At 43.6% G+C, this 144179-nt stretch overlaps 1 protein-coding gene and 1 pseudogene across 2 annotated transcripts; one reads left to right on the top strand and one right to left on the bottom strand.

Moving 5' to 3' along the window:
* The first annotated feature begins 44539 nt into the window (after window positions 1-44539).
* Window positions 44540-135043, top strand: LOC141735461 (secretory carrier-associated membrane protein 1-like). 2 transcript variants are annotated; one of them, XM_074568293.1, is made up of 9 exons: window positions 44540-44776; window positions 65396-65473; window positions 87293-87391; window positions 87660-87771; window positions 95531-95659; window positions 121788-121947; window positions 127884-127985; window positions 129821-129938; window positions 131756-135043. In XM_074568293.1, the coding sequence occupies exons 1-9, from the start codon at window positions 44720-44722 to the stop codon at window positions 131918-131920; spliced, it is 1020 nt and encodes a 339-aa protein (XP_074424394.1). In that variant the 5' UTR covers window positions 44540-44719; the 3' UTR covers window positions 131921-135043. The 2 variants fall into 2 exon arrangements, with proteins under 2 accessions (XP_074424394.1, XP_074424395.1); XM_074568294.1 differs by lacking the exon at window positions 44540-44776 and having other exon boundaries at window positions 65408-65511; window positions 131756-132066.
* Window positions 135044-140251: 5208 nt separating this feature from the next.
* Window positions 140252-144179, bottom strand: part of LOC141735622 (uncharacterized) — a 4583-nt pseudogene continuing 655 nt past the window's right edge.

Below are 144179 nucleotides of genomic sequence, written 5' to 3'. Positions count from 1 at the left end.
AATCTCTTTGCTGGATGGACTTGGGGGTGGGGTTGATTGAAGCAAATTATACTCATCGCCTGTGTGGAAGGAATTTGTCTGTTATGTTTAGTATGCTGTTTGCCGTGTTTAATAAGCATTATAAGATCAGCTGTAAATGCCGCTTTGCATCGTACCCTTGTACGAGTTGTAGAATATGTTGCTCTAAAAACTATGTGTGTATCCACGAGAACCCGACCTTCACAGAAGAAGATAACAAGAAGGGATTACAACAATGTAGTCACGTATCAGACAGCTGCTGTTAGCAAAGCTGGATCATGAGTTTGGTGAGACTCACTGCATACGCTGGCCACGTGTGCAGCGACTCTAGCCTGTACTTTTCTACTCGATCCAGTGCAGGAGAGTCTGGTGGGACTCGCTGCGTGCACTGGCCATGCATGCAGTGACTCTAGCCTGTACTTCTCCACTCAATCCAGTGCAGGATATAAGGAGGCTGTCTCGGGTCAGAGAGGGGGAGAGAGACATGAGCACACTTTGAAGGTACAGGGGATGCCCTGAAGCACTGTGTCTGCCCCCGCCCCCCCCCCCCATAAGTTCTATGTTCATTAACCCCAACAGCTCCGAAGGCATTACAGTATGTTGCAAGATAAGATATAGTCTACTACTGCTGCAAGACGCATTGAACACCTTCCTACAAGAATTTCAACTTTATGCCCTGATAGGACAGTGGGATGATGCACTCGCAAAGAGCCTGACTGCGTTAGAGTGGGTATTTTTGCCACATACCTTTTCAAAACCAGTAACTATGATGATTGAAATGTTACCACGATTGTTTTTCCAGGGTCGTTTGTGCTGTCACCAGCTTTCTGGAATGGATCCAAGCCACATACATGTCCCCATCAAAAAGGATGACCTTGACCCTTGGTTATCACAATTTGACATGTCGTTGCAAAAAAAAAAAAAAAAAAAAAAAAAAAAAATATTCGTCCTTTACATGATCAGCTAAAAGCTCAAATACTAAAGATTCAAGACTTAATGAACCACAATGTATTTGAAATATTACAAAAGGATTTCTCGTGGGTAAATCCAAAGAAATTGGCTTTCTAGGCTAAATTTAGGAATCTGGGTATTTATTGCCTTAGCAGGGTTCTTTTTGATTCTGTTTTTAATTGTGTTTAGTATTTAACCTGCTAAGAGCGTCACAACAAGGATAACATGTCCAAATTAAAAGCGGTCAAAAATGGTTTCGATGATTGGTCAAACTCATGGGGTATAACAGGATGGTTATCAGACTTACTAAAGCAAGGGCTCATGCTATTGTTGGTTATATTATTATTGGTTATGGTAGCCTCGTGTGTTCTCCGCAAAGTGACTGACATGATAGAAAATGCCATGCATAAGGTCTGGCTGGCTCAAGAAGAAAAAGGGGGTATTGTAGGAATGTGTCTGAGAGAAAATGGCCATGTGAGCCAGCCTCCCTACTGTGAGAGATTAGATTAAGGGCAAAACAGGTGGTAGAAGATGGAATTAGTACATGGGAAAAACGGGAACTGAGAAGGTAGAAAACATGTTGTGCTAATGACTAAGTAATTTACTATGTGAATTCTTGTAACCAATCTGATCTGTGAATGAACTGCATGGACAGCGCGTGAACAGAGACTGTAAGCCAATCATATAGCTGCCGCTAGCGCGTGCTCTTATTGCCTGTCTCTATATACTCTGTGAAAACTGGAATAAAGGGAGAACGATCATACTCATATTGAGACTCCATCGTTACTCCGGGTCCGTCTCCCACTCCAACAGTGGATTCCCCACCATTGGGCACTTTTAAGATTCAGCTGGACAGGGTGCTGGGCCATCTTGTCTGGACTGTGCTTTTGCCAAGAAAGGTTGGACCAGATGATCCTTGAGGTCCCTTCCAACCAGGTATTCTATGATTCTAACTGTAGCTGTTTCACGGATTGGCTCTAGAATAAGAGAATGCACTTTCCTTTTGGTTCAGTTCCCTTTTAAAGACTAAACAGCTACCTTTACGGTTTTTATATAGGTTTTCCTGACAGCCAACATTAAGTGCATGTAAGCACTCTGGCTGGATGTTTATATGTTTGTTTCATCTATTATTCAGATAAATCACGCTTTCCATAAGAAGTTGTTGTTGAGATATTTGTACACCACTTTTGTACAATCAGTCAAAGTCAAAGATAATAAGGAGACTAAAGGTACAAATAACTGTCTTTTATTTACTTATTATTAAATCTTTCTTTCCTGTTTGGCCTGCAATAGATTACCTGCTGGACACTGCAAGGTAGGAAGATTTGCCTTCTGCAGTTGTTAGTGTTGATTTCACTGTGAGAATTACTACAAGGGCCATAACGTTCAGAACATCTCCCCACTATGTGGCGTGCTGCCAAGATACCCAGGAGGACTTTATGGGTTATGAGGCTACCAAATGTGTTCAGGAGAGTACAAATTGATTCCTAATTTAAGGTAAATTTAACACTTTCTAGCACTGTCAAATCCATCCTTTCAAGATGCAGGCTACATACTAAGCAATGAAAAATATTCTAGTGAGCATCAGAACTGGCAGTTCAAGAATCTACTCCCAAAATGTTAGCTACATTTCCATTATCAGTCTGAAAGTTCCTTCAATTCAAAATTTTTAAATCCTTCATAATCAAATTACTATTTGCATTCACAAGCAATCAGAGCAGATTGCAATCACATAAGTGCCCTTAATGGACCTCAGCTCCGAACTGAAGGAGGCCACGCTCTGTTCAGTCACCCCATCTCCATGCCCATTCAGTCTCTTCTCTAAATTGCTATGCTATGTGATAATTATTTCTTATAGAGTGGACAATTGCTCCCCTGGAAACTGAAACAATGCTTCAAATGGTTTGGAAGAGGCCATCAAGCCTCTTTATCAGCTGCAGGGTTGATAGCAACAGAGGCTGCTAGAAGACTGGGAACTCCCCAGACTCTTTGGAGATCTCCACTCACCCCACAGAAGATTTCAGCCCTTGCCTGCAATCTTAACATTGAGACATTTTAAAACTGTAAATTGTGTATCCTCTGTCCTGTTGGCTTTGCATTCTGATGTGCTGACAAGCAGAAATATTCTAGCAATGCTAGGAAGAGGTTAAGAAAGATATCGATAATTAAAGCAAGCAAGTAGAAGACAGCTGGAAGGAAGAATTCCTTCTGTTCCCCAAACAGTAAAAGACAATAATGGCACTGGAAAAATAAAGCATCCAAAAATTTATCACAAAAAACCCCAAGCTGCTTCAAACACACTTGCACATCCACATGCATTTCTTGAAAGAATCTTTAAAAATGGTCCGAACATCCCCCTGGATTTCAGTTCAGGGCAAACTGTTCCAGAAGTTACCAAGGTATTAGCCCACAAAATTATTTTCCTGTCATTTTATACTCATCTCTTGTTTTAGAAAGTCCAAAACCAAGCAATAAAATTGTAGAGCAAACCAGAAATGAATAAAAGAAAACCCCACCCCAACACCAACCCCCTCCTCACAACTCTGTTTTCAGGTATTAAAAAAAATTATTTTCATTACACTTTTTAAGCAGATCAAAATGTAACAGAGGTTATTCTTTGTGCATTTTTGCTTACCTATACAAGAACAAGAAGGCCCGAAGCGTTAGGACCCCTTAGTCTGGCACTAGCAGGGTGATGACAGCACTTCTTCTAATGGCGGATTTCACTTTTTTGATACCTGTTGGTGGTCCGTGGCTGGTGATACCTGGAGGTGATAGTCTGTACCTCAAGTTTGCCATATTGTCCTTCAAGAAAAGCAAAGCAGAGCAAAACTTGAATTCCAAACAATTCCTAATGATTCAGTGCATCTCCAAAAGAGATAACATACCAGCACAGTTGTATTTGTTCCCTCCTTTTCAAGGGAGGCACCTTTAAAAATCAAACCATTATCTTCACAACCCAAAAGTATAAAGCCTATCAGATAGTTACTGTATTGCCCTCAATGGCCCCCCCTAAAAATGCGACTGAATGGAAGTTCCCCATTGTGATAGCACATCACGTCCCCATAAGACCATAGGAACAGGCAGCACAAAAGGCTTGACGGAAGCCACTCGTCCTTCTGGGCCTTTGATTTGGATCAATTCCGAGGATTGGTGGCTTCTACCAACTCCTCCGATTCCGGCTAACGCCTGAGGCACAGCTGCCAAAGGCCATTGTGGAGGCCACTTCGCCTGTGAAATTACGGTAACGTCGGCCCCTGTGTCAATAATCCCATTTAGGATTACTTGCTGAGTGCCGTGAATAAGAGTACATTGACAAAGTGGTCGCTTCTGGGAAATGGACTGTACCCAGAGAATCTGTGGATCCCCAGTAGATCCAAAACCTCCTTGTCTTTGCTGCGGAGGTGGGTGAGGCGAAAGAGAGCTTGCGTTCTGCGGGATCAGTAGTAATTGTGCAATGCGGCTTCCTTTGGGTACTGTGCAAGGGGGAAATGGGGTCCAGGCCATGATTTTAATTTCCCCAACGGTATCCGCATCAATTACTCCAGGCAATACAAAAAGTCCAGCTAAGGTAACCGATGATCTCCCTAATAGTAGCCCTTGTGTTTTCGGAGGTAAAGGACCTGAAACATTAGTTGCTAATAAATGAACAGAGGAATCAAGCAACGTTACTGCGTGTGAGGTTGCCAGGTCCAATCTGGCGCTACCGGCTGTTGCTGGGCGAAGACTTGTGGCGAGGTCACACACATCTGCATGGCTCGATCCACCGGCGACGATACTTGTGTCTGTGCGTGTCGCTGCCCCGTGTTCCGCAAGCGGTTTCCCTGTATCGGCTGCCCTTGAAAATTATACTTAGAACGACACTGATTAGCATAATGACGCCCCTTCCTGCATCGGGGACAGATCCCAGGGGCTTGAGCTTTAGCCCCCCCATTAGAAGCGGGACAATTTCGTTTGATATGGCCTGGTTTACCACAACCGTAACAATTTCCTCCCCCAGACATGCCTCTCATAGCTGCGAAAGCAGCTGCCATCGCTTCAAGTTTATGGTCCACAGTACCGATACGATTACAAGCCTCTACCATTTCAACCAAAGTCGGAGTTGGGTTAGGGAGAGATTTAAGTAATTTTTTACAATCGGCGTTAGCATTTTCAACTGCTAATTTTAATAGCAAAATTTCTCGAGCTTCGGTATTATCTATTTGGCATTCTAAAGCTTGCTTAAGTCTATCAATGAATTGCATGTACGGCTCCCAAGGTTCCTGCGTAATAGAGGTGAATGCCTTTTGAGGTTTACTGGAATCGGGTATTTTAAGTAAAGCCTTTTTTGCTTCTTCGCGGATCGCTTCCAGGGCCTCTCGTGGACAATCTCGAGCCTGTGCCGCTGGATCAGAGTGCTGACCCGTACCCATAAGGTGCTCCATGGTCAGTGCGGCAAGAGCAGCATTATTATGACCCACGTAGCTGGTGAGGAGAGTTTGAAGGCCCCCCCTCCAATGCGACTCCCACAGGGAATACTGGGAAGGGGTTAATAACAATTGCGCTAGCGATTTTAAATCATGGGGAGTCATAACGTACGTATCAAAGACAGAAGACAGCAGGCTCGCAAAATATGGGGAAGAGAGCCCGTGTTCTGTGACGGTACAGCGCAGCTCTTTAATGACCGGGAAGGACAAAGCCTCCCACTGCACTCCCCGGCCTTGATAAATAACAGGGGCGACTATCGTTCGCGCTATTTCCAAGTCACCTTCTTTTAAAGCTTGACGTCTAATATTCGCCCACGTATCATGAGGGTCAGGGGGGTACAAGTCAGGCTCTTTATCAGGATCAACGGGCCCCGGGTCAAGCGGATCTTCCTCAGGAGGGTAGCCTGCGGCACAGACCTTTAAGGGTCCGGGCGACTTAGCACGTCGCGGAGGTAGCGGAGGGGGAAGCAAAGGCTGAGCTGATGAAGGTTCCCCCTTAGTATCTGGAGAGTCTTTATGGCCCCTTTCCTGTGCCTTAATAGCCTCAAAGATATTTCTCCACCACGGAAGCAAACGCTGAGCCTCGGCATTCCCTGACGTCGCTGAGTCCCACAACTTTACCCCCACATCGTCCCAAAGTTCCCGGGTAAAAATACTAGAGGCCGTAACAGTGGGGATCTTCATTTGTACCCACTTAAGCATAATCTTTAAGTCCTGCCCGGAAATATCTTTTTTATGTTTCCGGAGGAGCGTTTTCATAACTTCATATACGTCTCTCTCTGCGGGGGACATCTGATTCCCCATGTTTCCCACAGCTCACTTCTTAACTCCAGAGGGATTCCTGGCCAGTTCCTGCTTCCTTTCAGCAGCTCCTTCAAAGTTCTGTGGGACTCGCAGCAAGCCGCTCAGCTAGGCGGTTCACCACCCCATCACGTCGGGGTCACCAATTTGCCGCGATTGAGAGACGGGACGCTGCTTGATGCAAGCAAGATGTCCGTTTATTAGATGCGTCGGAAAGCTTTTTATACAGCTACTTAACAGTTACATAAATTACACAAATTCTATCATTTCTAATTGGCTTAGCTCTAAATGTTTCATTACAATAATCCCTCCTACCTGCGGTTTCGCTACATGCTAGAAGCTACAGTTTTGGAATGTGCTAAAAGCTACAGTGATAACTTGTTGCTTAACTCCCTACTTCTTCAAGGTTATTTATCTCAGACCTGCAAGGCCAGTTGTTCCCTGGCTCCTCAGAGTTATTTGTCTCAGGTCTGCAAGGTCGGCATGCCCTCGAATTTCTTGTATACTTGTACTTTTCTGCTAGCCGCCCCCGACACTGTATGGTGGCATGTCATATTCCTAATTCCAGTCAACAGCAACTTGTTAAACATTGTTTCCCAGAAGTTAATTACTGTTAGGTGTGGTTGAGACATTAGAATTCAAGTTTCATCTCATGGGCAATGGGAACAATGTGTCTTGGCTAATTAAAATCCTTTATTGTAATACAGAGCACAAGAAGCAAATAGGCCTCTGATTTGATGACCATTGATTTCTTGTGTGAGGATCTGATAGGGGCTTGTATGTTTAGTAGCATATTCATCAGGTACAGGAGATGAATTTATGTAAAACTTGCTTAAATTAAATGTGTGCACTCTGGGGTACCTATGTGTTTGAGAACAAAGAGCAGAAAGAAAGTGAAAATATCCTATTAAACCCCATTTAAGAACTGCTTTAGTGTCTGTGAAGTGTAGGGTCTCATTAAAGCTGCCATTCCTGGAATCCAGGCAAAACACTTCGCACAATTCAATTGTTGTTAGTACAACTAATTATTTTTATTTTCTAATTAATGAACCATGAGAAAAGAACAGATTTTTTTTTCCTTCCATTTAGCACAGCTTCAAATGCTTACAATAAAGGTGAATGCATTTTACTGCTCTTTGGCTTCAGCTAATTCTGTTCTATAACAAAATCAATTAGACTGGCGTAGTCCCAATTTTTTCCCCCTCATTTCCATCTGTTGAACTTTAATCTCTCTAAAAGGTACTTTCTCCCTGTCCTTAGCCACGATATTTTTTAATGTCATAATAAATTGATTGTTGTTTGGTTTAAATAGGAGAGATGAGAAAGCAACCAAACAGGCAGCTTCAGAACAAAAATTGGAACATGAAGAGACACTTCAAGCCTTTTCTTTTCCACTGATGAGGCATTACCTATTTATGAAAAATAAATTAATTCCTTGCTTACATTTGCTGTTTTCCTAGTTATATGTATTTTCACCATTAATTAATGGAGAGATGAGAGACTGCAACACCACAAGCCCTAAGCAATATGAATGGATGCTTGGGCTAACTGAATATGTTTTCTCCTTCAAGCACTGTTTTAGGTGCTGGCTGCATCAAGGAAAAGACTCCTCAAACCAGGACACCCCCTTTTTGTGATTGTGCTGGTTTTGTCTGGGATAGAGTTAATTTTCTTCATAGTAGCTAGTATGGGGCTATGTTTTGGATTTGCGCTGAAAACAGTGTTGATAATACAGGGATGTTTTCATTACTGCTGAGCAGTACTTACACAGAGTCAAGGCCTTTTCTGCTCCTCACACCGCCCCACCAGCAAGTAGGCTGGGGGCACACAAGAAGTTGGGAGGGGACACAGCTGGGACAGCTGACCCCAACTCCCACCTGGAGGGAGTGAGCAAGTGGCTGTGTCCTTAGTTGCCAGCTGGGGTTAAACCACAACAGTGATATATCCTGAGCAGCCGCTAGAGACCTGGTCATGTGTCTGAATAAAGGGTAGGAATCTTACCAACAAGCAAATCATTAGCAGGGCAGATAATGTAATGTTCTGCATCGAAAAAGATAACAAATCCTCCTTTTGCTTATTTTAACAAAAAAAATTCTCTATGGAGACTGTGGGAGAGGCAAGTCCTTTCTAGCTGTCCAGCTCCAATGCGCATTTACTGCAAACGGTTATGTTTGAGTACTGGCCTGGATACTGAACTGTCTTGAAAGTTCTCCTCTGTAGGGCTTTTGTCTGGTTTCGATGTTCATTTCTTATTAAAAACAGGTGCTGAGACATTGTCTCATGTTAAAAGTGCAAGGGGTCAGTGAGACAGCACCTAGCCTTTTATCATAGAATCATAGAATCATCTAGGTTAGAAGGGACCTTTAAGATCATCGAGTCCAACCATCAACCTAATACTACCAAAACCACCATTATACTATGTCCCTAAGCACCACGTTTACCCATCTTTTAAATACCTCCAGGGATGGTGCCTCAACCTGAGGAGAAATAACTGGACTCCAGACGATCCAATGTGAATCAACAGAAGCCGTTTATTAAGCACAGATCATGATCTTTTATACCCTGCGTTGTAGCTGTACACGCGACTCGCTTATTTCTGATTAGGTAGTTACACTGTCCATGCGCTGTGCATGCAGTTCGTTCACACATCAGATGATTGGTTACAAGAATTCACATAGTAAATTGCTTAGTCATTAGCACAACGTTTTCTACCTTCTCAGTTCCCGTTTTTCCCATGTACTAATTCCATCTTCTACCACCTGTTTTGCTCTTAATCTAATCTCTCATAGTAGGGAGGCTGGCTCACATGGCCATTTTCTCTCAGATACATTCCTACATCAACCACTTCCCTGGGCAGCCTGTTCCAATGTTTGATAACCTTTTCTATGAAGAAATTTTTCCTAATCCAATCTAAACCTCCCCTGGTGCAACTCGAGACCATTTCCTCTTGTCCTATCGCTTGTTACTTGAGAGAAGAGAGCAATCCTCACCTTGCGCATCATCCATGTGCATGTTGCATGTTAGTTACTTGTTACAGACTTAAACTATATTTTTGGTAGATACCAAGCAAACTTCATCCCTCTCTGTTTGGTTGGGATCTGGCTAAAAGGAGTAAGAAGCTACAATATGTTCAGATTTTCCAAGAAAACAGAGTGCAATGACTGAAGAGGGGAAAAACCTCCATACTGTTATACCTCATGGTCTCTGTGTTAAAAACATGTCAGGTTTTGAACAGAGTTCCACATGATGAGGCCTAAAACACAACTGAGACCTTTAGTAATTACTGCAACTTGGTGGGATGAATACCATGACTGGAGTGCTGCGATCAATGGCTACAGGCTGTTCAGAAGGGACAGGCAAGGAAGGAGGAGCGGAGGCATTGCACTCTACATCAAGAAATGGATAGAGTGTAAAGAGCTGTCTCTGAAGAATAGCCATGAGCAGATTGAAAGCCTATGGGTAAGACTTAGAAACTGAGGCAACAAAGGGAACCTTGTGGTTGGTGTTTACTACGGGACGCCTGATCAAGGGGAGCCTATTGATGAAGCCTTCTTACTCCAGCTACAGGAGGCATCACGCTTGCAGGCTCTCATCTTGCTGGGGGACTTCAACCACCCCGACATCTGCTGGAAAAGTAGCATGGCGAGCTGTAGGCAATCCAGAAGACTCCTGGAGTGCATTGAGGATAACTTCTTAGTCCAGATAATTGACAGCCCTACCAGAGGGGATGCGATACTGGACCTGTTGGTCACCAATGCAAGTGAGCTAATTGGTTACATCAAGATTGGAGGCAGCCTGAGGTGCAGGGATCACGCACTGGTGGAGTCCTGAGGGATATGAGTCAGGCAAAGAGTAAAGTCAGGACCCTGAATTTTTGGAAAGCAAACTTCCAGCTCTTCAAGGAGTTAGTCAACAGGACACCCTGTGAAACTGCCCTCAGGGACAAGGGAGCAGAACAGAGCTGGCAGATCTTTAAGGATGCTTTCCATAGAGCATAAGAGCTCTCAATCCCCAGGTGTAAGAAACTGGGAAAGGAGGGCAAGAGACTGGCATGGCTGAGTCAAGACCTGCTGATCAAACTAAAGGGCAAGAAGGAAATGCACAGTCAGTGGAAGAAGGGACAGGTATCCCGGGAAGAGTATAGGGATGCTGCTCAGTGGTGTAGGGATGGGGTCAGGAAGGTCAAGGCACAGCTGGAGTTGAACTTGGCAAGGGACACAAAGAATAATAAGACGAGCTTCTACAGGTATATCAGCGAGAAAAGGAAGGTCAAAGAAAGCGTACCCCTCATGATGAACACAACTACCAAACTGGCAACGGATGAGAAGGCTGAAGTACTCAACAACTTTTTTGCTTCAGTCTGGCAACTGGCAACCTCTCTTCCCACACCTCTCGGGTGGATAGACTTCAAGATGGGGACTGGAGGAGCAAAGTCCCTCCCACTGTAAGAGAAGATCAGGTTTGTGACCACCTGAGGAACCTGAACATACAGAAGTCCATGGGACCTGATGAGATGCACCCCAGAGTCCTGAGGGAATTGGCTGATGTAGTTGCCAAGCCACTCTCCATGATATTTGAAAAGTCATGGCAGTCAGGTGAAGTCCCCAGCGGCTGGAAAAAGGGAAACATCGCACCCATTTTTAAAAAGGGGAGAAAGGAGGACCCTGGGAACTACCGCCCTGTCAGCCTCACCTCTGTGCCTGGGAAGATCATGGAACAGATCCTCCTAGAAGCTATGCTAAGGCACATGGAGGACAGGGAGGTGATTTGAGACAGCCAGCATGGCTTCACCGGGGGCAAGTCCTGCCTGACCAACCTAGTGGCCTTCTATGATGGAGTGACTTGCATCAGTGGACAAGGGAAGAGCTACGGATGTCGTCTCTCTGGACTTCTGCAAGGCCTTTGACACAGTCCCCCCCAACATCCTTCTCTCTAAGTTGGAGAGATACGGATTTGATGGGTGGACTGTTTGGTGGATAAGGAATTAGCTGGATGATCGCATCCAGATGGTAGTGGTCAACAGCTCAATGTCCAGATGGAGATTGGTGCCAAGTGGTGTCCCTCGGGGGGTTGGTATTGGGATCAGTACTTCATCAATGACATAGTGGGATTGAGTGCGCCCTCAGCAAAATTGCAGATGACAGCAAGCTGAGTGGTGCGGTCGACACACCTGAAGGACAGCCAACTGCATCCTGGGCTGCATCAAAAGAAGTGTGGCCAGCAGGTCGAGGGAGGTGATTCTCCCATTTACTCCGCTCTCGTGATACCCCACCTGGAGTACTGCGTGCAGCTCTGGAGTCCTCAGCACAGGAAAGACATGGACCTGTTGGAGTGGGTCCAGAGGAGGGCCATGAAGATGATCGGGGGCTGGAACACCTCTCCGGTCAGGAAAGGCTGAGAGAGTTGGGGTTGTTCAGCCTGGAGAAGAGAAGACTCAGGAGAGACCTTATTGCGGCCTTTCAGCACTTAATGGGGGCTTATAAGAAAGATGGGGACAGACTTTTTAATAGGGCCTGTTGCTATAGGACAAGAGGTAATGGTTTAAAACTAAAAGAGGGTAGATTTAGATTAGATATTAGGAAGAAATTCTTTACTGTGAGGGTGGTGAAACACTGGAACAGGTTGCCCAGAGAGGTGGTAGATGCCCCATTCCTGGAAACATTCAAGGTCCTTTTGGATGGGTCTCTGAGCAACCTGATCTAGTTGAAGATGTCCCTGCTCATTGCAGGGGTTTGGACTAGATGACCTTTAAAGGTCCCTTTCATCCCAAACCATTCTATGATTCAATGATTCTATAGGAATGATAGCAGCATGTCTAAAACCCTAATATTAATAATGATAAGAATATATTCAAGCAGTAGAACAAAGGGAGCTGTGAGCTGCTAGAGGAAGTTCCTTAAAAGTCTGAGACTACTTTGATCCACACAAGCTTGTCGCAGAGCTATGTAATAAAGCTGAGTCGTGTGATTTTGTAGTTACAAGATGAATCAATTAGAGACTGAATAATTTGTGATATAACTGATACAGGTGAAAGCAAGGTTACTGCAGGAAATGGATTTGACTTTGTAAAGAACAGTGGATATTTGCAGGGCTAGAGAAAACTGCTTCTCAAATTAAAGTGTTAGTAAGCAGTGAAAGAAGAGAAGTACATATTAAAAATAAATATCAGGGCATACAGTCAGAATACTACACTAAAGAAAACAGGTTGGTTTTCTTTAAATAAGTGAAACAATAAATTGAGGAGTGTGATATTACATATATGGTCTGAAAGAAACCATGTTTAGTTTGTATTTGAACATGGACTTTTATTTAAGAAAAGGAAGACGTTTTCACTTGACCAGGGTCAGGAAATAAATGCAGGCCTTTCCTTAGCATTCACAGGTTACATTTAGTATTTGAATAATGTGAAAAACAGCAGAAATAGGCCAAAATTATGGCTCACTTATTCACAAAACATTCAAAGTTGTTAATGGTGTGAGACAAAAAGTCATACTAAATCACCTGCAGCACAACAAGAGCAGTCTCCCCTGGTAGGCTTCCAGAAGAATAGTCCTCCCCATGACAAGACAAAATTGAAGTCTGCATGGTTTTGTTTGTTTTGTGGTTTTTTTGTTGTTTGTTTAGGTTTTTTTTAATAAGAAGTGAACAACAAAGTGGCTCCAAAAAGTACATAGAAGAAATGGTGGGTGAGTCAAAGCTTTCCCAGTCCCAAAATAGCTCTCTGTATGCATCTGCCATGAGAAATGTGTGTCCATAAAAACGGACTTCCACCTTCTCGTGATCTCATTGGCATCACGGAGATGTGGTGGGATGACTCCTATGACTGGAGTGTTGGAATGGAGGGATACAGGCTCTTCAGGAAGGACAGGCAGGGGAGATGAGGAGGGGGTGTTGCCCTCTATGTCAGTGAACAGCTGGAGTGCATGGAGCTCCACCTGGGGATGGATGAAGACCCAACAGAGAGCTTATAGGTCAAGATTAAAGGGAATGCAGGGGCAGGTGACATTATGGTAGGGGTCTGCTACAGGCCACCTGACCAGGACGATGGAGTGGATGAGGCCCTCCATAGACAGATAAGAGCAGCATTGCATTCACAGACCCTGGTCCTCATGGGGGACTTCAACCACCCTGATATCTGTTGGAAGGACAACACAGCAGGGCACAAGAAATCCAGGAAGTTCTTGGAATGTGTCGATGACAACTTTCTTCTTCAAATGGTAGAAGAGCCAATGAGGAGAGGTGCCATGCTGGACCTTGTCCTTACCAACAAGGAGGGGCTGGTGGGGAATGTCAAGCTGAAGGGTAGTTTTGGCTGCGGAAGGAAACAGGAGACCTGATCACCCAGGATATGGAGAAGGCTGAGGTACTCAATGACTTCTTTGCCTCAGTCTTCACCAGCAAGGGCTCCGACCACACCGCCCTATTTGCAGAAGGCAAAACCAGGGACTACGACAATGAAGAACCACCCACTATAGGAGAAGATCAGGTTTGAGACCATCTGAGGAACCTGAAGGTACATAAGTCAATGGGACCTGATGAAATCCATCCACGGGTCTTGAGGGAGCTGGCAGATGAAGTTGCTAAGCCGCTTTCCATTATATTTGAGAAGTCGTGGCAGTCTGGTGAAGTTCCCGCTGACTGGAAAAGGGGAAACATAACCCCCATTTTCAAAAAGGGAAAAAAGGATGACCCAGGGAACTACAGGTCAGTCAGTCTCACCTCTGTGCCTGGCAAGATCCTGGAGCAGATCCTCCTGGAATCTCTGCTGAGGCACAGGGAAAATAAGGAGGTGATTGGTGACAGCCAACATGGCTTCATTAAGGGCAAGTCACGCCTGACAAATTTGGTGGCCTTCTATGATGCTGCCACAGCATTGGTAGATAAGGGGAGAGCAACCGACGTCATCTACCTGGACCTATGTAACCGGTTCTTTTTTAAAGGTAACACATACTATTTTTCCTTTAAAAAATAAAGGCATTTAATTTCTGATTTAGGTTTGTTTAGTGACCACTTTGATAATTTTTCTCACACTTTTGAGCTGGTCCTAGAGCTGCCTATTTTCTTTGCCACATTTGGGTTCTGGTGCCATCACGGTATCGCCTTGGTCTGTTTGGCTGTCCCATTCCTGCACAAGCATGAATGCAGTCAAAATAACAGTTATCCCACATGGGACAAAGCAAAGAAAACATGAATCTACAATGGGTGTGCAGGTGCATGAAAGAAAGCAAGAGCTTGTCAGCCAAACCCACTAACTAACTGCAACTGAAATGAAGCACCAAATGGGAGGCACCATGCAGTAATAACTTGCACTTCAAAGCACCGTGTAGAGAAAACAGGACAGTCTTTTCAATAACACAACTGCGCCATCTCCTTAGGAGGCAAATACAGATACCACAGCACCCTACCAACTGCACCAGTGCTCACTGTGCTTTTTATGTTCAGATACTGGGAAGCACCATATTTCCAGGGAGGAGGCTGCTGGAAGCATTGCGCGGGCAACAGCTTTTCTCTTTCCCTTGTGCTCTGCAACTCAGTCAGAGGAGTTGCCTTCAGAAGCAGAGCAATGAACAGATTTCATTGAAAACTGTGCTTACAGCTATTAAAACTCCAGAAGGAAAAAAATGGTAAGAAAAGATGGATGAATCTGCTCCACATAAGCATGAGGTCTTGGAGGAAAATATGCAATAAAAAGCTAATAACTTTAAAGCGACACTGGAAATTGAGACCCAAACTTTCTGCATGGTTAAAAGAAGAAGAATAACAGCAGAAGAATAACGAAGAGGTGATTGGGTACAATCAACACGGCTTCACCAAGGGCAAATCATGCCTGACAAACCTGGTGGCCTTCTATGAGAAGGTCACAACATCAATAGACAAGGGGAGAGCAACTGACGTCATTTACCTGGACCTGAGCAAAGCCTTTGACACTGTCCCGCATGACATCCTGGTCTCCAAGCTGATAAAATATGGGTTTGATGGATGGACAATTCAGTGGATAAAGAACTGGCTTGATGGCCGCACCCAAAGAGTGGCTGTCAATGGGTCCATGCCCAAGTGGAGGCCGGTGACAAGTGGAGTCCCTCAAGGATCAGTACTGGGACCGGTCTTGTTTAACATCTTCGTCAGCGACATGGACAGTGGCATAGAGTGCACCCTCAGCAAGTTTGCTGATGACACCAAGCTGTGTGGGGCATCTTGTCGGAGGATGTCGGAGTGGGAGACGGACCCGGAGTAACGATGGAATCTCAATATGAGTATGATCGTTCTCCCTTTATTCAAGTTTTCACAGAGTATATATAGACAGGCAATAAGAGCACGCGCTAGCGGCAGCTATATGATTGGCTTACAGTCTCTGTTCACGCACTGTCCATGCAGTTCATTCACAGATCAGATTGGTTACAAGAATTCACATAGTAAATTACTTAGTCATTAGCACAACATGTTTTCTACCTTCTCAGTTCCCGTTTTTCCCATGTACTAATTCCATCTTCTACCACCTGTTTTGCTCTTAATCTAATCTCTCACAGTAGGGAGGCTGGCTCACGTGACCATTTTCTCTCAGACACATTCCTACAATACCCCCTTTTTCTTCTTGAGCCAGCCAGACCTTATGCATGGCATTTTCTATCATGTCAGTCACTTTGCGGAGAACACATGAGGCTACCATAACCAATAATAATATAACCAACAGTAGCATGAGCCCTTGCTTTAGTAAGTCTGATAACCATCCTGTTATACCCCATGAGTTTGACCAATCATCGAAACCATTTTTGACCGCTTTTAATTTGGACATGTTATCCTTGTTGTGACGCTCTTAGCAGGTCATATACTAAACATAATTAAAAACAGAATCAAAAAGAACCCTGCTAAGGCAATAAATACCCAGATTCCTAAATTTAGCCCAGAAAGCCAATTTCTTTGGATTTACCCACGAGAAATCCTTTTGTAATATTTCAAATACATTGCGGTTGCTGACAGCACAAGCGACCCTGGAAAAACAATCGTGGTAACATTTCAATCATCATAGTTACTGGTTTTGAAAAGGTATGTGGCAAAAATACCCACTCTAATGCAGTCAGGCTCTTTGCCGAGTGCATCATCCCACTGTCCTATCAGGGCATAAAGTTGAAATTCTTGTAGGAAGGTGTTCAATGCGTCTTGCAGCAGTAGTAGACTATATCTTATCTTGCAACATACTGTAATGCCTTCAGAGCTGTTGGGGTTAATGAACATAGAACTTACGGGTGGGGGGGGGCAGACACAGTGCTTCAGGGCATCCCCTGTACCTTCAAAGTGTGCTCATGTCTCTCTCCCCCTCTCTGACCCGAGACAGCCTCCTTATATCCTGCACTGGATTGAGTGGAGAAGTACAGGCTAGAGTCACTGCATGCATGGCCAGCGTATGCAGTGAGTCTCACCAAACTCATGATCCAGCTCTGCTAACAGCAGCTGTCTGATACGTGACTACATTGTTGTAATCCCTTCTTGTTATCTTCTTCTGTGAAGGTCGGGTTCTCATGGATACACACATAGTTTTTAGAGCAACATATTCTACAACTCGTACAAGGGTACGATGCAAAGCGGCATCTACAGCTGATCATATAATGCTTATTAAACACAGCAAACAGCATACTAAACATAACAGACAAATTCCTTCCACACAGGCGATGAGTATAATTTGCTTCAATCAACCCCACCCCCAAGTCCATCCAGCAAAGAGATTTCACCCAGTGGTCTCCACAAGTTGCTGGTTCGGTCGGTGCAGTTCCTGCAGCTGGGCATGGATGGATGTGGAGTGGTCACTTAGATTCATACAACACAGTCCTTTCAAATCTTGACAACCATGTCTGTGAGCTGAAAGCAAAAAATCAGTAGCAGTTCTGTTTTGCAGCGTCGCATATCGAATACTATCTACATCTAGCAATAACTCAGAAATAGCGGTACTAGTAGCATTGTTAAACTTATCCTTGGCAGCAAGAGAGTCCTTGTTATCACGAATCCTTTGCAGCAAAAGAGTCCTTGTTAGCAAGAGCGCATGCGGACTCCCTGTTCTTGCTGGTACTGTGCTTTGATCTTCTTCCACAACAGGCCAAGATTCCCAAGCAGCTGGATAAGGTGTCTGTGAGTCCATTACAGGCTTATGTCATCCAAATGTTTTTCTTGCAAGCACCCGAGACTGAATAACAATTGGTGTGATATATGTGTTTTCCAGCACCCAGGTGCGAGTCCCTTGAGTGTATTTACAGTCCTCCTCGCCGATTTTCCGTTGCTTTCCCATATTCCACCCCCTTGCTCAAGAGACCGCTTCTGCTGGGTTCATTTTAGTCTCGCAGGGTATAACACAGAGCAATCTACTAAGGCATGCAATAACATAGACACATATAGGAAAAAAACAAAAACATATCTCTATGGTACTGCTTTGAATCAGGTGTCCTATTTCTCTTTTTCTGATGCTTTCTCGTAATGCTTATGGCATACTTTTGTGCTAACGTGGCACATTTCCCATCTAATTGTTCCTGTTTGGTTTCTTTTTTTTTTTTTTCTTTTTTTTTTCTCTTTTTTTTTTCTCTTTTTCTTTTTTTTCCCTTTTTTTCCTTTTTTTTTCTCTTTTTCATTTTTTCTTTTTTTTTCTTTTCTCTTTTTTCTTTTTTTTTTTTCATCACTTACGACTGACATAAAAGTCTGCCTTTGCAACAAGAGCTCAGTTTCTCATTTTTCCTTAAGTTTCTCATTTTCCTACAGAGCATCCTATAGATTTTGGCTCAACTCCTTTTCCCAATCAACCATGACCTTATAGACAAACAACAAACAACCAGCGATACGCCCTGCAGGGACGAGCCGTTCCCGAGAGTGTAAACGTGTCGGCTCATGAAAACTCCCCCAATATTTCAGGACTTCCATCGGTTCTACAGCCCATCCTGGTGTATCTGCCTGGGGCGCGCTCGCCTTACGTCTAAACCTTCTGTATACACAAACTTCTTCACTTGACGGAGTGTCAGCCCTAGATGCATACAAGAACAGCACCACACCGGGCAGAACACCTGCTCAAGTGGAGTCACCTAACGACACTGCACACAACAAAAAGCAAACAGTAGCACACATGCTGATCAGCAGGTATAAGCTGGCGCCCACACACACTTACACAGCAGACATACAAAAACAGCACTTTTATCTCAGGGAGACGACTGGGGAGGGGAGGGGGCGAGGCGGGCAATGGCAGGAGCAAACAGCTCCGGCTCTGTCCTTCTCTGCTGACATTCTGCCTCCTCCATCGGCCTCAGGTGGAGCAGAAGGGATCAGCAGGGGATCGTCCCAGACCTTCGGACCTGGCCTGTTCGATCCCCCTCCCGTGGGTTGTAATGCTGCAAAAGCCCCGGCTGCTGTGGCTCGCTCCGCCTTCGTATCTTGTAAGGTCGATAACACCAACCACCATGTCGTCACTAACGGTGATGCCTCTTTGTCTCCTTTACTTATCACTTCCCACAGTTTTTTCCCAACAGCCTCCCATATTTCTGGTTTAAAAGCTCTCTGGGGCTCTGGTGCGAATCCGTTCTCTCTGCACCAGGTTAACAACCTTCGGAGCATACGCTCATCGTATTTCACCCCTCTCTTAGAGAGGATATGCAGGAGAAGTCTTAATACAGCCCCTTCTTCTTTTGTTACTTGTTGCCCCATCTCCTGCCCCGGCTTAATCAGTTTGAGCAACAGTTTCGCTGGTGTTTCAATCCCTCTCTTAGAGAGGATCCCAGCGAGTAGCGTGGCCGCAGCTTCTGTTTCCATAGCTGCGCCTGGGAGGTGAGGAGCGACCTCACGCCGTTGTCTGCTCCCGCTGATGCACCCAAGCAGCACGTCTCCCAGCCGAAGTTTCCCACTCCCCTCCTCTAGCTGCTTACCGCAGTCTCGGAGAACTCAGTCGCGCTGAACCATCCTCTGCTACCAGATGTCGGAGGATGTCGGAGTGGGAGACGGACCCGGAGTAACGATGGAATCTCAATATGAGTATGATCGTTCTCCCTTTATTCAAGTTTTCACAGAGTATATATAGACAGGCAATAAGAGCATGCGCTAGCGGCAGCTATAGGATTGGCTTACAGTCTCTGTTCACGCGCTGTCCATGCAGTTCATTCACAGATCAGATTGGTTACAAGAATTCACATAGTAAATTACTTAGTCATTAGCACAACATGTTTTCTACCTTCTCAGTTCCCATTTTTCCCATGTACTAATTCCATCTTCTACCACCTGTTTTGCTCTTAATCTAATCTCTCATAGTAGGGAGGCTGGCTCACGTGACCATTTTCTCTCAGACACATTCCTACAGCATCTGACACGCTGGAGGGAAGAGATGCCATCCAGAGGGACCTTGACAGGCTGGAGAGGTGGGCCCATGCCAACCTCATGAAGTTCAACAAGGCCAAGTGCAAGGTCCTCCATCTGGGACAGGGCAATCCCAAGCACCAATATAGGCTGGGCAGTGACTGGCTTGAGAGCAGCCCTGAAGAAAAGGACTTGGGGGTGCTGGTGGACGAGAGGCTCAACATGAGCCGTCAGTGTGCACTAGCAGCCCAGAAAGCCAATCGTATCCTGGGCTGCATCGGGAGAAGCGTGGCCAGCAGGTCGAGGGAGGTGATTCTCCCCCTCTACTCTGCTCTGGTGAGACCCCACCTGGAGTACTGCATCCAGCTCTGGGGTCCCTACTACAAGAGAGATATGGACGTGCTGGAACGTGTCCAGAGAAGAGCCACAAGGATGATCATTCACACACTTCAAAGCAAGTAAAATTAAAAAAAAAAGCGTAAAGACAAACTAAGAGAAGTCTTATTGAATAGAGGAAAAACTCATTTCTGGTTTGGCCCCCATTCAGGGAGCTACCTTTCCTTAAGGGGTCAAAGCTCACTTAAGTTAACCAACCCACTGAATCCTACAAATACTTTATGGGACCACCTATCCTTATACATCTTCCATTACCTCTAGCTAGCCCCTGACATAGAATATCTCTAGTTGGAAGGGACCCATAAGGATCACAGAGACCAACTCCCTGCTCCTTGCAGTACTACCTAAAACTAAACCATATGATTAAGAGCGTTGTCCAGATGCTCCTTGAACTCTGACAGGTTTGGTGCCGTGACCACTTCCCTGGGGAGCCTGTTCCAGTGACCGACCACCCTCTCAGTGAAGAGCCTTTTCCTAATGTCCAATCTGAACCTCCCCTGACGCAGCTTCATTCCATTTCCTTGTGTCCTGTCGCTGGTCGCCAGAGAGAGGAGATCAGCACCCCCCCTCCGCTGCCCCCCTTGAGGAAGTTGTAGACTGCGATGAGGTCTCCCCTCAGCCTTCTCTTCTCCAAGCTGAATAAGCCAAGTAACCTCATCTGCTCCTCATAAGTCTTGCCCTCGAGACCTTTCGCCATCTTGGTCACCCTCCTCTGGACACACTCTAGTAGTTTGATGTCCTTCTTATATTGAGGCGCCCAAAACTGCACACAGTACACCACACTGGTGTGGCCTCACCTTGAGTAGAGTGGGACAATCACCCCAGGACCCGGTTGGCCCTTTTGGCTGCAAGGGCACACTGTTGACTCATATTCAACTTGCCATCAACCCAAACCCCCAGATCTCTTTCCACAGGGCTACTCTCCAGCCTCTTGTCCCCCAATTTGTATGTTTTACATCAGTCCCAAACTCTGAAAACAATACCACACAAATCTTACCTAAAAAAATTAACAGCATTATTAATAAATGTGCTTACTGTTCTTGAATCAGAGAAAGGATTGTACTCATCAAGCCCTGGAGGAACATTTCTTGTCACTTGAGTAACAGAAGGATCCTAGAAAAGAAAAAAAAGTTCTGTAAACGTATGCATATGTATACAAGCAACAAGTCAGCACATAGAATGGTTTAGGTTAGAAGGGATCTTAAAAGATCATCTAGTTCCAACCCCCCCTGCCATGGGCAGGGACACCTCCCACTAGACCAGGCTGCTCAAAGCCCCATCCAGCCTGGCCTTGAACACTTCCAGGGATGGGGCATCCACAACTTCCCTGGGCAACCTGTTCCAGTGCCTCACCACCCTCATAGTGAAAAATTTCTTCCTGATATCTAATCTAGATCTACCCCCTTTCAGTTTGAAGCCATTACCCCTCATCCTATCACTACATGCCCTTGTAAAAAGTCTCTCTCCAGCTTTCTTGTAGACCCCCTTCAGATACTGGAAGGCCGATATAAGGTCTCCCCAGAGCCTTCTCTTTTCCAGTCATTATATCATATAAAATCCTAAAAAAGTTTGTTTTCACTAAAAGCCTGTAAATATCCACCTCTTTCTCTTTCCCCAAAGTGACATCATTCCATCCTGAGTTTCTTACAAAATTAGATTAACACAGTCTAAAAGAAACTCTATCTATCATACATTTGATTTATAAGGGAAAAAAAGCTCTCAATAGAGGAGGGAAGAAAACTGTATCCTGCTATGTTGACCACTGAACTCCACAACTATACACCCAAAGAGCACGACAGAAGAAAAGAGTTTTCCGTAAATTCTTGGTTTTCCCTACCCAGAAGTACCTCCAACACCTTCAGGAATAGGAAAAGCATTTCAGAAAAAATGAAGCTGAGGAAACAGTGTCCCATAATGCCAAAAGCACCTCTGATTCAGCTTCTACCTGAACTGGTAAAATTAAGAAAGAGGTGTAACTTTTTTCCTCCAATGAACTCTACAGTAGAAAAGACTGCTTAAGGTTTAGCTTGAGAAAGCAACTTCAGGAATGAAACATTTCTCTGTGCTAGAGACAGGCACACTTGATTCTGCCAAAGAGAAGTGCCCACTATCATAGATCACACTAACTTCATATGAAGAAAAATTGTACGTGCTTTGTGTGATGCCTGGTCCTACTACATTGTTGCTGTGGCTTAATTTAAGGTTTTTACATCTTCAGAACATAAGAATGGATGAAAGGAGGGTTTTCTTGAAAATTAAGAAATCCACTTATTTGATGTTGTTATAATTACATTCATATTTACATAAATACACAAAACAAGCGCACAATATTTCATATGTATATCAAACATACAAAATAGCTATAAATATACTATTTACTTATTTATAATTGTTATAAGAAAGATACGGACATGCTGGAACGTGTCCAGAGAAGGGCCACGAGGATGATCAGAGGGCTGGAGCACCTCTCCTATGAGGACAGGCTGAGAGAGTTGGGGTTGTTCAGTCTGGAGAAAAGAAGGCTCCGGGGAGACCTTATAGTGGCCTACCAGTATCTTAAGGGGGCCTACAAGAAAGCTGGGGAGGGACTTTTTAGGATGTCGGGTAATGGTAGGACTAGAGGGAATGGATTAAAACTAGAGATGGGTCGATTCAGATTGGACGTTAGGAAGAAGTTCTTCACCATGAGGGTGGTGAGATGCTGGAACAGGTTGCCCAGAGAGGTGGTGGAAGCCCCATCCCTGGAAGTTTTTAAGGCCAGGCTGGATGGGGCTCTGAGCAACCTGATCTAGTGGGAGGTGTCCCTGCCCATGGGTCCCTTCCAACCCTAACAATTCTTTGATTCTATGATGCTATGAAGAAGTACTTTGAAAAAGCCAACATAAATGATATCTACCTGATGCTTTATAGAATCATTTAGGTTGGAAAAGACCCTTAAGATCATCAAGTCCAACCGCAAACCTAACACTACCTAGTCCATCACTAAACCATGTCCTTAAGCACCACATCTACATGTCTGTTAAATACCTCTAGGGATGGTGACTCAACCACTTCCCTGGGCAGCCTGTTCCAATGCTTGACAACCCTTTCGGTGAAGAAATTTTTCCTAATATCCAATCTAAACCTCCCCTGGTGCAACTTGAGGCCGTTTCCTCTTGTCCTATAACTTGGTACTTGGGAAAAGAGACTGACCCCCAGCTCTCTACAACCTCCTTTCAGGTAGTTGTAGAGAGCTATAAGGTCTCCCCTCAGCCTCCTTTTCTCCAGGCTGATCAACCCCAGCTCCCTCAGCTGCTCCTCATAAGACTTATGCTCTAGACCCTTCACCAGGTTTTTATTTATCGTTTACTTCAAACATACCAAATCTGATGTTTGGAAAACAAACTGCAACATTTTGAATTGAAAGACATACAGAAAAGCTGAAGCAATCAAAAAGGGGGCCAAGTTTAAAGAACTGTTTTGCCAATAGGGCACTGAGAAAGGAAGATAGCACAGAGATGTCGAGAAAGATATGATGGAATGTAGCAACTGTGAGATGTATATGCATTGGGAAAATTAGTAGTAGAAAACATGTTATGCTACTGCTTAATTGTTCATTACATAGCTTTTACAGCTCCTAAGATGTGTATAGTTGTGTCCAGCACAACAGAAAGATACTGTGCTATAGAGATCCACCATAGAATTGCTTTGTTCCTCTGAAAAGACAGGAGCCGATAGCACTTAGAGGTATAAAAATCAGTAGCTGGTGGCTACCGCTTAGACAGTAGCAACTATCTGAGTAGCAGAATGTAGAATCTTAATTCAAAATATATGCAACTCCATGTCTTCATAATTGTGTGTTTGACCACTTCACAGACCAGACAAAAAGAAAGGCAGAAACTTGGCCAGAATATGGGAGCATGGGAAAGAGCAAAGCAGAAAGCAAATAAGCAAAACCATTTGTTCCCCTAGTGACATTGTCCAAGCTGAGTGAAGTTGTCCTGGTTCCGGTGGGGATAGGGTTAATTCTCCCCAGGCTCACAGGTATTCCATGCCATGTGAGCCATGCCCACCCTGAGCTGCTGGGGGCAGGAAGTTGCGGCTTGGAGCAGGCTGGGGCATCCCGGTCCAGTCGGTGAGCGGCGGGGAGCGTCGGTTCCATAATCGTGTTTGTATATTCCTCTGTCTGTGTTATTGTTGTTTTTCCTGTTCCCTTTGCTGTTCTGTTAAACTGCCTTTGTCTCAACCCAAGAGTCTTGCCTTTTTCTTCTGATTCTTCCCATATTGTGAAGGCCCGAGTGAGTGGCATGTGGTTCTTTGTTGCCCTCGGAGGCTAAACCACGACAATTATGTATATAATATAATAATAATGTCGTATACTAATATATAATATTACTGTTTGGGTATGATAATTTCATATATTTTTATACATTATTCATTGTACATTATATATTGTATCTTAGTATATATTAAACTATATATGTGACATACAGCTATGTTTGAAATCTGAAGGGAAATGAACAGGTCACACACAGAACTATAAATTATTTCTTTGTGATGGGAATTCTGAAATAATAATTATGTTTCAGCCACATATTCTTACCAGCGGTACCTCTAAGGTGTGCAAGTGACACCCTTCAACAGTTTCTCCTGTCCTGGCTTTAGGATCCATTTGGACAATCCAGAATATTTACTCTAAAGTCTAATACTCTAAAAAAAAGGGGAAAAGTACAAAGTTTTCCCGGCATTCAAATCTTGAAAATATAAATTCTAAAGGATAAATAACAATACCAGTAATAATACCATAATTCATCAAATCATAGAATGGTTTAGGTTGGAAGGGACCTTAAAGATCATCTAGTTCCAATCCCCCTGCCAAGGGCAGGGACACCTCCCACTAGACCAGGCTGCTCAAAGCCCCATCCAGCCTGGCCTTGAACACTTCCAGGGATGGGGCATCCACAACTTCCCTGGGCAACCTGTTCCAGTGCCTCACCACCCTCACAAGTAAAGAATTTCTTCCTGATATCCAATCTAAATCTACCCTCTTTCAGTTTAAAACAGTTACCCCTTGTCCTATCACTACACTCCCTGATAAAGAGTCCTGCCCCACGTCTCCTGTAGGCCCCCTTCAGGTACTGGAAGGCTGCTATAAGGTCTCCCCAGAGCCTTCTCTTCTCCAGGCTGAACAACCCCACCTCGCTCAGCCTGTTTTCATAGGAGAGGTGCTCCAGCCCTCTGATCATTTCTGTGGCCCTCCTCCGGACTCACTCCAACAGGTCCATGTCCTTCTTATGTTGAGGGCCCCAGAGCTGGATGCAGTACTCCAGGTGGGGTCTCACAAGAGGGCAGTAGAGGGACAGAATTACCTCTCTCAACCTGCCGGCCATGCTTCTTTTGATGCAGCCCAGGATGTGGTTGGTTTTCTGGGCTGCGAGCGCACATTGTTGGCTCATGTCCAGCTTTTCATCCACCAGTACCCCCAAGTCCTTCTCTCCAGGTCCCTCTGAATTGCATCCCTTCCCTCCAGCATGTCTACTGTACCACTCAGCTTGGTGTTATTGGAAAACTTGCTGAGGGTGCACTCAATCCCACTGTCCATGTTGCCAAGAAAGATATTAAACAGCACCAGTCACAATACTGACCCCTGAGGAACACCACTTGTCACTGGTACATCAAGCTGTTGACCACAACTCTTTGAGTGCAACCATCCAGCCAATTCCTTATTCACCGAGTCATCCATCCATCAAATTTATGTCTCTCCAATTTAGAAACAAGGATGTCTTGCGGGACAGTGTTTTGCACAAGTCCAGGTAGAGGATGTCAGTTGCCCTTCCCTTATCCACCAACGCTGTAACCCCATCATAGAAGGCCACCAAATTTGTCAGGCACAATTTGCCCTTAATGAAGCCATATTGGCTGTCACCAATCACCTCCTTATTTTCCATGTGCTTTAGCAGAGATTCCAGGAGGATCTGCTCCACGATCTTGCCAGGCACAGAGGTGAGACCGACTGGCCTGTAGTTCCCTGGGTCTTGCTTTTTTCCCTGTTTGAAAATGGAGTTATGTTTCCCCTTTTCCAGTCAGTGGGAACTTCACCAGACTGCCATGACTTCTCCAATATGATGGAAAGTGGCTTGGCAACTTCATACACCAGTTCCCTCAAGACCCATGCGTGCATCTCATTAGGTCTCATTGACTTATGTACCGTCAGGTTCCTCAGATGGTCTCGAACTTGGTCTTCTACGGTGTGTGGTTCTTCATTCTCCCAGTCCCTGCCTTTGCCTTCTGTGACTTGGGCTGTGTGGCTAGAGCCCTTGCCAGTGAAGACCGAGGGAAAAAAGTCCTTCAGTACCTCAGTCATGTCCGTATCCCAGGTGACCAGGTCTCCCATTTCCTTCTGGAGAGGGACCACATTTTCTCTAGTCTTCCTTTTGTCACCGACATACCTATAGAAGCTTTTCCTGTTGCCCTTGATATCCCTGGCCAAATTTAATACTATCTGGGCTTTAGCTTGCCTAACCTGATCCCTGGCTGCTCAGACAGTTTCTCTGTATTCCTCCCAGGCTACCTGTCCTTGCTTCCACCCTCTGTAGGCTTCCTTTTTCTGTTTGAGTTTGTCCAGGAGCTCCTTGTTCATCCATGCAGGCCTCCTGGCTTTTTTGCCTTGACTTCCTCTTTTTTGGGATGCATCACTCCTGATCTTGGAGGAGATGGTCCTTGAATATTAACCAGCTTTCCTGGCCCCCTCTCCCCTCCAAGGCTTTATGAGGAGGAGGAGGAGGAGGAGGACGACGACGACGACGACGACGATGACCTTGTCAGCTCATCTCCCTTTTTGATCCTGGTCAGCACGTTCTAGTTCCCATTTCTCACTGAGTCCAGTCTGGAACTTTCCCAGTGCCTGCCAATGACATCTTCCTGGGAGTTTGATATGGTTTTGTGTATATTTATTTATATTGTATCTATTTCATTATGTCCTTTTTTATTTTATTATTAATATTTCATTGAAGTAGTTTAGTTTTTTTCTAAATTCATAACTCTGTTTATCTCTCCTCTTCCTTTCCTTGGAATGAGAGGTGGTGAGAGCATCTGTTGTCTTGTCATTGGCTAACCCGGCCCAAACCATGACAGATTTATTGGCACCCAATGTGGGGCATGACCTTCCAGTTTGCTCAGGGAATGTTGTTCCTAAGCAAAATGTTATATTGTGCCTTTAGAGAGCTTTCTGTGAAGTTAAAAGATACAATGCTGCTTAACCTGCTGAATATGTTGCATGGTTTACTTGCTCTTTGTATTTGTATGTGGTGGTTTAAATGTGCTATTTTTGTATGGTTTGTCATTCAAATGTATAAAATGATTACTTGGATAACAGCTGTTCCTGCATATTTTGGGCATCATCTGATGGATCCTGTTGCCAATTACACTTTTGGTTTCACCTAGGGAAGGTTTATTTTGCTCTTTAATGCTTATGTCAAAGAGCTAGGGGATGGAAACCTTTTGGGCTGCTTAGAAAATGAATGTTACTTTCAAAAGATTGTGATTTTGTTGCTGGTTCTCCTAAATATGTTGCAGGGGTGGGTTTATGTTAAATATTGGTGCAGGAGTATGTATTGTGTGATATGTGTTGCTGCTACTCATATCCCATGGGCCAATTTACAGCTGGTACAGACACAAACCCCTCCCCAAGCTATTCCCGCACTGGCCAAGCCTCTTCCCTTGCCTGTAATGGGGGAAGCCATGGCATTGGCCCCACCAGCCCCAGTGGCATCAGCCATGCCAGCCACCCCCCAACCAGCCACTTAGCAGCATGTGGTAAAAGTTAGTCTGCTGCCTGTATCAACACCAGCCACTACTGTCACTACTCCAGCTGCTTCAACAACAAATGCTGCTGTTACTCAAACTCCAACAGAACTGGTACAAGTTGCCCCAGTGACCATGAAGCAGAAAAGGAAATCAGCTCATTCCCCTACCCTGTACGACAAAGATCAGCAGATCAGGTCCTTCTAAAGCAGATAAAGGAAAGGGTCCTTCTAAGGCAGTGTCAACACCGGAGGAGGACTCAGATGCAGAGATAATCATTAAATCCTTCTCTATGAAGGATTTGAGAAACATGAGGAAGAACTTGTCAAGAAGGGGAGACACTTATCTCCTGGTTGCTCCAATGCTGGGACAAGGGAGCTGATTCCATAGACTTAAAAGGTGGAGAAGCTAGGCAACTGGGAAACCTAGCCAGAGATGGAGGCATCGATAAAGCAATTGGGAAGAAGGCAAATACTCTCAGTCTCTGGAGGTGACTGCTATCAGCTGTAAAAAGCAGGTATCCCTTTAAGGATGATATTGAATGCTGTCCAAGTACTTGAGGGAACTGGCTGTGCGAGAGGTGATTTATGGTGACGGGCAAGTGAATGTAGACCCTGATCAAATGCCATGCAAAAGATCTTTGCTAAGAAAATTTGTGCAGAGTGCACCATCGATGTGTTCCCACACATTGTCAACAATGGTTTGGGGAGGATCTGATGCACCAACTGTAAATGAAGTGGCTAACAGGGTACGACAATACAAAGACAGTCTCTCTCATCCCTTCACTGTGGTAGCTGTAGAAAACATGACTGAGAAAATGGAGGAAATGTCCAAGACAATAGCTGAGGAAAATGAGGCAATAGCTAAGAAAAATTATAAACTGTTTGAAAAACTGTCCAAGATGGGGAAAGAATCCCACTCTTCCCCTCAACAGACCCATGTCTCAATCATTAAGAAAAACCCAACCTCCTATGAGACTGGCTCAAGAGAAATAGGACCCACTCCGAGATTTCCTGTGGCTTTGCCTCTGCAACTATGGAGAGGACATGAGTAAGTGGGATAAAAAAACCTACCCTGGCCCTACAGGCACAGGTGCTTGAGTTGCACACAGAAGAAAGAATTCTTCCAGGAGAGTGGCTGCTCCAGTCAACGGTAAGCAGTTCTCTGATCTGGGTAATGTTCTCCGATCTGCTACTTGTAGATGTTGTCCTCAACATTAGGGAGGCCTTGCCTCCAGCCAGGAGGAGGAGAGGGACAACCCAGTTTCTTGGACTGTGTGGATTTGATGGCCTGGCACATTAGAGCCACAAAAGTATAAAGCCCTGGTGGACACTGGTGCACAGTGTACCCTATTGCTATCAAATCATAAAACGACAGAATCTGTGACTATTTCTGGAGTGACAGGCGGGTCTCAAGAACTGACTGTATTGGAGGCCCGAGTGAGCCCAAATGGGAATAAATGGGAGAAGCACCCCATTGTAACTGGCCCAAATGATCCATGCATCCTTGGCCTAGACTACCTCAAGAGAGGGTATTTCAAAGACCAGAAAGGGTATGGGTGGGCTTTTGGTATAGCAGCTGGAGAGACTGAGGACATTACACAGCTGTCTACCTTACCTGGCCTTTCAGATGACCCTTCTGTGGTGGGACTGCTGAAGGTTAAAGAACAGCAGGTGCCAATTGCCACTGCCACAGTGCATTGATGCCAGTATCGCACCAACTGAGACTCCCTGATTCCCATCCAGAACCTGATTCGTTGGCTAGAAAGCCAAGGAGTGATCAGCAAGACTCCCTCACCCTTTAAAAGCCCTAGATGGCCAGTGAGAAAGTCTGATGGAGACTGGTGACTAACAGTAGACTATCATGGCCTGAATGAAGTCACACCACCACTGAGTGCTGCTGTGCCAGACATGCTAGAACTGCAGTATGAACTGGAGTCAAAGGCAGCCCAGTGGTATGCCACAACTGACATTGCTCATGCCTTTTTCTCTATTCCTTTAGCAGCAGAGTGCAGGCCACAGCTTGCTTTCACCTGGAGAGGCATCCAGTACACCTGGAATCGACTGCCCCAGGGGTAGAAACACAGCCCTACTCTTTGCCATGGGGTGATCCAGACTGCACTGCAGAAGGGTGGAGCTCCAGAACACCTGCAATACATTGATGACATCATTGTGTGGGGTAATACAGCAGAAGAAGTTTTCAAGAAAGGTAAGAAAATTATCAAGATCCTTCTGAAAGCAGGTTTTGCTGTAAAAAGAGGTAAGGTCAAGGGACCTGCATGAGACATCCAGTTCTTGGGAATTAAGTGGCAAGATGGTCGTTGCCAGATCCCAGTGGATGTGATTAACAAAATAACAGCTATGTCCCCACCTACTAACAAAAAGGAAACACAAGCCTTCTTAGGTGTTGTGGGTTTCTGGAGACTGCATGTTCCAGGTGATAGTCAGATTGTGAAACTTCTCAATGAAGTGACTCGAAAGAAAAAGGACTTTACATGGGGTCCTGAGCAAGGACATGCCTTTGAGCAAATGAAACAAGAGATTGTGCATGCAGTAGCCCTTGGAGCAGTCCGAACAGGGTGGGACATTAAAAATGTGCTCTACACTGCAGCCGGGGACAATGGCCCTACCTGGAGCCTCTGGCAGAAAGCACCAGGGGAGACTTGAGGTCGACCCCTAGGATTCTGGCGTTGAGGCTATAAAGGCTCCGAGGCCGAGTATACCCCAACTGAGAAAGAAATCTTGGCAGCATATGAAGGAGTCAGAGCTGCTTCAGAAGTAATTGGTACTGAAGCACAGCTCCTCCTGGTGCCCCGATTACCAGTACTGGGCTGGATGTTCACAGAATCACAGAATCTTCAGAGTTGGAAGGGACCTCTAGAGATCATCTAGTCCAACTCCCCTGCTAAAGCAGGATTGCCTAGAGCACATCACTCAGGACTGCATCCAGGCAGGTCTTGAAAATCTCCAGAGAAGGGGACTCCACAACCTCCCTGGGCAGCCTGTTCCAGTGCTCTGTCACCCTCACCGTAAAGAAGTTTTTCCATGTATTTGAACGGAACTTCCTATGTTCCAACTTGTGCCCATTGCCCCTCGTCCTGTCACTGGGAACCATTGAAAAGAGTCTGGCTCCATCCTCCTTCAACCCACCCTTTAGATACTTGTATGCCACAATAAGGTCTCCCCTCAGCCTTCTCTTCTCCAGGCCAAAGAGTCCCAGCTCTCTCAGCCTTTCCTCATAAGGGAGATGCTCCAATCCCTCAGTCATCTTAGTTGCCCTTCGCTGGACTTGCTCCAGCAGTTCCCTGTCCCTCTTGAACCGGGGAGCCCAAAACTGGATGCAGTATTCCAGTTGTGGCCTCACCAGTGCAGAGTAGAGCGGGAGAATGACCCTCCCTTGACCTACTGGCCACACTCTTCCCTATGCAGCCCAGGATTCCATTGGCCTTTTTGGCAACAAGGGCACATTGTTGGCTCATGGATAATTTACTGTCTACCAGGACCCCCCAGATCCTTCTCCTCAGAACTACTTCCCAGCAGGTCCACCCCCTAACCTATACTGGTGCTTAGCATTCTTCCTCCCCAGGTGGAGGACCTTGCACTTGCTTTTGTTGAACCTCATTAGGTTCTTCTCTGCCCAGCTCTTCAGCCTGTCTAGGTCACGCTGGATGGCAGCACGGCCCTCCGGAGTGTCAGCCACCCCACCCAGTTTGGTATCATCAGCGAACTTGCTGAGGATACACTCTGTCCCCTCATCTAGGTCATTAATGAATATACTGAACAAAATTGGACCGAGTATTGACCCCTGAGGGACACCACTGGTTACAGGCCTCCAACTAGACTCTATGCCGCTGATCACAACCCTCTGAGTTCTGTCACACAGCCAGCTCTCGATCCACCTCACTGTCACCTCATCTAGCCCATACTTCCTCAGCTTCCTAATGAGGATGTTATGGGAGACAGTGTCAAAAGCCTTGCTAAAGTCAAGGTAGATGACATCTGCTGCTCTCCCCTCATCCAGCCAACCCGTTATAACATCATAGAAAGCTATCAGGTTGGTCAAGCATGATTTACCCTTGGTAAATTCATGTTGACCACTTCCAATAACTTCCTGTTCCTCAACGTGTTTGGAGATAACATCCAGAATGAGTCGCTCCATTACCTTCCCAGGGAGGGAGGTGAGACTAACCGGTCTGTAGTTCCCTGGGTCCTCCTTCTTGCCTTTTTTGAAGATTGGAGTGATATTGGCCTTCCTCCAGTCCTCAGGCACCTCTCCTGTTCCCCATGACCTTTCAAAGACGATGGAGAGTGGTCTAGCAATAACATCTGTCAGCTCTCTCAGCACTCACTGGTGCAAGGGTAAAGTTCCTTCTACTCATCATGCCACCGATGCTACCTGGAGTAAGTGGGTTGCCTTAATCACACAGTGAGCTCGAATAGGAAACCCAAGTTGTCCAGGAATCATAGAAGTGGTCACAAACTGGTCCGAAGGCAAAGACTCCGGAATGCCACCAGAGGAGGTGGTGTCTCGTGCTGAGGAAGCCCCACCACATAATGAACTCTCAGCTAATGAGAAACAGTATGTTCTGTTCACTGATGGGTCTTGTCGTATTGTAGGAAAGCATCGAAGGTGGAAAGCTGCTGAGGGAGAAGGTGAATCGAGTCAATTTGCAGAGGTAAAAGCCATCCAGCTGGCCGTAGGCATTGCTGAATGAGAAAAGTGTCCAATACTCTATACTGACTCATGGATGTTGGCAAATGCTTTGTGGGGGATGATTAAAGCAGTGGAAGGAGAGCAACTGGCAGCATAAAGGTAAACCCATCTGGGCTGCTGAATTATGGTGAGAGATTGCTGACTGGATAGGGAAACTAGTCGTGAAGGTATGCCATGTAGATGCCCACATACCCATGAGTCAGGCCACTGAGGAACATTGGAACAATCAGCAAGTGGACCAGACAGCTAAGATTTTCCAGACAGATTTGGACTGGGAACATAAAGTTGAACTATTTTTAGCTCAGTGGGCCCATGACACTTCAGGTCATCAAGGAAGGGATGCAACATATCAATGGTCCTATGACCGAGGGGTGGATTTAACCATGGACGCTATTGTGCAGGTTATCCACGATGGTGAAACATGTGCCGAAATCAAGAAAGCTAAAAGGTTAAAACCTTTGTGGTATGGGGGACGATGGTTAAAATATAAGTATGGGGAGGCTTGGCAAATTGGCTATATCACACTCCTTCAGACCGTCCTGGATAAGCGCTACATGTTTGCAATGGTGGAAGGAAGCGCCGGCGACATGGTACTCCAGAAAGAATTGAGTCGGACTCATTTCAAAAACAGTCTTATAGGTAATTGGGCCAAAGAACATGGCATTGAGTGGGTATATCATATCACCTATCATGCACCAGCTTCTGGGAAAATTGAGCGATGCAATGGATTGTTAAAAACTACCCTGAAAGCAATGGGGGGTGGAATCTTTAAAAATTGGGACAAGCATTTAGCACAAGCTACCTGGTTAGTTAACACCAGGGGATCCATCAGTCGAGGTGGTCCTGGTGTGTGAGACCTTTTACACACAGTAGAAGGGGATAAAGTCCCTGTGGTGCATGAAAGGAATATGCTAGGGAAAACTGTTTGGGTTTTTCCTGCCTCAGGCAAAGGCAAACCCATTTGTGGGACTGTTTTTGCTCAAGGACCTGGATGTATTTGGTGGGTGATGCTGAAGAATGGAGAAATTCAATGTGTACCTCAAGGAAATTTGACCCTGGGTGACAATACTCAACTCTGAGCTGTATGATGTTAACTGTTATATAATACTAACAGTGTTCAATAAGTGTTTTTCAGGATAACAGTAATGATGAAACTTGAGGTAGCTTCATCAAGTGGCATCCAGCAAAATTCTTCGAGATGGACATGCTACCCATGGGCACAAACCACAATGAATTTCATACCATCTTTCCTGCCCTGAGATTCTGCTATGAGAGATGAAATCCTGCAGTTATGAACTAAATGGACTTCGCCAACTTTTGTATATAAAGATAAATCATAAATGAGTGACCTGCATGTATCTACCTATATTTTTATATATGTGTATAGAGTTGATAGATAAAGGTATTAGTGATCTGAGCACGACACAAATGGTATGGAATAAGGGTGGAATGTCCTGGTTTGAGATAAAACAGAACCAACTTTCTGTCTGTTCAGTAAGTTTACCTCTAAGCTAAGCCTCTTCTAGCTCTCTGAAACTCTCTGAAACTAACAACATATTGTGCAGAAAACTGTTCGTTCTCAGAGTGATAAGACCTATATTTATAGTTCATGCCAGGGAATGGTATGCAGAGAGGCTCTTGCTTATACTTATTGCTATAACAACCAAGGTCAGTGTCCTGGTTTGGGGTAGAGCAGAGCCAACTTTCTGTTTAGTGAGAGAGGCTCTTGCTTATACTTGTTGCTGTGGCAACCAGGGTCAGCTGACTTGGTTGTTTACCCCATGGAGGGGTTGCACCTGTGGGGAGGAGTGGATAGGTTAGGTGACCCAAACTGACCAATAGGGTATTCCATCCCATCTGCCATGCTCAGTATAAAAGCTGAGGGATCAAAGGGGTCGGGCTGTATCTTCTTCTTTGGCTTTTTTCTTATGGGCTGTTTCTTCAGTGGCTCTGTTTCTTCAGTGGCTCTGTTTCTTCAGTGGCTCTGTTTCTTCAGTGGCTGATGTCTGAGGAGAACACTGTCAGATCATCTGCCTTTTGATTCCCAGTCAGTGTGTTCCAGTTCCCATTTGTCACTGAGTCCCATCTGGAACTTTCCTAGTGCCTGCCAGTGACCTCTCATTGAAGTAGTTTAGTTTTTTTTCGAAACTCATAACTCTGTCTCTCTCTCCTTCCTCTCCTTGGAGTGAGAGGTGGGGGAGAGCATCTGTCATCCTGTCATTGGCCAACCTGGCCCAAACCATGACAGTCAGCTAACTTTGTTGGAGGGTTGGAAGCAGAAAAGCATAGAGGGGTGGCACCTGTATGGAAGAACGGACAGGACAGGTGACCCACAATTGACCAACAGAGGTATTCCATCCCATCTGCCCCATGCTCAGTATAAAAGCTGAGGGATCAAAGGGTCAGCTCTTTTTCTTCATTGGCTGGCGTCCGAGGAGGACTCTCTCTGTTTGTCTGCCTTTGATCCTGATCTGTGCTTCTTGGAATCCAGATTCGGAATCCAGTTCCTGTCTGTCACTGTGTCCAGTCTGGGACTTCCCCAGTGCCTGCTGGTGACGTGATTGTCATCCTGGGAGTTTGATATGGTTTTGTATTTAATTTATATTTCCTTTTTTCTTTTTATTAATTTATTAATATTTTAATTAAAGTAGTTTAGTGTGGGTTTTTTTTGAAACTCGTAAGTGTCTCTCTCTCTTTCCCTCCTCTCCTTGGAGAGAGAGGTGGGGAAGAGCATCTGTCCTTTATCTCGGTGTCCAGTCTGGCCCAAACCACGACACAAGTACAGTACTCGCAGAAGCAGTTCAAAACTACTGTTTGTTGAACTTTAAACTCTTCTTTCTGACAAAATGGCCAATTCAGATTAAGATAATTTTGTTTGCTAAGGCGGCATCTATTTTAGAGTTATTGAAAACCACTGAATGAAACCAATTCTGTGAGGCTGGGAAATTTTTAGTTGATAGATATTTTTATCTAAATTATGTCACCCATTCTCTAGTAGAACTTATTTTTCAATGATCTTACATATTAGCATATTAAAAATCACATTGATGCATTTATGAGCTATATCTTGTACCAGAATTAGAAACAGTTAATTTTAAGTAGGCAATTCTTACATAGTGCGAAAAATTAAATTCTGCTGTTTGGAAAGCAAGGTGTAGAGAGAACTTGTTGAGGGGAGGCATCCTTGGCTAATCATGTATCTTTTCTAATTCTGAAAGTCCTTTGGAAGATGAGGAAAATAATTGACAATGTCAACCCTCAGCATCAAATGATGACCATTTACATTGCCCATGTTGTATATGTATAGTATAAACTACTCAGCTGGAAGCATATATTCATTCTCCCTTTCGGTTAGCTGGCAGTCAGTTGATATCTCCAAAAGTTAACATTTTTAGTAGCAAGTAATGATGCATTTTCGAAGTTCTATCATTTAATTGTAAAATACTTATCCTTTCCAACAATGTCCTAATGCAGTTTCATTATTGCCTTGAGAGTTGTATAAGATGACAGATTAGTCCCCTTTAACTGTGCACAAACAAAATATTATCAGAGAAATGTTGCGATGGACATTATTTGAAGTACCAGCAGACACAGGAAAAGATATTCTTTTCAGCCAAACATTTATTCATTCATGCATGCATTCATTTCTTCATGTTTAGTTGAAAGAAGAGCAAATATACAGTTGCCAATACACACAGCATTTGAACTATCAACACATATCACTGAGCTGTGATATATTGTATATTGGGCCATGGGAATATTGGAAAACAACATGACTTTATTTTCTGTCACCATAAGTGAGCTATATGAACGACTGTGACTAATACTGTAACATACTTTTGTTGATCATACAACAGCTGCCTTTGTGTTTTTTGAAGTATAAAGTATTTTATACTTCATAGCAACAAAGTTTAAAGTGTTTTGTTCTTTAGAAGCTATGCTTTTATGATTTGTTCCATTTGCATACCAACTTATATCTGACAGTCTTTCACAAATAATTGAGAAACGTCTGCATAAATTAGAGCAACCCTTGAGGCAATTATTGCTTTCTTTACTGATCCATGCAAAATCAATTGTCTTGTACATGTAGGATTTTTCCTGACTTGTTGACAGAACACCACCATCGCAATGACTGCCAGTGTCAGGACCTATATGTAGAGCCATTAAAATACATAAAAGTTTTAACATTCTGAGTCAGCCTTCAACAAACCCTAGATACTGTGCCTCAAAGTTAGTCTATGAATATTACATGGGGGGAAAAAACCATTTGAATACCAAAGAGTTAAAAGGCCAATTTTTCTCTCATAGCAATTTCTTTTAGGTAGACTACAGGCTAATCTGTCTCAAATCTCTCTTTTTGCATTTAAAGGAAAGTTTAAATAACTTCTTTAGAAAGCATGTAAAGAAATCCAGAATTCACTGGTTTTAAGTGTGTTGCATCAATGTAGACTGTTACTATTTGACATCAAGTATACAGGATTTCAGATTTCAATGACAGCTCTAAACCAAAGGTTCTTCAGTGCTTCAAACAGCCGTTCCCAGTTATTTGCATCATTTGGACCACAGTGTCAGCATTTCTGAGGAAGTATTTGAAAAGTCTTTTGAACAGTTCAAAATGGTTGAACATTTCCAAGAAGCTCTTTCAGTGTGTCCACCCAATTAAGCAGGATTTTGTGACCACGATTCAAAGCCATACCCTACCTACAGCCCTTGTTTGAGGAGAAATAACTGGACTCCAGACGATCCAATGTGAATCAACAGAAGCCGTTTATTAAGCACAGATCATCATCTTTTATACCCTGTGTTGTAGCCGTACACGCGACTCGCTTATTTCTGATTAGCTAGTTACACTGTCCACGCGCTGTCCATGCAGTTCGTTCACACATCAGATTGGTTACAAGAATTTGCATAGTAAATTGCTTAGTCATTAGCACAACATGTTTTCTACCTTCTCAGTTCCTGTTTTTCCCACGTACTAATTCCATCTTCTACCACCTGTTTTGCCCTTAATCTGATCTCTCATAGTAGGGAGGCTGGCTCACATGGCCATTTTCTCTCAGACACATTCCTACAATACCCCCTTCTTCTTCTTGTGCCAGCCAGACCTTATGCATGGCATTTTCTATCATGTCAGTCACTTTGCGGAGAACACACGAGGCTACCATAATCAATAATAATATAACCAACAATAGCATGAGCCCTTGCTTTAGTAAGTCTGATAACCATCCCGTTATACCCCATGAGCTTAACCAATCATCGAAACCATTTTTGACCGCTTTTAATTTGGACATGCTATCTTTCAGCTCCTGTAACTGCTTATGAATGGATGATGAGTGGTCAGAAAGGTTCATACAACACATACCTTCAAAATCTTCACATCCATGACCCTGAGCTAACAGCAAAAAATCAATAGCCGCTCGATTTTGCAACGTAGCATGCCGAATGCTATCAGCATCAGTAAGCAAGCTAGATATGATTTCAGTTGTAAGGTTTATCTGTTTACTTGCCCAACACCCTATCTTATTCAGCATATTTAATGCCGTTGCTGTTCCTAGCGAAGGAAGAATACTTAGCCCTGTTCTTTGTCCGAGATTCGAAAATGTTATATGGTCGTCACAGGAGGGAGTGAAGGTATGAACTCTTCTCTTGGCTCTGTGGTTACTGTGTGCTCTGCTCACTGTGTCTTTGGCCGTACGCAGGCCTCTGCTCGTAGATCTGCCACATCTCCCCCTTTTTTGTTTAACACCAGACCATTTATTAACAAGGTCGCCATGACTTGTGCTTCTACTCGTTGTGACGCTCTTAGCAGGTTATATACTAAACACAATTAAAAACAGAATCAAAAAGAACCCTGCTAAGGCAATAAATACCCAGATTCCTAAATTTAGCCCAGAAAGCCAATTTCTTTGGATTTACCCACGAGAAATCCTTTTGTAATATTTCAAATACATTGTGGTTCATTAAGTCTTGAATCTTTAGTATTTGAGCTTTTAGCTGATCATGTAAAGGACGAATATTTTGTTGCAACGACATGTCAAAAGCAACTTGGAGATGGTGTTTAACCATTTCTCAGCCATGTAGCAACGTATTCCAGGGGAGAGATGTAACACAAAGTCTTCAAGAGTTGTACTCCCAATCACAACACAGAGAAAGACGTGTTTTTAATGCATTTTGCCGATCCCCTATCCATGTTACTGCTGTTTTATACCTTACTCGCGTTAAATTTACACAATAAGATTGATTACATTCTTGTATACTTGCATTTTGAGCCGAAGCAAACATACGGATGAGAAGTACAAATCATTACAGAATTTTCTTGCTCACAACTTCTATTTGTTGCAGTATTATCTGTGGTTAGCATGCACCCCGATTTAAGGTGCTTATAATACACCTTCGGTTGTTCAGGCCATTCAACAGTTCTTACGAAATGTCGATCTACTGCTGTGGATGACAAAGAAGACATGTTTAGAAAATTTAAAACATGAGTTGCTTTATACAATCACTCTTGAGGTGTCATACCTACGGGATTCCCCCTTTTTTGTTTAGCAAGCATGGTTTTTAAAGTATGATGCATACGCTCCACAATTGCTTGCCCAGTCGGGGAATGAGGAATACTGGTGACATGTTTAATACCCCATATCTGTAAAAAAAAAAAGGCCTGTACTTTAGTGGACACATAAGCTGGTCCATTATCAGTTTTTATAGTTTTCGGTACTCCCATGACTGCAATGCATTGCAACCAATGTCGAATAACATCACAAGCCTTCTCTCCTGTATGAGCAGTAGCTACAACAAAGTGAGAAAACAAATCAACTGAAACATGCCCAAATTCCATAATGCGTGTAACATCGGATTGCCAAAGTTCATCAGGTGTAAGCCCTCACGGGTTAACCCCTGCAAATGATGGCAGAGGAGCCAGCTGCTGACTGTGAAAGTGACTGTAATAGTCTGTGCTAGGGGAAAGAGTAATTTATTTGCCCAATATAATGTACTAAGGCAATTTGTAGGTTAAGACTTTGTGATAACCAAGGGTCAAGGTCATCCTTTTTGATGGGGACATGTATGTGGCTTGGATCCATTCCAGAAAGCTGGTGACAGCACAAACGACCCTGGAAAAACAATCGTGGTAACATTTCAATCATCATAGTTACTGGTTTTGAAAAGGTATGTGGCAAAAATACCCACTCTAATGCAGTCAGGCTCTTTGCCGAGTGCATCATCCCACTGTCCTAACAGGGCATAAAGTTGAAATTCTTGTAGGAAGGTGTTCAATGCGTCTTGCAGCAGTAGTAGACTATATCTTATCTTGCAACATGTTGTAATGCCTTCGTAGCTGTTGGGGTTAATGAACATAGAACTTATGGGGGGGGGGGGCGGGGGCAGACACAGTGCTTCAGGGCATCCCCTGTATCTTCAAAGTGTGCTCATGTCTCTCTCCCCCTCGCTCATGTCTCTCTACCCCTCCCTGACCCGAGACAGCCCCCCTATATCCTGCACTGGATTGAGTAGAAAAGTACAGGCTAGAGTCGCTGCACACGTGGCCAGCGTATGCAGCGAGTCTCACCAAACTCATGATCCAGCTCTGCTAACAGCAGCTGTCTGATACGTGACTACATTGTTGTAATCCCTTCTTGTTATCTTCTTCTGTGAAGGTCGGGTTCTCATGGATACACACATAGTTTTTAGAGCAACATATTCTACAACTCGTACAAGGGTACGATGCAAAGCGGCATCTACAGCTGATCGTATAATGCTTATTAAACACAGCAAACAGCATACTAAACATAACAGACAAATTCCTTCCACACAGGCAATGAGTATAATTTGCTTCAACCAACCCCACCCCCAAGTCCATCCAGCAAAGAGATTTCACCCAGTGGCCTCCACAAGTTGCTGGTTCGGTCGGTGCAGTTCCTGCAGCTGGGCATGGATGGATGTGGAGTGGTCACTTAGATTCATACAACACAGTCCTTTAAAATCTTGACAACCATGTCTGTGAGCTGAAAGCAAAAAATCAGTAGCAGTTCTGTTTTGCAGCGTCGCATATCGAATACTATCTACATCTAGCAATAACTCAGAAATAGCGGTACTAGTAGCATTGTTAAACTTATACTTGGCAGCAAGAGAGTCCTTGTTATCACGAATCCTTGGCAGCAAAAGAGTCCTTGTTAGCAAGAGCGCATGCAGACTCCCTGTTCTTGCTGGTACTGTGCTTTGATCTTCTTCCACAACAGGCCAAGATTCTCAAGCAGCTGGATAAGGTGTCTGTGAGTCCATTACAGGCTTATGTCATCCAAATGTTTTTCTTGCCAGCACCCGAGACTGAATAACAATTGGTGTGATGTATGTGTTTTCCAGCACCCAGGTGCGAGTCCCTTGAGTGTATTTACAATCCTCCTCACCGATCTTCCGTTGCTTTCCCATATTCCACCCCCTTGCTCAAGAGACCGCTTCTGCTGGGTTCATTTTAGTCTCGCAGGGTATAACACAGAGCAATCTACTAAGGCATGCAATAACATATACACATACAGGAAAAAACCAAAAACATATCTCTATGGTACTTCTTTGAATCAGGTGTCCTATTTCTCTTTTTCTGACGCTTTCTCGTAGTGCGTATGGCATACTTTTGTGCTAACGTGGCACATTTCCCATCTAATTGTTCCTGTTTGGTTTCTTTTTTTTTCTTCTTTTTTTTTCTTTTTTTCTTTTTTCTTTTTTCTTTTTTCTTTCTTTGTTTTTTCTTTTTTCTTTTTTCTTTTTTTTCTTTTTTTTTCTTTTTTTCTTTTTTTTTTTCCTTCCATCACTTACGACTGACATAAAAGTCTGCCTTTGCAACAAGAGCTCAGTTTCTCATTTTCCCACAGAGCATCCTATAGATTTTGGCTCAACTCCTTTTCCCAATCAACCATGACCTTATAGACAAACAACAAACAACCAGCGATATGCCCTGCACGGGCGAGCCGTTCCCGAGAGTGTAAACGTGTCGGCTGGTGAAAACTCCCCCAATATTTCAGGACTTCCATCGGTTCTACAGCCCATCCTGGTCTATCTGCCTGGGGCGTGCTCACCTTACGTCTAAACATTGTGTATATACAAACTTCTTCACTTGACGGAGTGTCAGCCCTAGTTGCATACCAGAACAGTACCACACCGGGCAGAACACCTGCTCAAGGGGAGTCACCTAACGACACTGCACACAACAAAAAGCAAACAGTAGCACACATGCTGATCAGCAGGTATAAGCTGGCGCCCACACACACTTACACAGCAGACATACAAAACCAGCACTTCTATCTCAGGGAGACAACTGGGGAGGGGAGGGGGCGAGGCGGGCAATGGCAGGAGCAAACAGCTCCGGCTCTGTCCTTCTCTGCTGACATTCTGCCTCCTCCATCGGCCTCAGGTGGAGCAGAGGGGATCAGCAGGGGATCGTCCCAGACCTTCGGACCTGGCCTGTTCGATCCCCCTCCCATGGGTTGTAATGCTGCAAAAGCCCCGGCTGCCGTGGCTCGCTCCGCCCTCATATCTTGTAAGGTCGATAACACCAACCACCATGTCGTCGCCAACAGTGATGCCTCTTTGTCTCCTTTACTTATCACTTCCCACAGTTTATTCCCAACAGCCTCCCATATTTCTGGTTTAAAAGCTGTCTGGGGCTCTGGTGCGAATCCGTTCTCTCTGCACCAGATTAACAACCTTCGGAGCATACGCTCATCGTATTTCACCCCTCTCTTAGAGAGGATATGCAGGAGAAGTCTTAATATAGCCCCTTCTTCTTTTGTTACTTGTTGCCACCATCTCCTGCCCTGGCTGCTCACCTCTCTCTGGGTGTCCGTGGCCACGTCGTCTGTTTCCTCTATTCCGGATTGCTGCCCAATCCACCCGGTCTCAGTCCAGCTGAGCCGTCCTCCAGCCGGTGGATCTCCTTCTGGGTCTTCCACCCCTCGCGTTCCGTTGCTCAAGCCAAGCGCCGATCGGGATCACGTCGGGGTCACCATCTGAGGAGAAATAAGTGGACTCCAGATGATCCAATGTGAATCAACAGAAGCCGTTTATTAAGCACAGATCATCATCTTTTATACCCTGTGTTGTAGCTGTACACGCCACTTGCTTATTTCTGATTAGCTAGTTACACTGTCCACGCGCTGTCCATGCAGTTCATTCACAGATCAGATTGGTTACAAGAATCCACATAGTAAATTGCTTAGTCATTAGCACAACATGTTTTCTACCTTCTCAGTTCCCGTTTTTCCCATGTACTAATTCCATCTTCTACCACCTGTTTTGCCCTTAATCTAATCTCTCACAGTAGGGAGGCTGGCTCACATGGCCATTTTCTCTCAGATACATTCCTACACTTGTTGAACCTTTGTACAAGACATCTAAGAAGCTGTATGATTGGCATGCTATTTATCATCAAGTAAACTTATGTTTTACCAAATAAGCCTCAAATATGAAGGCTTTCTTGTCACCTTCACATGTGCATTTTGCTTTCCAGACAAGACAGGTTGCCCTGCCCCTTTCTGAGGGGCAGGGATAGAGGAAAGGAGAGGCCGTGCACCTCCTCCCTTTGGGTACCATCTGCATGGTACCGAGTAGCCCCAAGAGAGGGTTACCAAATGGGGGCTACCCTAGCCGAGCCGGTGGCTCGGAGCTGCCTGGACTGGTGCCGTTCTCTGAGGGTAGGTATCCTACTTCTGCCATGGCTGTTGGCAACATATGCCCATGCTTCCCTGGCTCCCACGCTGGGCCTGCCATAGGCAGGAAGCTATGGGCTGGTGCTGACGATGTTACCACCAGGGACTGAGAGTCTGGTAAATAGATTAATGTAACTCCTTGTGAAGAACAAACAGTGAAGAATACCACATCCTCAAAGAGACTGGAAGGACCTGTTATAGATTGTGGCCCAATAATTTACAGGAACCAGTCCAATTAATCAAATTAGTTTATTAAGCAAGCGACAGCAAGCAAAACAGCGCTGGGCGGCCGGGGAGTCTTTGCTCCGCCAACGGCTCACACCCACTTCCCGAAAGTAGCTGATTATATACTCTTCTGGTTCCCGTATATGTGTCAATCCTGGTATATTCTGTGTCTGAGCGACGTGTTGCTAGGGGGTCGGTCTTGTCCCACCTCCTGGTGGTCGTGAGGCTGAAGGCACCTCATCTTTATCAGTGTCCTTGGGGAGACTCTTTTCAGCTTATCGCACAACTTAGCTCTTCCCTTTGAAGTGTTAAAGCACACCAGATGCCTGTGATTTAGGCCTTGAGGTGTCAAAGTGCCCCAGACAGCACACCGGATGCCTGTGATTTAGGCCTTGAGGTGTCAAAGTGCACCAGACAGCACGCTGGATGCCTGCGATTTAAGTATGTGAAGAGTCGAAACATTGTAATTTTTCACCAGCCTTTAAGAAAGCCTGATTTGATTAACAAACATGATTTTATTTATTACAGGACCAATAACAACCTTACAAAATGAATGGGGGAGTTGCAAAAGCTTCTGCATTTATCTTCCCCAATCCACACAAAGAGATTCCTCTATTATCAGCTCAAACCAGCCACCGTGCACCACTAGGAACCACCCAAAACCTACCACGAAGCCCCTAACAGACTTAATGCACATGTGCCAAGGTGATGTGAATATGGAAATGAGTTCTGGAAATGTAATGAATGTGGCAGTGAGTGCTGGGAAATGTAATGACCATGCATATTCTGTATGGATATAAGTCTCTGTGAATCTCGCATTCGGTGGACATGTTAGGTGGAGAGATCCCCCATGTCCCTGGTGCTGAATAAAAGAATGCCTGATTCTTAAGACTACATTGGTGTTAAGAAGTTTATTCCCGATTTCGGTGACAACAAGAGAGAGCGGCGGGACAGAGCCCCCCCATTGCCCCCCATCAGCTCAGGCGGTGCGGCGAGGGTGACGGGCACCAAACAGCCCTCACCACAGCAGGTCTCCAACCTTACAGCCCTACCCCCCGGGAATGGGCTCTTCCAGCTCTCCCTCCCACCCCGGGAATGGGCTCTTCCAAGCCCTGCTCGCCCTAGGAGTGGACGTTCTTTTTCCCTTCTAGGGCCGTTCCACCCCTCAACCTCACTTCCGAGGCAGCCATTTTGGGTGGTTGGCGCTTCGTGGCTCGTCGTGGCCGCGTCACTGGTCCGGTCATTGCGGCTGGTGATAGCAGCGGGGTCAGCTCGCGAGCTGGCGAGTGTGTGGGGGGGTGCTGCAGGAGAAGAGCCGCCGCTCGGTGATCGTAGTGCCCGCCTGCCCCTGCCATGTCGGATTTCGACAGCAACCCCTTCGCCGATCCGGGCCTCAACAACCCCTTCAAGGTGAGCCTGCGGGCGGCGGCGGGCCGCAAGCCTTCCTCGGTGCCGTGGCTGGGGCAGAGCGAGCTGCGCGGAACCGCGGGCGTCCCGGGGGGGAGGAAGAGGCACCGACCCCGCTGCGTGCGGGGGGGCCGCTCCTAGCTGCGGGAGGTGGGGAAGGGCCAGCGCTGGCCTCGGGAAGGCTGGGGGGCGCTGATCGGCAGAGCCGGAGGTGCCTGCCTTCCGCGGGGCTTGGGACAAAACGGCTCTGGGGGGCTTGTAGGATAAGCAGCGCTGTTGTAAGCCCTAGAAATGGGCACAGCTGTTTCATAAGTTCAGGTTTCTGTGTTTCGTCTTGCCTTCTGTTGTTAAAAGAACCCAAATTGCGTTTCCGATGCATTATTTTGAAGGGGGGGAAAAAAGTCTCTCGATTTTGGCGGTAACTTAGTGTATGCGTGCATAATGCTACAACATTTTTTTTTTCTTCTGTTTGACTGACTCAGATAGTTAAGTTTAGTGAATCTACCCCCTTTTTCCTCTCTTGCCTTCTCCCAGCTCCCATCAAGCTTACCTGCTTCTTTACGTTATTTCTGAAGCGTGCGGGGTACTGATAGCTAGGCATAAGTTCTACCCTGCATCTCAAAATGCTGTGTTGTAACGTATTCTAAAGCTTTTAGTTTTTGCATTAGTGACCTGTCACAACAAGCTGAGACTTGTTTCTTTACCCCCTGTTCTGGCTTCAGCTGTCAAGATGAGCTGACCTCCTTGGATGCTTCCCCTTCTTATCAGTTCTTTCTTTGCTATCTGAATCTAGTTCAACTAATTTATTGAGCTACTTTAATAATCTTACCGAATTTTTTTGTGCCTTGCTTTTATTTCATGCTGATGCTTTAAAACACACACGTACTATATGGCAGTGAGTTTAGGATGTCAGCTGGAATAACTAAGCCTTTTAAAAATTGAGCTGTCGCACTTCAAGCATACTTTTGTGCAGGTAGCTGCTGGAAGCATAGTGTTACTGACAGTTATTCATTGGAGTCTGTCCGAAACACTATTTTAGTTTTTATGGTCATAAAATTTAGTAGAGTGTATTCTTTAGGCTTGTGAAAGACTGGAACTTTGAAATAATTGTCTCAAAGCTTGCTTAAGCTTCTGCAAATTGATGGCAGGCCTGCAGACCGATAAGAAGCTTGCTTGTATCTATTTAGCACCTTCTGCAGACCATCCTCCTGCTTGCCAGTCACCACCCAAGATTGCCATCAGCTGAGGAGGGTGTGTTGCTCCCCCCAGCTGGAAAGGGTGTAGGCCTCTGGCTATCAGAGTGGCCAGACCCTGCCTAGCCGGGGGTCCATTGGAGCTTCTGTTGTTAACTCAGAAACTGTTGAAGCACAATGACTGTGCCAAGTGCTGCCCAAGCAGCAAGGGGGCAGGAAAAGCTTATACAGCAACTGTGTGTCCTGGTTTGATGATAATTAGCTGGGTGAAGGCCACCATTGCACTGATTGGTCAAGCTATGGACTGACCTGGGCTACCTGAACTATAACTGGCACAGCAACCCACCACAATTTGGGAATTGTGACCGAGACCCCCACCACCATCAACCATGGATCAACGGGATGCTGCTGAACTTCCGGAGGACCGCTGAGACGTCGTCGGGCCTGTGGTGGTGACTATACTCTTGCTACGCTCCCTAATACCGCTTCTCTTTTCTGCCTTTCCTCTACTTCTGCCTTTAGTCTATCGCTTGTCTTAGTGACTTTTGCTGGGGAATAACAATAAACCTGCAGTGAGCGGCATCTGACCTTGTTTGCATCTTAATTTCACACTTGGAATCATCGCGAACCTCTCCTGGGCCTGATGTAGTCGGACTGGGATGTAACAAGGCTAGACACTGTGGTTTTTTTTTTTTCTTTGTGTTTTACATAGTGCAATGACCTTCTAGATGAACAGCAGCCCTGGTGTTGAGGTTGCCACCAACAATAGTTTGGACTGGCACCAATGGCAGTGAACACTGTTCTTTTAAATACCTTTTGGCACCAAGTACTGAAAAGGTGTCATTGTTCTAGAATATGTCTTTAGCAACAAAAGTATGTGATGCTTTTCTTTGTTTTTTGTAATAGTGATGAAAATAACATATAGCAAAACTTATTGTGTATAGATATATAGACATATATATAGACTCTATATATGGAGTTGTTAGGAATATTGGAAGCAGTATAGTTGCCCCTGCATGGCTCATCAGCCCAGGTAACTTGTCCTATGTAGTGTTTCTGTGACCTAAGCTAGGGACCTACCTTGACCATACTTACCATTTGAAGACATTGCTTAAAGTGCAATAGTTTATTCCAGTTTCTCATCAGGGAATGACTTATATTTTACCTGTCAGGCATAATCCACGTTCTTGTTCTCATCTGCAATGCATCATGATAAAAGGACTCTATAATGACTTCTCCATAACTTGAAGTTCACTGTTAAACATGGTTCTGGATTTCTTTTACTTGTAGTTGTTGTTTTAGGAAAGCTGTATGCTTTCCTCTTTTTTGGAGGCCGTTTTTTACTACTTTCAATTTCTGGTGACTTCTGTCTCGTCCCACTCTACCTTTACTCATCCACACATTTACTTGAAGGGGTAGAAGGCCTCATGTATAAGCCAAACATTGATTGTCATGCTGTTAGCATTACAAATTTGAAATTAGTGGGTATTAATGTGTGTCTGCATTTCAGTTTTGTTTGACATAGAACCAGTATTTCCAGATGGACCCTGACAACCTAAGTCATGTTCGACTGAACACCTTATTCAAATGTATTCATATTTTTATTTGTGCTTGATAATTTTATGTATGATGAGATTATTTATTTTCCTTACCTTTGAAGCCACTTCCTGTGCTTGTATAAAATCACACACTGGTATGACAGAGAAAGGAGAGGGGGGGCATCACACGGAAGAGGTATTGCCAAGGCCTAAAGATAGATCCTGCTTTTTCTTAAATATTTTGGTTTTACTAATTGTTTGTGATCTACTTGTGAGGTTTCCTGTGACTATTCTCATGCCTTTTAATAAAAAGATTACAGCAGAGATTCTTACCTGATATTGAATCAAAAAATATGTCCTCTGAGAAGATAAAGGTAAAGTGGAAACATCTAGTTTGCTCAGTATTTTGGGTAGCTATTTCTTTTAGAAAACTAAAATTAAATTATGTTTCTGCTTTGCTATCTCCTGGAAGAAAAGGAATTTAGTTTGTAAAATAGGATTTCTTGTTTCAAGTATTTGCTTGTGTCGTGGTTTAGCCTCAGATGGCAACAAAGAACCACGTGCCGCTCGCACGCGCCTTCCTAATACAGGAAGGATCGTAAGAAAAGGCAAGACTCTTGGGTTGGGACAAAGGCAGTTTAACAGAACAGCAAAGGGAACAGGCAAACAACAACAACAACACGGATAGGGGAATATACAAACGCGATTACGGAACTGCCGGCGGAACCGCCGCTCCCCGCTGCTCGCCGACCGCTGCTCGCCGACCGGCGGGACCCGGGATGCCCCAGCCCGCTTTTAAGCAGCAACTTCCTGCCCCCTCCCCCGGCAGCTCAGGGTGGGCGTGGCTCACATGGCATGGAATACCAGGAAAAGTTAACCCTATCCCCACCGGAACCAGGACATTATCCACCCCTTATTCCATACCATCTATGCCATGCCCAGCAGGTTCCAATGAATTGCCACCACTTTCCCCTGTTATATATATATATATACACACATATAATGCCCTTAGTTTATGGGTCATCCCTCCAAAGTGTCCGTTGAGTTCTTTTAATCCACGGCTTTGGGCTCCATTTGTTAGAACAGTCTCTCAGGGCAGGTGAGATGCTGGGTGGTGCTGGTCTGTTGCATGCTGTATTTTTCGGAGCTTGTGACTGGTGCACCTGGTGTGGCTCATGCATGCAGTCCGTGGGCTGAAGATGTAGATCTTGAGGAAACTGCTGGGCGCCAGCTGCTGAGATCAGTTCTTCTCCCATCATCCCTGTGCCTTACTTGTAGTACAACTGATAGCAATTATAGTAATGAGGACATACAGTGACAGTGTTACTTATCAATTAACAGCACACAATCTGATTCATTGGCTATTCTCGCCCAAAATCAGATCCCCATGAGGTACACATCGGACTTCCCCATCCTGCCGCATCACCCACCAAGTGCACCCAGGTCCTTGGGCAAAAGCAATCCCACGGATGGGTTTGCCTTTGCCTGAGGCAGGACTAACCCAGACTGTCTTCCCTAGCATATTCTTCATGTGCACTACGGGGACTTTATCCCCTTCTACAGTACGTGGAAGTTTTGATTGGGCAGGGCCAGCCCGATTGTTAGATCCCCTGGTGTTAACTAGCCAGGTAGCTTTTGCTAAATGTGTATCCCAGTGTTTGAAGGTCCCACCACCCATTGCTCTCAGTGTAGTTTTTAACAGTCCATTGTATTGTTCTATCTTCCCAGAGGCTGGTGCGTGATAGGGGATGTGATATACCCACTCGATACCATGCTCTTTGGCCCAGGTGTCTATGAGGCTGTTTCGGAAATGAGTCCCGTTGTCCGACTCAATTCTCTCTGGGGTACCATGTCGCCACAGGACTTGCTTTTCAAGGCCCAGGATAGTGTTCCGGGCAGTGGCATGGGGCACAGGGTATGTTTCCAGCCATCCAGTGGTTGCTTCCACCATTGTGAGCACATAGCGCTTGCCTTGACGGGTTTGTGGCAGTGTGATATAATCAATCTGCTAGGCCTCCCCATATTTGTATTTCAGCCATCGTCCTCCATACCAAAGAGGCTTCAAACGCTTGGCTTGTTTGATCGCAGCGCATGTCTCACATTCATGGATGCCCTGTGCAATAGTGTCCATGGTCAAGTCCACCCCTCGGTCACGAGCCCATCTATATGTTGCATCTCTTCCTTGATGGCCTGAGGAGTCATGGGCCCACCGAGCTATGAATAGTTCACCCTTATGTTGCCAGTCCAGATCCACCTGAGCCACTTCAATCCTAGCAGCCCGATCCACCTGCTGGTTGTTCTGATGTTCCTCCGTGGCCTGATTCTTCGGTACGTGGGCATCTACATGGCGTACTTTCACAACCAGATTCTCTATCCGGGCAGCAATATCTTGCCATAGGTCAGCAGCCCAGATGGGTTTGCCTCTGCGCTGCCAGTTGCCCTGCTTCCACTGCTGTAACCACCCCCACAGAGCATTTGCCACCATCCATGAGTCAGTGTAGAGATCAAGTACTGGCCATTTTTCTCGCTTGGCAATGTCCAAAGCCAGATGAATGGCTGTCACCTCTGCAAACTGGCTCGATTCACCCTGTCTCTCACTGGCTTCTGCAACCTGTCGTGTAGGACTCCACACAGCAGCCTTCCACTTTCGATGCTTTCCCACAATACGGCAGGACCCATCAGTGAACAGGGCATATTTCTTCTCATTTTCTGGCAGTTTATTATATGGTGGGGCCTCTTCCGCACGCGTCACCTCCTCCTCTGGTGACATTCCGAAATCCTTGCCTTCTGGCCAGTCCATGATCACTTCCAGAATTCCTGGGCGACTGGGGTTTCCCATTCGAGTTCGCTGTGTGATCAGTGCAATCCACTTACTCCATGTAGCATCGGTTGCATGATGTGTGGTGGGGACCCTTTCTTTGAACATCCAGCCCAGCACCGGCAGTCGAGGTGCTAAGAGGAGCTGTGCTTCTGTACCAACTACTTCCGAAGCAGCTCAAACCCCTTCATATGCTGCCAATATCTCTTTTTCTGTTGGAGTGTAGCGGGCTTCGGATCCTCTGTATCCACGACTCCAAAACCCTAGGGGTCGACCTCGAGTCTCCCCTGGTGCTTTCTGCCAGAGGCTCCAGGTAGGGCCGTTCTCCCCGGCTGCGGTGTAGAGCACATTTTTAACATCTTGTCCTGCCCGGACTGGCCCCAGGGCCACTGCATGGACTATTTCCTGTTTGATTTGTTCAAAAGCTTGTCGTTGCTCAGGACCCCATTTAAAATCATTCTTCTTCCGGGTTACTTGATACAGAGGGCTTGCAATTTGACTGTAATCTGGGATATGCATCCTCCAAAAACCCACAATACCTAAGAAAGCTCGTGTTTCCTTTTCGCTAGTTGGTGGAGACATAGCTGCTATTTTGTTGATCACATCCATTGGGATCTGACGGCGTCCATCTTGCCATTTTATTCCTAAAAACTGGATCTCCTGCGCAGGTCCCTTGACCTTACTTCGTTTTATGGCAAAACCATCTTTCAGAAGGATTTGGACTATTTTACTCCCTTTCTCAAAAACTTCTTCTGCTGTGTTTCCCCATACAGTGATGTCATCAATGTACTGCAGATGTTCTGGAGCTTCACCCTGTTCCAGTGCAGTCTGGATCAGTCCATGGCAAATGGTGGGGCTGTGTTTCCACCCCTGGGGCAGTCGATTCCAGGTGTATTGGACGCCCCTCCAAGTGAAAGCAAACTGTGGCCTGCACTCTGCTGCCAAAGGGATTGAGAAGAATGCATTCGCTATATCAATCGTGGCATACCACTTGGCTGCCTTGGACTCCAGTTCATACTGCAGTTCTAGCATGTCCGGCACGGCAGCGCTCAGTGGTGGCATGACTTCATTCAGACCACGATAGTCTACAGTTAGCCTCCACTCTCCATTAGATTTTCGCACCGGCCATATGGGACTGTTAAAGGGTGAGCGAGTCTTGCTGATCACTCCTTGAACCTCTAGTTGACGAATCAGCTCATGGATGGGAATCAGAGAGTCTCGGTTAGTGCGATACTGCCGCCGATGCACCGTTGTGGTAGCAATCGGCACCTGTTGTTCTTTGACCCTCAACAACCCCACAACAGAAGAATCCTCCGAGAGACCAGGCAAGGTAGACAACTGTTTAACTTCCTCCGTCTCCAAGACAGCTATGCCAAAGGCCCAGCGGTACCCTTTTGGGTCCTTAAAATACCCTCTCCTGAGGTAATCTATGCCAAGGATGCATGGAGCCTCTGGGCCAGTCACAATGGGATGCTTTTGCCACTCATTCCCAGTTAGGCTCACTTCTGCCTCCAGTACAGTCAACTCTTGGGATCCCCCTGTCACCCCAGAAATACAAATGGGTTCTGCCCCTCTATAGGTTGATGGTATTAAAGTACACTGCGCACCCGTGTCCACTAGAGCCTTATACTCCTGTGAGTCTGATGTGCCAGGCCATCGAATCCACACCGTCCAATAAACCCGGTTGTCCCTTTCCTCCACCTGGCCGGAGGCAGGGCCCCCCTAATACTGGTCATAGTATCCATTACTCACTTCTTGCATAAATGACTTGGAAGTTCCTTCAGGAGGATCAGAAGCAAGATCAGGCCTTCTGCTTTGTCTGGGGAACGGCCCACTGGAAACTGGGGCAGCACTTTTCCTGGAGGGATCCCCTTTTGTGGTTGTCCTTTCTTGCAACTCCTGTACCCGTGTCCGCAGGGTCGAAGTAGGTTGTCCATCCCACTTCCTCATGTCCTCTCCGTGGTCCCGCAGGTAGAACCACAGGGTGCCTCGTGGTGTGTACCCTCTGTACTCTCTCTCTTGAGTGGGGAAATGCCTGCTTCTAATAGCTGAGATGCTGGCCCGTGCAGGTGGGGAGTAGAACATATTCTCTTCAAGTTGCTGGACCTTCCGCGACAGTTTCTCCACAGCTGAGACAAGGGGGAAAGAGAGACTTTCTTCATATCTCCAGAGCCGGCCAGCCACCTCATCCACCGTTGGTCCCTCTTCACCTTTCCATTCCATTACTGCCAGGGAGTTGGCATATGACGATGGTGCGCTCCGTACAAACTTCCGCCACATGGGCCTTGTGCATCGCACCTCATCAGGGTCTGTGGGTAAGTCGGCATTGTCCAAGTCATAATAAATCATCTCCCGCACAGCTAATTCTCTCAGGTACTGGATACCTCTTTCCATGGTAGTCCACTTGCTTGGCTGACATACAACATCCTCACTGAAGGGGTACCTCTCCCTCACGCCTGACAGGAGTCGTTTCCAGAGGCTGAGGGCTTGGGTCTTTTTCCCAATTGCCTTGTCAACGCCCCCTTCCCTAGACAGGGATCCCAGCTGCCTGGCCTCCCTACCCTCTAATTCCAGGCTACTGGCCCCATTATCCCAGCACCGGAGCAGCCAGGTGACAATGTGCTCGCCTGAAAGTCAGCTGAAATCTTTTCGCATATCCCGCAGCTCACTCAAGGATAGGGATCGAGTAATTATCTCTGGTTCTGCCTCTTCCTCCTGCTCTCGTGATGGCCCTGGTTCATCATCATCTCTTACTAAGCGAACTGATTTCTTCGTGTACTTCTTCTTCTGTATGGGGGCAACTGATACCGGCACGGGTTGGTTCCCTGGTTCAGTGGCAGTGGCTACCACAGGGGCTGCAGCAGCCGCAGGGGCCGCCGCAGGGGCTGCAGCAGCCGCAGTGTCCGCCGGTCTGGTTTCCATCTCTTCCCCTTGAGGGTGCTGCATAATTCTGAGCAGTGCCTGGTAGATACTGGCCAGGGCCCAGCACAGCGCGGTGAGTTGTGCCTCTCTAGAATAGCCACAGCATTTTCCCTTCAAATATTCTACCACTTTATCAGGGTCCTGTAATTGTTCAGGGGTGAAGTCCCAGACCATTGGAGGTGAGTAGTTCTCTAGGTACCTGCCCATGCTCTCCCACATGCCATGCCACCCCTGACTATCCAGCCTCGGAGCAGATCTCCGGGTGGTAGTCTTAAATAGTCGCTTAACCCTAAACAAGACCTGGAACGTATTCAGGAGACATAGCACTAGGAACACACTAGTTTGAGTATCCCAAGGATATTCAAGATTCTCAAAAGCTGTCATACCTGACCCGAAGGAGAAAAGGGAGGCAAAAGGGCTGGGGAAACTATTAACAAATTCTGAGAGACGGTGTCCAATGTACGGGCAGGACAGCAAAACCACATAAACACCCCAAAATAGCCATCTGAACAGTGATGTTATCATATCATAAACAGATATCGCACAGGACAGCAGAATGATAATCCTCATCCCTCTTCCAGACATGGTAAACAGCATCGCAGGGAGTACATAAGCCATATAGGAATTTATGTAACACAGCCATGAGAACAAACCAAGCAACATGATGACCAGTGACTACTTACCTAATAAAATAAATGCATACAAGAAAAAAAAAACCAAAACCGTTTTTTCCACCTTCTAGTTGGATTCTGTCGTTATCTCAACCCTTCAGGCCCCACGTTGGGCGCCAAAAAGGACTGTCGTGGTTTAGCCTCAGATGGCAACAAAGAACCACGTGCCGCTCGCACGCGCCTTCCTAATACAGGAAGGATCGTAAGAAAAGGCAAGACTCTTGGGTTGGGACAAAGGCAGTTTAACAGGACAGCAAAGGGAACAGGCAAACAACAATAACACGGATAGGGGAATATACAAACGCGATTACGGAACCGCCGCTCGCCAACCGGCCGGACCCAGGATGCCCCAGCCCGCTTTTAAGCAGCAACTTCCTGCCCCCTCCCCCGGCAGCTCAGGGTGGGCGTGGCTCACATGGCATGGAATACCAGGAAAAGTTAACCCTATCCCCACCGGAACCAGGACAGCTTGCTTGGATTGATTGTAAAACACTGAATTTTTTTTTAGACAGTGGCTATTTAACCTCAGCTTTTTTTTATGTGGGCCAAAGGCTGATATGCTTTTGAAGTCATAGTATTCCTCTGTAAATAGCCATCTCCTGGATGGTGTACCAACCAAACCAAGATATGTTTTGGTTTGAAAGACAAGAGGTAATGAAACAAACAGATAAGTAACATTCTAAAGTTAAAAAGCTTTTGATCACATTAAAGTTGTGTGGAAGAAAATACATCCATGTACCATTCAAATGAAGACATGATAATCCTGCTATAATTTAATATAGTAGCATTGTGAAGAAATACATATTTGGTGTAACCTCAAGTATCACAGATGGAAGTAGGCTAATAATGCAAGCTTTTTTTTTTTTAATTCCTCTTACTGAGAAACACTTGTCACAGCTTGTGAGCATGAATTCACACTTGGTAAAGTTCTCCCTGATAAACAGTGCAGTCCCACAGCATCCAAGCAAGGGTTAGCAGAGCAGGTCCAGTGATGGTAACTACATTCAGCCATGAGTCCAGAGTGTTAGACAAGTCCATAGTGAGAAGGCAGATCCAAGCCCAAGTTAGAGAGTCAAGTTGGGGTCAGGATCAGGCCTAGCAAAAGTAACTAGGGTCAGCCAACAGTCCCATGATGACCAGGCAAGTCCTTAGTGATGAGGTGGGTCTGACCACCTAGGAGGGATTTGAGCGTCCTTAAGGCCCTGACAGTTTATTCTTGAATAGACAAAAACAGTATGAAATAAATTTACAAAGGCAAATTTCTAAAATCAGCTTAAACATCTTCCTGTGTATCTGTCTCCTTGGGGGGTGTGTGTGCGCACATCTTCTTTGTTGTTTTTTTTTATTATTTTTTAAGTCATAGAACAAGGGATAGTTGTAGTCTTCCATCTTGGAAGATGATACAGAGGTTCTGAAACTTCAGTCTCTTGATATCCAATGTAAGTTTCACTGACTGAAACAATTCAGTAATTCATCTACTCTAAAAATGTGTTAGGTTTTTTTTCTAAGTGAATGATATTACTACTAAGAGAAGAAATTAATCTTTTTTTAAGTGTATTTATGAATTTCACAGGCCTTTGGCTCGGCTGACAGACTGTAAAAGTTTTGTAGGGCTGGTTGTTACAGTCATCCAAACATATGAAACTGTTACTTCTGAGTGACTGTGGAATTGGGACTTTAAAAAGTGGGTTCTGTGATGAATTCTCTTGGGTTGGTTCCTCTGATGTGATTGGAGCTCTGACCAGGTGCAGATATTTGATACTGTAGAAATTATGGTAGGACTGAAAACTAGAATAGATTTGTGTTTAAATGTGAATGGTGACCTTCAGGTAAAAAACCAAACCACTAAGTGATATATATGAAGATTTGAACAGAATGCCCTATGTCCGTCTTTTTTAGAGTACAGTGTGGAAAGGACATGATCATGGAAACCCTCAAATGTATGTAATGTTAATTATATGAATAGTTTCTTTGGGTGGGATTAGGTACACAAACAGTGGTTAGTTTTGAGTTGTTGCTCCAAAAAAGACATGGGTCTTCTGTAGTTCTGTCATGACTGCCATTCTTGTGTGGATGTTTGAGGTACTCTTAAGATATCTAAAAATGGCATTAGGCACCTGAATTGCTCACGCTGAGGTCACAGGATTACTTGAGTCATTAGAGCTAAGTATACATTAGAACTTTACTACAGAGGTAGTTCCAGTTATAATTTGGATATTATATTTAATCTGACTTGCATGAGCACAAATTAATCTTCTGTTTGGTTTGGTGGGAAGTACAAGCTGGAGATCTGAAGCTAATAGTGCACTGATGACACTGCTACCTTGTGTGTCAGCAGAATCTATACCTTGACTGCTATTGTTCAAGTGAAGCTGAAGTGATAGAAATTTATATCAAGGAAGAGAAGTCTTAATTATTTTTAAGGATCAGGACTCTAATTACTTGAAGTATTTCTGCAGTATTTGTGCTTTAGAATTAAAAAGTTTTGTTGTGTGCCTGTATGCATAACTTAGTTTTAATTCTTTTATATGACTATAAAATATACCCAATGAAGTTGTCTGTCTTTAAATTAGTAAAGGATGTAAAATACAAATATTTTTATGATTTAATCTGTTTTCCCCTCATGACTTCAAAATTTATAAATTCCCCAAATCTTGCATAACTTAATGCTGAACATCATGATGTTGGAAATGTCCTTTAGCTGTCCTGCATGCTAGTTAGCTTTAGAGAGTACACTTCATCAGCGCTGTAAATGCACTGTAATCTATTAAAACTGTGAAGTTTAGCTATTCTAAATCTTCCCCTTGGATCTCTTCCAGACACATCTGCTCCTATTCCATATATTAGGTTAGCCGTATCATCCCCCTGGGTTATAGTTATCAACAGGGGATTACATTCTAAAAGGCCACACTCTGGGGAAGGTGATCCTTTGTAAAAATGTATTTTCTTTTTGAGAGGGTAATAATAAGAAGACTTGATCCACTTGTCATCAACGGTCCACCCTTCAATTTGGGTGGTCCACCACACTTCACTCCATCGGTCACAAGGTGCAGCCTCATGATATCCCTCTGCGACCCTCCAAATTTCTGGGCACAGGTAACTTGTTTTCACCACTCAACCATCTTTGGGCCTCTAGATTCCCACACTTCAGTACTTGACAGGCATCAAAGCGTACAGTCTGTGGGGTATTTCCTTTAGTGATGTTTATGGCAGGTCTAACCGGGTAATCTGGGTATGCACTTCGTATGTGATCTAGGCGTACACTCCAGCTTCCTAGTGGGAAGCACAACACCGCCCCTATGACCAGTATCATCGCAAAATGCTTCTTAAAATTCATGCCGTACACAGATTTATATCTCCCGACTGGATCATCCCGCCCCAACCCACGGCTCATTGTCTCTTTAGGGTTACTCACAGCGGGCTGTCAGTAGAATGTACAGTCCACTGTTCTACCGGATCTGTTGGTGGGGGTTCAACTGCTCCTTTTAGCTGAGTGTAGTGAGTCCATCCTTTTTCTGCTGTCCTTACTGCGGTTTCAGTAGTGAGGAGTACTTGGAATGGTCCTTCCCACTCCGGTTGGAGCTTACTCTCTGTCCAGGATTTGACTAGTACCCAGTCCCCTGGTTTATACGGATGGACGACAAATTCCAACGGCGGAGTTTGAGCAAGAAGGCCTTTAGCTCTGAGGAAAGCGAGAGAAGATGACAGCCCCCGTGTATATTTCTTAAGGAACATGTCCTTGGTTTCAAATGTGGGCACACCTTCCCTACCTCCAGTGTAAGGTAGTCCAAAAAGCATTTCATAAGGTGAGAGACCAGTATCCTTTCTAAGGGAGGTCCGGATTCTTAATAGTGCTATTGGTAAGCACTTGATCCATGGCAATTTTGTCTCAAGAACTAATTTAGATAGTTGCCTCTTAATGGTTTGATTCATTCTTTCAACCTTTCCGGATGATGGGGGGTGCCAGGGAGTGTGATAATCCCATGTTATCCCTAAACTTTCCATCACTCCCTGTAGCACCTTGGAGGTAAAATGGCTTCCTTGATCTGAATCCACATTTTCCACTATTCCATACCTAGGAATTATTTGCTCTAGCATTACTCTTATCACTCCTGCAGCTGTTGCAGAGGCTAAAGGATAAGCTTCTACCCACCCAGTGAGGTGATCTACCGGGACTAGGAGGTACTTAAACCTGCCTATGGGTGGCAGTTTGGTAAAATCAACTTGTATACTTTGGAATGGCCTTAACCCCGCTTCTCGTCCCCCTGAAGGTTGTTTTCTAAGGGTCGTCTTATTTATTTTCTTACAAATAATACACCCGTCGCAGATTTGCTTCGCTACTGTGTAAATGCCAAAACGTCCATACTGCTGCAAAACTATATCACACATTGCTCGCGTTCCCCAATGGCTTCCCTGATGTAACACTGCCATTATTTCTCTCATAGTTTGTTTATTGACCATTTCCCTTCCATCGGGCAGAATCCATTTACCATCTTTCTCCACTGCCCTTGCTTCTGTCATTGCTTCTCCTGCCCCAAGGCCGCCTCTTTTGCCACTTTGTCCCCTAACCTATTTCCCCTTGCGGTAATTGAATTGCCTCTCTGGTGGCCTATAACATGTACAACTGCTATTTCACTTGGTATTAATATATTAGCTAACACCTGCTTTGTGAGTTCTTAGTGTAAAAGTTCTTTCCCTTTGCTATTTACTAGTCCTCGTTCTCACCAAATTTTACCAAAGGTATGCACTACCCCAAAGGCATAACAAGAGTCTGTATAAATTGTTCCTTCCCCTTTCTCCAATTAATTTTAGTGCCTGGTTTAAGGCATACATCTCACATGTTTGAGTGGACCATGCACTTAGGTAATTTTTCAGATGCTTTTACTTGTTGGCTCACTCCACCCACCACCGTATATCCATTACGCCTCTTTCCTCCTGCCACCCTTGAAGAACCATCTACAAACAAATGAAGACCCCCCCAGATAGGGGTTCTTCCCTTAAGTCGGGTCATATCTTAGTCTGGTACTCAATTACATCTAAGCATTCGTGTGTAAGTTCTTCATCCTTTGCCTCTATTTTTCCACAAAAAGCTCGCTGGGTTAAGGCAAGGGCTGGTAGTTAAAATCGAATCATCCTTTTCAATTAAAATTCCTTCATACTTCAGTATTCTTGAATCGGTTAGCCGTTTTCCCGTGGTTTGGGCTAAAATGGTTTTGACTTGGTGAGGGGTGCTAACTTCTATCATTCCCCTGGCCACCCTCGGGAGACCAGATCTAAGAGTTTAGATAAATAGGCCACTGGCTGCTGCTTATCCCCCCCCACTCTTGAGTTCCTAATGCAGCCCCTTTGTCTACAGTTACAAATAGTTGAAAAGGTTTCTCCAAAGAAGGTAAGGCTTAAACTGGAGCTCTGGTTAGGCTCTGTTTTAAATCTTCCACTAAATCCTCCTCTTCTTCTGTCCAAACCAATACATTTGGTTCTTCAGCTAACAGTTTGGAATATAGTCCTTTAGTCTTCTGAGCATACCCCTCTATCCACAGTCTACAGCACCCGGTCAGCCCCAAAAATTTTCTCAGTTCCCTCTTGGTCCTTGGCAGAGGTAAGTCTACTATTCCTTTGATCCTCTCAGGATTTATAGGATTTATTTTTCTACTCCCTTCACAGACTAGATGTCCCAAGTACTTCACTTCTGTTTCCACATATTGCAATTTTATTTTTTTTTGAGACCCTCAAACCTTGCTGTCCCAAAAAGTTCAATAACTCATTCGTGGCTTCTTTTACCCTGCCTTCTTCCTCCCCAGATACCAATAATCATCCACACACTGAAGCAGGGCTACTCCCAATGGAGGGTTGAATTGTTCAAGCACTTGTTCTAACACTTGCCCAAACAAATTAGGGGATTCTGTAAATCCCACAATGATAACACCCTACCGGTGAACCTTGAGCTGCTGGTAGGAGTGGTCGGGGCAGTCCTCTTCCCCGTCCTCTTCCCCTGTTATTCACCCCTCTTCCTCACCCCCAAGTAACAGTCTAAGGGGTCCCACTTTGGGGATTCAACTTCTTTGTCGATTGAAAGATCACCGACGGTCTGGGCTGGGAACATATAAAATGGATTTGGGCGTCCCCGAATCCTGAATCTATTCATCTTGACCCAGCAAAAAGCATATTCACCTTCTTCTAATGAGGGTGGTTCCTTATTATTCACATATATGTTTAAAGTCTGACAGACCCAGTCTTCATCAGATGCAAATTTGGGCCAAAATACACTAGGAGGTCTTATGGGTTCTTTGTTCCAAACAAATTCAAATGCAAACATGTCTCCCTGGGACACCCCAAAGATCCCAGGGATGTCCCCAGGATCCCCCCCAGGATGTCCACGGGCCCACACCCCGGCCCCTCTGGGATGTGATCCGAACAAAACAACAATAATGTATCATTTTCTTTTTATCTTTATCCCTTGTACAGGAAGAATCATTCCAAAACCTCAACATTCTCCCCTAAAGGACTGTCTGGGGAAATGTTCCCGGGGACTTTCTTAGTATCCCCTTTTCCATCCCTAGGCCTAGAATCCTTATTTCCCATTCTGAACAGAGACTTTTCTTATACCCCTTCCTTTCACTTCGTCCTTCTCCGGCTGTGCCCCTTGCGGGACTACAGAACCGCGGATCCGGACTCTACACTCATACCGCAGTACGTCTCAGTCACTCACACACACCAAGTCTCTTAGAATGTCCCCGACCACCAAGGCAATACTTTAACAGTCCGATTTGTCTTACCTTGGTCTGTGCATGGAGTTGCCTGGTTGTAATCTCTGTGCCTTCTGCATTAATTTCATTTTTCTCCCTTTGTGGTTCATATGGTCTGCCGCTTAACGAAGTCTCAGGATCCTAGTCGATTCCCTTTGGAGCCCCAGGGGATGATCCACGAGACCGTTGAAATCAACGGGACGCGTCTTCCTGTCCTTCAGCGACAAGGAACCCCGCAGGGGATGACTTTGCTTCCCAGACGAGCCCCCAAATTGTGAGAAATGTTCCTTATCCAATAACAACGGCTCAGGCAGTGAACGATACAAAGCACAATTTATTTGAACATTCTTGCAAGAGCGGGTGACCTAGCAAGTAGGCACACCTTCAGTTCTTGAAACACACCTTTTTATTCCCAAATCCCTGGCTGAATTTTCCCTCCCCTGTTTCCCATTGGTTAGGTACTCCAGGGTTCACAGTCTGCCCGAGGCACCTAAAATCCTTCCCGGATGTCCTGCCTCTGTTTACTTCTTCTCCTTATGCTACACCTAAAGGGATTATCTGACTAGTTTATTTCCTTCCTTTTTGGTAAAAAAAATTGCCCAATGTCATTAGCCCTGGTTAAATGTTTGACTCCCCTTCTAGTCACTAATCCAGTAGGAATCAGTTTGTCCTTTTGTCTGTGTGATAAGAGATGTTCTACAAGCCTTTGCTGGAGCCTCTTTGTCTTAGTCATTCCCTTATCATGTCACCTCTGATGGAAACGGCTTTTCTCCTCTGCAAAAGCAATACCTGCCTTTCTTACAGTGGTTTTTTTTTTGTTTCGTTTTTCTTTTTTTCAGAGCTGCTTTTACTTTTGCAAACAATAGCATTATTTGTCAGGGGTATAGCAACTGTTCATTCAAAAGGAGACTAAAAAATATTCAAAAAATAGACTTCTGATGGAGGGCTTCTTGCTGTAATCACTGTGTGTATTTAAGCCTACAACTTATTTCTAGTTGTTACTTCTCCCTTGCGAGTGAAGTGCATCACTCCGTCTGCGACAGAAGTAAGACTTTTGATATATAGTAAGCTTGTTTGGCTCAGCATATGTTTCCTGTCATTCTTATTCTGACATCCTAACACTGACTAATAGCTGTCTGAAGAGACCTAAGAAACTTTTCCTTGGTTCTCTCTAAAACACTCAGAAAAAAGGCTGTCTTTCATTAGGTATTTATCATTGTTTGTGTATCTTATTTCTAAATATAGACTAATCTTCTGAATTTGACCACTCTTTACTGCTTTTTAGAAATCTGCTGCTGATCAGCGGCTGCCTCATGAGTCTGATACACAGTTATTTGAATAACTATAACTTGTTGTCCTTCACTGGCACAGTTGGACTGAGTTATTTGGTTGGTAGTGTACTCTTCAAACACAGAAGTTTAGTGTTGAAATGTGCTTTTTAAGAAACTTAAAGTACTATTTCAGCTTTAATAATGTAGGCATACTGTTCACTGTATGGCTGATGGTTAGCTGTCACTCATTTCATGTGTGTCTACACTTCAACATTTTTGTGTGGAAGAGGCAATGATATGAGAGCATTTGTGGAAGGGGTACCATACTGAAAGCATGAGCAAAGAACAGAGTATTTTATGCTCTGCTTATTCACACTAATGTGTAAAGGCTAGAATAAGTGTACTGGGTTAGGATGGAGTTTATCTCTTTCATAGCAGCTCTTATGGTGCTATGTTTTAGATTTCTGGCCAAAACAGTGCTGGTAAGGCACTGCTGTTTCAACTGTTACTGAACAGCACTTGTACAGCATCAAGGCTGCCTCTGTTTCAACACTCTGCTTCCCCACCCCCACTTCTGGGAGTGGTCTGGGGGTGGGTAAGAGGTTGGGAGGGAACACAGCCAGGACAGCTGACCACAACTGACCAAAGAGATATTCCATGTTATATAGTGTCATGTTTGGCAATAACATTGGTGGTGGTGTTCCAAAGTAATCATTGTTCGGGGGCTGGCTGGGCATCTGTCTGCTGGTGGGAGGTGGTGAGTGATTGCCTCTGTATCACTTGTGTGGGTTTTGCTTGTTTTTCTTTCTGTGCCCTGCCCCTGCCGCCCCCCCCCCCCCAAAACCCACAAGTTTTAACTTTTTTTTTTTTTTTTTCCAATAAGTTAGTCCATCAGTTTATGCAAGACCTGATGAGATTTTAGTTGGAACAGTGCATTCAAGTCTAGGATGATAACTAAAAATATGGTAAACTTGTAGGGGAGACTGTCACCAGGATGGCTTTATTGAAATCACTAATTATGGTATAAATCAAATGCAGGAAAGCTGATTTTTAAGTGGCATGTAACATTTTGTATTAATCTAGAGAAAGTTTGTTTCTTCAGTTGCTGTTAAAATACTGCTTTGCAACTAAATGTATGCTTTAGCCAAAAGTGGTAGCACTTTATGTGAACAGAAGGGTAGTTCTTATGTACATGTATGCATGTGAATTTGATTAAAATATGTTTTTCTTAATTGCCTCATTTTAATATACTTGTTCTTTCACTAGCTATAGTCACACTTGTTCTCATTTGCTGTATCCTTCAGGATTTTAGGGTTGATAGACATTCTTCCCTATCTTTTCTCTAGCTTTAAACAAGTTGACTGAAGCCATTAAGAAAATATTATTCCTGCACCTGTAGATTAAGCTACTGCTGTAAAGACTAAGATAATGCTGTAATAGATGCTGATTCTAAGAATCTAGATTTTATTTTTCATAGCTTAATAGTTTTTGTATTTATTTAAGCATAGATTAAGTCAATTACTTTATTATATTTTTAAATTGGAGAAATATTTCTTATTGAGGTTTTAAATTTAGTGGTCTTAAGAGGAAATGTAAATATTTATCTTCGTCCCAGTCTTTATCAACTCTAGGTTGGTGTTTTTTCTGATGTTGAAGTAGACTGTTAAAATTAAGAAAATGTGTGTGAATATAGAATCATAAAATCATAGAAGTGTTAGGGTTGGAAGGGACCTTAAAGACCACCTAGTTCCAACCCCCCTGCCATGGGCAGGGACACCTCCCACTAGATCAAGGTTGCTCAGAGCCCCATCCAGCCTGGCCTTAAAAACTTCCAGGGATGGGGCTTCCACCACCTCTCTGGGCAACCTGTTCCAGTGTCTCACCACCCTCATGGTGAAGAACTTCTTCCTAACGTCCAATCTGAATCGACCCATCTCTAGTTTTAATCCATTCCCTCTAGTCCTACCATTACCCGACATCCTAAAAAGTCCCTCCCCAGCTTTCTTGTAGGCCCCCTTAAGATACTGGTAGGCCACTATAAGGTCTCCCCGGAGCCTTCTTTTCTCCAGACTGAACAACCCCAACTCTCTCAGCCTGTCCTCATAGGAGAGGTGCTCCAGCCCTCTGATCATCCTCGTGGCCCTTCTCTGGACACGTTCCAGCATGTCCGTATCTTTCTTATAACAATTATAAATAAGTAAATAGTATATTTATAGCTATTTTGTATGTTTGATATACATATGAAATATTGTGCGCTTGTTTTGTGTATTTATGTAAATATGAATGTAATTATAACAACATCAAATAAGTGGATTTCTTAATTTTCAAGAAAACCCTCCTTTCATCCATTCTTATGTTCTGAAGATGTAAAAACCTTAAATTAAGCCACAGCAACAATGTAGTAGGACCAGGCATCACACAAAGCACGTACAATTTTTCTTCATATGAAGTTAGTGTGATCTATGATAGTGGGCACTTCTCTTTGGCAGAATCAAGTGTGCCTGTCTCTAGCACAGAGAAATGTTTCATTCCTGAAGTTGCTTTCTCAAGCTAAACCTTAAGCAGTCTTTTCTACTGTAGAGTTCATTGGAGGAAAAAAGTTACACCTCTTTCTTAATTTTACCAGTTCAGGTAGAAGCTGAATCAGAGGTGCTTTTGGCATTATGGGACACTGTTTCCTCAGCTTCATTTTTTCTGAAATGCTTTTCCTATTCCTGAAGGTGTTGGAGGTACTTCTGGGTAGGGAAAACCAAGAATTTACGGAAAACTCTTTTCTTCTGTCGTGCTCTTTGGGTGTATAGTTGTGGAGTTCAGTGGTCAACATAGCAGGATACAGTTTTCTTCCCTCCTCTATTGAGAGCTTTTTTTCCCTTATAAATCAAATGTATGATAGATAGAGTTTCTTTTAGACTGTGTTAATCTAATTTTGTAAGAAACTCAGGATGGAATGATGTCACTTTGGGGAAAGAGAAAGAGGTGGATATTTACAGGCTTTTAGTGAAAACAAACTTTTTTAGGATTTTATATGATATAATGACTGGAAAAGAGAAGGCTCTGGGGAGACCTTATATCGGCCTTCCAGTATCTGAAGGGGGTCTACAAGAAAGCTGGAGAGAGACTTTTTACAAGGGCATGTAGTGATAGGATGAGGGGTAATGGCTTCAAACTGAAAGGGGGTAGATCTAGATTAGATATCAGGAAGAAATTTTTCACTATGAGGGTGGTGAGGCACTGGAACAGGTTGCCCAGGGAAGTTGTGGATGCCCCATCCCTGGAAGTGTTCAAGGCCAGGCTGGATGGGGCTTTGAGCAGCCTGGTCTAGTGGGAGGTGTCCCTGCCCATGGCAGGGGGGGTTGGAACTAGATGATCTTTTAAGATCCCTTCTAACCTAAACCATTCTATGTGCTGACTTGTTGCTTGTATACATATGCATACGTTTACAGAACTTTTTTTTCTTTTCTAGGATCCTTCTGTTACTCAAGTGACAAGAAATGTTCCTCCAGGGCTTGATGAGTACAATCCTTTCTCTGATTCAAGAACAGTAAGCACATTTATTAATAATGCTGTTAATTTTTTTAGGTAAGATTTGTGTGGTATTGTTTTCAGAGTTTGGGACTGATGTAAAACATACAAATTGGGGGACAAGAGGCTGGAGAGTAGCCCTGTGGAAAGAGATCTGGGGGTTTGGGTTGATGGCAAGTTGAATATGAGTCAACAGTGTGCCCTTGCAGCCAAAAGGGCCAACCGGGTCCTGGGGTGATTGTCCCACTCTACTCAAGGTGAGGCCACACCAGTGTGGTGTACTGTGTGCAGTTTTGGGCGCCTCAATATAAGAAGGACATCAAACTACTAGAGTGTGTCCAGAGGAGGGTGACCAAGATGGCGAAAGGTCTCGAGGGCAAGACTTATGAGGAGCAGATGAGGTTACTTGGCTTATTCAGCTTGGAGAAGAGAAGGCTGAGGGGAGACCTCATCGCAGTCTACAACTTCCTCAAGGGGGGCAGCGGAGGGGGGGTGCTGATCTCCTCTCTCTGGCGACCAGCGACAGGACACAAGGAAATGGAATGAAGCTGCGTCAGGGGAGGTTCAGATTGGACATTAGGAAAAGGCTCTTCACTGAGAGGGTGGTCGGTCACTGGAACAGGCTCCCCAGGGAAGTGGTCACGGCACCAAACCTGTCAGAGTTCAAGGAGCATCTGGACAACGCTCTTAGTCATATGGTTTAGTTTTAGGTAGTACTGCAAGGAGCAGGGAGTTGGTCTCTGTGATCCTTATGGGTCCCTTCCAACTAGAGATATTCTATGTCAGGGGCTAGCTAGAGGTAATGGAAGATGTATAAGGATAGGTGGTCCCATAAAGTATTTGTAGGATTCAGTGGGTTGGTTAACTTAAGTGAGCTTTGACCCCTTAAGGAAAGGTAGCTCCCTGAATGGGGGCCAAACCAGAAATGAGTTTTTCCTCTATTCAATAAGACTTCTCTTAGTTTGTCTTTACGCTTTTTTTTTTAATTTTACTTGCTTTGAAGTGTGTGAATGTGGCACGCTTCCTCAGTGTCTTGCTTTTGATTTCCATTGCACTTAGGAAAGTGCTGTTCCGAATAAGAAAAAAATTGCATTTAAGTAACAGTCCATAGGCTATGAATAGTTGTGCCGTATTAAAAGGAATGATTTATGTCTAAGAAATACAGTTAGCTTTTGCCTCTGATTTGTAAACTTTTAATTTACCTTGTGCTTATTTTTGCCTGGAGGAGGGGAATACAAGGAATGGGGTTGTAAATTCATACTTTAACAGCATTTCTCAGTGGTTACTTTTGATAGTGAAGATCTCGTGCAAGATCTGCAAAATGTATGGATGATTACTGTCTGTCAGTATAGTTTATAAACTTTTAAATACTATATTTTTCAAACACAGGCTTCTATTTCCTATGGGAAATCTGGTAGTGCTGATAGGGAATGTTGGTATTTGAGTCTTTGCAATGCAACAGTAAGGTTTCATACAATGTTGAAATGCTAGAAGCTTTTTGGCTTTCTTTTTTTTTTTTTTAGTTAGCAGCAATATTAAGTTTCTGAAATTTTTTTCTCCTAACTCACAATACCACAAATTGTATTTGACTTATTTTTTCTGAAGCATGAAGAGTTTCAAAATTGCTTTGTACAGACAATAAGTTATAAATGTCAGGTAAGTTTTTTTTAAAAACAGAAGGTCTTGTTTTAAAAAAAAAATAATCTAGAGCTACCAACTTTTTTTATTACTTATCTACTCAATATGCAGCTCTGTGGGACGTAAAGGTAAACCGAAGTATATGGCTAAGGTTATCTGGCTTCTAACAGTCAGCTGTGCATATATAAAAAATTCTAATCACTCATTATAGGGAAAAATTGGGAGGATGGGGGAAATCTTGAAGTCGGTGTTCAGATCTACTGAATATGTGCTATGTTCATGTACTGTGATTCAATTAATATATGGAATATAACCAAATTCATAAAAACTGTCTATTGAATGAGCAGCTCTTTCTGCAGAGGAAAAAAAGAACTTGTTCAGGCTTTCTTTTCAGTAAAGTATATATTCATCTAAGAGTGCAGTAATAATCAATCTTTAGATTATACTCCCCTTCCTCTTTCTGCATCTTGTGGATGCTGAATATGTAAAGAAGTATTCCATAATTATATGCATTTGCAGGAATGTGCTTAGATATCTGAGGATATGCTCACAATTCCATGTGCTTACCTCTTTTCCTAATAGCTTCGTGTGCAATAGAAGGGCATACTATGTGTGTACAAATGTATACAACAGGAGTAAGGGAAGATAAAGGGGAATTGAAAGCCTTTAAGATAGGATGAACAGAGGTACAAAGCAGGGTCTGTGAATACTAGACTTGGAGGATTACAATGCCTATCAGGGTAGGGATAGAAATTACTCTGTATTTTGTGTGCTGTTCAGAGCAAAACCATCCAGATAGCAGCAAATTCAAGCCCGTGGAAACTGTTCTTTGTTCTACCTTTGTTGGGAAGCTGAGCCATCTTGAACAGTTTTGTGCAGGTAATCCCACTTCTAACATTTGAAAACCATAATGGCACCAGTGAGTAGAAAGGATATATGCTGGTGGTAGCAAAATAGGTCCTGGAGATTTGTGCTCTTCGGTTTGAGAATCACTGGCCTTTAACAGTGTGTAGTTGTAGGTTTTTAAGGAAGCTGAGAATGGTATGCTTCAATTAGAAATCCAAATTTTTCCTGTTTATACCATCTTAGCCTTAGCTAACATGTATCTTATAGTCTATAGCATTAACCTTCTTCCCCCCCTTCCTTCCAAATTGAAGTTAAACTTTCTGGACTGCACAAGTATTTCTTCATTGCAAATCCAGGGAGGGATATGTTTCTTCTGTTAGAAAGTGACTTCAAACTCTGAATACTGACATTATTTCTAATTATTTTTTTTTCAAGTATTTCAGTGCATTCACCTTTTCTCTGTCAGCTTGCATCCTTCACATCTGCAGCGGGAAATTTGGTAGGAAAATAACACGTAAGACACAATGAGGAAAATGAATGGGCATAGGAGACTTTAGGTCTCAATTGTCACCACCTTGATATCTATCATGAGAAATTGGGAGTCTGTCTTTTTTGGCTTCTTATCAAATTTCAGAGCTTGTCTTATTTTTGATCGTTAAGCCAAACAAAGTTTTCAGTGAATGGTATAAATGTCAGACTAAATATTGTTGCCTGCATCTTCAGTGGTTTTGTCTCCAGCTCTAACGGTTGCCATGGAGAGGACTTTGTGTCTTTTTTCATGTTTCTGAAAACAACAAGAACAGATGAGATCAGACAACAAGTATTTCTGCTTCATCATTTAATGAAACTACTGTTAAAGAAGGCTTTTAAACTCTTCCAGCTTCTACAAGCGTTGCTAATGCAAGTTGAATTCCTCTGAGCACTGTGTGTATATATGTATATCGTATGTATAGACACAATAATGCATATAGCATGCACTTTCAAACTGATACATCAAAATTTTGAAAAAAATTTATTACTAGAGGTGGGTTTTTTGTTGTTGTTGGTTTTAAGAGGCATATTTCAATGGATATTTTCTTTCAATAAATTCCTGGACAGCTCCTCTCCTCCTGTCTTGCATCCGCATGCAGTGAAGTGTTTATTGAAAATCAGATTGATCAGCTACACCTGGCTTCTTTTGGAAGTCTTTCCCCCCCCTACTCCTGGTGAATGAACTACTTCATGCATGTGGGAAAATCTAGTCAAGAGAGAACTTCTTTTGAGCGTCTATCTCTAGCCAACCTCTTCTCTTCAGGAGAAGTCATACTAATTTGCTTTCTGTCCTAGTGTGGCTGTGACAGCAAGGCATGAAATAAAAAGATCTATCCCAGAAATACCATTTGGGGTAGGGACAAAAAGGGGTGCTGTAGAGAAAGGTTGGTCGAATTTCAAGATATCTTATCATAATCTGTTAGTGAGGGTCAAAGACCATGTATCTGTGAATTAAAGTCTCTCTAAAAAACAGTTGACTTGGTTCCCTTGGCCAAATGTGGGTGGTATATCATGATATGATATTATTCAGTGATGCCTGGAGGTTACTGCAGTCCTCACAGTACAAATCTGAGTAATTAGTGTTAGAGTTACACCCTTTAAAAAAAAAAAAACCAAAAAAAACCAAACCCAACAAACTAGAATTGCCAACCATCTATCTTGCTGCGAATGTCTTGTCAATCTTACCTGACTGACTTACAGCATAGATATCTCTCTTCCGTATACAAATCCCTAAGCTACCAATAGCACTTGGACAGGCAACCAACACCCCATTGCCAGACATGTATGACAAAATAAGTGCCAAGTCATAGGTTGCAAGGGACCTCTGGAGGTCATCTTTTTCAGTCCCCACTATTCAAAGTTGGTCACTAAGTCACATTGGCCACACCTCCAGGGCTGCGATCCTATTGGCATCACAGAGATGTGGTGGGATGGTTCTTATGATAGGAGTGTTGGAATGGAAGGATACAGACTCTTCAGGAAGGACAGGCAGGGGAGATGAGGAGGGGGTGTTGCCCTCTATGTCAGTGGACAGCTGGAGTCCATGGAGCTCCACCTGGGGATGGATGAAGACCCAACAGAGAGCTTATAGGTCAGGATCAAAGGGAGGGCAGGGACAGGTGACATTACAGTGAGGGGTCAGCTACAGGCCACCTGACCAGGACGACAGAGCCAATGAGGCCCTCCATAGACAGATAGGAGCAGCATCGTGTTCACAGACCCTGGTCCTCATGGGGGACTTCAGCCACCCTGATATCTGTTGGAGGGACAACACAGAGCAGGGCACAAGAAATCCAGGAAGTTCTTGGAATGTGTCGACGACAACTGTCTTCTTCAAGTGGTAGAGGAGCCAATGAGGAGAGGTGCCATGCTGGACCTTGTCCTTACCACCAAGGAGGGGCTGGTGCTGAGTGTCAAGCTCAAGGGCAGCCTCGGCTGCAGTGATCATGAAATGGTAGAATCCAAGATCCTTTGGGCAGCGAGGAGGGCACGCAGCAAGCTCACTACCCTGGACTTCAGGAGAGCAGACTTTGGCCTCTTGAAGGGCCTGCTTGGAAGGGTAACATGGGAAAAAGTACTGGAGGGAAGAGGGGCCCAAGGAAGCTGGCTAGTATTCAAGGATCACCTCCTCCAAGCTCAGGAGTGATGTATCCCAACAAAGTAGTAGTCAGGCAAAAACGCCAGGAGGCCTGCATGGATGAACAAGGAGCTCCTGGACAAGCTCAAAAGCAAAAAGGAGGCCTACAGAGGGTGGAAGCAAGGACGGGTTGACTGGGTGGAATACAGAGAAACTGTCTGAGTGACCAGGAACCAGATTAGGCAAGCTAAAGCCCAGATAGAATTAAATCTGGCCAGGGGCATCAAGGATAACAAGAAAAACTTCTGTAAGTACGTTGGGGATAAAGGCAAGACTAGGGAAGATGTGGGCTGTCTCTGGAAGGAGACAGGAGACCTGGTCACCCAGGATATGGAGAAGGCTGAGGCGCTGAATGACTTTTTCGCCACGGTCTTCACTTGCAAGGGCTCCAACCACGCAGCCCAAGACACAGAAGGCAAAGGCAGGGTCTATGAGAATGAAGAACCGCCCACTGTAGGGGAAGATCAGGTTCGGGACCATCTGAGGATCCTGAAGGTGCATAAGTCCATGGGACCTGATGAAATCCATCCACGGGTCCTGAGGTAGCTGGCAGATGAAGTTGCTAAGCCGCTTTCCATTATATTTGAGAAGTCGTGGCAGTCTGGTGAAGTTCCCGCTGACTGGAAAAGGGGAAACATAACCCCCATTTTCAAAAAGGGAAAAAAGGATGACCCGGGGAGCTACAGGTCAGTCAGCCTCACCTCTGTGCCTGGCAAGATCCTGGAGCAGATCCTCCTGGAATCTCTGCTGAGGCACATGGAAAATAAGGAGGTGATTGGTGACAGCCAACATGGCTTCACCAAAGGCAAATCGTGCCTGACAAATTTGGTGGCCTTCTATGATGTTGCCACAGCATTGGTAGACAAGGGGAGAGCAACCGATGTCATCTACCTGGACCTATGTAACCGGTTCTTTTTTAAAGGTTTCAACATAGAAACCGGAGCCCACACAAAGGGGGGGGGGGGGCAGGTTAACTCTCCTTTACTGTGAAGCCTTGCTACAGGGGGGAAAAAAAAAAAAAAGCAGTTAATTCAGCTTTATTGCAAAGCCTTGCTAAGCAGTTCCCAAATGTCCCAAAAGTTACTCGAGAGTCTTACCAACCCCATAGACCGTAGTAGCATCGCTGAGCAGCAGGATAACGAGGAGCTGCATTGGTACGGCAGAGGAAGGCAGGCACAACGCTTGCTAAGCAGTTCCCAAATGTTCCAAAAGTTACTTCAGAGAGTCTTACCACCCCATAGATCATAGTAGCATTGTTGAGCAGCAGGATAACAAGGAGCTGCATCAGTACAGCAGAGGAAGGCAAGGCACAGTGCATTCAGGGCGTCCCCTGTATTTTCAAAGTGTGCTCATGTCTCTCTCTCTCCCCCTCTCTGACCCGAGACAGCCCCCTTATATCCTGTACTGGATTGAGTGGAAAAGTACAGGCTAGAGTCGCTGCACGCGTGGCCAGCACATGCAGCGAGCCTCACCAGACTCATGATCCAGCTTTGCTAACAGCGGCTGTCCGATACCTGACTACGTTGTTGTACTCCCTTCTTGTTATCTTCTTCTGTGAAGGTCAGGTTCTCAGGGATACGCACATAGTTTTTGCAGCAACAGTACTGAGTCCCTTTTTCCCAACATGTATACTGGGTTTGGTTCAACTAGTAATTTTTCATCGTGTCTCACTTGGATCATCCTCTATTATCCCTAACACATGCCACCCTGTGGTCCGTAGTTGGGACACGATGATATTCTACAACTCATACAAGGGTACGATGCAAAGCGGCATCTACAACTGATTGTATAATGCTTATTAAACACGGCAAACAGCATACTAAACATAACAGACAAATTCCTTCCACACAGGCAATGAGTATAATTTGCTTCAACCAGCCCCACCCCCAAGTCCATCCAGCAAACGGGTTCCACCCAGTGGTCTCAGCAAGATGCTGGTTCAGTCTTGTGCAGTTCTTGCAACTGGGCATGGATGGATGTGGAGTGGTCACTTAAATCCATACAACACAATCCTTTAAAATCTTGACAACCATGTCCGTGAGCCAAACGCGTCCCTATGGTGGGGAAGAAAGGTTCAGTCCATCGACTGGTCCCGGAAGTCAGTCAGTGATGAACTCCTCCTCGACTTGTTCACAATGGTGTCTTCCCTGATATTCCTCCTTTCTTGGGCTATTTTTATACTATTTGTTATCTTCAAGGTGGAGTTTGAGTGACTCTAGTCATGAATACCTTTATTATGATTGGCGTAAAATGCTCTTGCCTCACATTTAAAGGTACGGTTTACGAAAAATTCAGGGTGCATACTCAAGGAGGAGTGGTCGCATCTTGGAGGCGGGTAGCCTTTGGGATGGAGGTGTGTTTTGGTATTATAATGATATTGTAATGAGCAAAAGCTCACACAAAGGACAGCATTTCATCAAAATTTGACAAACCGTTGGCTCAGGGTACCTTTCCTTAATGTGTGAACAATGCTGTATTTTTGACCATCTTAGTAATTATTACCTTAGTAATTATTCCACAACTAGTAGCATTACTAAACTTGGTTAACCAGCATCCAAGTTTATTCAAGGTCGTCAGTGCTTGTGCACTGGCAACTCCTGGTGCTAAAAAGGATGTGACTATGGTCCTGGCAGGACCCCAGAATTCAGTTTGGTTGTTGCAGTTTGGGGGAAATGCATGTACATCGTGTTGATGCTGGTGTAACGTTTGGTTCTGTTGTACCCATAAAGCTATAGTGACACTGGGATTAAAAATAGTCAGTCGGCCTAATGTACGTGGTCCTCCTTTAACTACTTTGGGAATTCCAGCCTACACCCGGTCCCCACAGATCAAAACCAGTCCTGGTGACAGATATGACTCTCTCGAGTAACTCTTCGTGATATTTGGACTAGTAGTATTACACCATCGTGTGTTATTCTGGTACCACGGGGTGGTGGCATTGACCCACCAGGAGACTGTGGTGTTGTTTGTACTGATGAAGAAGTAAAACAAACAAACAACAACAACAAAAAAAACCCCAAAAAACAACGCATAGGTCTGCATTTAGTGTTCCTAAAATGCAGAGCTCCTGGGGCGGTAACGCAGGGGACTCCTCGATACATGGGAGCCAGCTGTCTCATACTTTGATGATGCTTGCATCCTTCTGGAGGCCGGGGCTGGGGGCAGTGCCCTGGATCGTCATGTTGAATTCACTAGTTGTTAGCGGCACTCCCACTAGGTACGTTGTGAACGGATTTTGGAGTGTGGCTGTGTTAAGACACAGCGTATCCTGTCCTGTCACATTAGCCAGAGTTACCCAGATGTTTTGATCACGAAGGTAGTGCATTTGCAGGTACCTATTCAATGATATAAACAGTAGAAATGGTTAGAGTCCTGTCCCCCCCCAGCCTTCTAATCTCTGCGCCGTAATTGCTGAGCAGGCACACGTAGCCACTGTGCTTCTCCTGGTACCACTATCGTAACTGCCTATGTGTCATCGGCTACCACTATTTCAGCTGCAGTGGGCCCCACTTCTCCTGGGGCTTGATACCAGACACGTGCACCTGCAAATATCTTTGGTATGGGGGGGGGGAGAGACTGGTGATACAAAGTGGGGGCATTACCCAAAAGTAAATATAGGCCAACGGCCCTGTGCTCAATGGGCACCGCGGAGTGAGAGAGAGAGTCCTTGTTACCAAGAATCCTTGGCAGCGAAAGAGTCCTTATTAGCAAGAGTGTGCACAGACTCCCTGTTTTTGCTGGTATTTAAATGGTTCAAACAGGCATAGTTTTCCTATCGTGCTTTGATCTTCTTCAACAACAGGCCAGGATTTTCAAGCAGCTAGATAAGGTGTCCCTGAGTCCATCACAGGCTTACATTATCTAAGTGCAAGTGTTTTTCTTGCAAGCACCCGAGACTGAATAACAATTGGTGTGATATATGTGTTTTTCAGCACCCAGGTGCGAGTCCCTTGAGCGTATTTACAATCCTCCTTGCTGATCTTCCATTGCTTTCCCACATTCCACCCCCTTGCTCAAGAGACCGCTTCTGCTGGGGTTCGTTCAGTCTCACGGGATATAACACAGAATAATTTACAAAGGCATGCAATAACATATATATAAAAAAAAGGAAAGAAAAAAACAAACAAACCATATCTCTACAGTACTGCTTTGAATCAGGTGTCCTATTTCTCTTTTTCTGCCGCTTTCTTGTAGCGCGTACAGCATGCTTTTGTGCTAACGCAGCACATTTCCTTTCTAATTGTTCCTGTAGTCTTTGTCTTTTTTTTCCTTATCACTTACGGCTGACATAAAAGTCTGCCTTTGCAACAAGAGCTCACCCTTAAGTTTCTCATTTTCCTGCAGAGCATCCTATAGATTTTGGCTCAACTCCTTTTCCCGATCAACCTTATAGGCAAACAAGAAGCAACCAGCCATACGCCCTGCATGGGTGAGCCGTTCCCAAGAGTGTAAGCGTGTCGGCTGGTGAAAACTCCCCCAATATTTCAGGACTTCCATCGGTTCTACGGCCCATCCTGGTCTATCTACCTTGGGTGCACTCACCTACATCTAAACACTGTGTATATACAAACTTCTTCACTTGACGGAGTGTCAGCCCTAGTCGCGTACGAGAACAGTACCACACCGGGCAGAACACCTGCTCAAGTGGAGTCACCTAACGACACTGCACACAACAAAAAGCAAACAGTAGCACACATGCTGATCAGCAGGTATAAGCTGGCGCCCGCACACACTTACACAGCAGACATACAAAACCAGCACTTCTATCTCAGGGAGACAACGCTCCCACCATGGGCCCCCCCCATACAGGGATGGCGCAGTCTTGGGGCAGCTATGCTCTCTACTGACCAAGTCCCATCCGCTGTGCACTGGCTTGGGGACAGTGCGACCTTGGTGCAGCCATGCACCCCACTAACCAAGCCCTATCCACTATTCACCAGCTTGGGGACAGCGTGATCTTGGTGCAGCTGTGCCCTCCACTGACCAAGCCCCATCCACTATTCACTGGTTTGGGACAGTGCGATCTTGGTGCAGTGGTGCACCCCACTGACCAAGCCCCATCCACTATTCACTGGTGTGGGGGACAACACGATCTTGGTGTGACTGTGCACTCCACTGAGCAAGCCCCGTCCATATCTCTACTGTAATATTTTTGCAACACAGACTGTGAGATTTCCATTTAAAGCATAGTGTGACTTTGTTTTCTGGACCTGTGGCCCTTCCCACTGTATTTCTTTTTAAAGTGGGAAATGTTAGCTTTAGGCTTTTCTTTTTTTTTTTTTTAACATTGCATAGTCATTTGCTGTCATCCAGTTAGCTATTTGCATATTACCACAGCTAAAGAAACATAATTATCTCACAAAAATGATGTTAAATAATGACTTCTTTGACAATACAAGTAGTATTTGAAGCTTAAGATGTCATTATTTTACCTGTTAGCATAAACCAATCATCATATACAGTTTAAAATGCAGCTCTTTAACCTGTATTGTATGACATTCTATAATTCCATTTTTTCTTCCATTCTGTCCATTACAATATAAATGTACAGCGAGGAATATAGTTTTCATTCCTACTTAGTTAAAATACTTTACATTTGAAGTTACAAGTATGTAAGCAGTTTGTATTATTGGAATCCCATCCTCGTCGCCAATTATGTAACCGGTTCTTTTTTAAAGATTGCAACGTACAAACCGGAGCCCACACAAAGGAAAAAAAGGGTTAACTCTGCTTTATTGTGAAGCCTTGCTACAGGAAACAAAAAGCTGTGAATTCAGCTTTATTGCAAAGCCTTGCTAAGCAGTTCCCAAATGTCCCAGAAGTTACTTCAGAGTCTTACCAACCCATAGACTGTAGTAGCACCGCCAAGCAGCAGGATAACGAGGGGCCACATCGGTACGGCAGAGGAAGGCAAGGCACAGTGCGGTCAGGGCATCCCCTGTATCTTCAAAGTGCGCTCATGTCTCTCTCTCCCTCTCTGGCCCGAGACAGCCCCCTTATATCCTGCACCGGATTGAGTGGAGAAGTACAGGCTAGAGTCGCTGCATGCGTGGCCAGCGCATGCAGCGAGCCCCAGCAGACTCATGATCCAGCTTTGCTAACAGCGGCTGTCTGATACCTGACTACATTGTTGCACTCCCTTCTTGTTATCATCTTCTTTGAAGGTCAGGTTCTCATGGATACACACATAGTTTTTGCAGCAACAGTACTGAGGTCCTTTTTCTCGGCACGTATACTGGGTTTGGTTCAACTAGTAATTTTCTGTCGTGTCTCACTCGGACCATCCTCTGTTATCTCTAACACTACTTATGCAAAGCATTCGACACTGTCCCACACGACATCCAGGTCTCTAAATTGTAAAAGCATGGATTTGATGGATGGACCGCTCGGTGGATAAGGAACTGGCTGGATGGTCACATTCAGAGGGTTGCATTCAATGGCTCAATGTCCACATGGAAAGCAGTGACGAATGGCATTCCTCAGGGGTCAGTACTGGGACGAGTGCTGTTTAACATCTTTGTCTGCAACATAGATAGTGGGATTGAGTGCACCCTCAGCAAGTTTGCTGACAACATCATCAAGCTGTGTGGCACAGTTGACATGCTGGAGGGAAGAGATGCCATACAGAGGGACCTGGACAGGCTGGAGAGGTGGGCCCCTGCAAACCTTATGAAGTTCAACCAGACTAAGTGCAAGGTTCTGCACCTGGGTCATGGTGATCCCAGGCACAAATCCAGGCTGGGCAGAGAATGGCTTGAGAGCAGCCCTGAGGAGAAGGACTTGGGGATGCTGGTGGACGAGAAGCTCAACATGACCCAGCAATGCATGCTCACAGCCCAGAAAGCCAACCGCATCCTGGGCTGCATCAAAAGAAGCGTGGTCAGGAGGTTGAGGGAGGTGATTCTGCCCCTCTACTCTGCTCTGGTGAGACCCCACCTGGAGTACTGCGTCCAGCTCTGGAGTCCTCAGCATAAGAAGGACATGGACCTGTTGGAACGGCTTCAAACTGAAAGAGGGTAGATTTAGATTAGATATCAGGAAGAAATTCTTTACTGTGAGGGTGGTGAGGCACTGGAACAGGTTGCCCAGGGAAGTTGTGGATGCCCCATCCCTGGAGGTGTTCAAGGCCAGGTTGGGTGAGGCTTTGAGCAGCCTGGTCTAGTGGGAGGTGTCCCTGCCAATGGTAGTGGGGTTGGAACTAGATGATCTTTAAGGTCCCTTCCAACCCAAACCATTCTGTGATCTTGCCCTGGTGAGTTTTGAATATATCCAGGGATGAAGATCCTGTAACCTCACTGGGATATCTATCCCAGTGTTTGGCAGTTCTTGCAATGAATTATTTTCTCCCTGATATCTAATTAGTTTGCTGTGTTCTAACAAGTGCTGTGTCATAAAAGCAGCAGCATCTTTTCCCAGCAATCCCATGTGTTTGCTGATCAATAAGGGAGTTAAAATCTATCTGTTTTATTTCTTATACATAGTAAATTACCTATCAATTAGGGCAGAATTCTACAGCATTAGCTTGATATGTGGATAAACCGGGTTTTGTTCAGTAAGTATGAGATTAGGAAATTAAAGAATTCATATAGGTTGACTGTGACACTCTTTTCAGGTAAGAAACACCAATCAAATCTTATTTTAAAATTTTCATTGTGCCTCATTTGGGGCTGAGTCTTCTAGGTTACAGAAGGATGGATTGAACTGTTAAATTTGAGAGGAGAACGAAGTGACTTGACCTCTGCTGCCCTGAAGCCACCTGAGAAGCCTGTGTATATGCATCTACTGTGCCTTCTTTTGTCTCAGTTTTTGGGATGCTCTGGTATGAACTGCATAAGATGTTCATCAAAGTTAAAGGAGTTACCTGGCAAATGCCAGATCCACAGGTTTCTTTCAAAGCTGTCTCAGCAATTTTTATTCCTAGAAATCCTATGTCAATAAAAATCTAAGTAACAGAGACAAAAGTATGCCGAACAATGAGAATTCCTGCTCTGCTTATTTAATAGTTATAAATCTCAGTGTCTTTATGAAATGTCCATTACTTCTCAAAAGTAGTTCCTGCAGTTACCTAGTTTGAGATCTTCATGATTTTGATAGATATTGACCCAAGTGATTCTCTCCCACTGTCATCTTTTGTGCTGATAAAACATTTGAGGTGACCTTAGAAAGTGGATGTTTGCTTTTGGTTCTAAACAGCAAATCAGTTGCTCCTATAACTAGCTCTAATCTGACCACTTGGTAATAGTATTTCCTCAGTAAGATTTACATTTACACTTACTATATATAATTCTTGTCTGTATTAAATTGATGTCCTTTGCCAACCTTTTTAAAATGTACATCTGAGCTATTGCTTTCCAGAATGGCTTAAAAATGTCTCCAATTTTAGACTACTTGCATCTTCTACAACAGCACTTATGCCACTTCAGACAATTATTCAATACAACAGCTTTCAAATACTTCTCCATTTCAGACTGTAAAGATCCTACTGTATGCTAGCTAACATACCAATAAGGATTTTTATTGGAATTGTTTTGTAGGTTTTTTTATGAAGTTAGCTTAATTCTTAATTATGAAGTTAGTTTAATTCTTAATTGAGATAACTTTAGAGATGGCAATTAGAGCAAACCTCCTCTTACGGCCTATTTGGAAATTGTGAGACGTGCAAATGAATTTGTGGAATTTTGTTTTGTATTACCTTTTTAATTGTACAAAGAACCATCTGCCTTACTGTTTGTCTACTAGCCAATAAATGATTATCTCTGACTTTTATTGAGTATGTTTTAATTGCATGTATGAAGCAACATTTATTTCAAGTAACCTGTTTGCATTGAGGCTTAGCATAACCTCTGTTCTCCCTGGTTCTTGTTTATTTGCCTTGTATGCATTTTTATTGAACTTCTGTGTTTTTTCCAGTGATTGCTGAATACTGGGAAATATATTTATAGGACAAAATAAATTATTTGTGGCTTTATGAAGAAATGGTTTCTGACAAAATGTTATCACAAATAACTTTTTTCCTGTACTCTTCCCTTACTACCTACGTCAGTCCAATAATAGTCAATCTTATGTGTTAGCTGGACTCTCTTTAAGTCCGTGCAGTTCTTCAGATTTACTGTACAATGCTAGAGCTTGAAGCTGTACCTTCTTTGCTTTCTCTCGAATACTTCTTGCTTCTAGAAAAATCCCAAACTGTACTGATATGTCTTTTTTTCTTTTTGGTTAATGATTTTCTAAGTCAGCTGGATACTTCTATTTGTTTCATGATAAGCAGTTGTGGGCTCTTTCTTAACTGCTGCTCAGCTTTGATTAAGGTTATAAAAATGAGTACTTCAGTTTGGTAGGAAGATGTAGTGCAACCTGCGTTTAAAATGGTTGTGTACTACAGTGTTTTCTTTCATTAGGTTCTTGATCTGTAGAATCATAGAATAGTTTGGGCTGGAAGGGACCTTTAAAGGTCATCTAGTCCAACCCCCTGCAATGAGCAGGGACGTCTTCAACTAGATTAAGTTGCTCAGAGCCCCATCCAACCTGACCTTGAATGTTTCCAGGGATGGGGCATCTACCACCTCTCTGAGCAACCTGTTCCAGTGTTTCACCACCCTCACAGTAAAAAAATTCTTAGAAGATGGTTTATAATACTTGTGCCTGTTGTGCATTGAATTATGATCTTTAAATAATAACCTGGAAAAATAAGTACATTAATGCAATATTGAACTTCCACCATTTGAGGTAGATTTGAGCACTGACACTTTGTTCCCCTGTGCACACATTATGAAGCTAAGATTTCATTCTTTATATATAATCAATCTAGCAGAAATTCTGGAGTGATACCCAGCAAAAATTAACAACAGATGTTGAGGCAGATATATGATTTTTCTTATCCTTTCCTTACTACCTCTGACTCTTACAAGCTCTTCTCTCTACTTTTTCTTGCATTGTGCACTAATTCCAGCAAGTGATGTTAAGTAACACATATGTGATAACATACGTAATAAACTAATGGTGTAGACATATCTTCTGTAGCTCAAAAATAGCTACTTTAGATGTAAAGAGACTAACCGTGCTGGATTTTTGCTGATTTTGATTTAAAGTGTGTCAAGTGTGCTACTGGGGTAAGACAGCCTTTAGAAAAGTGGAAACTATTTTTAAAGAAAACTTAAGAGCTTAAGCTCTGGCAAGCTAAGTGTGAAACTAAGTGTTGTGGTTTTGGCCAAATTGGCCAATGGCCGGTGACAGATGCTCCCCCCGCTAGCCTCTCGTGCACGGAGAGGAGGAGGAGAGAGATAAAGAGATTTACGAGTTTAGAAGAAACTAAACTACTTTAATGAAATATTAATAATAAGATAAAAAAGGAAAATAATGAAATAGATACAGTATATACAAAACCGTATTAAGCTCCCAGGATGATGTCACCGGCAGGCACTGGGGAAGTCCCAGGCTGGACTCAGTGACGAGTGGGAACCGGGTTCCAGAGTTGGGGTCAGGAACACACCGATCGGGATCAAAGGCAGATGAACAGACAGGGTCCTCCTCAGATGTTGGCCATTGAAGGAAGAGAGCTGACCATTTGACCAGCTTTTATACTGAGCATGGGGCAGATGGGATGGAATACCCCTGTTGGTCAGTTTTGGGTCACCTGTCCTGTCCATTCCTCCCTGCAGGTGGGACCCCTCTACGCTTTTCCATTTCTGACCCTCTAATGGGGCAAATAACGAAATTAGCTGACCTTGGTTGTTATAGCAATAAGTATAAGCAAGAGCCTCTCTGCATACCGTTCCTTGGCACAAACTGTCTTATCACTCTGAACGAACCGTTTTAGACATGCTGTCTAAACAACATGCTGTTAATTTCAGAGAGTTAGAAGAGGCCTAGTTAAGAAGTAAAATTACTGAACAGAAAGTTGGTTCTGTTTTACCTCAAACCAGGACACTAAGGCAAGCTCAAAGCTCTGAGGAAAAAGTTGTTCTACAACTTGGGAAAATTTCTTTCCTGGAACTGAGAGCTTTCACCATCTTTAAGGTTGTAAGAGTACTAATAGAAGATAATGATGTAGGAAAAAGCCAAATTAATTGTCTTTCCACAAGGGAAGTGTCTTGAACTTGAATTCGTAACAGAATAGGCTTTAGAGAAGCAATAACTTGCTGGAAACAGGTAGCATTCAGCTGAGTGTTAAGAAAACTAAGATGGAAAATTTGTCAAGCATGAACTAGAATGTACCTCAGCTGGCCTTATACTAGAGGAAGGGAAAGTGATGACTGTACTACTTGCTATAGAAAAAGCTCTTAAAATTATTCAAGAAATTAAGAGGCCAGAAGGTACAAGTTCTTTACTGGACAAGTAGAAGGGGATGGTAGGGAAGTCTACTAATCATAAATGTTGGTTGATTGTGGTTTTTTGTTTGGTTTGGGCTGGTTTTTTTTTTTTTAGTTTTAGCAGAACTGTACAGAAATACAGGGGCTTTAACCTTCAAACAGGCATGGAAGTTGCCTTGACTGCTGAGTCATTCCTGCATTAAGCAACGGACTGCAGTGCACAGACCTGACAACATAAGACTCAGGGCAGCTGCTTCCTTGTGCTGCAGTGCTTGAAGAAATAAGCCCGGAGTGTCCTCCTTCATGTTACTATAGTGATATGGCTGTATGGTTTTTGAGGGGCTGAGGCCTGAAGGAAAATCATAATCCCAGTCATATTATTACCGAGTATCCAAAGGGACAATTAATTCCTAATCACATACTATCCTTGAAAAAGTCACGATAGCCTTTCAGTTGCAAACCTCCATGATGGTCAAGACTGTCCAAATACTCAAGTCAGTCATGCTGGTTACTGTAAGGTTATGTGGAATGTGAGAGCATGTTTCATTAAGGTTATAGACCTTTTCAGTTTAAAGGGAGTAATAAGTAACAGGGAAAGTGATAAACAAAACCAGACAGAAACAAACCAGATAAGTGATAACAGAGACATAAAGTAAAACTCTTCAGCCACTAATTGATGGGCCATTAAGACACAGCAGGTGTAGCTTTGAAGAAATTCAACCTGGACTTTGTAACTGATAAGAAGGGCGAAAGGAGATTAACATGAATATTATGGATAGCTGAGGGGAGCCTGTGGGACTATGACTATTCCCCTTACTATTCCTTAATAAATTTTGCAAAGGTGTGGAACAATTGGGGACTAGGGAGGAACAAGGAGGAGACTAGTGAAGAGAATGGATAAAAGGGACTGGTTGCATATAAGTTGCTACCAGTCTGTACACTTGTCTGACAGAGCTATGCGTCTAATCACTGCAGTTATTGTTAAATCCTTTCTTAACTATCTTTCTGTGACATTTCACTCTATACCATCTGTGAGTGCTGCAAGGTCTAGGTGCCAGGAACCGGAGATACTAGAGTGAGTGAATTAAATGCCAGCAATCTGGTCAGACCCGAGGCAGTAGTGGTCTGTATGTCTGCAGTGTCAACAACTGAGTATCTCAGTGTCAGCAGCTGGAGGGACCATGGGTCATAGGGCCTATGTGTTTGGGGTGTCAGCAACTGGAGGGATCAGTGTGTTTTCCTCTGTGTGCATGTATGTAATTTATATATATATGTATGTGTCGTCTTCTGTGTGTGTACTTGTGCAACTCACTAGCAAACTTTAGCTGGACTAGCTGGCAAATAAGAGGAAAACATGTCTCTGGGAAGACTCAAAGTCTGAGCCAAAAGTGAGTAAGGGAGTCCAGGGTCTGAGCCTAGATATATGGCAAGCTGAGAGCCTATGCTGGTGTTTGAGGGAGCTGTGAGAGTGGGGGTATGCATGCAAGACTAGTGTTTGAGTGTATGAATTTGCTAGTGAACATCAAGTTGGGCTAACTGGCAAACAGGGGGAAACCTGTATACCAGGTAAGAGGGTCCTGGATCCAGGCAGGTATGTCAGACAGGCTGAGGGCCCATGCTCGTATCTGAGGGGTCTGCAGTTGTTGATGTGCTTGTAAATCTAGAGAACGAGGCATGTGTTTTTCAATAGTGAACTTCAGTGCTGATCAGCTGGAGAGGAATGGGACGTGACTCTGTGTACCTATATTTTATGTAATTCTGATAGCGAGGGTGTTGTTTAAGGCAGTGCCCTGCCTATGGCAGCTTGTGTAGCTGGCTGTGATGGTGTTCTTGGTATGTGTGGTTGTGCATGTATTTGTGTGCATCTCTGGGATACACACTCAACCTTGCTACTAGCTGTCACGCCCCACTCAGAAAAAAGGGGGGGGGGGTAAGTGACTCGGACTTGCAAATCCCCAGCAGCTCGGACTAAGGTGAGACAACTCTCAAGGTCTGTATACAAACATTTGTTAGATTCCCACAGTGATTAGCATAGATCTTAACTAGGTCCACAATAATTGTTTAGTTATAAAGCAAATTATGGCAAACGGTAAGGTATGCATTGTGTTACTTAGTAACAGATATACAATGAATTATGGCAAGTGGTACGGTATGCCTTGTGTTACTTACTTAACTTTAAAACAAAAGGGAAAAGAAAAAAGAAAAAGGAAAAGAAACATAGAGAAGGAGACACGGAGAGAGAGAGAGAAAAAGATATCACCCATCCTGGTTCCAGCGTTGGTCCGGTCAATGTGGGGTGTGTGTCTTTGACTCATAGGACCGCTCTTCTGTGTATTCCCTCAGGGAAAAATCTTCTCTTCTTAGGGGCACTTATTTTCCCCTTCTATGTTTGACATATCAGTACGGCTTTCCCCACTGCCAGGGGCAGTTTTGTCTCAGGTTTCTTCCCTCCCCCCCCAGGTGACGTGTAGCATGATTTGGGTGGGGAGACGAGAGCTATAGTCATATGTTTAGCATGATCTCGATAATCTTCATTAGCATATGCAGGGTGTCAACTTTAATATGCATTTCATGGATAATAAGGCAAAGGTCATTCATTGGGCACAGTAGCCTTTCAAAGAAACAGAGAACTATGAACTACGCAGATTCTTGTTGTCTTGTCCTTGCTGAAGAAAAGTAGAGCTGTCGTTTCCATAGAACTGGTCTCCAGGTGCCTTAAGTTTTCTCTCATATGAATCACACAAGAGATAAGCAGGCATTAGCCTTATCAGTTCCTTGGGCAGAAGGCCTGGTACTTGTGAGTGTTTGAGACATTCCTCAGGAAAGCTCAGAGGGCCTCCCCCCCTCCTTCGTCTCTCACCAGTCTCACCATTTGTTCATGCTTCCCTCAGGCTGCTTCTCTCAGTCTTTGTTTAGGGGAAATTACAGGTTGTCTCTTACACTAGCTGAACCTGGAAACATGAAAAGCAGCAGCTGTAGCTGTGAGCCTGGGAAGGAGAGCTCTCAGAGGGTCTGAAGGTGTGCTGGACTAGGCTCCAGCAGTTGGAAAGGTCCCCAGGTCTCAGAGTCCGCTGGAAGAGGTAGCTTTTATAACATCTCTTAACAGCTTTTGTCCCCCAGCCCTTTTTGAGTTTCTTAGGATTCCAGGATGCACAGCCCCTGCTAGAAATTACTGGTTTAGTCTCTCTTCTTCCAGGGAGCACAGGCTCTTACCTAGATGTGTGCATAGTGGACAGCAATTCTAATACTGTATAGGCGGCCAGCTAGCATACAGTGGAACCTAAACAATGCATAAATCTGAATCCAAAGAATCTTGTACATAATTAGTTCCTTATATTAATGTCATCTATCATATATGCTGTTGGCTAGCATCTTTGATTATGTATCTCTAATGAGCTTTCTGATTGGTTCCTTTATTCATAAGCATATATGCATGTTCCAACCATTAACAGCACTGCATGCTTTTTGGACAGTGTCTTTCAAGGATAAGTATCTTTGAATTAATTGTTCAAATATTTCCTAGTCTGCCAATCCAACTTTAAACACTATTACAGGTGTCTGTGAAGGACTACTGGAGTCCTTACTGGAGATTGTGGGCACTCTCGCTCATTAGTTTAGCAGGAAGCTGCTTAGCAGTTATGCTTTCAAGGCTAACATTACTTTAGCCACAGAGCTACAATAATTAGACTTTTTTGGGGGCTTTTGTAGCATTGCTCTGGCCTACAATGCATAACAGAGTTTTTGTTCAGTAGCTATTTGTTACTTTGGTGCAGGGTTTGTATCTTATGTTTGAAGCAGATGTTAAGACTCTTGATGGGCATCTAGTTTTTGTAGGAGTTCTTCTACAAGAGACCTTTCTCCTTATCACAGAATGCTCTGGCATAAGTGTCACAGTTTGAGCTGGGTTGGCCAGCGAAAAGACAGCAGATGCTCTCCCCCACCTCTTGCTCCAAGGAGAGGAAGAGAGATAGAGTTATAAGTTTAGAAAAAAATAACTACTTTAATGAAATCTTAATAATAAAATAAAAAAAGGAAATAATGAAATAGATACAATATATATAAATATATACAAAACCAGATCAAGTTCCCAGGGAGATGTCACTAGCAGGCACTAGGGAAGTTCCAGACTGGACTCAGCAATGGATGGGAACTGGATTCCAGAACACACTGATTGGGATGAAAGCCAGACAAACTGACAGGGTCTTCCTCAGACATCAGTCACCAAAGAAAGAGAGCTATTGAAGAAGTAACCTTTTGATCCCTCAGCTTTTATACTGAGCATGGCAGATGGGATGGAATACCTGATTGGTCAGTTTGGGTCACCTGACCTGTCCACGCCTCCCCACAGGTGCAACCCCTCCATGGGGGGTAAGCAACCAAGTCAGCTGACCCTGGTTGCCACAGCAACAAGTATAAGCAAGAGCCTCTCTCACTGAGCAGAAAGTTGGCTCTGTTCTACCCCAAACTGGGACATTAAGGTATAGCAGTACTAATTTATTAGGAAAAAGTGGTTCTCTGTCTTAAAAGATCACAGAACGGGGAAGTCTTTCACATTGTAAGCTCTACACAAAGAAAGATGCAAATTGTATTTTTTTCCCAAGCATATTTAAGTATAAAAATAACATCATAGTAGGGCTATACTGATCTGCTTTGGTAAAGTTCAGTTGATAACTTTAATCTAGGCGATAGTAATTTCCTTGGCTTGATAGGTACTGGTTAACGTTGCGTATGATAGACAGATGTGGAGAAAGTCAGAGGAGATGGCAAACAGGAATAAGCAGGAGAGGATTTTGTAAAAAAACAAAACAATGTGTTCTTATAGGTAATGACCAAGTGACTGAATTGCTACTGGTAAAACTAGATACTACAGTACATTCTGGTGGAATAGTTAAGCAATAGATTGTGGATACTCAATTGGAAAATTTAATATGGTACATTGCTTCTCTAGTTAACCAGGTGATATAAGCCTTTGTTAAGTAGAAAGCTCTGGAAGAAATTACTAATAAATTACATCATGTTTGAAAACATGAAGAGATCACTGTTAAATCCTGCAGTTGTCCTAAACAAGAACTGTCCTTATTCATATTCCTGTCTGAACAAAATTAAAATTCTATTTACTTTCTGCTGATCCATAAAATTCCATGTGTGTTTATAGCAAGTAGTGCAGTGTAAAAACAAACAATCAGAACGCTGCACCATAGAATATAGTTATCTTTTTTTTCCTGAAGGTTATAAATATCGCAGGCAGCATATCAGATTTTCAGTTTATCAGTAACACTTCCTTTAAAACAACTGGAGTAGTTCTTACAGAGTTAATGAAAAGATGTTTATTAGAATAGGAGACTGTTTCCCTATAAAATGTCTCTTGTTTTCTTAGCCTCCTCCAGGAAATGTGAAAATGCCTAAAGTACCCAGTACCCAGCCAGCAATAATGAAACCAACAGAAGAAACGCCTGCTTACACACAAATTGCAAAGGTTTGTCTATAACTTTCAAGCACTGGGTTCCTTTCAATTAAAATCGTGTAAATACACTTCTGGAATAGTGTCTTTTATAAATAAGCATTGCTTTCCTGATTACTTATGAAAATTAATACTGCCTTTAAGTAATCAGTTACTGCATGAATTTGTCTAATATTAGGTCAGTCTTCATCCATAACTGGAGATGCTTAATTATGGAAAATAGAATATTTTTTTTTTGTTTGTGTTTTTTTTATCAATATCTAATGATGCTTGTTTTGTTCAGGAGCAAGCCTTGGCCCAGGCAGAACTGCTAAAGCGTCAAGAAGAACTGGAAAGAAAAGCAGCTGAACTAGATCGCAGAGAAAGGGAAATGCAGTGTCTCAATCAACAGGGGGGTATGCATGAAAAAATACTTCTTTAAATTGCAGGAATTTCACTTTTTCTTAGAAACTGTTTTAGTTTTACAGTGACATTGTGAAACAGATAAAAGAGGGGTTTTTATAATCTCTTCAGGAAAAGAAAATTTATCTCCTTTGGGACAATGCATACAGTGAATAAAAACTGGTCTGGCCTGTGCAAATTTTCACAGCAAAAATTTTAAATGTGGCCTATGTTACATGTTACTCTGCTATCAGCTGTTTTTATTCTAAGTTAATATCCAAGTAATACTATTGAATAGAAATGGAGCAGTTTAAGAAGAAGTAAAAGTAACTTCTGAAGTAACATCTCTGATTTCTCTTCTGTCAGTATTTATAGCTGTAGGAGAACTTTCCTGTTTTGAAACATTTTCTTATCTTTTGCTATGTTACAGACACGATCTTCTGTGCAAATAGCAGAAAGATTTATTTTATTATTAATCTTTTATTATTTTTTCATATGATACTTTGGGAACCCATAGTCAAGATCCGTATATCATTTTGCCACAAACTCTAAGTGTTGTGTGAAATCATCAGTTTTCTTACTGCATTTTCACAAATGAGATGATTTCCATCCTCTTAACTGAAGATCCGGGGAACTACAAGCCTGTCATTATGACCTCGGTGCCTGGGGAGGTCATGGAACAGATCATCCTGAGTGCCATTATGTGGCACACAAAGGACACCCAGGCGATCAGGCCCAGTCAGCATGGGTTCATGAAAGGCAGGTCCTGCTTGACAAACCTGATCTCCTCCTATGACAAAGGGACCTGCTTGGTGGATGAGGGAAAGGCTGTGGATGTTGTTTACCTGGACTTTAGTAAAGCCTTTGTCACCATTTCCCACAGCATTCTCCTGGAGAAACTGGCTGCCCATGTACTCTTTGCTGGGTTAAAAACTGTCTGGAAGGCTGGGCCCAGAGAGTGGTGGTGAATGGAGTTAAATCCAGTTGGTAGCTGGTCATGAGTGGTGTTCCCCAGGGCTCAGCATTGGGGCCAGTTCTCTTTAATATCTTTATCAATGATCTGGATGAGGGGATTGAGTGGACCCTCAGTAAGTTTGCAGATGACACCAAGTTGGGTGGGAGTGTCGACCTGCTTGAGGGTAAAAAGGCTTTGCAGAGGGATCTGGACAGGCTGGATCAATGGGCTAAGGCCAGTGGTATGAGGTTCAACAAGGCCAAGTGCTGGATCCTGCAACAATCCCATGCAGCGTTACAGGCTTGGGGAAGAGTGGCTGGAGAGCTGCCTGGCAGAAAAGGACCTGGGGGTGCTGGCTGACTGCTGGCTGAATATGAGCCAGCAGTGTGCCCAGGTGGCCAAGAAGGCCAACAGCATCCTGGCCTGTATCAGGAACAGTGTGGTGAGTAGGACCAGGAAAGTGATTGTCCCCCTGTACTTGATACTGGTGAGGCCCCACCTCGAGTACATTGAGGTGCTGGAGTGTGTCCGGAGAAGGGCAACGAAGCTGTTGAGGGGTCTGGAGCACAAGTCTTATGAGGAGTGGCTGAGGGAGCTGGTGTTGTTTAGCCTGGAGAAAAGGAGGCTGAAGGGAGACCTTATTGCTCTCTACAACTACCTGAAAGGAGGCTGTGGAGAGGTGGGTGTCGGTCTCTTCTCCCAAGTAACAGGCAATAGGACAAGAGGAAATGGCCTCAAGTTGCGCCAGGGGAGGTTTAGACTGGATATTAGGAAAACTTTTTACACAGAAAGGGTTATCAAGCATTGGAACAGGCTGCCCAGGGAAGTGGTAGGGTCACCATCCCTGGAGGTATTTAAAAGACAGGTAGACATAGTGCTTAGAGATATGGTTTAGTGATGGTTTTTGTCAGAGTTAGGTTGATGGTTGGACTAGATGATCTGAAAGGTCCCTTCCAACCTAGGCGATTCTATGATTCTATGAAAAGGAAGAACTTCAGACTGAAGTTAGGAAAAAAAACCAAACCAAAAAACTAAAATACTGTGCAAGGTTGACTTTGTGTGATCTTTTCACTTGCATCTAGAATTCTGACTGTTGTATTTCCACATGTGCTGTTGTTTTTTTTTTCACCTGTGGAAATTGGAGTACAGAGCGGTACAATTCCAGATTGCATAATCGCTTAGTAATTCAAATTCTCATGGAACTTTATGCCAGTCATACCCTAGGATCTGGGAATGGGGAATTGCTATTCTTCTTCTAAGGAAAAGGATCATGGTGATATTGTCCCTACATTAAACCATTTTTATGTTCTCAGTATTTAGTCTTTTCAATCTCCTTATTAAATCTCTGTACCTCTTCTCCCAGACAATGAATTTTTTGGTTGTTTTTTCATTTCCTTCTCCATATATTACTCTTCATCTAATTTCACTAACTTATATTGATGGTCTGGATTGATTACATGTCTCTTCCAGGCTTCAGAGACAGTTTTGTTCATCTATATCATAGAATCCTAGAATCATAGGGTTGGAAGGGACCTCTGGAGATCATCTAGTCCAACTCCCCTGCCAGAGCAGGGTCACCTAGAGCAGGTTGCACAGGAATGCGTCCAGGAGGGTTTTGAATGTCTCCAGAGATGGAGACTCCACCAGCTCTCTGGGCAGCCTGTTCCAGTGCTCTGCCACCCTCAAAGTAAAGAAGTTCCTCCTCATGTTTAGGTGGAACTTCCTATGCTCAAGTTCGTGCCCATTACCTCTTGTCCTGTCCCCAGGCACCACTGAAAAGAGCCTGGCCCCATCCTCCTGACACCCACCCTTTAAGTATTTTATAAGCATTGATAAGGTCACCCCTCAGCCATCTTTTTTCCAGACTGAAAAGACCCAAATTCCTCAGCCTTCATAAGAGAGGTGTTCCAGTCCCCTCATCATCTTGGTAGCCCTCTGCTGTACCCTCTCCAGCAGTTCCCTGTCCCTCTTGAACTGGGGAGCCCAGAACTGGACACAGTACTCCAGGTGGGGCCTCACCAGGGCAGAGTAGAGGGGGAGGATGACCTCCCTCCACCTGCTGGCCACACTCTTCTTGATGCAGCCCAGGATGCCATTGGCCTTTTTGGCCACAAGGGCACATTGCTGGCTCATGGTCATCCTGTTGTCCACCAGGACTCCCAGGTCTCTTTCCACTGAGCTGCTCTCCAGCAGGTCAGCCCCCAACCTGTCCTGGTGCAGGGGGTTATTCCTCCCCAGGTGCAGCACCCTACACTTGCCCTTGTTGAATTTCATAAGGTTCCTCTTTGCCCAACTCTCCAACCTGTCTAGATTCTCTCTGTATGGTGGCACAGCCTTCTGGTGTGACAGCCACCCCTCCCAGCTTTGTGTCATCAGCAAACTTGCTGAGGGTGCCCTCTATCCCCTCATCCAGGTCATTGATGAATATATTGAAGAGGACTGGACCCAGTACTGACCCCTGGGGGACACCACTCGTCACTGACCTCCACCTAGCCTCTGTGCCCCTAATCACAACCCTCTGAGCTCTCTCTTTCAGCCAGTTATCTATCCACCCCACTGTCCATTCATCTAGCCCACTCTTCCTAAGCTTCCCTATGAGGATGCTGTGGGAGACTGTGTCAAAAGCCTTGCTGAAGTCAAGGTAGACCACATCCACTGCCCTCCCCTCATCTCTCCATCCAGTCATGCCATCACAGAAGGCTATCAGATTAGTCAGGCATGATTTCCCCTTGGTGAATCCATGTTGAGTACTCCTGATAGCTTTCTTTTCCTCCACATGCCTTGAGATGATGCCCAGAACGAGCTGTTCCATCATCTTTCCAGGGATGGAGGTGAGGCTGACCGGCCTGTAGTTCCCCGGCTCCTCCTTCTTGCCCTTTTTGAAGACTGGAGTGACGTTGGCTTTCCTCCAGTCCTCAGGCACCTCTCCTGTTCTCCAGGACCTTTCAAAGATGATGGAGAGCGGCCCAGCAATGACTTCTGCCAGCTCCCTCAGCACTCTCGGGTGCATCCCATCAGGGCCCATGGACTTGTGAATATCTAACTGATCTGATTGATCCCTCACTCGATCCTCCTCAACCCAAGGGAGGTCTTCGTCTTTCCCCGTTAATTCCCCCAATGCCTGGGACTCCTGAGGGCTGGCCCGAGCAGTAAAGACCGAAGCAAAGAAGGCATTCGGTAACTCCACCTTCTCCGCATCCTCCGTCACCATGGCTCCTGTCTCATTCAACAGTGGGCCCACAACTTCTCTGGTCTTCCTTTTGCCTCCAATATACTTGTAGAAGCCCTTCCTGTCGAGCTTGACATCCCTAGCCAGGTTTAATTCTAAGGAGGCCTTGGCTTTCCTTGTTTCATCCCTGCATGCTCTGGCGGCGTTCTTGTAATCCTCCCAAGGGGTCAGTCCCTTCTTCCACTTATTGTAGACTTCCTTCTTCCACTTGAGCTTTTTCAGAAGCTCCCTGCTCAGCCATGCAAGTCTCCTGCGTCCCTTGCCCAATTTCTTTCTCTTTGCGATGCACGGATCCTGAGCTTGGAGGAAGTGGTCTTTGAATACCAACCAGCTCTCTTGAGCCCCCTTGCCTTCCAGAGCCCTAGCCCACGGGATCTCTCCAAGCAGTTTCTTGAAGAGGTCAAAGTTAGCCCTCCTGAAGTCTGAGGTTGTAATTTTAGTTTTTGTTGGTTTGTGCATAGTACCCATGATCCTGAACTCTATCATTTCATGATCACTACAGCCTAGGGTGCCCCCAACCTTCATGTCCTCCACCAGTCCCTCTGTGTTTGTCAGTACCAGGTCCAGGAGTGCTCCTCTCCTTGTTGCCTCCTGCACCACCTGTGTCAAAAAGTTGTCATCAGTGCACTGGAGGAGCCTCCTGGACTGTGCATGCCTGGCTGTGGGGTCTTCCCAGCAGATATCAGGGTGATTGAAGTCCCCCATGAGAACCAAGGCCTGTGACTGTGAGGCTTCCTTCAGCTGTCTGTGGAAAGCCTCATCAGCTTCCCCATCCTGATCAGGTGGCCTGTAATAAACACCCACAACAGTGTCCCTCATATTTGCCTGCCCCTTAATCCTTACCCATAAGCTCTCGACCCTCTCTTCATCCGCCCCTAGTGAGAGCTCGATGCATTCCAGATGCTCTCTCACATAGAGTGCAACTCCACCACCACGCCTCGCTGGTCTGTCTTTCCTGAAAAGGACATAGCCATCCATGACAGCATTCCAGCCATGTGAGCTGTCCCACCATGTGTCAGTAATTGCAAATATGGTAGGCAACATAACTCTGACACCCCATGCATGTTTCAGGATATTTCTAAAATGGGTATTTACTGTGTTATTAGTTTACAGTTGTTCACATCGAAGTGCTTGAAGAGTCCATGAAGAATCTAAAGGATTCTTTGGGAAGGCTGAATGGAGAAGAGAGAGCTCTTAAAGCTTTAAAGAGGATATTGGGGTTTTGCCAAATGACTGCATAAGAGGTGCTGCAAATCAGAAATTGTATGTTGTCACTGAGGAGAACAATATCCTTTTCCTTCTGTTTTTTTTATTTTTCTTTTGCACACTCATTCGAACTCCTTTGGAAACACTGTAGAGAAGTTTTGATTGGAGGGCAAGGTCTTCTGCAACAGTTTGCTATTTGTATTCAATTTTTATTTTATTTTATTTTATTTTATTTTATTTTATTTTATTTTATTTTATTTTGCTATTTGTGTTCAATTTAAGATGCTGGCTGCACATCTAGGACACCGTCGTCATATGCAATTGACTGCAATGCAAAGATCAAACATGCAGCCACACAGGTCTCAGGCTGCAAGGAGTGCCACAACCTTACATGGCTAATGGACAGTAGTAGGGGTGTGAGGTGTGACCAGGTGGACAATCTGCTCAGCCTGGTGGCAGAGCTAAGAGAGGAAGTAGAAAGGCTAAGGAGGGATCGGGGGGTGTGAGAAAGAAATAGATTGGTGGAATCAGGCTCTGACCTCTCTGAGAGAAAAACAGGGACAGACACCAGAAAAGAAAAACAAGATGAAGGGGATCCCGTATCCTTCTCCCACCAGGCTGAAGGCGGAGGCCAAATGGAGAGCTGTGAATGGAGGCAAGTCCGTGCTAGGGGCAGCAAGCGAATCCCCTCCTTGTCCACCTCCCCTACACAGATGCCTCTGTACAATAGGTATGAGGCTCTGGGTGAGGTAGGCCAGCTTCATGGATGATGTGGAAGACGGTCCGACTACACCATAGGAGTTGACGGGACTGGGAAGGCCTACCCCCCGTTTAACGACCACCTCCACAAGGAAGAAAAGATGGGTTGTAGTTGTGGGTGACTCCCTTCTGAGGGGAACAGAGGGTCCAATATGTCAGCCAGACCCTCTTCTTAGGGAAGTCTGCTGCCTCCCTGGGGCCCAGGTTAGGGACATCATTAGGAAACTTCCTAGCCTGGTATGGCCCTTGGACTATTATGCACTGCTGCTCTTCCATGTGGGTGGCCATGAAGTGGCAACACGTAGCCGAAGGGTGATTAAAAGAGACTTCAGGGCCTTGGGAAGGTTAGTAAGGGAATCTGGGGTGCAGGTTATCTTTTCTTCTGTTCTCCCAGTTATAGGCAGTGACACTGAAAGAAGCAGACATGCTCAGTTTGTTAATACATGGCTCTGGCTGGTGTCGCTGCCACAATTTTGAGTTTTTTATGGCCTACACGGCATCATACCTTCTGTATGCTCCCTCTGTAAATTCCCTGCTCTAAAACGCTTGATAAAAAACTTTCAGTGGAAGAGACAGAAAATTTAACAGATATTTAGTGCCTTGGACCTGTTTGGACAGAACTGTCAGCTTCATCTTGTGAGTGGGGAAAGAAATAATAAATAATGCCAAGTGTGTAAGCTTTGCAAGTTTTCTGTTCTTACCAGATGAACTGCTAGTAAAGATATGGTTGAAGATAGAAATTCCAAGCAAAACCTTGTCAGAATTTCAAATAAAGGTACCTTTAGGTTAGTCTCAGCTCCACTTTTGGAATATGGTGATTAATGTATCTCTTGCATCCAGAATTTGAAGTGCTATGAAAACAGTTTGTTGTAGTTATCTCAGTTGAATCCCTGAGTCTATGCTTTGTATGACTTTTGTTTGGCAGAATGTGCGCTCTAGTCTGTGAGCAGATCAGCATACAGGAAATTCAAGTGTCTGATACTGTGTTGTCCTTTGTGGTGTCCTCACTCTGTCACACAACTGTATCAAAATATATTGATGCTGTTGGGCATCTTCTTGTAACAAAAAAGTAGTTTAGACCATTTAAATAGCTGCCTTTCTTAAAGCTTACGGGCTTTTAGGTAAAGCTTTGACTGTAAACTGTATTGGGAACTAGTTCGAAGTGTTAGAGATATCCAAGTGTTACAAATATCAGGATTCTGAGAATGGAGAATGCTTTTCAGTCCTCAGTCTTTGTGTTCCACAAAGTATGAGAGTATGGTGGGACTTAGGGAAATGTGCATTTAAAAGTCAAGGAACTCTGAGAAATTGTTTTGTGAAGGATTCTCCTTTCTCATTACTTTATAGGAACTGTCAGATGCCTGCTTAGTCTTTTACATAGCTAAATATTGTACTTTCCTTGATCTGTCTGCACTTCATTGTATTTTATTTCTGAAGTTTATTTTCAGTATTGTGTGAGGATTGCTAATAAAATTTTTGGGCTTTGGTAGCCCAAGTTTTCCATACGCTTATGAAACTTGTGCATAAAATAATTTGAACAAGTCCAAATGCATATCTCTTTCTAGTATACAGAGATTAAAACTGTATTATAAAGTACTTTTTTTTTTTTTCTTCTGATTTGCAGGTAGAAAAAATAACTGGCCACCTCTTCCTGAGAATTTTCCAGTGGGTCCATGTTTCTACCAGGACTTTTCTGTAGACATTCCTGTAGAATTCCAGAAGACAGTAAAGATTATGTACTATTTGTGGATGTGTAAGTATTTAAAAAAAAAAACCAAAAAAAACCCCCACAAACCAAAACCACAACAAAAAACCACAAACCTCCATCCCCCCAAAAAACCCCAAAGTGCCTGTTTGAACTTGATGATACATACCTGCTACTTTGGCTTTTGCAACATCTGTAATGAGAAATTGTTTTAAATCCAGAAGTCAAATGTTGAAGTTAAATCTTTTTGTTAGCTTCAATTTTAAAATTATTGGATTATTTCATAGAAAATTCTGTAGGAAAAAAAAGGGAAGGGGATTACCCTAAGGCAGTTTGGTTATAGTATATTACAGTTTTCTGTTTTAAATATCCCTGTTGTAAAATGAACTTTGACCATTTATTACCTTAGAAATAATTTTACTGTTTTTTTTAAATCAGCTTATATATTAAGAAATATAATTCACAATCAGTGTTAATAGACTTGTGAGTTTAAGAAGTGTAATATCCACTTGCTTTATAATAGACATAGTTTTATATAGTTAAACATAGTTTTAGTCTATAGTGGAGAGTTAATATCATTTTAAAAAAATAGCGCAAAGTAAATTAGCTGAAGAATCAGTCCATGTTACAACTATCCTTTGTACACCAAGAATGCTCTACACAGTCTTTGTGGGGTTAATTTTGCCCTCGTTCAGGTGCTATGTTTTGACTGGAGAAATGCTGGATGAACCAAATGTACAGATGCCGTGACATTTGCTTCTTCTGCCTTGTCCAGTGTGATGAGAGCCTAATAAATACTCTGAGACTGATGAAATTCCAAAGATTTAGGTGCTTTGATGCTGTTGAAGAAGAGTTCAGGAAGACCTTCCTGCTGAGTCATGAGGTTCAGGCTAGACCCCCCCTTGCTTTCTAAACTTCTCAGAGAGGAGTCTAGGTGCAGCTGGATCCAGTCTTAGCCTCCAACTGTAGGAAAAAAGTTCAAACCCTAGGTTCTGTCACAGAGTTGGTTTAACACAGCTTGAGCTGGGTGCCTCCAAAGAGGGACCCCCTCGGTTATTTTCCTGTGCTTTTTAAAGCCTCACAATCTATTACATAAGCTATTCATGCACCTGCTCACGTGACAAGCATGTGTCTTTTGTCCGATTGAATTGTTCGATGGTTACGTGTCCTCTTTGATGATTGGAGTTTTGGTGCAGGCGCCTTTACCTTCTTACACAGTTTCATGATCTCTCTGTCCTATCTTGCACCTGGATTTCATCCATCTTCTGCTGACTCTGGGGTAGAATGGTCTCTTTCTTCACTATGCACCCAGAATTCATCTGTCTTCTGCTGACTCCAGGTAGAATGGTCCCTTTCTTCATTTCCAAGAATTATAGTTCCCTTTCCTTTGATCATAACAGTCACTCTAATTCATATTGCTAAGCATAATGCAATATGAATTGTTAATATTACTTATACAATTTCATTATGTTAGTTAGGTTACAATATATCAAAGTCACGCAAAACTACTAGCCATTCTTCTTGCACTAGTTCAGCCTAAATTCACTGTGTTGCTAGGTTACAAGTTGTGGCCTAAGGCTTCACCAGTCTTAGCTACTCATGATAAACAAGGCACATGATTTGAATAATCAAGTTTAAGATTACTTCAATTCCCAACAGATGCCATTAATATATTTTTAGCATACTAAGGGGATGTGAATTTCAGAACTTCTCTGTATTTTTTTTCAAGGCTCCAGATTTAGTTAGCAAATCTGCATAAATTTACCTGTTAATCTGGTAATCTTATTACTGTGATTGAACCATGTAATTAAAAAAACATAAAATGAGCAGTCAGCATTGAATCAAGTGAATTCCGCTTCATTGTAATCCACAGCTTTCTATATTCATTGTTGGGTCATTAATCTTTAAATAAGCAACTAAATCCACTGTAGAAGGTGGGACTAGTCATACTCATAAATCTGACAGACATTTAAGTTTTAAATGAAATCTAAGATCAAGTACTCCAAAATTTTGGGATAGTTACTAATTCTGGCCGTTTGCAGGACTGAGTTCTAAAAGTGCCGTATGTTTCAAGCACAAGGTGAAGTTGGGCAGTGAGAATGGGAATATTAACTCTGTTTTTCTTTTTCCTTCTTATGGCAATAAATAAAGGAAGCAGCAACATTATAGTATTTCAAAATGTATGTGAGCTGTGCTCTTATACTAACATGACAGATTTTCTTCTAGGTAGGCTGAGATTTTAACTGAGTCCTCTTGCTCTTTTCCTTCTTTAGCTCTTGTACTCTTTGACTTAGGGATTACTCGGGAAGGAAGGAAAAAGGCATAATAATGGAAAAGACAAAAATCTATTTTGGGCTTATAAAACAAAAAAAAAGACTGAGTACAGAACTTTGTGCCTTAGGGCTGGCTGTTGAATCAGGCCTTGTGACTCTTCTTTCTGTTGTGGTTTGGGCTGGACTGGCCACTGAAACAAACGACAGATGCTGTCCCCCGCCTTTCCCTGAAGGGAGAGGAGGTAGAGAGAGAGACTTATGAGTTGAAAAGAAATTAAACTACTTCCATGAAATATTAATAATAAAATAATAAAAAGAAAAGATATTAATATTACTAAGAAAATAATGAAATATATACAAAACCATATCAAGTTCCCAGGATGACGATCATGTCACCAGCAGGCACTGGGAAAGTCCCAGACTGCACTCATCAACGGATGGGAACTGGATTCTGGATCTGGAATCAGGAACACACGGATCGGGATCAAAGGCAGAGTCCTCCTTGGATGCCGTACACTGAAGAAAAAGAGGGCTGACCCTTTGATCCCTCGGCTTTTATACTGAGCATGATGCAGATGGGATGGAATACCCTGTTGATCGATTTTGGGTCACCTGTCCTGTCCGCTTCTCCCTGCAGGTGCAACCCCTCTATGCTTTTCCGCTTCCGACCCTCCAGCAGGGCAAATAACAAAGTTAGCTGACCTTGGTTGTTATAGCAATAAGTATAAGCAGGAGCCTTTCTGCATACCATTCCTTGGCATAAATTAGAAACAATGAGGTCTTATCTCTCTGGGAGCAGACTACTGTCTTAAAAATAAAAGTATCACAGAATGGTAGGGGTTGGAAGGGACCTTCAGAGATCATCTAGTCCAACCCTCCCTGCCAGAGCAGGGTTACCTAGAGCAGGTTGCACAGGAACGCATCCAGGCGGGTTTTGAATATCTCCAGAGACGGAGACTCCACCACCTCTCTGGGCAGCCTGTTCCAGTGCTCTGCCACCCTCAAAGTAAAGAAGTTCCTCCTCATGTTTAGGTGGAACTTCCTGTGTTCTAGCTTGTGCCCATTACCTCTTGTCCTGTCCCCGGGCACCACTGAAAAGAGCCTGGCCCCATCCTCCTGACATCCACCCTTTAGATATTTATAAGCATTGATAAGATCCCCTCTCCATCTTTTCTTTTCCAGGCTAAACAGACCTAGGTCTCAGCCTTTCCTCATAAGAGAGGTGCACCATTCCCTTGATTATATTTGTAGCCCTCCATTGGACTCACTCCAGCAGTTCCCTGTCCCTCTTGAACCAGGGAGCCCAGAAGTGGACACAGTACTCCAGGTGCGGCCTCACCAGGGCAGAGTAGAGGGGGAGGATGACCTCCCTCCACCTGCTGGCCATACTCTTCTTGATGCACCCCAGGATGCCATTGGCCTTCTTGGCCGCAAGGGCACATTGCTGGCTCATGGTCATCCTGTTGTCCACCAGGACTCCCAGGTCTCTTTCCACAGAGCTGCTCTCCAGCAGGTCAGCCCCCAACCTGTACTGGTGCAGGGGGTTATTCCTCCCCAGGTGCAGCACCCTACACTTGCCCTTGTTGAATTTCATAAGGTTCCTCTCTGTCCAACTCTCCAGCCTGTCCAGGTCTCTCTGTATGGTGGCACAGCCTTCTGGTGTGTCAGCCGCTCCTCCCAGCTTTGTGTCATCAGCAAACTTGCTGAGGGTGCACTCTATCCCTTCATCCAGGTCATTGATGAATATATTGAACAGGACTGCTAGTTACAGGCCTCTAACTAGACTCTGCACTGCTGATCACGACCCTCTGAGCTCTGTCTTTCAGCCAGTTTTCAGTCCACCTCACTGTCCACTCATCTAACCCACTCTTCCTAAGCTTACCTATGAGGATGTTATGGGAGACAGTGTCAAAAGCCTTGCTGAAGTTGAGATAGACAATGTCCACTGCTCTCCCCTCATCCACACAGCCAGTCGTGCCATCATAGAAGGCTTGGTCAAGCTCCCAATAACCTTCTCTTTCTCTCTGTGCTTTGCACAGATTTCCAGGGAGAGCTTTTTTTTTTTTTTGTTAAACTGACTGCTCCCATGTTTTTGTGAACTATAGCAATCAATTAGCAATGACTTGTGTCAGCTGCCAGTGGAGCTTTTCTATACTATATTGGTTTTGAGATCATTGCTGTTCTAGCGGGTTGCAGATAGAACAGCAGTTTTCCTGGCTCTGCAGCACCGGGCACTACTTCTTATATCTTTGTATGCTGCTACTAGTGAAATGTCCCATGTTTCTTGACTGTTATCTGACACCAAATATTTTTTGTCTCAAAAGCCTGTGTTTTCCATCTACTTTCCCCACATGCTGATAGCATGTGTAAAATGAGCAGTAGTGATTTTCAAAGAATATTTTTTATTTGAAGTTACAAACTGAAGAGCTGCTTAATCTCATAGAAAGCTTTTGTAGCATTTGGGTTTATTACTTTATATAGGCTGTGAATGTTTCCTTTTTCTGTGAACAAGACTTTTAAAGGTTTTTCAAAGACAAATGACTTAAACTATAGATTCTGGTGGAAATATACCCTGACGTGCCAACTTTCATGGTATTTTTTCCATTTAGGAGAGTTTCGTCTCCTCCATCCTTCCTTCTGTCTGAGGATACAATCAATAGCACATATAACAATCTGTGGTGATGTTTGTTTTGCTTGTTCCCAAGAGCCTCCAAGGATGGATACTTCATAAACTCCCCCCAAGCCTGTTCTAGTGTGTTGCCATCTTTATCCTTAGAAACTGTTTCCAAGTATATAATTTAATTCTCCCTTCCTCTGATTGATCTTCCCTGTTCTGTCCACTGTTGTTATGGAGAATACATTTATTCCCATTAGTTGTCATATTTTGACTAAATTAGCATAGTTCACTCAGCCTTTCTTTGTAGGTCATGTAGGTTTCATGATTCTTTTGTTGCTCTCTTACAGATTTGCCACTTGGTCTACTCCATGTTATTATGGGATTTTTAGTGTGTAGCATTGAGAATTGGACAGCGTGGACTGTGTCCAATATTTTATCTGAAGTCTTAATGTACTATGTAGAGGAAAAAAATACTTTCACATTTTTGGTAGTATGTACTTGTGTTCTGTGCTGATCTAAGCCTGTTTTAGAATATATTTTTTCCTATGGAAATTACTTCTGTTATTTGTAAGTTGTGTTTGCAAATGTCTCACCCTCCCCACAAAGAGCAGAACCAACAAGGAACAAAAGCCTAAACTACATTTGAAACCACCCTGATGTGCTCCAAGGTTGTGTGCAATCAAACTTCACCAGTTTTGTCCTCACTTGCCAGTTGCCTTGTGGGTTTCCTGAGAATACCATCAATGAAACATTACTGAAATGAAACTTGTTACCAAAATCTATTTTCATATAGTCCCAAACAGGACTGCAAAATAATATCTCAATAATGTAGATGCCAAATAGCATCAGTTCAACTTGTGGTCTTTATCTAAAATTCACTTTCAAACATTAATGGATGATAAAGTGTAGTTAGTTAATTAAGACAAGGAATGTATATCTAAGTAGGGTTTTCCTATACAAGGAAGTTTACACTAATAAAAATGAAGTTGAGTCTGAATATTAAACTAATATAATTTCCCATTGTTCACTCTTATTTTGGCATGAGGGGCTTTTTTTTTTTTTAACCTCACCTGCTTCCACAGCTAAACTAGGAGAAGGCTTTCTTAGATCACTTCACACTGAGTGCTGTATTGGTATAGCTGTGAAGTTATTGTTATATAGATGTTGCATGATGCAGACTTCTGCCAAAGCCTTAGGTCATTTCAGCTCTCAGGTGGTCATTATCTTCTGATAACTTCTATCACGGTTGAATTTGAAGAGGCAAGTAGGTGGAAGGTACTTAAAACCATTACCCTGAACATGAAAACACCTGTGTATTCATACAACAGCAAAGCTTATCATCTAGGTCACTTAGTGAAGGCATTGGCTGAAAGAACAAATGCCTCTAACTTGCAGCAGGCAGAGAGAAGGGCAAGTGGAGCAAAGGGAGAATTGTCAGTGAAGTCATGTGTCTTCGTCTGTAGCTTGCTGATACTCAGTTTTTACGGCTGAGATTCTCTGTGACAGCAGTGAAGTAGACCCCTATGTTGCTAGTTTTATTGTGCTAGTAAGTATCAGTAGTGAGCGTGATGTTGTTTCAACCCTCTTCCGCAGTGATAGTATTCTTTTAAAACTTGTCCTGTTATCATAACTGCAATTACCAAACAAAGTAATAATTTTGGAAAGATCAAACTCCACCAGAATGTGGACTTCTCTGGTAATCTAGGGGGTTTCCCTGTTTTCCAGTATTGACTAGAAAAAGAAAGAATACCCCTTAGTAAGCTTTCTCATGTTCATCAAATGAAGGTAGGAATTTGGATTTGTATCCTTTGTTGTGCTTTATGAGGCATACACATACAAATTCTGAAATGAGTTTCTTTGCTAACTTCTTGGAACAATGCTAAGATATGTAGATGCATTAAATGCTCTTTATTTAAAAGTACAAAGTTTTCTGTTTCTGGTGACTCTTGGAGGAAAATATGATTTCTCTGAGGGAAATGTGTTTTGAGTTCCTTCAGCCCTTTATGCATTGACGTGGCAACGCATAGCCCAAGGGTGATTAAAAGAGACTTCAGGGCCTTGGGATGGCTAGAAAGGGAGTCTGGGGCGCAGGTTATCTTTTCTTCTCTCCTTTCAGTTACAGGCAGTGACATTGGAAGAAACAGACGCACTCAGTCTGTTAATACATGGCTTCGTGGCTGGTGTCACTGCTGCAATTTTGTTTTTTTTAAATAGGATGGCCTACACGGCACCAGGCTTGCTGGCGTCGGATGGGGTTCATCTTTCTCAAAGGGAGAAGAGGATCTTTGCTCATGAGCTAGCAGGGCTTATTGATGGAGCTTTAAACTAGACTTGATGGGGGAGGGGGGTATTATCAGGCTTGCCTGTGAGAAGCCAAGGGATGACACACCAAGGTTTGAGAGATGGGTTGCTAGCAAGGGCCCTCAACCTGTTGCTCTGAGATGTGCTGGGTACAATGCAGCACAGTCAAAGTCTTATGGAGATGAGCCAGGGGCTCCTGAGGCAACAGGAGCCAATGGAAGGCCACCAATACAGGCCACCTGGAAAGCAGCACAAGGGATTTGTAGCCACTCCAGCCAGTATGTTAGCTTACACGGGACCCAGCTTAAGTGCCTCTAAGCACTGTAGCATGGGGGACAAACAAGAGGAGTTAGATATGTGCGCATGCCTCCAGGGCTATGATCTTATTGGCATCACAGAGACATGGCGGGATGGCTCCTATGACAGGAGTGTTGGAATGGAAGGATACAGGCTCTTCAGGAAGGACAGGCAGGGGAGATGAGGAGGGGGTGTTGCCCTCTATGTCAGTGGACAGCTGGAGTCCATGGAGCTCCACCTGGGGACAGACCCAACAGAGATCTTATGGGTCAGGATCAAAGGGAGGGCAGGGACAGGTGACATTACAGTGAGGGGTCAGCTACAGGCCACCTGACCAGGACGACAGAGCCAATGAGGCCCTCCATAGACAGATAGGAGCAGCATCGTGTTCACAGACCCTGGTCCTCATGGGGGACTTCAGCCACCCTGATATCTGTTGGAGGGACAACACAGAGCAGGGCACAAGAAATCCAGGAAGTTCTTGGAATGTGTCGACGACAACTGTCTTCTTCAAGTGGTAGAGGAGCCAATGAGGAGAGGTGCCATGCTGGACCTTGTCCTTACCACCAAGGAGGGGCTGGTGCTGAGTGTCAAGCTCAAGGGCAGCCTCGGCTGCAGTGATCATGAAATGGTAGAATCCAAGATCCTTTGGGCAGCGAGGAGGGCACGCAGCAAGCTCACTACCCTGGACTTCAGGAGAGCAGACTTTGGCCTCTTGAAGGGCCTGCTTGGAAGGGTAACATGGGAAAAAGTACTGGAGGGAAGAGGGGCCCAAGGAAGCTGGCTAGTATTCAAGGATCACCTCCTCCAAGCTCAGGAGTGATGTATCCCAACAAAGTAGTAGTCAGGCAAAAACGCCAGGAGGCCTGCATGGATGAACAAGGAGCTCCTGGACAAGCTCAAAAGCAAAAAGGAGGCCTACAGAGGGTGGAAGCAAGGACGGGTTGACTGGGTGGAATACAGAGAAACTGTCTGAGTGACCAGGAACCAGATTAGGCAAGCTAAAGCCCAGATAGAATTAAATCTGGCCAGGGGCATCAAGGATAACAAGAAAAACTTCTGTAAGTACGTTGGGGATAAAGGCAAGACTAGGGAAGATGTGGGCTGTCTCTGGAAGGAGACAGGAGACCTGGTCACCCAGGATATGGAGAAGGCTGAGGCGCTGAATGACTTTTTCGCCACGGTCTTCACTTGCAAGGGCTCCAACCACGCAGCCCAAGACACAGAAGGCAAAGGCAGGGTCTATGAGAATGAAGAACCGCCCACTGTAGGGGAAGATCAGGTTCGGGACCATCTGAGGATCCTGAAGGTGCATAAGTCCATGGGACCTGATGAAATCCATCCACGGGTCCTGAGGTAGCTGGCAGATGAAGTTGCTAAGCCGCTTTCCATTATATTTGAGAAGTCGTGGCAGTCTGGTGAAGTTCCCGCTGACTGGAAAAGGGGAAACATAACCCCCATTTTCAAAAAGGGAAAAAAGGATGACCCGGGGAGCTACAGGTCAGTCAGCCTCACCTCTGTGCCTGGCAAGATCCTGGAGCAGATCCTCCTGGAATCTCTGCTGAGGCACATGGAAAATAAGGAGGTGATTGGTGACAGCCAACATGGCTTCACCAAAGGCAAATCGTGCCTGACAAATTTGGTGGCCTTCTATGATGTTGCCACAGCATTGGTAGACAAGGGGAGAGCAACCGATGTCATCTACCTGGACCTATGTAACCGGTTCTTTTTTAAAGGTTTCAACATAGAAACCGGAGCCCACACAAAGGGGGGGGGGGGGCAGGTTAACTCTCCTTTACTGTGAAGCCTTGCTACAGGGGGGAAAAAAAAAAAAAAGCAGTTAATTCAGCTTTATTGCAAAGCCTTGCTAAGCAGTTCCCAAATGTCCCAAAAGTTACTCGAGAGTCTTACCAACCCCATAGACCGTAGTAGCATCGCTGAGCAGCAGGATAACGAGGAGCTGCATTGGTACGGCAGAGGAAGGCAGGCACAACGCTTGCTAAGCAGTTCCCAAATGTTCCAAAAGTTACTTCAGAGAGTCTTACCACCCCATAGATCATAGTAGCATTGTTGAGCAGCAGGATAACAAGGAGCTGCATCAGTACAGCAGAGGAAGGCAAGGCACAGTGCATTCAGGGCGTCCCCTGTATTTTCAAAGTGTGCTCATGTCTCTCTCTCTCCCCCTCTCTGACCCGAGACAGCCCCCTTATATCCTGTACTGGATTGAGTGGAAAAGTACAGGCTAGAGTCGCTGCACGCGTGGCCAGCACATGCAGCGAGCCTCACCAGACTCATGATCCAGCTTTGCTAACAGCGGCTGTCCGATACCTGACTACGTTGTTGTACTCCCTTCTTGTTATCTTCTTCTGTGAAGGTCAGGTTCTCAGGGATACGCACATAGTTTTTGCAGCAACAGTACTGAGTCCCTTTTTCCCAACATGTATACTGGGTTTGGTTCAACTAGTAATTTTTCATCGTGTCTCACTTGGATCATCCTCTATTATCCCTAACACATGCCACCCTGTGGTCCGTAGTTGGGACACGATGATATTCTACAACTCATACAAGGGTACGATGCAAAGCGGCATCTACAACTGATTGTATAATGCTTATTAAACACGGCAAACAGCATACTAAACATAACAGACAAATTCCTTCCACACAGGCAATGAGTATAATTTGCTTCAACCAGCCCCACCCCCAAGTCCATCCAGCAAACGGGTTCCACCCAGTGGTCTCAGCAAGATGCTGGTTCAGTCTTGTGCAGTTCTTGCAACTGGGCATGGATGGATGTGGAGTGGTCACTTAAATCCATACAACACAATCCTTTAAAATCTTGACAACCATGTCCGTGAGCCAAACGCGTCCCTATGGTGGGGAAGAAAGGTTCAGTCCATCGACTGGTCCCGGAAGTCAGTCAGTGATGAACTCCTCCTCGACTTGTTCACAATGGTGTCTTCCCTGATATTCCTCCTTTCTTGGGCTATTTTTATACTATTTGTTATCTTCAAGGTGGAGTTTGAGTGACTCTAGTCATGAATACCTTTATTATGATTGGCGTAAAATGCTCTTGCCTCACATTTAAAGGTACGGTTTACGAAAAATTCAGGGTGCATACTCAAGGAGGAGTGGTCACATCTTGGAGGCGGGTAGCCTTTGGGATGGAGGTGTGTTTTGGTATTATAATGATATTGTAATGAGCAAAAGCTCACACAAAGGACAGCATTTCATCAAAATTTGACAAACCGTTGGCTCAGGGTACCTTTCCTTAATGTGTGAACAATGCTGTATTTTTGACCATCTTAGTAATTATTACCTTAGTAATTATTCCACAACTAGTAGCATTACTAAACTTGGTTAACCAGCATCCAAGTTTATTCAAGGTCGTCAGTGCTTGTGCACTGGCAACTCCTGGTGCTAAAAAGGATGTGACTATGGTCCTGGCAGGACCCCAGAATTCAGTTTGGTTGTTGCAGTTTGGGGGAAATGCATGTACATCGTGTTGATGCTGGTGTAACGTTTGGTTCTGTTGTACCCATAAAGCTATAGTGACACTGGGATTAAAAATAGTCAGTCGGCCTAATGTACATGGTCCTCCTTTAACTACTTTGGGAATTCCAGCCTACACCCGGTCCCCACAGATCAAAACCAGTCCTGGTGACAGATATGACTCTCTCGAGTAACTCTTCGTGATATTTGGACTAGTAGTATTACACCATCGTGTGTTATTCTGGTACCACGGGGTGGTGGCATTGACCCACCAGGAGACTGTGGTGTTGTTTGTACTGATGAAGAAGTAAAACAAACAAACAACAACAACAAAAAAAACCCCAAAAAACAACGCATAGGTCTGCATTTAGTGTTCCTAAAATGCAGAGCTCCTGGGGCGGTAACGCAGGGGACTCCTCGATACATGGGAGCCAGCTGTCTCATACTTTGATGATGCTTGCATCCTTCTGGAGGCCGGGGCTGGGGGCAGTGCCCTGGATCGTCATGTTGAATTCACTAGTTGTTAGCGGCACTCCCACTAGGTACGTTGTGAACGGATTTTGGAGTGTGGCTGTGTTAAGACACAGCGTATCCTGTCCTGTCACATTAGCCAGAGTTACCCAGATGTTTTGATCACGAAGGTAGTGCATTTGCAGGTACCTATTCAATGATATAAACAGTAGAAATGGTTAGAGTCCTGTCCCCCCCCAGCCTTCTAATCTCTGCGCCGTAATTGCTGAGCAGGCACACGTAGCCACTGTGCTTCTCCTGGTACCACTATCGTAACTGCCTATGTGTCATCGGCTACCACTATTTCAGCTGCAGTGGGCCCCACTTCTCCTGGGGCTTGATACCAGACACGTGCACCTGCAAATATCTTTGGTATGGGGGGGGGGAGAGACTGGTGATACAAAGTGGGGGCATTACCCAAAAGTAAATATAGGCCAACGGCCCTGTGCTCAATGGGCACCGCGGAGTGAGAGAGAGAGTCCTTGTTACCAAGAATCCTTGGCAGCGAAAGAGTCCTTATTAGCAAGAGTGTGCACAGACTCCCTGTTTTTGCTGGTATTTAAATGGTTCAAACAGGCATAGTTTTCCTATCGTGCTTTGATCTTCTTCAACAACAGGCCAGGATTTTCAAGCAGCTAGATAAGGTGTCCCTGAGTCCATCACAGGCTTACATTATCTAAGTGCAAGTGTTTTTCTTGCAAGCACCCGAGACTGAATAACAATTGGTGTGATATATGTGTTTTTCAGCACCCAGGTGCGAGTCCCTTGAGCGTATTTACAATCCTCCTTGCTGATCTTCCATTGCTTTCCCACATTCCACCCCCTTGCTCAAGAGACCGCTTCTGCTGGGGTTCGTTCAGTCTCACGGGATATAACACAGAATAATTTACAAAGGCATGCAATAACATATATATAAAAAAAAGGAAAGAAAAAAACAAACAAACCATATCTCTACAGTACTGCTTTGAATCAGGTGTCCTATTTCTCTTTTTCTGCCGCTTTCTTGTAGCGCGTACAGCATGCTTTTGTGCTAACGCAGCACATTTCCTTTCTAATTGTTCCTGTAGTCTTTGTCTTTTTTTTCCTTATCACTTACGGCTGACATAAAAGTCTGCCTTTGCAACAAGAGCTCACCCTTAAGTTTCTCATTTTCCTGCAGAGCATCCTATAGATTTTGGCTCAACTCCTTTTCCCGATCAACCTTATAGGCAAACAAGAAGCAACCAGCCATACGCCCTGCATGGGTGAGCCGTTCCCAAGAGTGTAAGCGTGTCGGCTGGTGAAAACTCCCCCAATATTTCAGGACTTCCATCGGTTCTACGGCCCATCCTGGTCTATCTACCTTGGGTGCACTCACCTACATCTAAACACTGTGTATATACAAACTTCTTCACTTGACGGAGTGTCAGCCCTAGTCGCGTACGAGAACAGTACCACACCGGGCAGAACACCTGCTCAAGTGGAGTCACCTAACGACACTGCACACAACAAAAAGCAAACAGTAGCACACATGCTGATCAGCAGGTATAAGCTGGCGCCCGCACACACTTACACAGCAGACATACAAAACCAGCACTTCTATCTCAGGGAGACAACGCTCCCACCATGGGCCCCCCCCATACAGGGATGGCGCAGTCTTGGGGCAGCTATGCTCTCTACTGACCAAGTCCCATCCGCTGTGCACTGGCTTGGGGACAGTGCGACCTTGGTGCAGCCATGCACCCCACTAACCAAGCCCTATCCACTATTCACCAGCTTGGGGACAGCGTGATCTTGGTGCAGCTGTGCCCTCCACTGACCAAGCCCCATCCACTATTCACTGGTTTGGGACAGTGCGATCTTGGTGCAGTGGTGCACCCCACTGACCAAGCCCCATCCACTATTCACTGGTGTGGGGGACAACACGATCTTGGTGTGACTGTGCACTCCACTGAGCAAGCCCCGTCCATATCTCTACTGTAATATTTTTGCAACACAGACTGTGAGATTTCCATTTAAAGCATAGTGTGACTTTGTTTTCTGGACCTGTGGCCCTTCCCACTGTATTTCTTTTTAAAGTGGGAAATGTTAGCTTTAGGCTTTTCTTTTTTTTTTTTTTAACATTGCATAGTCATTTGCTGTCATCCAGTTAGCTATTTGCATATTACCACAGCTAAAGAAACATAATTATCTCACAAAAATGATGTTAAATAATGACTTCTTTGACAATACAAGTAGTATTTGAAGCTTAAGATGTCATTATTTTACCTGTTAGCATAAACCAATCATCATATACAGTTTAAAATGCAGCTCTTTAACCTGTATTGTATGACATTCTATAATTCCATTTTTTCTTCCATTCTGTCCATTACAATATAAATGTACAGCGAGGAATATAGTTTTCATTCCTACTTAGTTAAAATACTTTACATTTGAAGTTACAAGTATGTAAGCAGTTTGTATTATTGGAATCCCATGCCAGGAGGCCTGCATGGATGAACAAGGAGCTCCTGGACAAGCTCAAAAGCAAAAAGGAGGCCTACAGAGGGTGGAAGCAAGGACGGGTTGACTGGGTGGAATACAGAGAAACTGTCTGAGTGACCAGGAACCAGATTAGGCAAGCTAAAGCCCAGATAGAATTAAATCTGGCCAGGGGCATCAAGGGCAAAAACTTCTATGTCAGTGATAAAATGAAGACTAGGGAAGATGTGGGCCTTTTCCAGAAGGAAACAGGAGACCTGGTCACTCAGGATATGGAGAAGGCTGAGGTACTCAATGACTTTTTCGCCACGGTCTTCACCAGCAAGGGCTCCAACCACACAGCCCAAGACACAGAAGGCAAAGGCAGGGTCTATGAGAATGAAGAACCACCCACTGTAGGGGAAGATCAGGTTCGGGACCATCTGAGGAACCTGAAGGTGCATAAGTCCATGGGACCTGATGAAATCCATCCACGGGTCTTGAGGGAGCTGGCAGATGAAGTTGCTAAGCCACTTTCCATTATATTTGAGAAGTCGTGGCAGTCTGGTGAAGTTCCCGCTGACTGGAAAAGGGGAAATGTAACCCCCATTCTCAGAAAGGGAAAAAAGGAAGACCTAGGGAACTATAGACCGGTCTCACCTCTGTGCCTGGCAAGATCCTGGAGCAGATCCTCCTGGAATCTCTGCTAAGGCACATGGAAAATAAGGAGGTGATTGGTGACAGCCAACATGGCTTCACCAAAGGCAAGTCATGCCTGACAAATTTGGTGGCCTTCTATGACAGGGTTACAGTGTTGATGGATAAGGGGAGAGCAACCGATGTCATCTACCTGGACTTATGCAAAGCGTTTGACACTGTCCCGCACAACATCCTGGTCTCTAAATTGGAGAGTCACGGATTTGATGGATGGACCACTCAGTGGATAAGGAACTGGCTGGATGGCTGTACTCAAAGGGTTGTGGTCAATGGCTCGATGTCCAATTGTGGACTAGTGATGAGTGGTGTTCCTCAGGGGTCAGTACTGGGACCAGTGCTGTTTAACATCTTTGTCTGCAACATGGACAGTGTGATTGAGTGCACCCTCAGCAAGTTTGCCAATGACACCAAGCTGTGTGGCACAGTTGACATGCTGGAGGGAAGAGATGCCATACAGAGGGACCTGGACAGGCTGGAGAGGTGGGCCCACGCAAAACTCATGAGGTTCAACAGGGCCAAGTGCAAGGTCCTGCACCTGGGTCAGGGCAACCCCAAGTACAAATACAGGCTGGGTGGAGAATTGCTTGAGAGCAGCCCTGAGGAGAAGGACTTGGGGGTGCTGGTGGATAAGAAAGTCAACATGAGCAGGCAATGTGCACTCGCAGCCCAGGTGGCAAACCGCATCCTGGGCTGCATCAAAAGAAGCGTGGTCAGGAGGTCGAGGGAGGTGATTCTGCCCCTCTACTCTGCTCTGGTGAGACCCCACCTGGAGTACTGTGTCCAGTTCTGGAGCCCTCAGCACAAGGAGGACATGGACCTGTTGGAATGGGTCCAGTGGAGGGCCACAAAGATGATCAGAGGGCTGAAGCACCTCTCCTATGAAGACAGGCTGAGAGAGTTGGGGTTGTTCAGCCTGGAGAAGAGAAGGCTCCGGGGAGACCTTATAGCGGCCTTCTAGTAATTAAAGGGGGCTTACAAGAAAGCTGGAGATGGACTTTTTACAAGGGCAGGTAGTGATAGGATGAGGGGTAATGGTTTTAAACTGAATGAGGGTAGATTTCAATTACATATTAGGAAGAAAAATCTTCACTGTGAGGGTGGTGAGACACTGGATATGCTGCCAGAGAAGTTGTGGATGCCCCATCCCTGGAAGTGTTCAAGAACAGGCTGAATAGGGCTTTGAGCAACCTGGTCTAGTGGGAGGTGTCCCTGGTGTCAGGGGGGTTGGAACTAGATGATCTTTAAGGTCCCATCCAACGTTGTCAGAGTGAGAGTAGCGGTAGTACTCATTGTCGGAACTGGAGTAGTGGCGTTGCATATCGTATTACACCTATTCCTGCACCACTGTCTAATATAAAACCACCCCTGTAACACCTGCAAGAGAATCGATAATAAAATCATGATTTGATAGTAACAATCATTTCCACAATCCCCAAACTCTAGTGGAGTCAGCTTGGCATAAAAGGAAGAAGTAAACTTTCCCAATGTAAAATTGAAAGTGTAATTAGTGACAAAATCCACCTCGCCCAAGGTGTGCAGGTAAAGTCACTACCAAACTTATCCCAGCATAAATCAACATTAAACACCATAGCATCATGGCATGTTTTTGCTCAGTACTCAAAACCAAACCACCGCAAATAAACACAAGGAACAAATGAACAATAGCACAACACATATGGCGGGTTAGGCAGCATTGCATCAACTAACTTTAAATAAAACTCTATAAAGGCACTGTCACGTCCCACTCAGAAGAGGGGGGGGTAAGTAACTCAGATTCACAAATCCCCAGCATCGCGGACTAAGGTGAGACAAATCTCAAGGTCTGTATACAAACATTTATTAGGTTAGTAACCAGGTCTTAACTAGGTCCACGATAATTGTTTAGGTATAAAGCAAATTATGGCAAATGGTAAGGTATGCATTGTGTTACTTAGCAACAGGTATGCAACAGCTTATGGCAAGCGGTACTTAATAACAGATATACAGTGAATTATGGCAAGCGGTATGGTATGCCTTGCATTACTTCTTTGAAAGGAAAGAGAAAAGGAAAAGAAAAGAATGAAAAAAAAGAATTCTGTGATTCTGTGAAAAAAAAAGAGATAGGGAGAGAGATAAAGAGATCACCAGTCCTGGTTCCAGCATTAAGCGCTCCTCTGTGTAAAATCTCTTCAGGGAAAAATCTTCCCAGGCAAAAATCTTCTTTTCTTCATGGAAAGTCTTCCCCCTTTTATGTTTGCCCACTCCTAGAGGCAGTTCCATCTCAGGTTGTTCCCCCCCCCCCTCAGGTGATGTGCAGCATGATTTGGGTAGGGAGACAAGAGCTTTCCAGAGAAATGGCTTGTCCTTCACTGGAGAAAAAACAGGGATGTTATGTTTCTTTAAAACTTGTCATTCAGGCACCAGTTTTCTTTCTCATGAGTCACACAAGAGAGAACCAGGTGTTAGCCTTATCAGTTCCTTGAGCAGAAGGCCTGATACTTCGAGTGTTTGAGACATTAAAAATCTTTTCAGGCTGCTTTGTTTAGGAGAAGTTATGAGTCATCTCTTAGACCACCCTGTGGCTCAAACACTCGAAGTGGAAATTACAGGTCGTTTCTTACAGGCACGATATAATATTTCGCTCAAGAATGAGCTGTCTGTTTTAATTTCCAACTCATAAAGACTCTCAAAGAAAAAAATCTGATACTCTCTCAACTGAGCAAGCCAGAATTCAAACTATTCATGCAATCTGTAACAGCCCCAGTCAAGCCCCACATTGGGCACCAATTAACCTGTCAAGGTTTTAGGCTGGGCTGGCCACTAAACAAATAACAGATGTTCTCTATTAGCCCCTCTTCCTTCCCAGAAGGGCAATCCAGAAGGGAAGGAAGAGAGAATAAGGGAGAGAGACTTATGGGTTGAAAAAACCTAAAACAGCTTTAATGAAATATTAACAATAAAAAGAAAAAAAATAAGAAAGTAATGAAATATATACAAAACCAATATTGAGCTTCCATGATGATGATCACATCGCCAGCAGGCACTGGGAAAATCCCAGACTGGACTCAGCAGCAGATGGGAACTGGATTCAGGAACAAACAGATTGGAGTCCTCCTCAGACACTGGCCATTGAAGAAGAGAGGGACTGACCCCTTTGATCCCTCAGCTTTATACTGAGCATGATGCAGATGGGATGGATTACCCTGTTGGTCAGTTCTGGGTCACCTGTCCTGTCTGCTTCTCCCTGCAGGTGGGACCCCTTTATGCTCTTCTGCTTCTGGCCCTCCATCTTGGCACATAACAGTTAGCTGACCTTGGTTGTTATAGGAATAAGCATAAGTAAGAGCCTCTCTGCATACCATTCCTTGGTATTAACTATAAACATCAGGCATTATCGCTGCTAGAAGCAGACACTGTCTGAAAAACATACCGTTAATTTCAGAGAGTAGAGTCAGTTAGAAGAGACTTAACTGAAAAGTAAAATTACTGAAAAAAAAAATTGGTTTTATTCTACCTCAAACCCAGACAGATATGTAGATGCATTAAATGTTCCTTATTTAAAAGTATGAAGTTTTCTGTTTCTGGTGACTCTTGGAGGAAAATAATATTTGTTTGAGGGAAATGTGTTTTGAGTTCCTTCAGTCTTTTATGCATTGATGGGGGTCACTTTTCTTGAAGATTTTTTTTCCACTAAGTTGATTTAGGGCTTATTTAAGTACTAGTTAAGTGGGAAGCAAAGATCTTTTAAGAGTCTTTTTTTCAGAATCTTTATTGTCTTGCCAGTCCTTTACAGTCAAATCTGAGGCAAGCTGCTCTGGAGCTGAGGCAGGGAAACAGCAGGGCAGCAAAGAGACCCGCCAGGAGCCAGCAGCTTTCGTGAGAGATGCTGATGAGGCCTGGGCATTGCCAGAGCAACTGTGGCCACCCCCACACCTATAAAAAGCAGCTTAGAAAGTGCTAGTGACCAGAGCATGGTGTGGCAGTTTGCGTGGAAGGGTGCGCAGGAAGGGCACCATCACCCTACCAGCTGAAAAGGTGAGTTCAGTTGGTGGTCATCACCCTCCCATAAGGAGCTTAGCTATGGCATCCACCCAGCAGAAAGCTGCATCCTCTGTGCTCACCAGACCTGATGTGGCAACCCAGCCAGAGCTCCCACAAAAACATACAGCCACCAAGGTCTCAGGCTGCAGGGAGTGCTAGAGCCTTTCACTGGTAACAGATGGCAGTAGTGAGAACACCTGTGTGAGGTGTGACCAAATACGCTATTGGCTCAGCCTGATATCAGAGCTACAAGAGGAAGTAGAAAGGTTAAGGAGCATCAGGGAGCCTGAGAAAGAGATAGACTGGTGAAGCCATGCTCTACCCTCCCTGAGACAAACAGGAACAGCTGCCAGAAAAAAAACAAACAACCCAAGATCAAGGGGATCCTGTATCTTCCCTCTGACAGACTGAAGGCAGAAACTTAAAGGAAAGGAGTGAATGGAGGTAAGTCTACACTCAGGGCAGCAGGTGAGCTCCCTCTTTGCCTACCTCACCTTCCCAGGTGCCTCTGTACAACAGGTATGAGGCTCTGGATCTGGAAGGTCAGTCAACTGATGGTGTGGATGATGGTCCATCTACACCAGAGGTGTTGCCGAGGTCAGAAAGGCCTACCCCCTGTACCATGACCACCTCCACAAGGAAGAAAAAATGGGTTATAGTTGTAGATGACTCCCTTCTGCTGCCTTCCTAGGGCCTGGGTTAAGGACATCACTAGGAAACTTCCTAGCCTGGTATGGCCCTTAGGCTATTATCTGTTATTGCTCTTCCATGTGGGTGGCGATGAAACCACAACACATAGTCCAAGGGTGATCAAAAGAGGCTTCAGGGCTTTAGGATGGTTGGTAAGGGAATCCAGAGCACAGGTAATTTTTTCCTCTCTCCTTCCGCTTGTGGGCAGCGATATTGAAAGAAACAGATGGACCTAGTCTATTGATACATGGCTTCATGGCTGGTGTCACCACCAGAATTCTGGGGGTTTTGATAATGGGATGGCCTACATAGCACCAGGCCTGCTGTATCGGATAAGATTCATCTTTCTTAAAGGGGGAAGAGGGTCTTTGATGATGAACTAATGGGGCTGATTGACAGAGCTTTAAACTAGACTTGAAGGGAGAGGGGGATAATATCAGGCTCGCCCATGACAAGCCATGGGATTGCATGCCAAGGTTTGAGGGACAGGGTGCTAGCGAGGAACCTCAGTCTGGTGCTCTAAGACTTGGTGGGTATACTGCTGCACACTTGAAGTCTTATGTAGATGAGACAGGGGCTCCTGAGGTAATAGGTGCCAACGGGGAAACACGGGCTAAATACCTCAAAGGAATTAAGGGATGTTCCTCTAAAAAGATGACATGGCCGACAGCTCAGCTGAAGAGCCTCTACACCAATGCATGCAGCGTGGGCAGCAAACAGGAGGAGCTGGAAGACACCGTGCTACTAGAAAGCTACAACCTAGTTGCCATTACTGAAATGTGGTGGGACGAATCCCATGACTAGAGTGTGGCTATCGATGGCTACAGGCTGTTCAGAAGGGACAGGCGAGGAAGGGGCGGAGGCATTGCCGTCTACATCAAGAAATGGATAGAGTGTAAAAAGCTGTCTCTGAAGAATAGCCGTGAGCAAGTTGAAAACCTATGGGTAAGACTTAGAAACTGAGGCAACAAAGGGAACCTTGTGGTTGGTGTTTACTAGAGGCTGCCCGATCAAGGGGAGCCTATTGATGAAGCCTTCTTACTCCAGCTACAGGAGGCATAGCGCTTGCAGGCTCTCGTCCTGCTGGGGGACTTCAACCACCCCGACATCTGCTGGAAAAGTAGCAAGGCAAGCTGTAGGCAATCCAGGAGGCTCCATCGATAACTTCTTAAGCCAGGTAATTGACAGCCCTACCTGTTGGTCGCACACGCAAGTGAGCCAATCAGAGACGTCAGGATTGGAGGCAGCCTGGGCTACAGTGATCATGCACTGGTGGAGTCCTGAGGGATATGAGTCAGGCAAAGAGTAAAGTCAGGACCCTGAATTTTTGGAAAGCAAACTTCCAGCTCTTCAAGGAGTTAGTCAACAGGACACCCTGTGAAACTGCCCTCAGGGACAAGGGAGCAGAACAGAGCTGGCAGATCTTTAAGGATGCTTTCCATAGAGCATAAGAGCTCTCAATCCCCAGGTGTAAGAAACTGGGAAAGGAGGGCAAGAGACTGGCATGGCTGAGTCAAGACCTGCTGATCAAACTAAAGGGCAAGAAGGAAATGCACAGTCAGTGGAAGAAGGGACAGGTATCCCGGGAAGAGTATAGGGATGCTGCTCAGTGGTGTAGGGATGGGGTCAGGAAGGTCAAGGCACAGCTGGAGTTGAACTTGGCAAGGGACACAAAGAATAATAAGACGAGCTTCTACAGGTATATCAGCGAGAAAAGGAAGGTCAAAGAAAGCGTACCCCTCATGATGAACACAACTACCAAACTGGCAACGGATGAGAAGGCTGAAGTACTCAACAACTTTTTTGCTTCAGTCTGGCAACTGGCAACCTCTCTTCCCACACCTCTCGGGTGGATAGACTTCAAGATGGGGACTGGAGGAGCAAAGTCCCTCCCACTGTAAGAGAAGATCAGGTTTGTGACCACCTGAGGAACCTGAACATACAGAAGTCCATGGGACCTGATGAGATGCACCCCAGAGTCCTGAGGGAATTGGCTGTTGTAGTTGCCAAGCCACTCTCCATGATATTTGAAAAGTCATGGCAGTCAGGTGAAGTCCCCAGCGGCTGGAAAAAGGGAAACATCGCACCCATTTTTAAAAAGGGGAGAAAGGAGGACCCTGGGAACTACCGCCCTGTCAGCCTCACCTCTGTGCCTGGGAAGATCATGGAACAGATCCTCCTAGAAGCTATGCTAAGGCACATGGAGGACAGGGAGGTGATTTGAGACAGCCAGCATGGCTTCACCGGGGGCAAGTCCTGCCTGACCAACCTAGTGGCCTTCTATGATGGAGTGACTTGCATCAGTGGACAAGGGAAGAGCTACGGATGTCGTCTCTCTGGACTTCTGCAAGGCCTTTGACACAGTCCCCCCCAACATCCTTCTCTCTAAGTTGGAGAGATACGGATTTGATGGGTGGACTGTTTGGTGGATAAGGAATTAGCTGGATGATCGCATCCAGATGGTAGTGGTCAACAGCTCAATGTCCAGATGGAGATTGGTGCCAAGTGGTGTCCCTCGGGGGGTTGGTATTGGGATCAGTACTTCATCAATGACATAGTGGGATTGAGTGCGCCCTCAGCAAAATTGCAGATGACAGCAAGCTGAGTGGTGCGGTCGACACACCTGAAGGACAGCCAACTGCATCCTGGGCTGCATCAAAAGAAGTGTGGCCAGCAGGTCGAGGGAGGTGATTCTCCCATTTACTCCGCTCTCGTGATACCCCACCTGGAGTACTGCGTGCAGCTCTGGAGTCCTCAGCACAGGAAAGACATGGACCTGTTGGAGTGGGTCCAGAGGAGGGCCATGAAGATGATCGGGGGCTGGAACACCTCTCCGGTCAGGAAAGGCTGAGAGAGTTGGGGTTGTTCAGCCTGGAGAAGAGAAGACTCAGGAGAGACCTTATTGCGGCCTTTCAGCACTTAATGGGGGCTTATAAGAAAGATGGGGACAGACTTTTTAATAGGGCCTGTTGCTATAGGACAAGAGGTAATGGTTTAAAACTAAAAGAGGGTAGATTTAGATTAGATATTAGGAAGAAATTCTTTACTGTGAGGGTGGTGAAACACTGGAACAGGTTGCCCAGAGAGGTGGTAGATGCCCCATTCCTGGAAACATTCAAGGTCCTTTTGGATGGGTCTCTGAGCAACCTGATCTAGTTGAAGATGTCCCTGCTCATTGCAGGGGTTTGGACTAGATGACCTTTAAAGGTCCCTTTCATCCCAAACCATTCTATGATTCAATGATTCTATAGGAATGATAGCAGCATGTCTAAAACCCTAATATTAATAATGATAAGAATATATTCAAGCAGTAGAACAAAGGGAGCTGTGAGCTGCTAGAGGAAGTTCCTTAAAAGTCTGAGACTACTTTGATCCACACAAGCTTGTCGCAGAGCTATGTAATAAAGCTGAGTCGTGTGATTTTGTAGTTACAAGATGAATCAATTAGAGACTGAATAATTTGTGATATAACTGATACAGGTGAAAGCAAGGTTACTGCAGGAAATGGATTTGACTTTGTAAAGAACAGTGGATATTTGCAGGGCTAGAGAAAACTGCTTCTCAAATTAAAGTGTTAGTAAGCAGTGAAAGAAGAGAAGTACATATTAAAAATAAATATCAGGGCATACAGTCAGAATACTACACTAAAGAAAACAGGTTGGTTTTCTTTAAATAAGTGAAACAATAAATTGAGGAGTGTGATATTACATATATGGTCTGAAAGAAACCATGTTTAGTTTGTATTTGAACATGGACTTTTATTTAAGAAAAGGAAGACGTTTTCACTTGACCAGGGTCAGGAAATAAATGCAGGCCTTTCCTTAGCATTCACAGGTTACATTTAGTATTTGAATAATGTGAAAAACAGCAGAAATAGGCCAAAATTATGGCTCACTTATTCACAAAACATTCAAAGTTGTTAATGGTGTGAGACAAAAAGTCATACTAAATCACCTGCAGCACAACAAGAGCAGTCTCCCCTGGTAGGCTTCCAGAAGAATAGTCCTCCCCATGACAAGACAAAATTGAAGTCTGCATGGTTTTGTTTGTTTTGTGGTTTTTTTGTTGTTTGTTTAGGTTTTTTTTAATAAGAAGTGAACAACAAAGTGGCTCCAAAAAGTACATAGAAGAAATGGTGGGTGAGTCAAAGCTTTCCCAGTCCCAAAATAGCTCTCTGTATGCATCTGCCATGAGAAATGTGTGTCCATAAAAACGGACTTCCACCTTCTCGTGATCTCATTGGCATCACGGAGATGTGGTGGGATGACTCCTATGACTGGAGTGTTGGAATGGAGGGATACAGGCTCTTCAGGAAGGACAGGCAGGGGAGATGAGGAGGGGGTGTTGCCCTCTATGTCAGTGAACAGCTGGAGTGCATGGAGCTCCACCTGGGGATGGATGAAGACCCAACAGAGAGCTTATAGGTCAAGATTAAAGGGAATGCAGGGGCAGGTGACATTATGGTAGGGGTCAGCTACAGGCCACCTGACCAGGACGATGGAGTGGATGAGGCCCTCCATAGACAGATAAGAGCATAGACTTGTCGTCTCTCTGGACTTCTGCAAGGCCTTTGACACAGTCCCCCCCAACATCCTTCTCTCTAAATTGGAGAGATATGGATTTGATGGATGCACTATTCTGTGGATAAGGAATTGGTTGAATGTTTGTAGGGTAGTGGTCAACAGCTCACTGTCCAGTTGGAGATTGGTGACGAGTGGTGTCCCTCAGGGGTCCATATTGGGACCAGTACTGTTCAATATTTTCATCAATGACATAGTGGGATTGAGTGCGCCCTCAGCAAATTTGCAGATGACAGCAAGCTGAGTGGTGCGGTTGACATGCCTGAGGGACGGGATGCCATCCAGAGGGTCCTGGACAAGCTCGAGAAGTGGGCCCATGTGAACCTCCTGAGGTTCAGCAAGGCCAAGTGAAGGGTTCTGCACCTGAGTCAGGGCAACCCCCAGTATCAATACAGGCTGGGGGATGAAGGGATTGAGAGTAGCCCAGAGGAGAAGGACTTGGGTGTACTGATGGATGAGAAGCTGCACATCAGCTGACAATCTGCACTCACAGCCCAGAAAGCCAACTGTATCCTGGGTTGCATCAAAAGAAGCATGGCCAGCAGGTCGAGGGAGGTGGTTCTGCCCTTCCACTCTACTCTGGTGAGACCCCACCTGGAGTACTGTGTCCAGCTCTGGAGCCCTCAGCACAGGAAAGACATGGACCTGTTGGAGTGGGTCCAGAGGAGGGCCACGAAGATGATCATAAGGTGGAACACGTCTCCTATGAGAAAATATTTAGAGAGTTGTGGTTGTTCAGCCTGGGGAAGAGAAGGCTCTGGGGAGACCTTATTGCAGCCTTTCAGCACTTAATGGGGGCTTATAAGAAAGATGGGGACAGACTTTTTAGCAGGGCCTGTAGCGATAGGACAAGATGTAATGGTTTTAAACTAAAAGAGGGTAGATTCAGGCTAGGTATAAAGAAGAAATTTTTTACAATGAGGGTAGGTGCCCCATCCCTGTAAAAATTCGAGTTCATGTTGGATGGTGCTCTGAGTAACCTGATCTAGTTGGAGATGTCCCTGCTCATTGCAGGGAGGTTGGACTAGATGACCTTTAAAGGGCCCTTCCAACCTAAACCATTCTATGGTTCTGTGACTCTTCTGTTAACCTCACTTTCCAGTAGAATGACTAAATGTTTCTCTGGACTTAAATAAAAAAAAAAAAAAATTGTTGCTGTAAGGAGCTGCTTGTACGCTCTCAACTTTAAATATTCTCCTTTATCCTGGTCCACAACGATAGAAACTGTCCTCTGAGATAGAAAATCACTCCTGAATCACTGGTTATTGCTGAACAAAGATGGAAATTCATGTTCATCTTTTAGGTTTGGCAGAACTAACTTCTGTGACAGATAGTATGAAGGTAGTAGTTGTAATGTTTCTTACTACTGCTGTATCTTTTTCTGTTCCAAGAACTAAATATATTTGAAATAAACTATGAAGTTGTAATGTCAATGCATTTTCTTTAGTAGAAATTCAGTACTTAACCTGTAACAACGTCTGCCAATGAGAAAATGTCAGTATTGAGCAAAGAACTGGACACCAAAAAGGCAGATCTTTAAGACCAATGTTATAAGAAATATTTGAATATACAGTACGTATTAAAGGATCTAGAACAGCTTCTCGCAGATCTTGTTTTACTGAGAAACATTTTTACTAAGTAGGTTTTTTTGCTTTACTAAATGTAAGACAAAGAGCTTTTCATTAAAATAATTTTTTTCAAAATTTTCCTTTCAAATTAGAATGTGTACGGTGCTAAATTTATGATTTATTTTATATAATTTATAAGCTTTTCTCTAAAAAAAAAATCCAGTATTTTTCTATTGTAATATTAAGGCCGATGGTCCTGCACTCATTTACTTGCCTGATTGTAAGAGGAAAAAAAATAACCAGCATGTTAAAAAATGTGCAAATATCTGTATGCAGTAATTACTGTAGAAGAAGTATCAAATATTGCAGCTGTCGAAACTTCTTTTTTCATCATTTTAGGTTTGAAAATATTTTTATGATGGATTCTTTTTTCTTCACTATACACTTTATACTACTTGAATTTTCATGTTCAATACTTTCACTTGTGAATACTGGCTTTAACCTGAAAGCTAGAAAACTATAAAAAACAGCTTATTGCTGAGAGAGGACATCGATTTATTGTCAGCATGCTTATGTTTTTTTAAAAAAAGCACAGTTTGGGTATTACTTTAATAGTTGTAATAATTTATTATATAAACATAATTTAATAAGACTTTTTTGCTCTTGCTTCCACAGTCCATACAGTGACACTGTTTCTTAATATCTTTGGATGTTTGGCCTGGTTTTACATTGATGCTACGCGAGGGGTTGATTTTGGATTGAGTATCCTCTGGTTCTTACTTTTTACCCCTTGTTCTTTTGTCTGCTGGTACAGACCACTTTATGGAGCTTTCAGGTAAGAACTTCAGTTTGACTTAAGATATTTTAAAAAAATGCTACACTTGTTGAAATGCAGTAGCATTACAGAATTCGCTTGTTTATCATGATAATCCTTTAATATGATTTCATTAGAAACAAGTAGAATGTTTGACATTGATTCAGTTGCTTTATCTGAAATGGCAATGGCAACAGTTAGGAATATCATAGAATATCATTTAAAATATTTTAAAATTATTTGCTCCTGGGAGCACAGAAGTATTGTGGGCATATCTGAAATGCTTGTACACCAACGCATGCAGTATGAGAAACAAGCAGGATTAACTAGAAGCACTGATCAGTTCCCAGAGCTATGATGTCATTGATATTAGCAAGACTTGGTGGAATGACTCCCACGACTGGAGTGCTGGGACGGAGGGCTACAGGCTGTTCAGGAGGGATAGGCAGGGCAGGCGATGTGGATGAGTCGGACCGGATGTAAGGGAGAGGTTTGACTGTACAGCCCTTACAGTTAGGGATGATGTGGTTGAGAGCCTCTGGGTGAGGATTAGGGGGATGGAAAACAAAGGAGATGTCGTAGTGGGTGTCTACTACCGATTGCCCAGCCAGGATGTAAGCACTGATGAGTTATTCTATAGGCAATTAGGAGAAATCTCTGGATCAGTAGCCCTTGTCCTTATGGGTGATTTCAACTTCCCAGACATCAAGTGGGAATACCATACTGCTGTGATGAGCAAGCCTGGGAAATTCCTGAAGTTTGTGGAAGATAACTTCTTGACACAGGTGCTCAGGGAGCCAACTAGGAAAGAGATGCCCTCCTAGACTTGCTATTTGTGAATAGAGAAGGACTCATGGGAAATGTGATGGTAGGTGGCTGTCTTGTCCGCAGTGATCATGAAATGTTTGAGTTTAAAATTTTCAGTGTAATGAGAAAAAAGGTCAGCAGAGTTGCTACCCTGGACTTCAGGAGAGCAAACTTTAAGCTATTCAGGGAGCTACTTAGCAGAGTACCCTGGGAATCTGCTTTTGAGGGTTTAGGAGTCCATGAGTGCTGGTCAGCTTTTAAGAACCACCTTTTAAAAAGCACAGGAGCAGGCAATCCCATTGTGTCGCAAGTCAAGCAAGCGGGGCAGAAGACCAGCTTGGCTGGACAGGGAACTCCTCGTGGAACTCAGCAGGAAAAAGAAATTGTATGATCTCAGGAAGCAAGGTCAGGCTTTGCAGGAAGATTGCAGAGCCGTAGTTTGTATGTGCAGGGAGAAGGCATGAAAGGCCAAAGCTGAACTAGAGTTGAAACTGGCCAGTGTTGTGTCAGACAACAAGAGGGGCTTGTTTAAAGTATGTTAATAGCAAAAGGAAGTCTAAGGACAACATTGGACCAATACTTGTTGAAGATGGTCACCTGGCTAATAGGGATGAAGAAAAAGCGGAGGCGTTTGATGCTTTTTTTGCCTTGGTCTTTAATAATACTGATAGACCTTGGGCTGCTCGGTCCCCTGAGTCAGAGGACCATGACTGTGGGAACAGTGACTTTCCATTTGTGGCACTGAAACTGTAAGGGACCAGCTCTATCAGCTGAATGTTCACAAGTCCATGGGGCCTGATGGGATTCATCCCAGAGTACTGAAGGAGCTAGCGCATGTTATGACAGGACCCCTCTCGATCACCTACCAAAGGTCTTGGGAGTCTGGGGAGGTCCCTGCTGACTGGAAGCTAGCCAAGGTTATTCCAATTTACAAGAAGGGCGTGAGGGAAGACCTGGGGAAGTACACACCTGTTAGTCTAACCTCAGTACCTGGAGAAATGATGGAGCAGATCATACTGGGCACTATTGAAAGGCATTTACACAACAATGCAATCATCAGGCACAGTCAACATGGGTTCACAAAGGGAAAGTCCTGTTTAACTACTTTGATATCCTTCTATGATAAGGTCACCTGCCTAGTGGGTGAAGGGAAGGCGGTGGATGTAGGGGTTGTTTGTTTTTTTTTTTTTTTTAATTTTAGTAAGGCTTTTGATACTGTCCCTCACAACATCCTTCTGGACAAGTTGTCCAACTGTGAAATGAGCAGGTACGCAGCGTGGCTGGGTGAAGAACTGGTTGAAGGGCAGGGCTCAAAGGGTTGTAGTTGCAGTGAATGGGGCTACATCTGGCTGGCGACCGTTCACCAGTGCGGTGTTCCTCAGGGTTCAATTCTAGGGCCAGTTCTGTTCAATATTTTTATCAATGATCTGGATGCAGGAGTTGAATGCACCATTAGCAAGTTTGCTGATGATACCAAGCTGGGAGGTGCTGTTGACTCTCTCGAGGGACAAGAGGCCTTGCAGAGGATTCTAGATAGATTGGAGCACTGAGCAATCATCAGTGGCATGAAATTTAACAAGTCCAAGTGCCAGATCCTGCACCTGGGACGGAGTAACGCCAGGCACAAGTATAAATTGGGAGAGGAGTGGCTGGAGAGCAGTCTGCAGAAAGGGATCTGGGGGGGCTGGTTGGCAGCTGGCTCAATATGAGTCAGCAGCGTGCCCTGGCAGCCAAGAGGGCAAACTGCATTCTGGGGTGCATCAAACACAGCATAACCAGCCAGATAAGAGAGGTGATTATCCCACTGTATTCAGCGTTGCTGTGGCCTCACCTTGAGTACTGTGTGCAGTTCTGGGCCCCACAATTTAAGAAGGATGTTCAGGTACTTGAATGCATCCAGAGGAGGGCAACAAAGCTGGTGAAAGGACTGGAAGGCAAGTCCTATGAGGAGTGGCTAAGGACTCTGGGGTTGTCTAGTTTGGAGAAAAGGAGACTGAGGGGTTACCTCATTGCTCTCTGCAGCTTCCTGAGGAGGGGAAGTGGAGAGGGAGGTGCTGATCTCTTCTCCCTGGTATCCAGTGACAGGATGTGTGGGAATCATAGAATCATTTAGGTTGGAAAAGACCCTTGGGATCATCGAGTCCAACCATCAACTCCACTCTACAAAGTTCTCCCTTACACCATATCCCCTAACACCACATCTCAATGAGTCTCAAACACATCCAGGGATGGTGACTCCACCACCTCCCTGGGCAGCCTATTCCAGTGTCTAACCACTCTTTCTGGGAAGAATTTTTTTCCTAATGTCCAGCCTAAACCTACCCTGCTGCAGCTTGAAGCCATTCCCTCTTGTTCTATCGCTAATTACCTGTGAGAAGAGACCAGCACCAACCTCTCTACAATGTCCTTTCAAGTAGTTGTAGAGAGCGATGAGGTCTCCCCTCAGCCTCCTCTTCCTCAAACTAAACAGTCCCAGCTCCTTCAATCGCTCCTCATAAGATTTATTCTGCAGGCCCTTCACCAGCTTCGTTGCCCTCCTCTGCGCTCGCTCCAGCACCTCGATATCTCTCTCGTGTTGAGGTGCCCAGAACTGGACACAATACTCAAGGTGTGGCCTCACCAGTGCTGAGTACAGGGGGACAATCACCTCCCTCCTTCTGCTGGTCACACTGTTTCTAATACAAGCCAGGATGCCATTGGCCCTCTTGGCCACCTGGGCACACTGCTGGCTCATGTTCAGCCGCTTGTCAATTAGAACCCCCAGGTCCTTTTCTGCCAGGCAGCTCTCCAGCCACACTGCCCCAAGCCTGTAGCGATGCATGGGGTTGTTGTGGCCCAAGTGCAGGACCTGGCATTTGGCCTTGTTGAAGCACATTCCATTAGCGTTGGCCCATTGATCCAGTCTATCCAAGTCTCTCTGTAGAGCCTCCCTATCCTCATGCAGATCAACACTGACGCTTAGCTTCGTGTCATCTGCAAACTTGCTGATGATACACTCTATGTCCTTATCAAGGTCATCAATAAAGATGTTAAACAGAAATGGTCCCAACACCGAGCCCTGAGGGACACCGCTTGTGACCGGCCGCCAGCTGGATTTAACTCCATTGACCACCACTCTTTGGGACCGCCCATCCAGCCAGTGCTTGAATCCAGCTTGATTCAAAGCTGTGTCAGGGGAAGTTCAGAGTTGTCATTAGGAAGCATTTCTTTACAGAGAGGGTGGTCAAACACTGGAACAGGCTTCCTAGAGAGGTGGTCCGTGCCCCAAGCTTGTCAGTGTTTAAGAGGCATTTGGACAATGCCCTTAATAAGATGCTTTAACTTTTGGTCATCCCTGAAGTGGTCAGGCGGTTGGACTAGATGATCATTGTAGGTCCCTTCCAACTGAAAATATCCCCTCCCCTCCCCTCAACAGTTGCAGGAAATATTTAATTTTGTATTGGGCTGATAACAATTTTAAGGAAAATTCTCATTAAATCTATCCCTTCACAAGCAGATTAATAGTTAAGGGTGTCTTCAATTTTTCGCTTCCTGAATTAACTTCATAAAACTCTACACTTAAAAAGTCTTATATTCTTAATTGACCTGCAGTGTCTGTAACTGAAGTAGACTGAGATTCTTAAGAGTGTGTAGACCAGGTATATAGTAATCAAACTCCAGTATTTTTCCTAGCTTTTAGCAATCTGGATTTTGCAGACTTCACAAGCTTGAGGTGTGGTATCTTAGTCTTTAAAAATAGAATGGTTAGTTTGCATGCAAAATTGAACTTTTTTTTTTTTGGTGAAAATCAGTGTGTAGAGATTCTAAATTCCTGTACTCTTACAGTATTTCTTGGGAATTATTTTTTCACACTGAAATTAATCAGGAATGTCTCAGTTTAAATGCACTAATTTTTGTAGAGAAAGATTGATAGCCATAAATTGCAGTTGAGCATAACCTTTAGACTAAATGAGATGTTTCTTTTTGCTAACCAAGGAGATACTGCTGTACCCACACATCGTTGAAGAATCATATATGCATTTGCTCATACACTAAATTCTTACATCCTTAAGGCTAAAAAATGAGAAGAGTATTTTTCATTTACTGGTCTAACTTATGTTCATGACTTGGGTTACAATGTGTGTACAAATTGAGATAAATTAAAAATACAGAGATTTGCCAGTATTTTAAAACGGTAGCTTTCATTAACTAATTACATACTCTTAGTAGTGTTGTTTTATATGAAATTATTATTCCTGATTTGGTGGAGATCAGTGTCATGTTATCTTTCAGGGTTTTAGATCTAGTAAATCTTTAGCACTTCATAGTGAATGTTTATTGTTTGGAAAAGGAAAGCTGCTACTTGTATATTCAACTTTAAATCATTTGTTCAGCTGAAAATGAAATAGTTATTGAACTGAACTGGTTGAATAAATAGAACAAATTCCATTTTGCAGAAAGAGGTATTACTGGAAAAATCTGGTTCCATGACTTAAGTGATTTTTTACTTCCTTTAGAAATTTGTTAGGAAGCATATTATGCAATCATTAGTTTTGATAGTAATGCATTGAGGTCTTTGTTGGGATTTTGCCTGTATTTTTATATTTGGGGTTTTTGACAGGCTTTTAATACTTTCGGTCTTTGTCAGGCTGACATTTTAGTAATTTAAACAGCAAACATATTTTGTATGTTTTGTTTTTAAACAACATCTGCTTCAGTATTCTGATCTGCATTATGTTTCAGTAATTCCGTATTAGATTTTATTTCCTCTTACAAGTAAAATATTTTCTTCTCATCCTGCCAGCGCTGTGAACTTCAGTCTGAAAGTGGAGCAGGCTTCTGTTCTTCATGCATTGTAGCAAAAGTTGTATGTTTGGTCTAAGAGGCTCTGCTGTGTGCTGAACAGAACACTAAGGAACAGTGTATTGCTGCTATTCTCACCTCTGTTGGAGGTGCAAGTGGCAAAAATACTATATTAAAGAAAACGCAGCAGCTCTTGTAAATAAACACTCCACAAAACCACAGAATTACTGGTATTTCAAGTCACCATCAATAAATCAAAGCACTTTTCCTCTAGTTAATGCAGAAAAAAAAATTATTTTGGTACTATAATATTTGTAAAAAGTCATACATTTTCTGGCTGCTTTAATTTTCCCCCCCCACTCTTTCAGGAGTGACAGTTCATTCAGGTTCTTTGTGTTCTTCTTTGTATATATCTGTCAGTTTGCTGTACATGTACTTCAAGCTGCAGGATTTCAAAGATGGGGAAACTGGTGAGTATTTCGTTTTCTGTAGCATTGTACTGTCTGTAAGAAAAACTTACATATTTGATATAGCAACTGCAATACAGTCTGTGTGTTTTTTCCAAAACAAATCTTGTGTAACTGGAATTGTTACATTTAACACTCAAAAAAGCATTTTTGGAGTGCTCTTAACTAGGAAAAGTGTGTGAAACATCCTAGGAGTGTAAGGTACTTCTGCTATTAGGCTGGTCAAAATTTTATCTTTCAATGTAAGCCACTTTGAACTACTCTTTTATACATTATTTTAGTGGTGTGGGGAGTTATTTGCTCTATATTTAGGATAAAGAAATAAGCAAAACTTAGAGAAAATGAGAATAATTTAGACTGTAATAATATACTGTTTGAATATTATTTTGTATAACTATTTATCTCTAATTATATTAATATACTTAGTAATTAAATTTATGACTAAAATTTGAAGAATGAGTCAACATTGTATTCAGGTGAATATAGTGGTATACCTTTGATATTATTTGAAAAGTTTATTTGTCTGAGTCAGTTCCTTATTCTGTAATAGTTGATTTTTCATGTTGATGCTTAAAAGTATATAAGCTTTTACTTGAAGCTTTTATGTATATATATAGCCTTTATTTGAAGCTTCAAGGTCTAATATTTAGATTTTACAAGGAAAAGCTATTGGGAATCAGTCACCCTTGGAAAAAAAAAAACCCAACAAACTTGAATTAACAGAAAACATGGTTGTAGTAACCAGCTGATAGCATGGAGAGCTATGACTGGCAATAGTGTACCTGGGTAATGGCATTTCTGTATATCGGTGGTTTTCTGATAACCTCCAAATGTACATAAGGCAGATAGATAAAACATCATTGCTTTAGAACTTGGAATGTAAGGAAAAATCCTGGTTTATTATTTTTTTTCTCAAATACAATATTTTGCCTTTTCATAGATACCTTGATTGACATGAACAAAGTAAAAAAGTAATTTTAGAGGGCCAACTCTCCAAGTATGTGGAGTGTGCATTTAAGGATACTTGAGGAAGGGGTATGAAAAGTAGCCAGATCATCAGAAGATGCTAATTACAGTTTTGATTTTGGAGCTCTGTGGTAGAGTCCAGTTGGACACAGGGGATATCAAATCAATTTGAAACAAGTAGAGGAAAGTTTTAAGGTTGTTTGGGTTTACAGAAAATTTTTGTTCTTTTTAGTGGAAGAATCTTTTCCATCTTAATGTTTTATTTTTCTTAAGGCAACCTGCTTTTTGTGGCTTCGAGTTTGATATTGTACTCTTATGTTGGTGTTTCAATTTTGAAGAATGGGGAAATATTCGAATACTGATATAGCAATCTTTTCTCTTAATTAATCTGACACTATCTACTTAAGAAAAAAAATATTATATTAACCCCAACTGAGAAAGCATTGCTATGTGTATACAAGTAAATGAGTTTTTCCACATAGAAGCTCTGTGTGCGACATGTTTTTGTTTTATTTTTGAAGAAGTTAGAAGCTATCTTTTTAGGTAGATTTTCTCTTCCACAAAGTCACGTAGTCTTAAATTATTCTGAAATGACAGTATGACCAAAAAAACCTAAAAGATTTTTCACAACTCTCCTCATGGATAATCATCTTTGCTAAAATTTTCCTTATAGTTTCACTGCATGCATAGGGAAAAAAAGCAACTAAGCTGTAAAAGCTTATTATAGTACAGAAATATGCTTATGTATAATTTTCATGACTTTTTCTTAAAAAAAATATTCAGTTGATCAGAACCAGGAGGTTATAAAGCTTCCCTTAATGTGGATACCTATGGTTGAATGGTTCATGTGCTGTCTTTTCTTTTTCCGTCAGTGGGTGGATTTCATCTCTTACTGGTCTCAATAAGAGTATCCCTGTTGGCATTATGATGATAATCATAGCTGCGCTTTTCACAGCATCTGCTGTTATTTCATTAGTTATGTTTAAAAAGGTAAGTTACTTATTATTCCCCTGTATTCTTCTGTTTCCTATGTTTGATCTGGATTTTGCTTTCCTGCTTGAGAGGTACTCTCTCACAAAGTAATGGCAATTAAATGATATTTTTGGGTATGTGCCTTACCTTTTAACAACTGTGCTTCTATAGTACTTTTTGCTTATACTGTCATGCAGTTATGAAATGCTGTTTTTTACAGTGCGCTTATTTCTGCAAACTAAAATGGGGAAGGATAGCTTTGAATAAGAGAAGTTAGTAAGTAAGCCCAGAATGAAAGGGTAGGCGAATGCATGGACGCTAAGGTAGGACCTGTAGATGTCAGGTTGCAATTTTCAAATCTGTGGCGATTCATCAGGCTGAGTGAAGCGTGATTCAAATTATTGTTAAGTTTCAGCTCTTATCAAAATCACTCCCATTAAAATCAATAGAAGAGAGAGATGCCTGGCACCTCAGAAAAGGATTTTTATTTCTCTGCTTATATTATTTTAACATTTTGCTGTCAATTAATGATTGCGTAGCATAAAAGCTCAAAGAAAGATGCTTTTCTCTCTTAGTACCTTTTTGTGAATTTCCATCCAGAAGGCCTAAGTTTAGATACTAATGTGCTAGTAAGTTTTTTTTTTTATGTTGTTTTGATTAAATGTAACTGAGAATTCTGATGATGATGTGCTGGCAATTCTAATAATTCAACCTCAGTAACAGTTACACTTAAAATTTTTCACATACCCAAACTCTTCTGGTCTATTTACAGTAAGCTAGAAATTTTAAGCATAGCCTGGAGATGTCCCTTCTCCTTATTTGTTTTCTGCATAAATGCTCATGTACAGGAGAAAGAAACAAACAAGAAAAATTTATGGCGAGCATTTTTTTACACTCTTTCTACCACATGCATCTGGATTCTATTCAAAAAACATACATACTCGGGTATGACCTGGTGTATCTTTATGGATGAGAAATAGTCACATTTATAGCAAAGAAAAATGTTACAACATGAATTTTCCTGCTACACTTGAATGAAAATGTCTTTGTACTATTGACAACTTTATCGTGACTTGATTGAATATGAATCAGAAATAGTATTTTAATTTTAATGCTCAGGTACTTGGAAGTTACTCAGGGTTTGTTTTTTTTGTTGTACTAGAGATTATAAGCAATATCGTTTAGTACCTTTGCTTATTATGCAGAGCAATTGGTCATCACACTAGTTTAGCAGATATTTATCTGCATTATTGGGATATTTTATACTTTTTAATGTTCAGTCATTGCTTAGCTTAATAGGTTCTTGTAACCATGTCAACCAGAATGTTATTGACACAGTAGATTAAAAAAAATACTTTTTTGGTTTTGTTTCCTGCTGTTTCTTTTAACATGCACACTTACAAACTCTTTTAATGAGTACACCAAGTTGTATACAAATTGAGACAGAGGATGCTTCTGCAGGCTATGGGTCCTGTGTTACGCTAAGGGTGCAGCCTGTTTGTGTATTTAAATATGTTATTTCAGACAGTAGATAAGATACTGCACACATTTTAGTGAAGACCTACAAGACCCCTCTGAACTTGCAAAAAGTTACAGTATTCCTACAGTCAAACTGTGTGTGTACAGCAGAGAAATCAAAAGTTGTAGGATTTGTGGGGGGAAAAAAAAAAAAACCCCAAAGAAGTCTGTTTACTCATTTTCGGATCCTCCCAAACATATGAGCAAATCAGATTTCTCCACCACACAGCTCTGCTTTGTGTTTGAGACTTTGCTATTACTCTACCAAGAAATGGAAGGCTCAGCACACTTTTTTCACTGCTTTTCCATCTCCCTAGGTGCATGGTCTCTACCGCACAACTGGTGCTAGTTTTGAGAAAGCACAGCAGGAGTTTGCAACAGGAGTGATGTCCAACAAAACTGTACAAACTGCTGCAGCCAACGCCGCATCAACAGCAGCAACCAGTGCAGCTCAAAATGCATTCAAGGATAACCGAATGTAGAGAAATATAAAAAGTCATGACGGTTCTCTTCGATTGTATTTTATTTTCCAGTCGCTTATTATTATAAAACATAGATCAAAGTACACACAGCATGTTTGTATCTTCTGCAGCTGTACATGGGTAAAACAGGAAATGTTTGTTTTATTTTATTATAAATTTATTTTTTAAAAAATAACAATTCTCTGCCCTTCTTTAAAATGTTGCATTCTAGAATATAAAGCCTTCCATATTTTATGGAGGATAAATAATTTCAACAATTGGCCTGAGAATGATTTGTGGTATATAATGATATATTAAGAATTTGGAGGTTTTTTAGTGGTTCACTCTGGTATTTTTTTTAACTTTAGGAAAGCACTTTGGATCAGTTTTTTTCTTCGTAAGAACTATTTTCCCTATTTCTGCTATAAGAAGTGGGGTAGACTGAGAGACGTAGAAAGTTAGGTTTGGCTACTGCTTTTGCAATTTCAGCAGCTGCTGGAGGACAAATACAAGTAGGATAGATATTATAAATTCTTTTCTTGTGTTTTTTTTAGGATAAGTCTTTTGATATAAACCTGTAAGTTTACATGACTGCTGTTATCTGATCTTGTTTAAATAGTGTTTTGGTCCAGAATTTACCTGCGCCACTTTATAATTATAGCGTTTCTTTGTATCTGTTTTCATGGAGTATTCTCTACCTGTGGAAAATTACTATGGTGCAGAAACATTTTTTGTAATGGAATGTGTGATGCAGTGTACAGTTTAAGGAAGTTAACTGATGGCTTCAATCACAAAGCTAAATTATTATATATTTGCTATTTTTAATTTCAGTATTCATGTCTTGGGGTAATCATTTTGCTGTAAAAGAAACAAATATTGACCTTTAGAACACTAGTTTCATGCCCCCCTTCCCTCTTACATGCAGTGGTATTTTTATTGTGTTTGGGATTTTTTTATTTAGTGTAGATTCGAGTTTAACAGTGATATTAAATCTCTAGCCTTGTCAGTCACTCTGTGTACTGCTTGTCCAAAAATCTAAATATACAGTATTTAGTTTTCTACCAGGAATATTGTCTAAATTCAAGTTTTTTAAGCAATGGCATTTAGCAGATACGTGATTTCATTTTAATGTAACTCAGCCATCTCTGATTTGATTTAAGCTGGGGAAAAAAAGCTTTTAAACTACTCTGAGTTGGAAAAGTGAGAAATCTTCATCTTTCACAAAGTTAAATTTTGACTCATTGAACTGGAGGCCTAATAGGTTAAATTGGTGCTGTGGAAGTGAACAATCCATGATGGTATGTACCATCAAAATATTCTAGAATTTTCTCTCCTTTGAAGGCTATTTGATATTCTTGGATTGTCTTATGCACAATACTTGGGCTTTTTTTTGAAACTCTATTTTTTAGAAAATGAAAGCAGGAAGGGACCACATCCCACAACCTGTATAAGTACACACTGTGGTTGAAATGAATTCAGCTCTTAAGGTGAATTACCTTTAGTAAGACAGCATAAAATTCTTAGCCCCCTCCACATTCTGAATGTGGACAGACGTTCATAGATTAATTCTTTTTCACTACAGTGTATTCATAATAACATAAGAGCATTACAAAAAATAAAACCCTTAGCTTAACCCCTGGATCAGTATTGTACTGTTAGCATGAAGTCTCTGTTAGTCTCCTTTCTTTCACCGATTTCTTTAAATCCAACTTGAATTTGGATAAATGTAGTAGTTTCACCTATGCTGAAGTTCACATTAATGAATATACTTGCTTCTAAATGTTCTCTGCACCGTGAAGTTAAAAGTAATTTAAATATTCTATGTAATAGGGGCTCTAAAATTCTATACTAGTGGACATACTAGCATTGAACTTAAATTTGCGTGGAATGTTATTAAAAGCTTTCCAGACAAAAGCCACAATTTTCTGTAGAGATCAGGCATCACACTTCTAGCAACTGTATATCAAGATTGTTCTCTTCATATTCTTTTTAATTTAACTTGAGGATTGTATCTAGGAATTCTACTACAGATTACTTTTAAAGCTAAATTTAAGCAATTCTCTTGGATATGAATCCTAGGGACATCATCCTTGCAATTTAATTTAAGTTTTAAGATTGCATAATAACATATATTACCAGAATATATTATGGAAAAAAACATTGGAATAAAACCTGAATTTGGCAGGTAGACTTTTTTTACAAATGTTTAACTGCTCTTTGAGAAGACATATTTAATGTTCTATTTAAAGGGATCGTTGATTTGTAATGTCATGGATTGAATGTACAGATTTAAACCTCCTAAGTGAAATTCAAGGTTCAGATACACAAAAATTGTTTAAACCAGAAATCTCTGACACTTTGCAGCCCAAAAGGGAGGGAGAACTTTGAGTTTAGCTTTGACAACAGAAAGCTGGTATTTGTTAAAATATTTTGTACCTAACTAAAACTAGATTTTACAGTCTCTTATTAATTAATCAGAGTACGGTACCCACTTAAGTTGTCATTTTGTAGTATGTGGCAAATTGAGTGCAAAGTATGAAGTTTAAACACTGGAATGTCTGTAGTCCTTGATCTGTAATTTAGGAGTTGGTTTTATTTATCTAGGGGATGTTTGTATATTTTGTAAATTACTAACAATGCTCTGCCATCCTGGTGAATGTCATGGTTCTCTACAAATGCACTTTGTCTGTCCCTCTATTGCATGTCTGAGTAGTTCAGAAGTTTTGTATGTTTATTGTATTAACACAGTGTCATACAGTAAAAAAACCACATTTTTCCTGGATGTTTGCTCTGTATAGTTTTGAACAATATAGGGGTTTTTCTTTTAAAGGTCAGGATGACATGCAGGGTGGCTGATTTATGTAAAAGTCCCACTTGGTGTTTATAGTTGTGTATATAAATGCTGTAATTCTGCTGAAATGGGGAAGCAAAATGACCACTATCAAAACAATACGTTAGGGTAACGAGAATTAGTCTACTCAACTGTTATGAAGAAAATTCTTAAACACTTGCAGCCCACTTTCTTGTACTGTAAACTTAAGAGGGTTAAAATCTAAACATGTTCTGTCATTACTGAATGAAATTCTACAGGTATTAAGTGAATCCTAAAACATTGAAAGTAAAATGAAGTTGTTGAAAACAGCATTGCTTTGGTACTGTTTATTTTCCTAATTTCTGTCTATGAATTGACACTTCTGTATCACTGCTGTGCCTTGCTTTTTTTTTTTTTTTTAGGCACTAGCAGTCTGTTGATTATTTATTTTTTTTAATATCATATCAGCTGTAACACCTGCTCTCTAGTACTGAATTTATTACCAGGTTTTATTTGAAGGGCAAAGCAAGTTCATCTTAGACCACTGTGACATAGTTATATTTGCAAATACATGATACAGAGAACAGTGCTCTGAGGTAAAGTTGGGATTATTTTGGGAGATAACAGATGTGAGTTTTTGAAGACATCTGCGCATGCATGCATCATTTAGTAGTCAAATTCTTCATCAACTTGATCTGTTTCTTTGTAATTTACAGATTTATGGTGGCAGTGGCAGCAGACTAAATAGTTTTTGAACTTTCTTGTAAATGGTAAGCACAGTTGTGCAGCATGATACAGTCACGTTTTATGATTAAAATTATTGCACAATTTAAGTGTTGTTGTGGGGAGATAATTCCCCTGATTTGCACAGGCTACGTGTAAGCACCAAGTTGGGAAAGCAAGCATACACAGAGAAGACAGCACAGGGAAGAGAACCGTGATTTAAAATTCTCACATTTTAATTGAAATTTAGATTAAAAATAACAGATTAGGTACATCATTCATGCTAGCAAATGTACATAGTGGTGACTTAAGAACAGAATAACAGTACCACAAATAAACCATGTCTCAAAAATCTACTCTACCTAGATTGCCACAGCCTCTCTTCCTATACAAGGTGGCTATGGTGTATACGTTGCTGCAGTGCTCTGCTTTTGTTGGGCTCTGTCCATTCCTTGTGGAAGGCACCAGTACCTGCTGCTTTCAAGGAAGACTTGAACTCTTCTCCGTTTGCCACTAGGACGTGAGATACTCTGATGTGGGATAACAATGCAAAAGGGAAATGATTTGGCTGAAAAAAAGTATCTCAGAATCCGGAGAATTTTATTGAGTAAAATAGATACAAAGGTTATATAGACAACCCAGAAATAGCTCAATAGGAATGTTATTTGCAGTGACACATTATAAATAAAGCACATCAAGAAAACTTGCTGAGCATTTTCAGCTTTTAGATTGTATACTGTCAGAGATGGATACAGCTTCACATTTTAATTGTCTGTATTTTATAGATCTGAGTATTTCAAATCAATCTAGAAAAAGTTTTTGTTTAAATCTTTAAGCTACTATTACTATTGTTGTATTCATCTTCAAAATCAGTGATTTTTGTTGCATTACTCTATGCTTAATTTGTCCACACCATCAAAACTCCAGCCGCTTCTTCCCTTCACTTTTCAAATATCTTGTTTAAAACCAAACCCATAAAAAATAAACCTCTCCAAACAAAAAAAAAACCCAAAACCAAATGCCATTCCTGTTATTGCACCTCTCACACAAGTTTATATATATATATATAAAATGCTACAATTTTTATAAAAAGGTCTATGACATGTTACAAAATGTCACATTGTCACACAGGTTTTAAAGAATCCACAGCAAGTTCTTCTAAATCTTGTGCAGTGCATGTACGTTAAGAAGTGGTTACACTCCGTAGCCCCCTCATGAAATTAATTAAATTAGCTTTAAACTGATTTCTCTTTTTTTTTTCTAAACGTCTTTTGAATGCTACTGCTGAGGTGAAATTCAGGAACAACTTTAAACAGCTGTCAAATTTAATGAATACACGCTACGCATGAGTATGCAATATATACCATCTTATCACTTGCTAGAAAAACAGAAACCTAAGAAAAATAAATTCTGATATTTTTTTCTGTATTTTTTTCCCAGCCTGTCTTCTATCTGTGCTGTGATGAACATGGCAGATATTCTTGCAAGTTAGTTGATTACGCTGTTGCAGAGCAAGTTGATTGTATACCAGCAACAAGCAGAAAAGCTGGTTCTTCTTGGTTAAAAATGCAAACAAAAGTAAAACATGCCACTGAAAATACTTCCTTTGTACTTAAAAACCCCACTATTACATTTTTCAAGTGTTCTGTAGATCACAGCAGAGGTTGGCTAGTAACGTATATGAAGGTTGGTCATTGTCTACTTCTAATCCAAAGCACAGCTGAGCTAGTGCCCCAAACTCTGTAGCATACATTCCAGTAGGGGGCTCAGGACGAACATCAGAAGGATAGTTTGAATCACCTTGCAGCTGTGCTGGACAAGCCAAGTGCATGCTCTTCAGATGGTATGTTTGTATGTTATAGGGAAAAAAAAAAACAAGAAGAAAAACACAGGAGTGGACAGGACATGCTGGCTGTGATTTTTGTCCTCAGACACTGCTTTGTGCTAGTAATTTTGATTTGTTAAAGTCTTGCTTTGTGCAGGCAGTTAGCATAAATGGTTCCAGTCCATCATAACTTTGCTTTTAAATTAAATAAATGCTGAGATGCATCCATGGGTCCTGACAGAATTGGCAGATGAAGTTGCTAAGCCACTATCCATCATATTTGAGAAGTCATGGCAGTCCGATGAAGTTCCCAGTGACTGGAAAAGGGGAAACATAACCCCCATTTCCAAAAAGGGAAAAAAGGAAGACCCGGGGAACTACAGGCCAGTTGATCTCACCTCTGTGCCTGACAAGTTCATGGAGCAGATCCTCCTGGAATCTCTGCTAAAGCACATGGAAAATAAGGAGGTGATCGGTGACAGCCAACATGGCTTCACCAAGGGCAAACCGTGCCTGACAAATCTGGTGACCTTCTACGATGGGGTTACAGCATTGGTGGATAAGGGGAGAGCAACTGACACCATCTACTTGGACTTGTGCAAAGCATTTGACACTGTCCTCAAGACATCCTTTTCTCTAAATTGGAGAGACATGGACTTGATGAGTGGACGACTTGGTGGATAAGGAACTGGCTGGATGGTCTCACTCAAAGAGTTGTGGTCAATGGCTCAATGTCCAACTGCAGACCAGTGATGAGTGGCGTTCCTCAGGGACAGGTATCGGGACTGGTGCTGTTTAAAAACTTTGTCAGTAACATCGACAGTGGGATTGAGTGCACCCTCAGCAAGTTTGTGTGATGTGGTCAACATGCTGGAGGGAAGGGATGCCATCCAGAGGGACCTTGAGAGATGGGCCCATGCAAACCTCATGAAGTTCAACCAGGCCAAGTGCAAGGTCCTGCACCTTGGTCACGGCAATCCCAGGCACAAATACAGGCTGGGTGGAGAATTGTTTGAGAGCAGCCCTGAGGAGAAGGACTTGGGGGTGCTGGTGAACGAGAAGCTCAACATGAGCAGGCAATGTGCGCTTGCAGCCCAGAAAGCCAACCGCATCCTGGGCAGTATCAAAATAAGCGTGGTCAGGAGGTCGAGGGAGGTGATTCTGCCCCTCTACTCTACTCTGGTGAGACCCCACCTGGAGTACTGTGTCCAGCTTTGGAGCCCTCAACATAAGAAGGACATGGACCTGTTGGAATGGGTCCAGAGGAGGGCCACAAAGATGATCAGAGGAATTGATCCGAGGGCTGGAGCACCTATGCTATGAGGACAGGCTGAGAGAGTTGGGGTTGTTCAGCCTGGAGAAGAGAAGGTTCTGGGCAGAACTTATAGCAGCTTTCCAGTATCTGAAGGGTGCCTACAAGAAAGCTGGAGAGGGACTCTTTATCAGGGAGTATAGCGATAAGACAAAGGTTCATGAAAGGCAGGTCCTGCTTGACAAACCTGATCTCCTTCTATGACTACGTGACCCGCTTGGTGGATGAGGGAAAGGCTGTGGATGTTGTTTACCTGGACTTTAGTAAGGCCTTTGACACCGTTTCCCACAGCATTCTCCTGGAGAAACTGGCTGCTCAGGGCTTGGATGGGAATACTCTTGGCTGGGTTAAAAACTGGCTGGAAGGCCGGGTCCAGAGAGTGGTGGTAAATGGAGTTAAATCCAGTTGGTGGGCAGTCACGAGTGGTGTTACCCAGGGCTCGGTATTGGGGCCAGTTCTCTTTAATATCTTTATCAATGATCTGGATGAGGGGATTGAGTGGACCCTCAGTAAGTTTGCAGATGACATCAAGTTGGGTGGGGGTGTTGATCTGCTTGAGGGTAGAAAGCCTTTGCATAGGGATCTGGACAGGCTGGATCGATGGGCCGAGGCCAGTGGTATGAGGTTCAACAAGGCCAAGTGCTGGGTCCCGCAATTGGGTCACAACAATCCCATGCAGCGTTACAGGCTTGGAGAAGAGTGGCTGGAAAGCTGCCTGGCAGAAAAGGACCTGGGGGTGTTGGTCAACTGCTGGCTGAATATGAGCCAGCAGTGTGCCCAGGTGGCCAAGAAGGCCAACAGCATCCTAGCCTGTATCAGGAACAATGCGGTGAGCAGGACTAGGGAGGTGATCATCCCCCTGTACTCGGCACTGGTGAGGCCCCACCTCGAGTACTGTGTCCAGTTTTGGGCCTCTCACCAGAAAAAAGACATTGAGGTGCTGGAGTGTGTCCGGAGAAGGGCAACGAAGCTGTTGAGGGGTCTGGAGCACAAGTCTTATGAGGAGTGGCTGAGGGAGCTGGTGTTGTTTAGCCTAGAGAAAAGAAGGCTGAAGGGAGACCTTATTGCTCTCTACAACTACCTGAAAGGAGGCTGTGGAGAGGTGGGTGTCGGTCTCTTCTCCCAAGTAACAGGCAATAGGACAAGAGGAAATGGCCTCAAGTTGCGCCAGGGGAGGTTTAGACTGGATATTAGGAAAACTTTTTACACAGAAAGGATTATTGAGCATTGGAACAGGCTGCCCAGGGAAGTGGTTGAGTCACCATCCCTGGAGGTATTTAAAAGACAGGTAGACATAGTGCTTAGAGATATGGTTTAGTGATGTTGGTTTTTTTTTTGTCAGAGTTAGGTTGATGGTTGGACTAGATGATCTGAAAGGTCCCTTCCAACCTAGGCAATTCTATGATTCTATGAAAGAGGGTAGATTTAGATTAGATTTTAAGAAGAAATTTTTCACTGTGAGGGTGGTGAGGCAGTGGAACAGGTTGCCCAGAGAAGTTGTGGATGTCCCATCCCTGGAAGTGTTCAAGGCCAGGTTGGGTGAGGCTTTGAGCAGCCTGGTCTAGTGGGAGGTGTCCCTGCCCATGTCCGGGGGGGGTTGGAACTAGATGATCTTTAAGGTCCCTTCAAACCCATACCATTCTATGATTCTATGAAATATTTAAAAGTTAATGACCCGTTTTAAACTAGAATACTGTGGAAGTGGCTGCAGAAGCAGGTGAAACAATCTCTTTTTAATATCAGCAGAAATTTACCTTGGTTTTTGCACAGTGGCTTAGAGATCACCTCCATATCCATCCAGCACATGGCTTGAATGCACACTGGGCACAGATGTGCACAAGCTGGGAGCTGGGCCTGGTTTACTCCATAGCTTGGCTGGGCTGAGGCGGTGTCTGTGCTGCACGGCAGGCACTGAAGGGGTGCTCAAATACTGTGATTGCTGGTGTTCACCCATGCTCAAGGCTAGCCCTGGGCTTCCAGTCGTGAATGCTGAACAAGTCTTGTATTGTGAATGACTTGAGCAGTGTATTGAAATTAGCTATCTACCTGTACAGTAACAACAATTTTTTAATATCTATAAATAACTAATGGCACACTTTAATGGACTGACCAGATATAAATGAGAATCTCTGCTCCATATTATACAGTGAAGTGATGGAGAACACTGGCACTGGATGATGATAAACATTACCAAGAAGTAAGAAGAGGAGTCTAAAATTCACTTACTATTTCATTGCAATTACTTCTCAAATTAATTCTTCCCAGTGCTCTTAAGCCACAGTTCCATAATTCCTTTTTTTAAAATACCTTTTAAATTTGTTTTCAGAAATAGTTCTAGTAAGTGATGTGACACCACAAGTAATACAACCAACTGCCTTTGAGAAAGGTACGTAATTTTTGGCAAGGTCTGTTTTATTTCTGCTGATTTAGTTGGAAAAGGGTCCATACTACATGTGGTTAAAAAAAATGGGAAAAGATCTTCTCACCCATTTAGAATTTGGCATGATTTCCTGAAAAAATGTAAATATCTTAAAGACTCAGCTGTCTCTGGGACATGACACATACTGATCTGTAGAGTAGGAATGACGTTTCAGTAGCAAGAGAAAGAATAATACTGTTAAAGTCCAATGTGTGATCTACATTTGTAGGAGAGGCTGAAGCCCAGGCCAGGCTGTTCACATTCACAACATAATGCCCAGCTGTGGTGTGGGGAGTGGGCATCTGCTTGGGATTTCAGGAGTTTCCAATAAAGGCTGTAGAAATATTTCTAACAATGGGAATTCTAACAATTTTATCAGAATCAGGTGAAAGACAGTGTAACAACAGCTTCTTTTCCCAGTCAATGAAATCAGAATAATTTACCTGCTAAGTAACAAGTGGCACACACCTTACACTATAAGTTTCAAGACAAAGAAACCTGGCAGGGTCTCAACTTTAACTGCTTAAAGATTGGTGTAAATGGTGTCATGTCAACTTTGCTCTCTCCATCATATACTTACTATCCAAGAAGGCACTGTACTTTAAGGAAGTTCAGTATCAAAAAGCACCTCAATGAAAAGTATGATACCAAATCAGGTGGTGGTGAAATATTCACAGGTGAGAGGAACCCTTGGAAACAAAGCCTAATTAAAATAGGCTTCTCCTTTGTATAAGAAAAAAAACAACATGTGCTGGCTTTTATTATTTTAAATCCAAATTCTTCAAAGTGACCAAGGTAGGTAAGCCAATCCAATCAATCAGAATTTATCAGTTATAACAACAACATTCCTGCTATATACACATGATTCCGCACCTCCTTGATCAGATTAATAAATTCCACTGCGTCCTGATAATAGAATGAAACTAAAAAATTCCCAAGTATTTACATTCTGCTTTCTTGGGATCCTTTGATCCTCTTTGCCCAGCAAGGAAGAAAGACCATTTCACTAGTTCAGGGCTGGAATGCAATCACACAAATGGTGGAAATAGGTTAGCGGATCTGCTTGTCCAGTCAATGGAAAGCAAATTAAGATCCATGTGCTGGTGTTTTTCCCACTGGAGTTAAAGGAGGCAGATAAGGTTTTTTCCTTCTATTTCTTCTTGCACTTTGTCACTGGATGTGGCTATTTCAGCTTGTGCCGAGAAGGCTGCACAGATGAATGTCAGAATAGTGTCACCAATAGCTGTGTAGAAAGCCCAGCCCAAGGAGCAGTCTCCTAGTTTGTACGCAGAAGCATAAGGTCCACAATAGCTTATTGCTTTATGGCATCCCCAACCTGTGGGGTAAAGTGTCAAGCCTAAAATAAGGAAGAGGCCTAGAAATAAAAACAGAAAGAAAAGAGAAGTTTAACAAATGATCAGTTTAACACCAAACACAGCACATGTAGTAATGGTTATCGTGGTGACTACTCACTCATAAGTACCAGGATTGGGAGAAGATGACTTTCCCATCCATCCTTCCTTTACTGATTGTTCCCTAGTATATACCATGCAGTTTTATCTAAACTAGGAGATATCCTACGATTTTTCTTATGAAAGGTTTATTTCATATGATAATGACTTTATTCTTAATTTTAATCCCTGTATTCCTTCTACATCCTTTGTTTTCACGCATTATTGCTAGGTATACAGGGCTTGCAAAACATTTGAGCATCTCTACCTACTCTTTATACTTGCTCTTTTAAAATACGTAGGAATGTTTGCATCCACTTTTGAATTCGCATTTAGCTAACCCTCTTTCAGCTTTATTTAGTCATTCATCATAAATATTTTTGCCTTTTTCTTCTGGATTTTTCCTACCTTGATTTTCTTGCCTGGAAAAAAAAATATCTCAAACTGCATTTGCTTGTTTGGCCGCAGTAGGACATAGTAGACAAATAATACAGCCAGTTCAATAAGCTGATTTTGCAATGAAAGGATTATGGAGTCAGCCACAAACTAACGGATCAAAGTACCCATCTCCAGTGCATAGGTAACACTGGGATCCTCTAGACAGGTGATCAACTGCTGCAGAAGGGAATCACATTTCTAGTGATGCATGAGCAAAAGCCTCAACTCCTGATTGTGCTAAACCACCTGAACACCCTGCTGTGCCTCAGCCTGGAAGTAAATGGCTCAAACTAGCTGTTTTGCCCATCTGATTGTCTCTCATATTGATAGTTTTCTCTCCTATGAGGACTAGTCTGTATCTAAGCAAAGGGCTTCATTAAGAAAATGAAAAGTCACGTTAGAGTCCCTGTACACATGATATGTCTTTGTACAAAGGTGAGAGATTTAATCAAAATGCCTAATATGCGAGTAGCTCCAATGCTTTCATATAAGCCCTGTGTATTGGGTTTGCATGTCAAGGTTTTGGTAGCGGGGAGGCTACAGGGATGGCTTCTGTGAGACACAATGAGCTAAAATCAGATCTCCTTCCTAAAAGGTATGTAATTAAACAACAGGACAGCTCATAGGTATCAAAATTTGCTTTCTCTTTTCTTTAAAATTTTACTTATAAGAAGAGTCATGCAAAATAGTTTTTGCTTAAACACAGTTTATCCAGAAAATGAATACAGCCTTCCAGATCCCATAAACTAAATCAGTACACAACTAAATCAGATCCCCGATTTAGTTGTTCTGCACTGTAAAGCCCTTTATTCAACCTAGCACCTTGAGGAAAACAGCTGGTAAAGGTGTTATCATCTTCTAGAAGTGGGCTGAAAGTTGTGCTTTTTATGTACGGCACTGGTTCATCCACAGATTTTATCCAATTCCAAAATTTCTACTAAGAAATAAAACAGTTGTTTTTTCTACTCTATACTAACAGATTACCAAGAACAGCTGTAAAGACTTGTTTGCATCTTCTTCAATTCAGTTACACTAGCCCATTCTGCAGTATGTTAGGTTTTCTTAATCGTTTGTTTAAAGAAGTTCAGCCAGATGAAAAAAATCTTCCTCATTGAGAAAGAAAAACTGGGTCCTAGCTAGTAGCAGTTAATATACACAAAATGCAAAAACCATCATCCAACTATCTAAAACTAATGCCTATGAATGCCAGACAGTTCACAAAAGAAAGACCTTCCTCCAGTGTTGTTCCAATGGTGACACACCACCACTGGCATGAATGAACTAAATGTCATTATTCGTG

The sequence above is a fragment of the Larus michahellis genome, chromosome W (assembly GCF_964199755.1).
Source record: "Larus michahellis chromosome W, bLarMic1.1, whole genome shotgun sequence".
Lineage (NCBI taxonomy): Eukaryota > Metazoa > Chordata > Aves > Charadriiformes > Laridae > Larus > Larus michahellis.
This window is presented reverse-complemented; position numbering and strand designations above follow the sequence as displayed.

Bases quoted from the DNA above. Each gene is read 5' to 3' on its own strand.
- LOC141735461 (XM_074568293.1), top strand. From the start codon at position 44,720: ATGTCGGATTTCGACAGCAACCCCTTCGCCGATCCGGGCCTCAACAAC. The intron at 65,474-87,292 runs GTAAGCACATTT...TTGTTTTCTTAG, and splicing joins CTTTCTCTGATTCAAGAACA to CCTCCTCCAGGAAATGTGAA. The intron at 87,392-87,659 runs GTTTGTCTATAA...TGTTTTGTTCAG, and splicing joins CTTACACACAAATTGCAAAG to GAGCAAGCCTTGGCCCAGGC.